Source organism: Narcine bancroftii, chromosome 4, assembly GCF_036971445.1.
Source record: "Narcine bancroftii isolate sNarBan1 chromosome 4, sNarBan1.hap1, whole genome shotgun sequence".
Taxonomy (NCBI): Eukaryota; Metazoa; Chordata; class Chondrichthyes; order Torpediniformes; family Narcinidae; genus Narcine; species Narcine bancroftii.
Genome location: NC_091472.1, coordinates 201863341 through 201985236, shown reverse-complemented (window position 1 = coordinate 201985236; position 121896 = coordinate 201863341). Strand labels below are relative to the sequence as shown.

Below are 121896 nucleotides of genomic sequence, written 5' to 3'. Positions count from 1 at the left end.
TCAGATTTTTATCAAACAAGGGAAAAACCAGATTGGACCAGATTAGAACTAGATAAAATAGGGGAGAAGATACCTGAACATATATATACAAGTGGGATGATAAATTGGTGCAACGTAGGAATTCACCAGTACTGCACCATCTGCTCAACACTTGGAAGATTCACGTAGAAAGGAATAAAATAAATTATCAACTACCAAAATTAATATTGACACAAAATCAACTAATCCCTTTCACAATAAATAACCTTTCCTTCAGAGAATGGGAGAGATTTGTATTTTGGATGGTGACTATTCGAGCAATGATTAGAAAGAGTACATTCACAAAGATCACAAATAAACATCTTAATAACCTTCAGTTATTTAGCACAATTGTTTCAAAAACAGTCATTTCAATTGTGATTACTTATTTATTACACACATTAACATTATATTGAATTGAATTTTGACACAAGTAGTACTTGGTAACTGAATAATCCCCAATCCAAATTAGTAAATAACCAGTACGTAAATTCTTGCCTAAAATATCTTCATAAGGTAGTTGCACAAATATCATTGTTATTTTTAAATAACAATCCAGTATTCAATTTAAATTTCAGAACATTTAACTTACTCTGAAGTTTCCAGTCATCCCATTTATTTTGATTCATATAAAGGACAAGTTATGCATGTGCAGACCTGACAACAGATCGCAGTCCATGTATTGTTTACATCCCAATGCAGTATTCAAATGACACGGGGAGGACAATCAACTTTGCAAAAGGCTGGCAATTAAACCATCAGCAACAACCAGTGGCCGAGTTTGCTGTGCTTTCCAAGGGTCCGGTTGTAGGTCTTTCAATGCCTATGTTTTTGAAGAAAAAAAAGTGTACATGCAGTTAAATAAATTTCATGTAATTCTTTTTAAGAGCCCTGACTGTATTTTGTTCCTGCCTTTTCTACACTTTTTGACAAGCTGGCAGCTATACAACACCCTGGACTAACAACTATTTCTTGTGAACTTTCAGGATTGTTTAAAGAATAGAAAGGGATTCTTAAAAAAAATTAGATCTCCCATCCCCTACTCCCTGTCCTTCGGTCTAGGTTGGAGGCAACTGATCTTGCATACAGGTTATATAATCATGACATGAGTCCTGCCACTATTCCCGCATCATAATCCTTGGTGAAATCCAGACGTTCTTGGAGGTTAAACTCTATTACCTGTCCACAAATTAAAATTAATGTTTAATAGCAATCTCACTGAATCACTGAAGGAGTGCAGAAGAAAAAGCGGTAAGCAGCCTTGACCTAGGGTTCTGGCCCAAACTGCTGACAGTCCTTTTTCTCGACTTGTCGAGTTCCTCCAGGAGAACGTTCTTACTCCAGAGAAAGTAGAAACATTTGCTCAACCTTGTTGAAAGGAACTCATTCTGGATTTTTACCATGGAATACAAGTCTTAACATTACTATGCCCAAATACTTACCTAAACAAAAAGTCTATGGTAATTCTACTTTAACTCGAATGAGTACCTGACAAAACCCTCAGGAAGTGAAAGTAAATGACCATTTTGTGATGTCAATCATAGGTAGATAAATTAAATTTTACTTAATGTCACGAGTATAAATCTGTTCTGAGATTCATGGCCACCCACATCCCAAATACTACTTTTTAACTCTGAACATTTATAATTCTTCATGAAAAAAAATCACTGGAGGCCCCAATGTCAATGTCCACTGGATAAGGTTTGTATAATATTGATGACTCCCTTTTGAACTTGGAAATGAACCTTCTGGAAAGTGGCGATGCAGTGCTTCAAGATAACTTCCACCTTGATGAGACAGACCTCTTGATGTCAAGCATATTGACTTTCATAATCTCTCTTCTACCGTTATAATCTAATTTGAAAACTATAGGATCCAAGATCAATACTGATTTCAATAAAATCAAGGTCTGCACCACAAGGAGTTTTAAAATTTGTCATCAAGATATCTTCCAAAGAACTAAAGTAATTCCTTTTATTAGCAGTATCACAAACATTTTAAAACTAATTTACCTTAGTTATTTTGAGGATTTTGCTGCAGTCCCTGATAACATCACCAAATTAATACATGGAGCAGATGTGTATAAATGACTAATAATTATTTTCATAAATTTAAACTCATTCAAGTTGCACAATTATCCTTTACTTCTAGTCATTGTAAGATCACTAAATAAAGATGTTTAAAGTGTCCTAATAAGCTTGTCTAAAAGCTTAATCACTAATAGAACTCAATTGACAATTCAAAGATATAATTCTTCCACAGGAAGATTATGGAAGTTCAGTCACTGAATGTATTCAAAATAGCAATCACTATATTTTTTTTAGATATTAAGAGAATTAAGGAAAATGGGATTAGCAGAGGAAAGTGATGCTGATTGCACAGATCAATTATGATCATATGGAATAACAAAGCATAATCTTCTTGGGTATAGAATTCCAAAGACCCTCCATCATCTGGAGATGGGGGGGTAGTGGTGGGGGGCGGTAGGGGGGGAAACTTCTTCATATTTATCCTGAATAGATGATCCTTTATTTTGAGGCTAGAACACCCTGGTTATAGATACCCTGGGGAGGAGAAACAGCATCCCTGCATTTACCATGCCAGGGAAGGGGGGGGGGGGGGTGGTGGTGGGTAGCACAATGCCTTTACAGCGCCAGTGATCAGGATCAAACCGGGGTTTGAATCCTGTGCTTTCTGTAAGGAGTTTGTACATTCTCCCTGTGTCTGCATGGGTTTTCTCCAGGGGCTCCGGTTTCCTCCCACTGTCCAAAATGTACTGGGGGGGGTGTAGGTTAATGGGGTATAAATTGGGCGGAACGGACTCATGGGCCGAAATGGCCTGTATGTCTAAAATTAAAAAATTTATACATTTAAGTACTAAAAACATTTTGCCTCTATCACAGAGGTTGTTTCTCTTTCTTCTAAAGAGGGTACACCCCTAATCTGCTTAATCCCTCTTCAGAAATCAATTTCAATATTTTCTGCATTCTATTGAATGCAGAGATGGATTTATAGATTCTTACAGCTCATCATGAAAAAGCCAAATAACCGAGAACAATAGGCATTGGAATGACAGCCATGTTAAAAGTTTGTCTGCCCTCCATATTGGAATCATTTATTGGATTTCTGCTTTGAGTTAATCATGATGAATCAGAAGGAATTCTGTTATGTGTTCTTTTAACAGGATTACTACTGTAATATAACAACATCTCTTCAGTTCTGCTTTATCTCCTTGTCTCTTCTTTTAATCTGTCATCTATTTAACACTGGAAACAAGAAACGGGGTGCATGGGAAGTCATGTTCCATGTTTTTTGTGTACATTATTTGGTTGAATTAAGTAATTCATCCCAATTAACACTTACTGAGGAATGACAATGGCATTTGTGTTCTCTAAGAGGAATTGTATGAAATGCACCAAGAGGGAATATTTCTGATTTTATTTTTATCTGAATTGAAATCTTTTATGATCTATAAAGTTAAATGAGTTCAATGATTCTGTCCTTTCTTGCTCAAATATAAAGATTTCAGAATTTGGAGTGAAATCAGAAACTAAGAAATCCATTGCTTTTGCAAAATCACTGAGCAGTCACTGAGTACTTACAGATGGTGCTTCCCTCACCAATCTTCGTAGTGGGCAAGTCAATTTTTCTCAACTCTTTCAGCAAAGATGCTTCAAATGCCAGGGCTGCCACTCTGAAGAAGAATTCTCTCACATTTTCACCTGTGGGAAGAATATATTACAACTTTATTCCAACATGACATTCTGCTTTCATCTTATCCTCTTCCCTTGGTGGGGCAGGCCAACTCTGTGGTGTTTAATTCATTTATGAAGTTGGTTTGTCATTCATCGTAGCTTACAAAATTATAATACCTTTCAGGCTTTTCACCTGTATGCTTACATGTTCACAAGCAGATATACTGTTGAGTATTGATGAGTTTATCACAAAAAAAGTTATTTCATCTTAGAAATTAATATACCGCAACTTCTGCTTTTATTGCCCATCCCTAATTGCCTTTGAAGAAATAATTGTGACTGTGTGGTTTTCCATTGGATGATTGCTTTTACAAAGAGCAGAATAATGCAGAATTAAAAACACAGATGCACATACACTTTGAAATATTTCAAAGGACTTGGGTGCAATTTTTTTCTTTAAACAGTAATATGACAAAATGATAAAACAGGGTTCCTCTATACTGAAATAATGAGCCTGGCACATCTACAGTAGTGGCAGAATGACAGGGGGATACTTGCAGGAATCCAGTATCATCCTATACCAGGTCATTCAAAGATACTCAATGAATGATTGAAAAGAACACAGTTTTTAATACACCAAGGAGAAAAATGTTTAGAAACATGACACTCTTGCCTTATACGGTTACTGAGCACTGGTTAAGTAATTTGTGAATGAATTTAATTTCAAAGCAAGTACTTTATAGTTTTCACTCCTTGTCTGCTGAAATTAGACACTCCAAATATGCATTCATTTCCTAGAAAATAATGTACTTGGGCAAAATATTTTTAAGAATTAATATGCATAAATAAACCATCGGAAGAACTCTGCTTTGAAATTGTAAGTTAAACAGCTGACATTTTATAATGTGGGGTAAGTCAGTGGGCACCACTGCATTTGGGAAAGGATGAGAGGGACCTTTAAGGTTTTGGATTTAAGGTGGATTAGGGGAATAGAAAGGAATAAGTGTTCTTCTACAAATTGGCTCAGGATTCAGCTCACTCTTGATCCAACTTGGATAACTATGACCAAATTCTGAAGACTCTGGCCAATTCAGGGACGAAACAAAGCAAGTGGTCTTCATACCTCCTTGTATGAATTCCAGACTCCTGCTATAATCTGTGGAATAGCGGGTTACTGCTGAAGTTATGCTGGGAGAATTGCTTTAGAATTTCAGCGGCCTTGTGATTTTCTTTGTGATTGAGTGAGCATGTGTTAGTGAGCAGGAAAGTGAACATGCATGATGGGGTGAGCATGTTCAAGAGGCTGAGCGAGAGTGAAAGAATAAATATGAATGTGTGTGTATGTATATTTGTATCTGTGTCTGAGAGAACATGACAGTCTGCATGCATGTGACTGTGAGAGAACCTGTGTTTACAAATCCTCAGTACAGAGGTATGGCAGCTTCTGCTTACCAAACACACACCTGTTTTAGAAGACACAGACCAATACTCTGCTTGCATCTCAGTAGCTATTTTGATGGCATCAGCTTCTGTTCTTTCACATTCTGCCTGTGACTGATAGATAAACACACAGAAAGTTAGAGTGCTGGATTTCTGAATATTCCAGATTGAGAAGAAACTTAATTTATATTTTTTAAACTTCCCCAGGTACCAATGTGAGAAGCATTCTTGACTCGATATGAAAACTACCTCAGGTGCTCAAGCTTTTGATGCCTTAGAAGTACACAAACCCCTCGGTAACCATGGGGTAACAGTTTTGTGCATATTTTCCTTTTTATAATTCCAGTACTATAATCAAGTAAGTTATCCAGAACATTTGTGGCCATCTCTACATCATTATATTCCATCGCACTATTGACATTTTGCCAAACTATGACTGTTAATATGGATAAAAGAATGGAATTGTTGAATGAATGAAATTATTTTGCAAAATTATTAAGCATTTTCTTTCTTTCATTTTATAATATTATTCAGAAATTCTTCCGAACAACTCGGTGAAGTCTAATTTCTACTTAATAAAAACAGAAAATGCTAGAAAGACTCAACAGGCATCTCAGCATCTATGGAGATAAACAGTTAAGGTTTCAGATGGAAGAGACTATCACAGCAATGATCTAACAAAGTCATTTCAACAGTGAATTCTGAACCAAGAACTGCGAACATTAATTTCAATATTAACTCGGGTATGTACAAAACCAAAATAGAAATAAAGATTGGTGCAAGAGAGAATGATAAAGAATGTTTTTCCAAGTAATTGATAGTTGGAAGAAATGGGATTCCATCATTATGAAAGTTTATTTTTCTCACTATAGTGAATACTTTGCAGTAACTGAGGTTCAACGTTTGGTTATAAATGGGCTAGGACGAGAAAAGTAGTTTAGCTATGCCTGCTATGTAAATAAATTAACTCTGTTTTATTCAAGCTTTGTGAATGGTAAATCAAATGGCAGATGCCATTTCTAGTCAGAGAAAAGACAATTTCTTGCATAGTAGTTTTTATTTGATTTTGTGGTTGTCCGCACATGTGCAGTCAGCAGCCCCATTGGCCCAATTTGGGGTGTGCACTCCATTATTCTGAAGCAAAATTCCCAAGGGCTTGCTGTGACCACATTAATGCACAATACAAATAAATACACATGGATGCAGCCTGTGAAATCAGAGGCATGATTAGTGTAGTAGTTAGCATACCATCAGCACCAGGATCCGGGTTCAAATCCGGCGCTGTCCGAAAGGTTTGTACGTTCTCTCTGTGTGAGTTTCCTCCGGGTGCTCTGGTTTTCTCCCACCATTTAAAATGTACGGAGATTGTAGGTTAATTGAGTGTAATTGGGGGCATGGGGATGGGATTGTGGGCTGGAAGGAACTGTTACTGTGGTGTATGTCTAAATATAAAAAAATAATTAAAAAAAAATTAAAGCAAACTTTCGACAAATGCTTATCAGTGATGGCAGAAATCATTCCAATAGCCCAGAGATTTGGCAGTCAAACTGCATAACCCTCAAAAGATGGCTGAGTTTTCCCATGTCTGTTCAATGTACTGCTGGCACAGTGGCATCATTGCATTCTCTTGTTATAATTATTGCTGTATGCTGTCAGTATTAATTATTGGTACAATTAGTACTGGCTGAATGAATGTAGGACGACCAATATCCCTATATGATTGCACCATTTACAACTACCTCACACCCACAAACTTCAAGCAACTATGGACGGCATCAGAAGCATGATGAATGAAAGTAATGGCCATATGAAACTGACAAAAAAAAACCAAACTTATAAATGGCTACTGATCCCTTAGCAGCTTGCTTGGGGACATTTCTGCTGCTGAATGCTTGGCCATCTGAGGTTAGGAGAGGGACATGGCTGGATTAGTGAGGTCCAAAATAGGATGCTGGTTTCATTGTATTTCAAAGGAAATTATGGTGATGCCAGTTATGTATCTAAGAAGACAGCATTTAATCTATAGTGTCATAAAGGTGTCTGGGTCCCAGGGAGTCACCTGATGGAGTAGTGGCCGGTAGGGGAACTCCAGCCCTCTCCAGAAAAGTTAAAAAAAAGGTAGGGAAAAAACAAAGTCACTAACACAGAAACCATAACAAATTGAAAGTGAAAGTGTGGAGAAAATGGCAGCAAAGAAAAAAAAACCAAAAACAATGGGAAGAAAAGAAGAAGGAAGGACGTCGGAGGAGGAAGGTGAAGGCCTTACCGGTACGAGGAGGCCCGTTGTGGAGAGAGAAGCCCACTCCCTGAGGTCAGAGGAAACCCCGAACTCAGGACTACAAAGATGGCTCACGGAGCCAAACAAAAGTGCGCAACCACGCATGCGTGAGGATTTGTGCATGCGCAATGCACAAGACAAAAACACCGACGGGAGGGGTGACCAGCTGAGGAGTAAATCTCCACAGCTGAAACAGACAAGAATAACACGACAGCAAGACTCTCAACAGGAAAACATAGAAAATAACGGGAACAAGAAGGAAGAGAATAAAAATAGGAAATCAAAGAAACAACAGATGACCAACTCAGAGGAAGAAGACCAACACCAAGACACTTTTAATAAAAATAAGAAGAACAAAAATACCCAACAAAATAAAATAAACAACCCAACAAGAAAATCAGAAGAGACAGAGGTAAAGGACACAGATCCTGGAGTGGACCCAGAAGAAGAGGAGGGAGAACACAGAGAAATGGAAGATGAAGGGAAGGGCAAGTACATGGATATATTTTTTTTAAAGAATATATGGAAACAGTAAAAGAATGGCAGACACAAGAATTCAGTGAAATAAAAAGAAGAATAAAAAGTACAGAAGAAAAAGTGAATAGATTAGAGATGATCATGACAGAAATAGGAAAAAGAGTAGACAAGGTGGAAGAACAAGAAACAGCCATAGAAATGGAGGTAGATGACTTAAAAAAGAAATTAGAAGAATCTGATAAAAAAGTTAAAGAAACACAGGAGCTGTTAGCTCAGAAGATAGATATAATGGAAAATTATAATAGAAGAAACAATTTAAAGATAGTGGGCCTTAAGGAAGATGAAGAAAGCAAAAATATGAAAGAATTTATAAAAGAATGGATCCCCAGGGTCCTGGGAAGACCAGAATTACAGGAAGAAATGGAAATAGAAAGGGCACACAGAACATTAGCCCCTAAACCACAACCACAACAAAAACCAAGATCCATTCTAGTAAAATTCTTAAGATATACAACAAAAGAAAATATATTGGAGAAAGCAATGAAGAAAATAAAAGAAGACAAAAAACCACTGGAATACAAGGGTCAAAAATTTTTTTTCTATCCAGATATAAGTTTTGAACTCCTGAAGTAGAGGAAGGAGTTTAATGCAGCAAAAACGACCCTATGGAAAAAAGGTTATAAATTTATGTTAAAATACCCAGCGGTACTTAAAATAGTTATCCTGGGGCAGCAAAGCAAACTATTCTCGGATCCGGAAAAAGCACGAAAATTTGCAGAACAACTACAAAACAGACAGAGAGATGAAGAGATGTAACAAGAACAAGAATGACAATAAACTATATATATATATATTTTTTTTTAAATACAGTATAAGTAAGAACTAAGAAGAAAGAAAGGGAAGAAAGGAAGTAAGGAGGGAATTAAGAGAGTGACCTTTGTTATATATGAAGATTAAAATCTTTTCTGGAGGGGGCTGGGTGGGGAAGAATAACAGTCACTGCGAAATCAGTTGATGCTTGCGAGCGGATTTGCAAATCCAAATGGAGAGGGGAGATGTGGTTGCCCGACAAGGGACAAAGGGCAACTCAGAAAGGGGAGGGACTATTGGGGTTAAAGGAATTTTAGATATGAGAATAGTGGAAATATTTTATGTTTTAGAAATGTTGTCTTATAATGTGTTCAAAAAAAGAAAGCAGAAATGGATAAGAATGGAAGGTGGTGATGAGGAAACAGAAAGGAAAGATAAACAAAGTATGATATGACTATGTTGAACTATATGACTTTAAATATTAATGGAATACATAACCAAATCAAAAGGAAGAAACTGTTAAATTTACTGAAAGAAGAAAAAATTGATATAGCATTCGTACAAGATACACATCTAACTGAAATGGAACACAAGAAATTAAAGAGATTGGATAGGACATGTAACAGCAGCATCATATAATTCAAAAGCCAGAGGAGAAGTTATATTAATCAATAAAAATGTACCAATCAAAATAGAAGAGGAAATAATAGATCCAGCAGGGAGATATGTAATGATAAAATGTCAGATATATTCAGAATTTTGGAATTTACTCAATGTATACTCACCTAATGAAGAAAATCAAAAATTTATGCAAGATATCTTTTTGAAGATAGCGATACGCAAGTGAACATACTAATAGGAGGGGATTTTAACCTTAATTTGGACTCAAACATGGATAAAACTGGAAAAAAAAACTAACAGAAAGAACAAAGTAACCAAATTTATAATTAAATCGATGCAAGAAATGCAACTTTTGGATATATGGAGGAAACAACACCCAAAGGAAAAGGAATATTCATATTATTCAGGTAGACACAAAACATACTCAAGGATAGATCTATTCCTGTTATCAGCCCACATTCAAGGGAGAGTTAGGAAAACGAAATATAAAGCTAGACTATTATCGGATCACTCACCCCTGTTATTGGCAATAGAGCTAGAGGACATCCCACCAAGAATGTATAGATGGAGATTAAACACCATGCTACTTAAAAGACAGGATTTTAGAGAATTCATTGAACGACAAATTAAAATGTACTTTGAAATAAATACGGAATCAGTGAAAGATAAGTTTATACTATGGGACGCAATGAAAGCGTTCATCAGAGGGCAAATAATAAGTTATGTAACTAAGATGAAGAAGGACTACAATCGGGAAACAGAACAGTTGGAAAGGGAAATAACAAATACAGAAAAAGAATGAGCAATAAAGGAAGATACAACTAAAAGAAGAGAATTGGCAGACAAAAGAATAAAATATGAAACACTACAAACATATAAGGTGGAGAAGAACATAATGAAGACAAAACAGAAATATTATGAGCTAGGAGAAAAAACGCACAAAATTCTAGCATGGCAGCTTAAGACAGAACAAACGAAAAGAATGGTATTGGTATTAAGGAAAAATGACAAGCAAATTACATATAATCCAACGGAGATCAATGAAAACTTCATGGAATTCTACGAGCAACAATATCAAACTGAAAATGAAGGGAAAGAAGACAAAATAGATGAATTTCTAACTAAAATTGAACTACCGAAATTACAAACAGAGGAGCAAAATAAATTAATAAAACCAATTGAAATAGAAGAATGACAGGAGATATTATAAAAACTACCGAACAATAAAACACCAGGAGAGGATGGATTCCCAATAGAATTCTATAAAACATTTAAAGACTTATTAATTCCTCGCCTCCTGGAAGTCATCAACCAGATTGATAAAACACAAAACAAACCAGATTCATGCAAAACAGCAATAATTATAGTAATACCAAAGACAGGGAAAGATCCACTCGCACCAGCGTCATATAGACCAATATCTCTACTTAACACAGATTATAAGATAATAGCAAAACTATTAGCAAACAGATTGGCCGACTATGTACCAAAAATAGTAAATCTAGACCAAACTAGATTTATTAAAAAAAGACAAACAACGGACAATATCTGTAAATTTATTAACTTAATTCATGCAGTAGAAGGAAATAAAACTCCAACGTAGTGGTTGCTTTAGACGCAGAGAAGGCCTTTGACAGGGTAGAATGAAATTATTTATTCAAAGTACTACAAAAATTCAGCCTACCAGAGCAATATATTAATTCGATTAAAGCATTATATAAGGGACCATTGACGAAAGTGACAGTAAATGGATATATATCAAAACAATTTAACTTAAGTAGATCAACAAGGCAGGGATGTCCACTATCTCCCTCACTGTTCGCGTTAGCTATAGAACCACTAGCAGAACTGATAAGAACAGAAAATAAAATAAGAGGGATAAAAATAAAAGAGAAGGAATATAAAATCAGTCTATTTGCAGATGATGTTATAATATACTTAACAGAACCAGAAATATCAATAAAAGAATTACATAGGAAATTGAAGGAATATGGAGAAGTGTCGGGGTACAATATCAACTCAAATAAAAGTGAAGCAATGCCAATGAATAATGCGGATTTCACAAAGTTTAAGAAAGAATCACCATTTAGATGGCAAACACAAGCAATGCGATACCTAGGTATACAACTAAATAAAAATGTTGGCCATCTATATAAACTAAATTATCATCCATTAATGAAAAAATTACAAAACGACTTAGAGCATTGGAAAGACTTACCACTAACACTGATAGGAAGGATAAACTGTATTAAAATGAACATTTTCCCAAGGATACAATACCTATTTCAGTCATTACCAATTCACCTAACTGAGAAATTCTTCAAGGAGCTAAAGAAAATAATAAGGAAATTCTTATGGAAGGGGGAGAAACCGAGGATAGCACTAGATAAATTAACAGAATGGTACAAACAAGGAGGTTTACAACTACCAAACTTTAAGAATTATTATTGAGCCGCACATTTAAGATGCCTATCAGATTTTTATCAAACAAGGGAAAAATCAGATTGGACCAGATTAGAACAAGATAAAATAGGGGAGAAGATACCTGAACATATACTATATAAATGGGATGAAAAATTGGTGCAACGTAGGAATTCACCAGTATTGCATAATTTGCTCAACATTTGGAAGATGATTCACGTAGAAAGGAATAAAACAAATTACCAACTACCAAAACTATTATTGATGCAAAATCAACTAATCCCTTTCACAATAGATAACCTTTCCTTCAGAGAATGGGAGAGAAAAGGGATCAAAAGAATAAAAAATTGTTTTTCGGGAAATAAATTATTATCCTTTGAACAAATGAAGGATAAATATAATATAACTCATGATACAATGTTTGCATACCACCAACTGAAAACCTACTTGAAGGACAAATTGGGAAACAGTCTGAGGTTACCAGAAGGAAGCAATTTTGAATATATGATTACAGACACAATGATAATTAAAAAATTTGTAACAAACATGTACCTCAAACTGCAAGAAAAGGAGAACAAGGAAACAAACGGTAAACCTAAACAAAAATGGGAACAAGATCTAAACATAAAGATAAAGAATGAAACATAGGAAAAGCTATGCTCCGGAACTATGAGAAATACAATAAACACGAGGTTATGCATGATACAATATAACTAGATACATAGTTATATTCAAAGTACCTCAAAAGTTAAATAAATGGGACCCAACAGTATCAGACAGATGTTTTCGCTGTAAAAAGGAAATGGGAATAACAATTCATGCAATTTGGACACGTGAGAAAGTGAAAAGATTTTGGGAAGATCTAAACCAGGTATTAAACAAAATCACAAAAAGCATATACGAAAAAACCCAGAGATCTTCCTCCTAAGTGATATAAGAAATAAAAAATTTGGACTCGATTTGGATGGAGCACAAAAAAGATTTGTTATGATAGCCCTAGCTGTAGCAAAAAAATGTATTATGTCAACCTGGAAATTAGAAGACAACTTGAGAATACCACAATGGTACATAGAAATGAATAAATGTATTCCATTAGAAAAAATAACATATAATTTAAGAAATAACATCACAATATTCGAACAAATATGGGAGCCATACATGAAATACAATAGAGAAATCCTACCATGGACTTCCACCACCTAAAATGACAGAAGGAGAAGACAACGAAAAGAACTGACTCAGTAAAATTTCTTGTTTATTTTTATTAAGTGACAACATTGTTTAACAGGTTAAATGTATCTTATAGATTGAACTTCAAATAAATGGGAAAGGGGGTGAGGGAGGGAGGGAAGGGAGGGGAAAAAGGGGGAGAAAATGACACTGTATATATTCAAGAGAAAAAAATGTCTGTATGTATATTGGTCAATATGGTTTATAGTGTGAAAAATAATAAATTAAAAAAAAAGGTGTGTGGGTCCCGCTGTCATCATTTTGGAGTCTCAAGGATACAAGAGGCGCCCAAAACAATTGTACCCTGAGTTTTCTTTCATGTGTAAGAGAAGTCACAAATGAGGAAGATGAACATTAATTTCTTGATCAAGTCAATTATCAAGGAAAATATGATTACTCACTAATAAATCCTTCTTCGTTCCAACAAGAAATATGGAATTCAAACCCGGATCATTTTCTCTCAGTGCATCCTCCAGCCACTGCCTGTCACAGAAACAAATATTATTGTCCTTGAGAAGATTTGCAAAAGAGGCAAGTAAAATTATAACTATCAATACTTTATTTTGCAAGAGTGAATTTGGCAATCTCCCTCTCCCAAAAGATCGTAAAGCTAGTTGAAAACAAGCATTACTGTTACTTCAAGAAGTGCACTAACTTGTCTATGGAGGTGTTGTCAGGACCAGCATTAAAGAGCACAGCTTCTGCCATGTTTGGAGAGAGATAAGCTGCAGGTCATGTGGTCTTCACAATTAATTTCTGTTCCTCCTACCCCTGACCAGCTATCCCCCCCAGAGAAGCCTGCCTGTGGAGCCGGAACTGTGTTATCTGTGCTAATGCAACATTATTTTCAGTCTCTTATAAAAGCATATTCACCTGAATATAGATTGAGCATTTTAAATGGATGTGCCCCATCTCCAATGAGCTGTCTTGTGAAGTATCCTGATGTCAGCAGAACCTCCTTTTAAATCATGTATGAAATTGCATTGTGCTCCTCATTTTCCACACAGTCATGCATGGAACTTATTGCTTCTATTTATATCAGAAGGGACATGAACAATACGTTGCACAACAATTGACATCATGATATGTATGTCTAATATCAGATGTCAGATGTGTGGATGTGGATTGTTACTGGAAGTGATTGGCCAAAATTTGCAATTATAACAATTCACCATTCTATGATTATTAATGCAACTGACTTAGGATAGAATTAATTTTCCAATGTGATGCAATTCAACATCTCAGCTCAGAAATTAACACCATCTTAATTTGTTCTCACTGGAAAATTAGAGATTTCAAGTTGATCTGTTGGCATTCAAGATTATGAGAAGTATTAATGAACTCATCAACTCTATCATGGAAACAAATTAAACCAAGCGAGCAGAAGTCAAGTAGGACTTTGTCCCGATTAAAACGCTGAAGGATAAAAGACTAAAAGCAATTGAAGTTGATATTTAAGCTCATTTCACAACATTGTTCTGGGCACTTTGCTTGAATAGTATCAACATTAACAAAGATCTGCATTCTTATACGTTTATAGTAGTAAAGTGCCCCAAGGGAGAAACAAATAAGATGGATGTCAAACAGGGACAAGAAAGCATCAAAAGCTTGGCCAAATAAAAATTTGAATCTGAAAGCTAATTTTAAATTGAGCTTTAGAATTACCTTTTTCTTCTTTCTTTGGCTTGGCTTCGCGGACGAAGATTTATGGAGGGGTATGTCCACGTCTGCTGCAGGCTCGTTTGTGGCTGACAAGTCCGATGTGGGACAGGCAGGCACGGTTGCAGCAGTTGCAAGGGAAAATTGGTGGGTTGGGGTTGGTGTTGGGTTTTTCCTCTGTCTTTTGTCAGTGAGGTGGGCTCTGTGGTCTTCTTCAAAGGAGGTTGCTGCCCGCCGAACTGTGAGGCGCCAAGATGCACGGTTGGAGGCGAGATCAGCCCACTGGCGGTGGTCAATGTGGCAGGCACCAAGAGATTTCTTTAAGCAGTCCTTGTACCTCTTGTTTGGTGCACCTCTGTCTCGGTGGCCAGTGGAGAGCTCGCCATCTTACTGTAATGTTATATATGGATTGCAAAAAAACTAGGAGCAGGAGTCAGCTGTCTGGCCCATTAAGACTGCTCCACCATTCAACCGGATTATGGTTGATCCAGCCATAGGCTCAACTCCACTCACCTGCCTATTTCCCATAATCCTTAATTCCCATACCATTCAAAAATCTATGTGTCTTAAATACATTTAATGAGGCTGTCCCCCTCCCCCACTTCATTGGGCAGAGATTTCCACAGATTCACTACTCCCCAAGAGAAGCAGTTCCTCCTCATCTCCCTGAATCTTGAGACTATGTCTCCCAGTTCTAGCCTCACCTGCCAGTGAAAACAATCTGCCTGCTCAATCTATTCATTTTATATATTTCTATAAAATCCCTCCTCATCCTTCTAAACTTAATCCAATGATATTTAGCCAAATTTAAGATGCAAGAAATATCCAAGTTGAGTTAAGCAAGAAAATCTGCAGATGCTGCGGTCGGGGCCAAACTGCAAAAGTTCAATCCTCAAAAGTGATGGAGAAACTCAGCAGTTATGCAGCATCCATAGGAAGTCAAATCAAACCAATGTTTCAGGCCTGAAAAATGTTGGTTATCTTTTACTTCCTATGGATGCTGCTTGACCTGCTGAGTTTCTTCACCACTTTTTTGTATTGCAACCACTCTTTCACTCCATCCTCTCTCCCACCCCGCTGGTGGACCAAACAACCATATAAAGTGAAAGAAATTAAATCACCATGGTCAACAAATACTACCTGTGTTATTTTTGAATTATTATTGTTTATTTGCTCACTACCCAAGATCCTATAAGAATTCTTCATCGTAAGGCAAGTGGTGTTGCTTTGGGATGGTCCGTGCTCGTTTATTTCCTGTCCTGCCATGTCCTGAAGTTGTATCATGACTGTAAGTTGTGGTCATTTAAAAAATGCAAATATCAGATTATATCACCATTATGATGGCATTTCATCCACCAAGGAAACTGACCAAAACAGTCAATTTCTGGGGCTGATCATGATTAACTGTAATTGATCATAATTGAGCTCTTGAAAGCTCTAGTGAGGAGAATTATTGTCCATTGTCCTCATATTTCAACTGACAAATTATTCATTAATTTTATCCCTAGGATGGTATAGAAAACTGAGTCCATGTATCGGGAGTCCTCTATGGCTGGCAGAAGGAAATGACTATCTTACAAACTATGTAGCCATCTGACCCATCTGGTATTTGCTGGTCCAACTATGGCAGTCTGTGGTTCCCACATTGGCCTCATAACCTACCTCGGAACCCATAAAACCAGCGTGGAAACAAATAATTCTCAATTGTGAGACATTCTAAAATGGAGACTTGCTACAAGTCACCAATGAAAATACCTATCAACTAAATTTATGACAATTGCAGTAAACATACAGTAGATTGAAATATAGAAGAACTATTTAAAGGACTATGAAAAACCAAGACTTACCATGTGTGCTCCAGGGTCTGTATGTCAGCCAGATCAAAGGCTATTATAATGACTGGAAGCATAAATTTGGAACAGTATTGAAACAATATATTGGTAACAACTCAGATAATATCACATTGTTTCTTCTGCTGCTTTATGCTTACCTTCAGCACCTCTGTAATAGGCAGAGGCAATACACTTGAACTTCTCCTGCCCAGCTGTGTCCCAACTAAAATCAACAGAGATACTTATCAGTTCAATCCTCTCAATAGCAAATTTATGTTTCTCCAAAAGCTTTCCACAGGATTCTGGTGTTTGTTGAATTGAAGAGTTAAAAAGCACAAATCTCAATTGTACAGATTTTGATAATTCTGAACACCTGGATGGACAAATGAGGAAGAATAGATAGAGCATAAAAATTCATCACTCTGTCTCAAGAAATCAGAACTTCAGTTCAAGGAGGGTTAAAAATGTCCATTTTTGATAATAAAAGTTATAAATTTTAGTAATGATGAGTGGACCTCTTTATTTTAAGACCTCCCATGTGGTAACCACAAATGGATGATATGCTAATTGCTATTTTGGTGTTGGTTTTGCCTAAAAAAAGGGCACATCTTTTATTGTCCAAAATGCATTGCTTGATTTGAAAGCTGGGTCCAGAGCTTTAGAGAGGTTGTAGAATCAAGACCTGTAGTGATTCAGATAGGCAATGTATGAGTTTGTTAAAGAGAAGAGGAACTGCAAGAAAACAGGGAGGAGGGAGATTGGCTGTGATATGTAGAGATAAGGCCTCCAACTTACTGCTAGCTCTGGGGGTTGGGGGAGTTTCAAAACTAAGAGCAAGAGATTGAGTTCTGGGTCTCAAAAGCTGCAAGTGAGATTAGGAGAAGGTCTGTCAGCATCTGTTTGGTGAAATACACAGAGATTATTAATAAGACATGTTTGCTCCCCAATATTTCAAAATAGGTGATGCTTTGAAAATAGAGGTACTCCATACACAGCTAACAGAAAAATCAAAATAGATACGAAAATGATTAAATCTGGGAGGTCCCTTGTTTAACTTTTGGAGTAATGCAATACAATTCCAGAATTCAATTCCACAGTTTTGTAAACAAAAATATTGCTTGGCAATCAAGCTTCTCGGCTGCACATGGGAAATAAAATATGACACGTGGTATCCTTCACATAATTTTAAGACACCCCCAAAATTCTGAGGTGTTGTATTTGAGATGCAGAATAGACCAAGCAATTTATATTTCCATCTGTGAGGTGTTCTGATCTATTGGCAACAGAACTTTACACCACAAGCTGTAACCTCAAGCTCTCATATTCCAATGAACTAAGATGAAACATTTGCATTCCTAGCTATATGTGTGAATATTGGCAGAAACTAAACAGTAAAAGGGAGGAAAAGGCTTCATGAAATTCCACATCTCGATGGCAGAAAGGTGAACCACATGATTGTTACAGACACTGCAAATGATTTTAACCAGTGATGCCAACAAATGATTCATTTCGGCCCATGGTCTCAGAAGTCCCACAGAAGCTAGTGTTTAACCTTTTGTCTCTGTGAGAGTAGGTGAAGTCTCAGTTTAATACTTCATCAAAAGCCTGAATTGCTAATATTGGGAGGAAGTGCTCAGGTCCATATGTACAAAAGTGATCCCTTTCGGGGCACAGATAAACCATATCCCATGTTTATTTTTTGAAAACGGTGTAGTTGATGCATTTCTCTCCATAAGCAACTTCAGGGTGGTTAAGTTTGTACACTACAGCCCAATTCTTAGCTCTGTGAATCAAGTTCACCATTCTGTCTGATCAGGGTTTCTTCTCAGCACTCATTAATTCCCGAACAAAGAATCGCAGATTCACTTTGCACTTCAAAATATGCATTTGCACAAGAATAATTTAAAAGTTGAAAATACAGCAATCTTTTATGAAATGGGAAAACTTTGAAATTCTGCTGATGTGATTATATATCAGAACTTACATTTGAAGGTTGAATGGAACTCCAGCAATTTCAAACCGCTCAATTTCAAAATCAACCCCAATTGTGGCCTTATAGTCTCGGTCAAACACATCTTTACAAAATCTGAAAATTTCAATAGGATCATAATAAACAATACTTCAAGAACATAATTCAACAACAAAGAAAGACAGTATGTGCCTGCTAACTGAAAAGATTAAAACCTATGGGGATTAGTAGATGCCGGATAAGTGAATTTTCCAGTTGGTTGAGATTGCATGTTGTGTGATTGCGCCAATTTTAAACTTTTGTATTTTTTACATTTATTTTCTGCAACTTTTTTGTCATTTGCTTAGACTGCCAGTTCCTTTAATTTCGGATAACAGGGATTTTACTGTAGATACAAATAAATGTTAGCTACTGCCTGATCTCTCATCCTGTGAAGGGAGTCCTAGTTGTTCTGGCTGACCTAGTCACATGTAGAGTGATCCTTCAGATGCAGTTAATGTGATCAGGAAGACATAAAGGTTGTAGTCTTGTCCACCTCAACAGACGATTTTGAAAATGCAAATGTCTGTTTTCTAATCCTGGAAGAGATGTCCCGAGTAGCCATTTGCATTAACGGCCACTTTTGCAATATAACTCCCTACAATTTATAGCAAACTAGGCCTATTCAGCATTGCATCAACAAATAATATCAAGTTGCATTGAGATTATGAAAGCAGATCACTGTCCATTGATAGCATGCAGTGGCTTTACCATCAATCAAAATAGCAACAGGAAACTGCTCCAGCATCATTCAGCATCTTGGATGCAATATACAAATATGCTGGAGAAACTTGGTAGGTCAAGCAGTATCCATAGGAAGCAAAGGGTAACTAACAATTCGGGCATGGGTCCTTCCTCAGGTATACCTCAACTACCAGCATCTGTAGACTTTCTTGTTTAACCCTAGCACTTTGAGTTTTTAGTGGAAATGTTTTACAAGTAGCTGTTCCTTACTACCAACTTTACAATCTAATGCAGAAATTATAGGCTAATGCAGAACTAGATGGATGTGCCTCACTTGCCAATCAACAAGGACAGGATTTTTACAAATGTCAGATATGCTTTTCCCTGGACATTTAATTTGAACCATCTTTGTACTCTTGAAACATAAGCTTTAAAAGTTAAGTAAAAGTTCCCAGGCATTCGATGCACCAAGGCCTCAGGGTTGTTAATGTGCATCCAACTTTCAATCCAAATGATGAAAGAACATCACCTGATTTCACTTCAAGGTTCTGTCAACAACTCCACAAAATGCAGAAGATATTTTTCAAGAACTGTATAGTTCTTGTACTTAAGTAACATTTGCTTGCTTTATATTTTAGTTTTTAATGATCTTAGAATCTCAGATAATTGCTGGTTGAAGTACCGTATATTTCCGCGTACAAGTTGAGTCGTGAAACCCCAAAAAATCTCTCAAAAATGGGTGCCGACTTATATGCTGGATATACTTTTGAGACCTTAAATTCAGCTCAAAATCCCATGCGTGCCAATCTGGCGTATCAGTCAACCCTTGAAAAACCAAAAAAAAACCCAACTGGGACAGATTTTCATTGAAATTTTTATTGAAAACCACAGAATTAAAACCCTTCAAAATCACTCTAACATCGTCTGATGCAAATGTGGCAGCAAGTACATACTCTCACTGTTTAAACAGTACCATAATGGGTCCCAGTCTGTATCTGATGAGGCGGTTTCAGCTTTGTTGTCAGTATCCCACAATAAATCATCTTCTGTACCATTAATTGCACAAGAGATACCACACTTTTAAATTATTTTTATCACAGTCTCTAACTTTGTTCCATGCCTTAAGCACGAAGTTATAAAGCATATCAAGTGATGCAGCACATATTATCCTGCTTTTGTAAATGACCTTACTGCACTCGACATCCATGTATTCCATTCCTCGTGCACATGGTCTTTGAATGGCTTGTTCAAACATATATCGAGGGGTCACAATAGTGAAGTCAAATCACCCAAGATAACCGCCATGTAAGTATTATGTAGTGCTAATCAACTTTTAGTGTTCTCAGTTAAGTGGCTACGAAACCTATCCCAGATCAGCAAACTCCATTCTTTGCATAACCTGCCCGGCCGCCTGTTCCACACATTGTCTATCCATAGTTTTACACCATTTTCATTTTCAGTTTAATTTTGTGTTGAAGATTACCATGGGTCTTAACTTTGTTCTGTTGGCCATGCACGATAACACCGTGGTAAACCTGGTCCTTTCATGGCCTGTATTTCTGGTTTGCACAGTTTTAACACCTTTCCATTCCACTGTTCTATTGCCTTTCATGTCGAAATTCATGGAGATTTCGTCCATGTTTCCGATATTTGCTAATGCAAACTTGATGTTTCTGCTGGTTCCATGTAATAAACTGGTAAAAACTTACAACTTTATAATCAAGATCTTTTGGTAGTTTCTGTGCAATTTTTGTTTTTTGGTGTAATACCAGATTTTTTTCTGTTCATGAAACAATTGCATCAGCCATCAGTAGCCTCAAAATCATCACCGAGGTCTGGGTGCGACTTGGCCCACTGTAGAGCAAATGTTCTTATTTTATTTCGGGTGACGATGCAGCAATCTTGCCTCTCTTCACAAAACCATTCTGCAATGTGATTTTCCAACTTTGGTCAATGAATGATTCCTTTTCTCAAAGAACATTGCCTTTTAGGTATTTTTCTTAAAGTCTGCTTTCTTCCTCCAATCTCTTACCATCTTCTCATGCACATCAAATTTTCTTGTAGCAGCGCAACTGTTGGTTTTCTTGGCCATTTCTATCACTTTCAACTTAAAGCTTGCTTTATATTTTCGTTGCGTGCTGTGTTGTGTCGATGGACCCTCCATGATAGTAATCACCTTCAGCCAACACCCAGCAGATCAATTTGCGCGAACTATGGGGGTCAATGTAATTATACGCCGGTCAATGGCCCATCTTAAGCATCGGGGGTTGACATGTATGCCAGTCAATGGGGCACCTTGGGCAGCCAGAAAATTGGGGTCGACTTATATGCCGGATATACCATAAAACCCTTAAAATGAGGCTGAAAGAGGGGGGGGGGGGGTCAACTTGTACACTGGTTAACTTGCATGTCAAAATATACAGTACTTTAAAATGTAGCAGTGTGCCCAACTTGTGCACTGCAATACCAGTGATGACTTTGAGCTCTTATTTATAAGCAAAGGTTGAGAGATGGAACAATAACATTTACTCTATGTGAAGCAAAATATTACATGATGCAGCCCTACAGAATTTCTTAGATGCTTGCTCATCGGACTGTCATTGTAAAGCATGTGCTTTGCAGATTGGAAGTTGGAACCCAGCAATAGTTGTCTAAATAGTTGTTTAACTAAGAATGTATAATCTTCAGCATAAATATGAACAATGACTGAATTATTAAAACAAAGGATATAAGGAGCAAGTCATTCAGCCCCTCAAACCTGCTCTCTCATTCATTAAGATCATGGCTGGTCTGATTTTGGCCTCAACTCCACTCTTTTGCCTGATGCCCACAACCCACGTACCCTTCAGACTGAAGATTTGTCTGTCTCGTCTTGGAATATGCTTGGATCAATCTCAAAGATACACACCAACAGGCCCATGGCAGCTGGCATCTCACAGGTACTACTCAAAACCCTGGAACACCTGGCCAGCAAAGATGCATACATCAGGATGCTCTTTACCAACTACAGTTCGGCATTCAACACCATCATCTCCTCAAAACTGATTAGCAAACTCCAAGATCTGGCCCTCAATTGGATCCTGGATTTCCTCACCTCCAGACTACAATCAGTGTGGATTGCCAATAACATCTCCTCCAGAATCTCTGTCAGCACTGGAGCACCTCTAGGGTGAGTACTGAGCCCCCTACTCTACTCGATTCACACCTATGATTGTGTGGCTTGGTAAGACAACGACACCATTTAAAAAAATATTTTATTTATGATTTTCCAAACTTAAACTCAGTTATCAATATTAGTGATGTCAATGTTGACAATATCCAAATTGATTACAATTTAAAATTATCAATTCTATAAAGTTCAAGCTTTTTCTGTCCCATTCCCTCCTCCCCTTACATCTTCCACATTTAACACTTAATCAACCACAGTTACACACAACATTCAGGACATTCACAACAAAGATGTGAAACATATATTAGGGGTTTACCACGACATCATTTACAAGTTTGCTAACAATACCATTCCTAATGGGCTGTATAAAAGGAGGGGATAGCAAACAGGAGGGAGATTGAAACTTAGCTGAACTTACAATTTAGGTGTACTAACAACAACTTCTCATTCAATATCACCAAGTCCAAGGAACTGATTGTAGATTTTAGGAATGGAAATCCAGTGATCATTGGGGGATCAGAGGCAGAGAGAGAACATACTAAATTCTTGGGAGACACTATCTCGAAGGACCTTTCCCGGACCCAATGTCATTGTGAAGAAATCACAACAGTGCCTCTACTTCCTCAGAAGTTTGCAGAGGTTTGGTATGTCATCAGAACCTTTGGCAAACTTCTATGCATAGGTGCTCTGTGGATAGTAGAGGATTACTTAAGGCAGTATGTGAGTGGAACAAAAAGGCTAAGAACCACTGCTTCAAACAAATATAGGCCTATCCTTTGCTTATCCTTGTGCTTTTCTCTTTAAATGAAGTGGCATGACCTTGCTTAAAAGTATTCTGCTCACAATTTTTTCTTCAGTTGCCATTGAAAATACATTTATCATTATGCTTTAATGGTCTCTGCCCAGAGTATGATTAAGTGGAAAACCCTTGTTCAGCTGAATCTTAAGATTATGGGTTCAAATTAAATTCTCGAGAAGTTAGCGCATCCATTTGGCTGATACCAATGTGGGAGCATTTCACTGCAGGGATGGCATCTTCCAGTTGCACTGAGATACTAATCAGGCAGATTTCCTCAGCAACCATTATTCTTCAACAATATCATTAAAAGTATAAACGCTAAGTACAAGATCATAGGAACTAGGAGGGGGAATAGGCCATCTGACTTATTGAGTCTGCTCCTTCATTCAATAATGACTCATTCAGCTCAGATTCAGATTTATTGCCAGAATACATACATGATATGACATTCAACCCTGAGATTCTTTTTATTGTGGGCGAATTACCACTTAGGCACACAAGAAAAAAACTGTACTTATCGCACACGTGTAAACAAGCTCATGAATGAGTTTGTTGTTGAGGAGTCTGATGGTGGAGGGATAGCAGTTGTCTCTGAACCTAATGGCACGAGACTTGCGGCACCGACACCTCTCTCCTGATGGCAGCAGTGAGAACAGAGTGTGTGCTGGGTGGTGTGGATCCTTGATCATTGCTGCTGCACTCCAAAGGCAGCATTCCCTATAGATGTTCGTGATGGTGGGGAGCGTTTTGCCTCTGATCTCCTGGCCTACCTTACAAGGCATTGGTAAGACCACACTTGGAGTACTGTATGTAACCCTGGTCATTTCAGTTATAGGAAGATTATTGACATGTTGGAACAGGTCCAGAGGACATTCACCAGAATAATGCTTGGACTAGAGGGTTTGAGTTAACGGGAGAGGTCAGATAGACTGGTTCTTTAATCTATGGAGTGTAGGAAGCTGAGGTTTATATAATAAACCTTATAGAGATTTATTAAAATCATGAGGGGCATGGATAAAGTGAACGCTCACAGTCTTTTTCCAGGGTTGATGGTTCTACAAGAATTAGAACTAGAAGGCAAAGGTTTAAGGTTGAGAACAGAGAAATTTAAGATGAACCTGAGAGAAATCTTTTTACTCAGAGCATAGTCCATATCTGGAAAGAGTTGCCAGAGAAAACAATAGAAGCAGGTATGATTTTGACATTCAAAGGATATTTGAACTGATATATGGATAGAAAGGGCTGAGAAGAAATTGTATCAATTGAAGGCAAATGGGACGAGCCAGAATGCCAATTTTCTTGGCATGGACATGTTGGTTCAAAAAGTCTGTTCCATGCAATATGACTTTAAAAGGAATGGCTATTATCTCTTTGCTACGAGTGGGATCTAACTTTGAGGTCATCATGTTCCCTTAAATGACACTTCAAAATTACTTAATTTTATGGAGGTAATTTCTGTGGTATAAGCAGGTATGTAAGTGCAAGTAATTTTAATGTGCACAAAATTGTCATGCAAAATCTAAATAAATATTTTTGTTCATAATCGACTACAGAAAAATGATTTGGTGCTGTTCAATTTAAATATATTAGATTAGCCTCAAAATTCAGTTCATGATGGTAAACCACTCACCTGTTAATCATACTTGTCTTTCCCACATAAAGGTCTCCGACTACTACCACCTTTGATATTTTGAAACTGCAGGGAAAAAGACATTACAAAACCTCACAAATAGGTGAAATAGTTTTCTCTTTTTTACATTTAAAAAAAAACTCCTGGCTGATCCAATCCTCCTCCTGATTCCTTGCTATCTCATCTGTTAGAACCCTCCAACTTAACACAACACGTTACACTTACAAAAATTGTGTTCTGAGATTTGAAAAAATCCCTTGTTTCTGCCATTCCCCAAACAATTCTTGCTCAGTTCCAACCTCCAGATTTTGGACCTCCTGTGGGGAGCTCCTTGGAGAGGTATTGTTATGAGCCCAGAGGACCCATAAACCCAGCAGCAATAGATATTCACCAAGACAAATGGTTACTTAAACAAAAGTTGCTTTTAATTATCTTTAAACATGAAAACAGAAACAAACTTTAATTTATCTATTATTAACTTAACCCCCTTCTAATTCTAAGCACACGTGTATGTAATGTATGTGTGTAAGTTCAGAAAGGTTCTTTGGTTCACAGTCCAATCTCACTTCTCATTCCTCCAAGTTCACTGGTTGCAGGCAATTCTTACACTGGGCACAGAATTTAACATGAATAAAGTTCACCCGTGCTCGAAAGGTAAATGGTTACTGCTCAGGAAGGTTTTTGTTGGTTTTCAGAGAGAGATTTGTTATTCAAGGACATCCACAACTGACGTACTTCCATCAGTCACTTCAGTGAAACTTAACCCGTCATGGTTCTCCAGATGATAACCTCTTTCTTTCAGGTCACCACAGAGTTCCTTTCTGTTTCTTTTATTCCAAGTGAAACATTAGACAGCCAGTTTTCTCCTCTCGCATGAATCATAAGGGCTTCAACCAGGCTGTCTTCCTTTTTTTTTTGAAGACTTTATTTAAAATTTTATAACATGAATACAATAGAGAATTACATTTAAAGAAAAATAAAAAAAATTAAAATGGTATGATTACAATTCTTCTTCTTTGGCTTGGCTTCGCGGACAAAGATTTATGGAGGGGGTAAAAAGATTTATGGAGGGGGTATGATTACAATATTACATCAGAAAACTACACAAAATAACACCCCCCCGTTAATTGTAACACAATATTAGTAAAATCTAACTTAAAATTAGTCCAACCCTCCCCCCCAAAATAAAGAGTGAAGAGTTAATAAAATTAACAATATTATATATGGAAAAAAAAATACCCACTTACAAAAAAAAAAGATAAAACTTAACCTAAAAAAAAATTCTAACAACAACAAAATTTTTTTTTAATCAATACTAAAATATCACACTTAAACATATATTTAAATCAAACTTAAATGCATATAATTAGCAAACGGAGTCCACTTTAACTTATAAAAAGACATCCTATCCTGAATTGAAAAAGATATCCTTTCCATAGTCAAACAAAATTTCATCTCCAAATACCACTTATCTAAAGTTAATATATTTTTATCTTTTCAAGTAAGTGCTATACATTTCTTAGCCACGACTAAAGGTAAATAGATAAAGGAAATCTGATAATCCTCTAAACCTAAATCAATTAATGATTGCATGTTCCCTAATAAAAATATATCAGGATCTAATACAAGATGGATATTATATAAACTGTTAAAAATAGATTGAATACCTTTCCAAAATTGTTGCAATCAATCACAAAGCCAAACAGTATGCAAAAAAGTATTGGCCGTCTGATCACATCGAAAACAAGAATCCAACTTACTAAGACCAAATGTTTTAAATTTCTCCGGTGTTAAATATAGCTGATGAACAAAATTATAATTAATCATCGCTAGTCTAGCGTTAATTAATTTCCAAATACTATTCTGACAAATTTCCATCCAAGCTTCTTCAGCTATTTTATGTCCTTAATCTTTTTCCCATTTCAACTTATCTTTATCCCAGTCTTTTTTACTATCAATTTCTTGTAAAATACAATACAAATCAGATATATATCCCTTTTTTGGTATTGAAAGTACATATTCTTCAAAACTAGATTCAGGTAATAAAATCATATGTCGACCACATAACTGTTTTACAAAAGATATTAATTGATAATATACAAATATAGAATTTCCACTAATACCATATTTTCTTTGTAATTCATCAAAGGAACAAAAACAACCCTCAGAAAAACAATCAGATAAATTTTTTATTCCCTTCTTTTCCCATTGTTTCAAAGTGGCATTGGAGACCGTAAAAGGAACAAGTTGATTATTATATAATGGCAATCTTCCAGAATATATATTTTTAAGTCCCAATTTTTAAGTTTACTTGTCCATAAATTCAATAAATGTTTCAATATTGGCACATCGTAAGTTCGTAGTAAATTTTTATTCCATTGAAACAAAAACTCATGAGGAAATTTTTCTAAAATAACCGCCATTTCTATCTTTACCCAACTAGGTGGGTCATCCATATTCATTAATGCACTAAGAAATTTAAATTGAGCTGCTTCGTAATAATGCTGAAAATTGAGTAATCTTAAACCTCCAAATTGAAAATCCCACATCAATTTTCTCATTGCTACTCTCGGAAATTTTCCCTTCTATAAGAATTCTCTAATCGCTTTATATAAGTCCTTAAAAAAACTTTTTTTTTAAAATAAGGAATTGATTGAAACAGATATTGTATTCTAGGAAAAATATTCATTTTTATGGTATTAATCCTCCCGAGTAAACCCAAAGGTAGATCCCTCCACCTAATCAAATCTAATTTAATCCTTTTTATTAAAGGAAGATAATTAATTGAGTATAATTCATGAAATTTCATATTAACATTAATTCCTAAATATTTAATTTGTGTAGTCCACTTCAAATTTGGAATATTTTTATATTACAAATATTTTCACTTTTCAGTGCCAACCGCTCAGTCCAAGATTCCGCCCTGCTCCAGCTCCCTCAACAGCCCCTAAGGCTAGAGCTGGATGAGGTCCTCACCCTGGATGAGACATATAAGGCAATCGAACAACTGAAAAGTGGCAAAGCAGCAGGTATGGATGGAATCCCCCCCAGAGGTCTGGAAGGCTGGCGGCAAAACTCTGCATGCCAAACTGCATGAGTTTTTCAAGCTTTGTTGGGACCAAGGAAAACTGCCTCAGGACCTTCGTGATGCCACCATCATCACCCTGTACAAAAAAAAAGGCGAGAAATCAGACTGCTCAAACTACAGGGGAATCACGCTGCTCTCCATTGCAGGCAAAATCTTCGCTAGGATTCTACTAAATAGAATAATACCTAGTGTCACCGAGAATATTCTCCCTGAATCACAGTGCGGCTTTCGCGCAAACAGTGGAACTACTGACATGGTCTTTGCCCTCAAACAGCTCCAAGAAAAGTGCAGAGAACAAAACAAAGGACTCTACATCACCTTTGTTGACCTCACCAAAGCCTTCGACACCGTGAGCAGGAATGGGCTTTGGCAAATACTAGAGCGCATCGGATGCCCCCCAAAGTTCCTCAACATGATTTTCCAACTGCACGAAAACCAACAAGGTCGGGTCAGATACAGCAATGAGCTCTCTGAACCCTTCTCCATTAACAATGGCGTGAAGCAACGCTGTGTTCTCGCACCAACCCTCTTTTCAATCTTCTTCAGCATGATGCTGAACCAAGCCATGAAAGACCCCAACAATGAAGACGCTGTTTACATCCGGTACCGCACGGATGGCAGTCTCTTCAATCTGAGGCGCCTGCAAGCTCACACCAAGACACAAGAGAAACTTGTCCGTGAACTACTCTTTGCAGACGATGCCGCTGTAGTTGCCCATTCAGAGCCAGCTCTTCAGCGCTTGACGTCCTGCTTTGCGGAAACTGCCAAAATGTTTGGCCTGGAAGTCAGCCTGAAGAAAACTGAGGTCCTCCATCAGCCAGCTCCCCACCATGACTACCAGCCCCCCCACATCTCCATCGGGCACACAAAACTCAAAACGGTCAACCAGTTTACCTATCTCGGCTGCACCATTTCATCAGATGCAAGGATCGACAATGAGATAGACAACAGACTCGCCAAGGCAAATAGCGCCTTTGGAAGACTACACAAAAGAGTCTGGAAAAACAACCAACTGAAAAACCTCACAAAGATAAGCGTATACAGAGCCGTTGTCATACCCACACTCCTGTTCGGCTCCGAATCATGGGTCCTCTACCAGCATCACCTACGGGTCCTAGAACGCTTCCACCAGCGTTGTCTCCGCTCCATCCTCAATATCCATTGGAGCGCTTTCATCCCTAACGTCGAAGTACTCGAGATGGCAGAGGTCGACAGCATCGAGTCCACGCTGCTGAAGATCCAGCTGCGCTGGGTGGGTCACGTCTCCAGAATGGAGGACCATCGCCTTCCCAAGATCGTGTTATATGGCGAGCTCTCCACTGGTCACCGTGACAGAGGTGCACCAAAGAAAAGGTACAAGGACTGCCTAAAGAAATCTCTTGGTGCCTGCCACATTGACCACCGCCAGTGGGCTGATATCGCCTCAAACCGTGCATCTTGGCGCCTCACAGTTTGGCGGGCAGCAACCTCCTTTGAAGAAGACCGCAGAGCCCACCTCACTGACAAAAGGCAAAGGAGGAAAAACCCAACACCCAACCCCAACCAACCAATTTTCCCCTGCAGCCGCTGCAACCGTGTCTGCCTGTCCCGCATCGGACTTGTCAGCCATAAACGAGCCTGCAGCTGACGTGGACTTTTACCCCCTCCATAAATCTTCGTCCGCGAAGCCAAGCCAAAAAAAATTCTTGAAATTTCATATTAACATTAATTCCTAAATATTTAATTTGTGTAGTCCACTTCAAATTTGTAATATTTTTATACACTGAATAATCATCTTTACAAATTGGCAAAATTTCACTTTTAGCCCAATTTACTTTATAACCAGATAATTGGCCATAAATTTCTAAACATTCTTGAATTGCAGGTAAAGAAGTATCCGGATCTACCAAATATAATAAAACATCATTAGCAAATAAATTAATCTTGTATTCCTCATTCAGAACTCTCATACCTTTAACATTTTCATTTTGACATATTAATTGTGCTAAAGGTTCAATAACTATAGCAAATAAAGCAGGTGACAACAGACATCCTTGTCTAGTAGATCTTGTCAAACTAAAAGATTCTGAAATTTGGCCAAATTCTAGCCTTCGGGCTATTGTATAAAGCCTTTATCAATCCAATAAATGAAGAACCAAAACTAAATTTCTCAAGTACTTTGAACAGAAACTTCCATTCCACTCTATCAAAAGCCTTTTCTGCATCCAATGAAACCACTATTGGATAATTCAACTGAAATTTAGATTTATTTATCAAGGTTATTAACCGTAAAATATTATCTGACGCATACCTATTTTTTATAAATCCCGTTTGATCACCATGTATAATTTTAGGCAGATATTGAGCTAATCTATTAGCCATAATTTTAGTTACAATTTTATAATCTACATTTAACAACGATATTGGTCTCTAAGAAGAAACCTGTAAAGGGTCTTTATCTTTTTTTGGTATAACCGTAATTATTACGTTAGAACAAGACTCGGGTAATTGAAAAGTATTATAAGTTTGTTGTAATACATCCTTATAAATAGAAGATACATCAGCATAAAAAACTTTATAAAACTCTATAGAAAACCCATCTTCATCAGGTGCCTTTCCATTCGGCATATCTCTTATTGCCATTTCTATTTCATCGTCTGTAAAAGGTTTATCTAACTCTTGTCTATCTTCTTGGTTCAATTGTGGCAAGTTAATATTTTTCAAGAAAGAATCTATTGCGTCTCCAGTTACATCTTTACATTCTGAAGTATACAATTGTTTATAGAAATTACAAAATTCCTCATTAATCTCCTTTTGATTAAAAGTAATACCTGATTTCTTTCTAATCGCTGGTACAATCCTAGATAATTGTTGCTTTTTTAATTGCCATGACAAAACTTTATGAGCTTTCTCACCCCATTCATAAAATTTATGCTTAGTTCGATTCATTAAACATTCAAACCGATATGTTTGTAATTCATTTTATTTAAATTTTAAATTAGTTAACTGATTCTTTTGCGTTTCGGTAGCATGTTTTTGAAATTCTTTTTCAGTAACAGTTATCTTTTTCTCTAAGTCTTCAATCTCTTTAATTTTCTCCTTCTTTACTTTAGAGGCATAACTGATAATTTGGCCTCGCAAAAAAGCTTTCATTGCACCCCATAAAACAAAATGACTAGAAACAGAATTACAGTTAATAACAATAAAAATTTCAATTTGCTATTTTAAAAAACTAATAAATTCTGGTTTTTGCAATAGCATAGTATTAAATCTCCATTTTGAAACTTTCTGAACATCTTGTGAACTCAAATATTCTAATAATAGTAATGAATGATCCGAAACCAATCTAGCCTTATACTCCACAGATGTAACCCTATCCTGCAAATGTGCTGATATTAAAAAATAATCAATTCTAGAAAAAGAATTATGTCGCGAGGAATAAAAAGAAAAATCTTTCTCTGTAGGATTCTTTCTTTCTTTGGCTTGGCTTCGCGGACGAAGATTTATGGAGGGGGTAAAAGTCCACATCAGCTGCAGGCTCGTTTGTGGCTGACAAGTCCGATGCGGGACAGGCAGACACGGTTGCAGCAGCTGCAGGGGAAAATTGGTTGGTTGGGGTTGGGTGTTGGGTTTTTCCTCCTTTGCCTTTTGTCAGTGAGGTGGGCTCTGCGGTCTTCTTCAAAGGAGGTTGCTGCCCGCCAAACTGTGAGGCGCCAAGATGCACGGTTTGAGGATTAACTCTTCGCCAAATATCAAAATCAGGCTGTCTTCCAAAAGCTTGCCAGCTTGTCCAATTTCAGTCACAGCAACTTCTGTTGACTGACACTGTCAAGTGATCTCTGCTTCTCTCTCTCTCTCTCTCTCTCTCTCTCACACACACGCACTGAGACTGAGAGAAAGCCTGTTTGACTCTCTCTGCTTACAAAATCACATGACCCTCTTACAACAGCAAATTCTCCTTTAAGACAGCAGCGGCTCCAGTCTGCCCTTTCATCTGTTGCCTTGGTAAACAATAATCCATTATCTTGAGAACTCTTCAAAGCTCTTGCAAAAAGGTGTGAGAAGCCACTATGTCTCCAGTATTTCAAATAAGATGTGTTAAAGTATTTGCATGTGACCTACTCTAACAAACCTTCCCAATTTATCTCCCAAAAACAATTCTATATACACTGTCACAGAATATAGCCTATAAACTGACATTTACTTCAGATGGAGGGTGCAATAGATAGATCTAAAACTAGTGTATTATTCTTGAACAGGGGAGACAACAACAAGAATTGATTAGGGTGGACTGGGAGCACAGGCTAGATGCAGAACATTTGAGGAACAGTGTAATACTTTCAGAGATTTTTCACAGTGCTTAACAAAAAATATATTCCTGCTAAAAATAAGGCCAGTAAGAGGTGAAAGAGCCAGCCTTGGTTAACTGAAGAAATAAAGGAAAATATAAAATGAAAAGCATTGTACAAAGTTGTCAAGAGTAGTGGGAAACTGAAGGATTGGAAAAACTTTAAAAGGCAACAAAGGGCAACTAAATGAGAAATAAAGGGAAGAAAGATCATTAAGGTAAATTAGCATAAAATATAAAAATAGACGTTAAGAAAATTTGTAAATATATTAAATGAAAGAGGGTGGCTAGAATCAACATAGGTCCCTTGGAAGATGAGAAAGGGAAATTGATATTGAGTAATGAGGAAATGGCCAAGGCCTTGAACAGATATTTTGCATCAGTCTTCACGGTGTGTTAGAGTTCTGTGTTGTGTATTGACCTATGTGTTGTGTGGATTAATGTTAAAAAGTGGCAGTTTGCCTTAGAGAGCCAAGGTGAAGGTGGACTGCTGAGAGAGTGGGAGATTGACTGAGCATTGGCAGAAAATGATCTAAAAATTCCTGGACATGTATGATAAACCACCACTGGGTGGTGTTGTGGAGTGGAAGAAGGTCCAGAGCATGATTCATGGTCTGGAGGATAGTTTAGAATGTTGGGCATTTGAAAAAAGGATGAACATTCCGAAGGCAGCCAGAAGGATCCGGACCAAGCCAGTTGTTCCTCTCTCTGCAAGCAACACAAGATAACTTCGAATTTTGTGCTCTCTCTCTCTCTCTCTCTCTCTCTCTCTCTCTCTCTCTCAAATATCTTTTGGCTTCAGTTTACCAAACAAACTGAATTTTGTTTATGATCTTTGCTTCGGTTGAGATCGATGCTTTGTGAGTCTTGTGTGTTTTGTGTTTGTTTTGTGTCTAAGTTTTTCTGTGGTCTGTTTGGAAGTGTAGCTTAGACTTTAATTACATATGTTATATTAAGGCTGGGGAATTTATTAGTTTTACTTTTTCTTTCTTTGGCTTGGCTTCGCGGACGAAGATTTATGGAGGGGGTAAAAAGTCCACGTCAGCTGCAGGCTCGTTTGTGGCTGACAAGTCCGATGCGGGACAGGCAGACACGATTGCAGCGGTTGCAAGGGAAAATTGGTTGGTTGGGGTTGGGTGTTGGGTTTCTCCTCCTTTGCCTTTTGTCAGTGAGGTGGGCTCTGCGGTCTTCTTCAAAGGAGGTTGCTGCCCGCCAAACTGTGAGGCGCCAAGATGCACGGTTTGAGGCGTTATCAGCCCACTGGCGGTGGTCAATGTGGCAGGCACCAAGAGATTTCTTTAGGCAGTCCTTGTACCTTTTCTTTGGTGCACCTCTGTCACGATGGCCAGTGGAGAGCTCGCCATATAACACGATCTTGGGAAGGCGATGGTCCTCCATTCTGGAGACGTGACCCATCCAGCTCAGCTGGATCTTCAGCAGCGTGGACTCGATGCTGTCAACCTCTGCCATCTCGAGTACTTCGACGTTAGGGGTGTAAGCGCTCCAATGGATGTTGAGGATGGAGCGGAGACAACGCTGGTGGAAGCATTCTAGGAGCCGTAGGTGGTGCCGGTAGAGGACCCATGATTCGGAGCCGAACAGGAGTGTGGGTATGACAACGGCTCTGTATACGCTTATCTTTGTGAGGTTTTTCAGTTGGTTGTTACACTGATATAGAAATTTGCATAGTAACCAGTTATAAAAGGGGGGAATTTTGAATTCAAGTTTGAAGGTGAATTTTTGTTAATAAAGTAATTGTTCAGCTTTACCCCTGTGTGATATGCCTTCTTTGTGGTTGCTGGTTTGATCTTGTAAAATAATTTGGGGGAATCGTCTGGGATCAAACCAATTTGGAAGATTTAGGGGTAATTGATTTGTGCTTCGTTATCAGTCGTCTGAGTTTGACTCAACCTCCAGCTTGAAATTAAAAATAAACGGTGAATGTATAAATCACCAGCAGAAAAACCAGCAACTATGAATATTGACCAGATCATAGCTAACCCTTCAGTGGTTAATTTAAAAATGGCTAAAAAGTCTGAACTGATGGATATAGTTAATGGGTGAAGGAAAAATTTTTGAGTGTTATTTGCCACTATTGTAAGAAGCCAGGGCACATAATAATAAATTGTCCTGTACTGAAAAGGAAGAAAGAGAAAGGGGTGGTAACAACAGCCTGTGTTCAGAGTGAGAAAGTTAGGGATATTTTTAAACCATTCATAACTGAAGGTTTCATTTTGGTTAAAGATGGATCCAACTAAGTGCCAGTTAAAATCCTGCGGGATACTGGAGCAGCCCAATCACTTGTATTAAGCAACATTTTGAATTTTGGTGAGAAGACCGATACTGGAGATGTGAATTTAATTAAAGGCTTGTTAATGGCCCGGTTATGATAGGGATAAAATCAAGTCTGCCGGTGGATGGAGTTTCTCTTTTGTTAGGAAATTATTTAGCAGAAGGTAAAGTCATACCTGCAGTGAAACTCACAAGTAAGCCATTGGTTTATGAGTCCGAAAAGGATTTGGAAATCTACCCTGCATGTGCCATTACTAGAGCCATGTCTAGAAAAAAGGTAGAGGTAGAGAAAGTCTGTGATGATCCTGTAGTGGAGGCAAGCATTGAGGACAAACCTAAGGATCCAGCTTTGCTATTGTCAAGAGAAGAATTAATAGCCAGACAAAAGCATGATCCTGATCTTGCTGGGATAAGAGATAAGATTCTGTCTAACCAGGAAATTGAAACTGTGCCAATAGGTTACTTTGTTCAAGATGGAATATTGTTGAGAAAGTGGAGACCACAAGTGATATCTGCCAGTGAAAACTGGGCAGTAGTAAGGCAAGCTGTAATTCCCAAAACTTACAGGAATGAAATATTAAAGTTGGCTCATAGTACACCTTTAGGAGGTCATTGTGGAGTGAAAAAGATGGTAGAAAAGATAAGGAAACAGTTTTATTGGCCGAAATTAAGAAAGGATGTTGTGAACTTTTGTTGAACCTGTCACATTTGTCAACTGGTGGGCAAGCCTAATCAAAGACCACTAGTGGCACCTTCACAACCCATCCCTGCTATCGGGGAGCCCTTCACAAAAGTGATAGTGGATTGTATTGGCCCATTGCCAAAAACCAAAGCAGGAAGTGAATATTTGTTAACACTCAAGGTTTCCAGAGGCTATTCCCCTGAGAAACATTAAAGCAAAGACAATTGTGAAGGCCATGCTAAAATTTTTCACACTGTTTGGCCTACCAAGGGAAATTCACTTGGACCAAGGGAGTAATTTTATGTCTGGAATATTTTAACGGGTGGTGTATGAATTGGGAGCCCATCAATTTGTGTCATCTGCCTATCATCCTGAAAGTCAAGGGGCCTTGGAAAGGTTCCATTTAACTGTGAAAAATATGATGAGGGCTTATTGCGTGGAAAATAATAAGGATTGGGATGAAGGAATCCATTTGTTATTGTTTGCTGTTAGATAGGTAACTCAGGAGTTTCTTGGCTTTAGTCCATTTAAGTTGGTGTTTGGTCATGAAGTCAGGGGTCCATTACTATTGTTGAAGGAACAGTGGATACATAATGATATACAAACAAATCTGTTGGATTATGTTTGCAAATTTAAAAACAGATGACATCAGGCTTGCGAGATGGCAAGGAAAAATGAAAATTCGATATGATCAAAAAGCAAAAATTAAACCTGGCGACAAAGTATTGGTTTTGTTTCCAATGCAGTCAAACCCTTTGAGAGCTCAGTTTTCAGGACCATACTAGGTGAAATCAAAAATTAACCAGGTCACCTATGTCATTGAGGCGCCTGATCGTCAAAGAGAGACACAGGTCTGTCATGTGAACGTGCTTAATCCTTACTTTGAGAAAAATACTGAGGAGACTAGGATTCCAACCCTAGTGCTAGTTATAGAGGAAAGTAAGGAGGAGATAAGTTTCATGGAAGGTCATGGAGCACAGAAAGTGATAAGCCCCAGGCTAGAAAATTCTATAGTTTTGCAAAATTTAGATACCAAGTTAATGCATTTGACTAAATCAGAAAGGGAAGAAATGAAGATATTACATGAAATTTAAGGATATATTCCCAGATGTTCCAAAAATAACTTCTGTGGCTTGTCGTGATGTGGAGGTCGGCATTGCTAAGCCAATTAAGCAGCATCCTTACCGAGTTAATCAGAAAAAGAGCAGATTGTTGGATCAAGAGGTGGAATATGTGCTCAAAAATGACATCATCCGAAAATCAAGTTCAAATTGGAGTTCACCGTGTTCTGGTGCCTAAGCCAGATGGCTCAGTTAGGTTTTGTACAGATTATCGAAAGGTCAACATGGTGACAAAGACTGATACGTTTCCTATTCCCAGAATAGATGATTATATAGATAAGGCGGGGAAGGCTAAGTTTCTTACAAAGATTGATCTCTTAAAAGGATACTGGTGTGTTCCTTTGACAGAGAAAGGCAGGGAGATTTCTGCATTTGTTACACCTTCAGGATTGTATGAGTATAATGTTATGCCTTTTGGAATGATTAATGCAGTAATTTAGAGCACACAGGAGCCTATATCGATGATTTAGTAATTAGTATGGATACATGGGAAGAACATGTGCTTGAATTAGAGCAGTTATTTCAGAGACTGGTGGAAGCACACCTCACAGTGAATTTGCACAAGAGTGAGTTTGGACATGCCACTGTAAGTTATCTGGGTTATGTGGTTGGACAGAGATAGGTGACACCAGTTGGAGTGAAAGTATTGGCTATCACTGCGTTCCCTATCCCTGGTAATAAGAAAGCTCTTTGGAGATTCCTAGGTATGATTGGCTACTATTGTAGATTTTGTAAAAACTGCAGAAATTGCACTCCCATTAACAAAACTACTTGCAAAGAAAGAAAAATTTAACTGGTCAGATGCATGCCAGGAAGCATTTCTGAAGTTAAAGGCCATTTTATGCCATCAGCCAGTACTTTTGTCCCCTAACTTTTAAAAGCCATTCTTTTTAGCCATGGATGCTAGTGACGAAGCGGTTGGTGCTCTACTGTTACAGAAGAAGGACAGTGATGGAGTAGAACATCCTATTTCGTATTTCTCGAAAAAGTTTAATGACCATCAACAAAATTACTCAACCATTGAGAAGGAGTTATTAGCACTTTTTTTTAGTGTTGCAACATTTTGATGTGTATATTTGTACTGCTCAAAAACCGTTAATAATATATACTGATCATAATCCATTAGTTTTTCTGTCTAAAATGAAAAATTAGAACAGATGGTTATTGAATTAGAGGTTTCTATTACAAGAGTATGATTTAATTATTACACACATAAAGGGGACAGATAATGTAATTGCAGATTGCTTGTCAAGATGTTAATCTGAGTAGATATGAATCTAATCATACTTATTGTAAAAATAATAGTGTTTATTTTATTTTAATTAAGTAATACTTCCATTAATTATTAAAAATATTCTTGTGGATCCCAATTTTTTTTTAGCAGGGGAGTTTTTACAGAGTTCTGTGTTGTGTATTGGCCTATGTGCTGTGTGGTTTATGTTAAAAAGTGACAATTTGCCTTAGGGAGCCAAGGTGAAGGTGGACTGCTGAGAGAGTGGGAGATCAACTGAGCATGTGCAGAAAATTATCTAAATATTTCTGGACTTGGACAATAAACCACCACTGGGGGTGCTGTGGAGTGGAAGAAGGCCCAGAGCATGACTCATGGTCTGGAGAACAGTTTAGAATATTGGACATTTCAAAAAGGATGAACATTCTGAAGGCAGCCAGAAGGATCCAGACCAAACCAGTTGTTCTTCTCTCTGCAAGCAACACAAGACAACTTCAAATTTTGTGCTCTCTCTCTCTCAAAGATCTTTTGGCTTCAGTTTACCAAACAAACTGAATTTTGTTTATGATCTTTGCTTCGGTTGAGATCGATGCTTTGTGAGTCTTGTGTGTTTTGTGTTTGTTTTGAATCTAAGTTTTTCTGTGGGCTGTTTGGAAGTGTAGCTTAGACTTTAATTACATATGTTATATTAAGGCTGGGGAATTTATTAGTTTTACACTGATATAGAAATTTGCATAGTAACCAGTGGGCATTGTTATAAAAGGGGGGAATTTTGAATTCAAGTTTGAAGGTGAATTTTTGTTAATAAAGTAATTGTTCATCTTTACCCCTGTGTGATATGCCTTCTTTGTGGTTGCTGGTTTGATCTTGTAATAAGTGGAAGACATGTCCAGCATGCCAAAGAGTGGTGATAGGGATCCAAAGGGAAGTGAGGGCCTTGATAAAATAATTGTTACAAAAGAGATAGTAATGAGCAAACAAATGGGACTGAAGGCAGACAAATCCCCTGGTCCTGATGGGATGCATCTCTGGGTACTGAAAGAAATGGCGGGAATTATAGTCCATGCATTGATAGTCATTTATCAAAATTCTCTGGATTCAGGGCACGTCCCGGCAGATTGGAAAACATCAAATGTCACGCCTCTTTTTAAAAAGGTCTGGCAAATGGAGTACAATGTTAATAAATGTGAGGTCATCCACTTTGGTAGGAAAAATAGAAGAGCAGATTATTATTGAAATGGTGAAAGGCTGCAGCATGCTGTTGTGCAGAAGGACTTGGGAGTGCTTGTGCATGAATCGCAAAAAGTTGGATTGCAGGTAAAACAGGCTATTAAGAAAGTCTTCATCGCTAGAGGAATTGAGGCAGGGAGGTCAAGCTGCAACTGTACAATTTCCTGGTGAGGCTGCACCTGGAGAACTGTGTGCAATTCTGGTCTCCATACTTGAGAAAGGAATATACTGGCCTTGGAGGCAGTCCAAAGGAGGTTCACCAGCTTGATCTTGGAGATGAGGGGGTTGACCTACAAGGAGAGACTAAATTGCCTTGGATTATACTCACTCGAATTCAGAAGAATGAGAGATCTTATAGAAGCATATAAGATTATGAAAGGGATAGATAAGATAAAGGCAGGAAAATTGTTTTCATTGATAGGTGAGACCAGAACTAGTGGACATTGCCTCAAGATTCAGGGGAGTAGATTTAAGATAGAGATAAGGAAAAACTGTTTTTCCCAGAGGAGTGAATCTGGAATTCTCTGCCCAGAAAAGCAGTTGAGGCTACTTCATTAAACATATTTAAGGTTCAGTTAGATATATTTATACATAAAAAAGGAATTAAAGGATATGCGAAAAGGCAGGTAGGTGGAGTTGAGTCAATGATCAGATCAACCACAATTTTACTGAATGGTGCAGCAGGCTCAATGGGCCGGATGGCCAACTCCTGCTTTTGTTTCTTATGTTAACCCACTGACTCTCACAACTACCTCGACTATACCTTTCCCACCTGGTCTCCTGAAATGATGCTATCCCTTTCTCCCAGTTTTTCCGCATTCACTGCATCTGTTCTCAAGATGAGTGTTGATGCCTCTGGGCCTGTTTAGAAGGATGAGTGTGATTTCATCGAAACATACTGAATATTCAATGAGTTAGAGTGGATGTGGAGAAAGTATTTCTAGTAGTGGGTGACTAGAACCAGAGGGTTCAGCTTCAGTATAAAGGAATATTTCTTTAGAACTGAGATGAGACACTTCTTCAGCCAGAGAGTGGAGAATCTGTGGAATTCATTGCCACAGATGGCTGCGTAGGCCAAGTCATTGGGTTTAATTAAAACAGAGATTGATGGGTTCTTCAATGGTAAGAGTGTCAAAGGTTATGAGGAGAAGGCAAGAGAATAAAGTTGAAAGGAAAAATATGAGGCCATCGATTCCAGGACATCTGAAATGTCCTCCTTTATCAAGTAACTCAGCTTCCCCTCTACCTGGTGAATAGTGTCATCTCACACATTCTTTCCATATCCTGGAACTCTGCTCTTATCCTGTCTCCCCACAAAGAGAACAGGGCCCTTCTTGTCCTCATTTTCACACCAGCATCCTCTGCATTCAGCACATCATCCCCCATCATTTCTGCTAGCTGCAAATGGATCCCAGCAGTACACACATCTACCCTTTCTCACCTATTTTCGCCTTATGTAGGGATCAGTCTCTCTGAGACTCCCTCGTCAATGACACCTATTCAGCCCCTACCTATTCTTATCCTGCCTCCTCTAGTTACATCCTCCTCCACCCCATCTTTCTCACTGGATTCTTCTGCTCTCTCATCGCCCCACACTCCCTCTCCCCACCATCACTAGTTGGATCTGGTGCCCACACCACTTTTCTCTTCTTCTCTTCACATCTGCTCATCCTTTCCCATCCACTTCTTTGTGACCTCCAGTACTTTCTCCCACAACCAGTGAAATTATAATACTTGTTCTTACACCTCCTCGTCACCATCCAGGGATCTAAATAATCCTTCCACATGAGGTAAAAGTTCACATGCGCCTCTTCAAACATCGGTGAGACCAAACAGACTTTGGGGTCTATTTTGCCATCCCAAGGTCCCAGTTGCATACCATTTCATCTCGCCTGGCCCATCTCTCTGTCCTGGACCTTTGCTCGAGTGAGGCCCAATGTAAACTCGAGAACAATACCTCATATTTCGCCTAGGCAATCTAGTCCAATGGTATGAACATCGGACTTTTTTAATTTCAGGGAGTGAGTCTCCTCTCTCTTCTTCTGTGACCCTTCTGCTTTTCCCCATCCCTTTCTTTATTGTCCCCTTTCTTAGTAACTCCCAACCAGCCCTAGCTATTCTTATCCTGCCTCCTAATTTGATCACCCTCCTCCCCCTCCCCATCTTCTTCCCAACTCTTCCCTCCCCTCATCACCACCATTCTCTTATCAGATTCTAGCATTGGAAATCTTTGTTTTCTAATCACCCAGTCCATCCTGTATGTCTAATTTCCCTGTCTTGGCTCTCTCTCCCATTGTCATCTGCCAGTCCTCTGTTTCTATCTGCCACATTTCATTTCCAACTGGTTCACCAATCCCACATGTTGTCTTTACATTGGCTTCTTGTAACATCTCTCTAGTCTTGACGAAAGGCTTCATCTTGAAATGCCAACCATTCTTCTCCCACTAATGCTGCTTGACCTGCTTTGTGACAGAATATAGATATGTTTTGGGATATAAATTTGGGCAGGGTTTTAGTGTAGGTCACATGCAAACACTTTAAAACAGATCTTATTTAAAATACTGGAGCTCTGCTCATGCCAGACATGTTGGGGCCTACAGCCTTTGCAAAAGCTTTGGAGAGTGCCCAAGATACTTGACTCATGAATTGTTGCTTACAAAAAGGCAACAGATGAAATAATTTGTCAGAGCCGCAGATTGTCTGGAGGGGAATTTGCTGTTCTAAGAGGGTCATGTGGTTTTGCAAGCAGAGATAGACAAACAGGCTTTCTCTCTGAGAGAGAGAGAGAGAGAGAGAGAGAGAAAGAGAGAGAGAGAGAGAGAAAGAGAGAGAGAGAGAGAAGAGAGAGATTAGTTTTACAGTTTCAGTCAGCAGCAGCAACTGGGACTGGAACAGCCCAAGCTGGCAAGCTTGGGGAAAGCCCCATTTGGAAGATGGGTTGCGAGTCTTAGTTCAGCCTGGTCAAAGCCCTTGTGGCTGTCTAATGTTTCACTTGAAATAAGGGAAACAAAAAGGAATTCTGTGGTGACCTGAAAGAAAGAGGTTATCATCTGGAGAACTCTGAGGGGGCAAGTTTCTTTGGTAAAACACTGAAGTGGCTGATTGAAAAGGAATCAGTTGTGGATGTCCTGGAAGAACAAATCTCTCTCTGTAAACCAACAAGAACCTTCCTGAGCGGTAGCCATTTACCTTTCAAGCACCAAAGCCTAGAGAACTTTATAAATGTTAAATTCTGTGCATAGTATAAGAATTGCCTGCAATCAGTGAACTTGAAGGAATGAGAAGTGAGATTGGACTATGAATCAAAGAACTTTTCTGAACTTACACATACATTACATACACGTCCGCTTAGAATTAGAAGGGGGTTAAGTTAGGTTAGTTAAGTCAATAGTAACAAGTTAAAGTGTGATTCTGTTTTCATGTTTAAAGATGACTAAAAGCAACTTTTGTTGAAGTAACCATTTGCCTTGGTGAAAATCTATTGCTGTTGGGTTTTGGAGTCCTCTGGGCTTATAACACTGAGTTTCTCAAGCAGTGTTTAAAATTGATCAATTAGATATTTTTAATTAAAAGTCAGGCCACAGAAGGAATCTTATCTCTTAATTAAGTGATCTAATTTGGATTCGTGCCAGATATCCTTCACCACAGGTCTCAAATTGCTTACCCAGCAGTTCTGGTTTGTCGTCCTTTGCAGACACACTTAACATCAACGTGGAAATTGTCTTTAAGCTGGAGACAGGCCTCTGGTCTATAACACTGCAATAAGATTGAAAATTGATTACTGCTGCATTGTGTCATGTCAAGGAAGGAACAGGCAGTTATGTGTTTAATTAGATTTTTTTCAACAAGTGGACCTATATTCAGAAGATTATCTCAAACACTAGCCAATCCTTGCGAGCATACTGGTATTACTGATGCAATCTGAACTCAATTTTTTCCACAAACCCTCATGATAATTTTTCATAAAGTCAGTGCTCGGACAAGCAAAAAGAATTCCATGCCTCTCATGCCAAAGTCTTCAAACAAGAAAGATGGACTCATTATCCTCTTTCATATCTTGAGGTTGAATACCAAATAGCGTAGGGCAGTATATGAAGATCGATTTATATCTTTAATGGCAAAGCAAACATATATTTTGTCCTTGTGAAACTCATAATCATAACTAACAGTGGTCAACTGAGATGGTTTATTCAATTATAACACCACCTCCTTGAAGAGGATGGGGTTACGTTATATCCTTGATGTATTCTGGTTCCTTACTATTTATGATATTCATCTAATTTCAGCACAATGACTGTATGTCAAGGGCCTTGGTGTGGAAATTACATGGTTGTGTTGAATCCTGAAGATTTAATTGCCTCTCTCTAGTTGGCAGCATTAAATGGTGACAGGCAGCAATGGTAATTTACTGCAAACTACATTTTATTAAAGTTAATCCCTGGTCAGTAGTATTAAATATGCCACATCGTATGCAAATGCAGAAGGAAAATTGGACACTTGAATTGATTTGAACTACTTTAACTTTTTATCTTTTATAATTAGCTTTCAGAGCTGTACTTATTCATAGATTGCACTTTGAACGATAAAATTCCACACTGAAACATATTTTCAATTCCTATGCAAGTTACAAATGTAATCAAATGATTGTGTTGCAAAATAATCATCCAATTTTGTATAAGAGTGGATTTTGACATTTTGAAAACTGAAAATGGATTGCTCTCATCTATCAGAATTCCTCAAAGAACTGGCTGAAAATTCACTCCTGCCTATGTCAGAAGTCATTCCACTCGAATAGTATTTTGGGGGGAAAGGGGCGTTTTAAAACTTATTTTCAATGTAACGTTGGTCTCAACACTATTTTTATTATTATTGTATGGCGGTGCACATCCTCTTGGCGAATCGGCCCCGCTTGTATCGCCACCTGGTGGGGCAGCCAAGGGGAAATGGCGTCATCAGAGGTTTCTTTCTGACTCCAGCATCCCTTCCAGCATGCACCCTGGGCAGCAATTATGATGTCACAATGCACCAGGTGACTGAGCTCATGCTGCCCTTATAGGGGCGTGCTGAATTTGAATAAAAAGTCGTTAACGACCCTCAACGTGGTGGCTGTGTTTCTTCCTCTGCTCACACAGCCACAGTGGTGACCCCGACGAGCCCAGACGTTTTTCTGGACTTAAAACACCATGGATTCAGCAGAGGTTAAAGCTGTCTCCATCAAGCTTTAACGGTGGAGACCATGCGGGGACTACCGTCGGTTGAACTATGCAACCCGACAGGAACCAGGTGTCCCACATACAGGACTTCTCTGCCAACTTCGACGATGCACGGGTCTTCTCCAAAGTGGACCTCTTGCGGGGATACCATCAGATCCTGGTGCATCCAGACGACGTGGGTAAGATGGCCATTATCACCTCTTTTGGCCTCTTTGAGTTCCTGTGTATGCCCTTCGGTCTGAAGAACGCAGCCCAAATGTTCCAGCGCCTCATGGACATGGATGGAAAAGACCTGGAGTTTGTGTTCATTTACCTGGACAATATTCTCATTGCCAGTCGCAACCATCACAAACACAAACCCCACCTCCGCACACATTTTGCCCGGCTGGCGGACTTCGGCCTCACGGTCAATGCGGCCAAATGCCAGTTCGGCAAGGAGTCCCTCCAGTTCCTGGGGCACACCACTTCAGTGGCTGGGGTAGTGGCTGTTCAATGATTCCCCAAACCTTCCACCCTGAAAGGCCTTCAAGAGTTTGTGGGGATGGTGAACTTTTACCATCGTTTCATGCTCGGAGCCGCACGCACCATGCACCCATCGTTCGCACTCATGGCTACCAAAGAAAATACTTTATCGTGGTCAGAGGAGGCAGACAGGGCTTTCATGCGCCATGCTGCTGGCGCACCTGCGGCTGGAGGCGCACACAGCGCTCTCTGTGGACTCCTCAGCTATGGCAGTTGGGGGGGGGGCAGATTCTGGAACAGTAGCTCAATGGACAATGGCCCCCACTGGCCTTTTTCAGCAAGTACCTGCGCCCACCGGAGCTCAAATACAGCGCCTTCGACCAGGAGCTCCTGGTGCTGTATTTGGCCATCTACCATTTCCGCTACTTCCTCAAGGGCCGTTCACAGCCTTCATGGATTACAAGCCCCTCACTCAAGCACTGGCGATAGCCAAGGATCCGTGGTCCGCCAGACAGCAGCGCCACCTCTCGTATGTGTTTAAGTTCACGACCGACATCCGACACAGGGCCAGCAAGGACAATGTAGTGGCGGATGCGCTCTCCTGTCCAGCCATCCACACTCTTGTGCCCGGCCTGGATTACGAGCAACTGGCTCAGGCACAGACGAAAGATGCGGAGATGCAGGCCTTGCAGACCGCCATCTTGGGCCTCAAACTCAAGGATGTCCGGGTGACATTGCTCTGCGACGTTTCAACAGGCATGCCGTGCGCGCCTGGTGATCCCGCCGCACTGGAGGGCGAAGGTCTTCAATCTGATCCATGATCTCATTCACCCAGCTGTAAAAACAACTGTGCGGATGGTTGCGGAGTGGTTTGTGTGGTGTGGGCTGAAGAAGGAGGTGGCAGAACTGGCCAGGAACTGTATCAGGTGCCAGACCTCCAAGGTCCAGTGACACACTCAAGACCCCATCCAGAACTTTGACCCGATGGTTCGCAGATTCCAACACATCCACGATGATGTCGTCAGGCCACTGCTGGTGTCCAAGGAGGCTCGTTACCACCTCACGGTGGTGGATCGGGCCACAAGGTGGTTGGAGGCCGATCCGATTAAGGAGGCTTCCACGGAGACGTGTGCTAGGTCTCTGGTCAGCCAATAGATCGCCCGTTTTGGAGTCCCGGCGCACATCACTAGCGACAGAGGGGTGCAGTTCACATCTGCCCTGTGGACTCAGATGGCAAAGCTCATGGGGGTCAAGCTCCACCACACCACAGCATACCACCCGCAGTCCAACGGGTAGGTGGAGAGGTTCCACAGGCACCTGAAGGCATCGTTTATGGCCAGGCTCTCTGGACCAGACTGGGTGGACGAACTACCTTGGGTCCTCCTCGGGATTAGGACAGTACCTAAGGAGGACCTGCAGGCTTCAGCAATGGAAGTGGTTTATGGCGCACCACTTTCCCTGCCGGGTGAGTTTTTCGGCTCAGACCCTGGCATCACGGCCACTGACAAAAACCTGCTGGCGGACTGGCGACTGGCCTCCCTAGCTCCCCCACCACCGGCACACCATAGCACCCAACCGTTTCATTTCCCCAAAGAGCTCGACTCAGCCCAGTTTGTTTTCATGTGGAGGGGACCACAAGGTGTACTGTACAAGGGGCCATACAAAGTCTTGCACTGGTCCGGCAGAACCTTCACCCTGGACGTTGGGGGGGAGAGAGGAACTTTTTACGGTGGATCGCCTGAAGGCAACCCATCTGGACTTGTCACAGCCGGTGCAAACGTCTGCGCACAAGCGCCGGGAAAAGTGACAGGATGCGTAGCCAGTTCTGGGGGTGGGGGGGGGGGGTTGTGTGGCAACGCACATCCTCATGGTGAACCAGCCCCGCTTGCATCGCCATCTGGTGGGGCACCCATGGGGAAATGGCATCATCAGAGGTTTCTCTCTGACTCCAGCATTCCTTAAAGCGCGCACCCTGGGCAGCGATTATGGTGTCACAATGCACCAAGTGACTGAGCTCATGCTGCCCTTATAGGGGGGTGCTGAATTTGAATAAAAACTGTCGTTAAGGACCCTCAACGTGGTGGTTGTGTTTCTTCCACTACTCATACTGCCACAATATGTGATTTCTTAATACTTTATTATTATGTATCTATGTAACATTTACTTGATGAAACCAATAAAAATATTGAAGAGAAGCCATTCCATGAGTAAACTTTAAGAAGAAGGGTTGGAGAGCCTGAACTGACTCCCAACTTCTCGCTTTTCCATTCTGTGTAGACATCCATCTAATGGCTCAGAAAAAATCACAAATGGACATTCTTAGGAACAAGCCACTTAAGAGAACAAATCTGAAATATGTGTAAAAATGAATGGGGTAGTAGTAACTGATCATTTTCAATGCTCCTTGCCAGTCAAGTCTTTTAATTAGCGGGGGGCGTGGCAAGATGGCGTAGGGAACAGACGTGCCTTCCAGACCTCTCCTGACTCTGATTTATTGTTTTTTCTTTAAGTGCCCGTTAAAGTTCTTTTAAAAGTTTATAAATAATAAGAGGTGTTGAATTAGTGCCTAATGGTTTATATGCAAAACAAAAGGTAAAAGAAAACATCAACAGACTGTTAAAAGACTACATTTTACGAAATTATCTGAGCCTACTTGTTTACAAGAAGCCAGGACTCAGCGTAGAATGGATCCAGAGGAAGACATACAGAGTTCGGCATTGAAACTCTGTTTTAAGCCAGTGAGGCTCTTTGAAGGTCGCATTCAACAGCTTTCAGACCAAAGAGCTGGACGGGTGCCAGTATTTCACACAACGGCCACTGTGAGTGCTGTTACTCAGACTTTGACAGTTGAATCAGCTGGGGCGCCACCAGCTGGAGAGTTAAAGAGCTGTCATTCGACTGCTACAGTGGTGGCGCTGCAAAATGCATCTTCAATTACAACGGTTTTTCCAGACATCCAGTGAAGATGATTAAAGAGATTTGGCTTAAAGATAACTCTGATCTTCAGTCTCCTGGCATTGCTGGGGGACTTTGAGAGGGATTTTTATATGAAGTCAAACTGCTAGAAAAGATACTAAATTAAGGGAAGGGACAGAAGATTCTGTGGTCTCTAAGGAACAGCAAGACCCCATTATGCCTGAATCTACTTCTGTTGAAATGTCTGTTAAGGATCTTGAAGATAAGATATATTCTGTATCGAGTCACTTAGCTAATTTTGTGAACCTGCTTATTTCCAAGATTAATGTGATGGCGGAAGTCATTAATGGAGCTTTTAAGCTTGAAACCATTGAAAGATTTGAAATGTGTGATCAAGGTTTAGTCGATGCACAGGATCAACTGCAAGATGAAAATAGAATAATTGAAACATTGCAGATCCAAGATAAAAATTTAGCAAAAAAGGTTGATTATTTGGAGAATCAATCTAGACGGAACAACGTGAAAATTGTTGGTTTGCCAGAAGGCATAGAAGGACCAGATCCAAGAAAAAATTTTACTGAATGGATTCCACGAGTGTTAGGACAGGATAAATTCCCTGAAGGTTTAATACTGGAACGTGCTTATAGAGTTTTAAGAAGAAAATCTTTTTCAGGACAGAATCCAAGATCTGTTTTGATCCGTTGTTTAAACTATTGTGACAGAGAGACAATTTTACGTATGGCTATTAGAAATGCTCAGCAAAATAGATCTCCTTTGATGGTTCAGAATAATCCTGTTTTCTTCTATCAAGATTTGAGTCAAGAAATTATGTTTCAACGACGCGAATTTAATTCTGTGAAAGAACGGTTGTGGAAAAAAAGACATAAGGCAACATTCAGGTATTCTGTGGTACTGAAGATTTTTTAGGATGGAAATTAGCCAAAGTTCTTTGACAATCCTAAAGAGGTTATGGACTTTGCTCAGTCTCTACCAATCATGCAGTTTCAGGAACGATGTAGTCCTTCAAGGTCTCCAAAGAGAGTAGAGATGTAAGGTGGTATCCAGATTTTTAAAAGAAATGGAAGCAATGGTGACTGAAGTGGTAACGTTGATTTAAAAAAATAAATATTTTATCTTTTTTTTTGAGAAGAGTTTAAATAATGATGATAGTTTAATGAAATGGGAGTTGGGAGAGGGAACTGGGTGGGCACTAGTTTCCAGAAGTCATCAGCTACCTGTGAGTTATCTCACACCCAATATTTTGGGGGAGTTACCGCTTTGGGCGGTTTAAACAGGAGGAGGTAGTTGTGACCTGTGACCTGTTTTTTTTTCTTTTTAATTTTTGGGTTAAGAAGTGAAGGTTTTTTTTAATTATTTTTTTTGAAATAAATAATTTTTTTTAAACTCTTTGTTTTCTGATTGTAATTGAGAGGGAATTCGGAGGTTTTTTTCTCTCCTTTTTTTCTCTTTTTTTGGGGTTTTTTTTTCTTTTTTCTTTCTTTTTTAAGAGGATGATGTCACAGAAGATAAGTCAAAAATTGAGGATGTTGAATTAGATGAAGAGGAAGATGAGGGGAAAGGTGATAAGAAGAAAAAGAAGAAAATTAAGTACAAATACATTGAGGGAGAAGAGTTTAATAAAATTAAGTTAATTTCGATAGAGAATTTTGAAGATGTTATAAATGAAGAATATGGAGAATTTTATAAGAGTTTGAACTTTTTTTTCTTTTTTTTATATAAGGGGAGGGGAAGGGAATAAAAAGTTTATCTGATTGTTTTTCTAAGGGATGTTTTTGTTCACTCGAAGAATTATAAAGGAAACTTGGTATTAATGGAAATTCTGTATTTAAGTATTATTAATTATGATTTTTTGTATAACAGATATGTGGTTAATATATGATTTTAATATTTGAACTTAGTTTTAAAGTGGATTTCATTTGTTAAATACATGTATTATGTTTGATTTAAATATATGTTTAAGGGTATTATTTTAGTATTGTTTTTTTTTGTTGTTAGTAATTTTTTTTGTTGTTAAGTTTTATCCTTTTTTGTAAGTGGGGTTTTTTCTATTTTATTTACAACATTGTTAATTAAATCTTCACTCTTTATTTTGGGGGGGAGGTTTGGACTAATTTTAAATTAGATGATTAATGTTGTGTTATAATTATTGGGGGGGTTAATTTGTATAGTTTAATGATGTAGTATTCTAATTTTTATTTTCTTATTTTTTATTATTTCTTTAAATGTAATTTTTATTTTATTCATGTCATAAAATTTTAAATAAAGTTTAAAAAAAAGTCTTTTAATTAGCTTCGGAACAGTTGGGTTTAAAATGAGTAAGTTTTCACCTTTGCCTCGGTTGCAAATTTAAATGCAATTGAACTTGAGAGTTAGCCACTATAATGAAAGCTTGGTTATTCAACTCTTCCCAAACCAGCATGCTCCACTAACCAGGATTTCATGGTGTGGCTAAGGGAGCTCCCAAGACAATATTGGGGCATACAGAGGGAACTTGCAGGCTAATTCTTATTAAACCAGAATTTGTTAAGTCAAGCAAGTGCCGGATAACAAGGCTTTCATCATGATTTGCTTTATGTCAATATGCATGAAAAAAAAACACATAAATGCAAGTTTATTTCTTCATTTGCGGATCCTACTCAGAAAGACTTGAGATCAACATGGGAAATATCAGACCTGACTATATGAAGTTAGTTTATTGAGAGTGTGCAGACTCAATTTATAACTACACTCAGCAGCACAATGGTCTGGACAAAAGGTCTTTCAACTACCAGCTGAGGGACACTCAGCTGAGGATCTGAACAATTACACCAGAGCTGACAGACTATCAAAAAAGCTGTGGACGAGTGTGTCCCCACCAAATTGAATATGCAGTGAAATCTGGAACCTGCTGAGAGCCATATCACAGTTATTTAAGTTCGGAGAACCAGATCAATACAGGAGCAGTTATGACCTATGAAAAGCTATCTCCCAGGCGATGCTGGATGAAAATGAAACAACGAAAGACATTCGACAGCTGTGGGAGGACTTAAATGATATAACCTGCTACAAAACCAAATCTGAAGTAGCAGATGGCAAAGCATCACTCCCAGAGGAACTCAATGCCTCTACACTCAATTTGACCACAGTAGCAGAGAAGAACCACCCCTCCACAGTCCAAAGTTCCCTGATGATCACACTCTGTCTGTACCCCAGGTTGATGTGCATGCTGCCTTCAGGAGAGTGAATCCAAGGAAAGCATCCAGTCTGGATGGAGTACCCAGCTGAATATTGAAAATCTGTGCTGACCTACTTACTAATGTATTCACAGATATCTTCAACATCTCATTCTGGCAGGGCATGGTACCCACCTATTTCCATCAGGCGTCAATCATGCCTTAATGACTATCGACTAGTAGCATAGTAGTAGTAGATACTAGTAGTATCTTGAAAGACTGATATTGAACCATATCAGCTCCTGTCTGAGTGTCAAAATGGATACATTCCAGTTCACCTATCGTAACAACAGGTCTATGGTGGATGCCATCTCACTGGCTGTACACAAAGCTCTGGAATACCTAGACAGCAAATCAAGATGCTCTTTATCGACTACAGTTCGGCATTTAACACCATCATCTCCTCAAAACTGATCACCAAACTCCAAGACCTGGGACTCAACAAGCCACTGTGTAATTGGATCTTCGATTTCCTCACTTCCAGACCACAATCAGTGAGAATTGCTAAGATTACCTCCTCTCAGTCAAGTCCAGTCAAGTTTACTGTCATCTGATTGTACAAGTACAACCTGACAAAGCAGGGTTCTTTGGTCCTCTATGCACGACAAGCATTTCATTTATACAAATCAATAAATAAACATTGTTTTGTTCATATGGGAGTCTCGTATGTTTCTTTGGTTGTTCAGCATTCTCATTGCCTGTGAGAAGTAATTCCTCATTGGTGCTGGCCTTGATACTCCTGTATCTCTTCACCGACGGAGCAACTGAAAGATGCTATCTGCAGGATAGGAGGGATCCTCAATGATTTTGCATGCCATCTTCAGACAATAATCACACTAGATCTCATTGATGAGGGGGAGGAAAACTCTAGTGAGTCACTCTGCCACTTTTACAGTACTCTGGGTTGACCTTCTCTGCAGCAACTGTATCAACACTGTGACGCAGTCAGCCAGGACGCTCTCATTAGAGCTCCTATAGAACTATGACTGAAGCCTTATCTACTTCAGTTTTCGCAGGAAGTGCAGTCGATGATGCACCTTCCTGAACAAGTGAGGAGATGTTGAGTGTCCACGATTGGTCACTAGTAAAGTGAATTCAAAGGAACTTGGACTCTCTATACTACAGAGTTGTTAATATGTAGTAGAGGGTGGTTGTTCCTGGTCCTCCTTAAGTCCACGATGATCTCCTTCATCTTGGCCACATTGAGACTCAGGTTGTTTCTCTCGCATCGTTTCACAAGATTTTCCTCTTCATTGTTGGTGATGAGGCCGACGACTGTGGGTCATCTGCAATCTTGATGACACTGTTCGAGCTGGGTCTGGCGATGCAGTCGTGGGTCAGTAACGTAAACAGGAGCGGCTGAAAGCACAGCCCTGAGGTGCACCGGCGCTCAGTGTGACAGTCCTCGATATTCTGCTACCGACCTGGACAGATTGTAGTCTTTCTGTTAGGAAGTCCAGGATCCAATTACAGAGAGGGGCGTTGAGTCCCAGCGAGGGTAGTTTCTCCACCAGCCACTGGGGAATGATCGCATTCAACAAAGAGCACGTCAATGAATAGCAGCCTGGTGTATGAGGCTTCGTTCTCCAGGTGGGCCAGGACAAAGTGAAGCAACAAGGCTATAGCATTGTCTGTGGAATGGTTTCTTCTATTGGCGAATTAAAATGGGTCCAGCATCTCTGGAAGGTGTGCTTTGATGCGTTCCATAACCAAATGCTCAAAATATTTAATAATTATGGAGGTTAGTGCCACAGGGTGATAGTCATTAAGACCTGTTATTGTCACCCTCTAAGGTACCAGATGATGGTGGCTGTCTTGAACCCTGCAGGAAAGATGGGACTGCTCCAGTGAAGTGTTGAAGATGGCTGTGAAGAAGACCTCCCTCAATTGGTCTATGCAGTCTTTCAGTACCTGAACAGGTACAGCATGTTGTCTGGTTCTACTGCCTTGTGTGGGTTCACCTTGGATAGAGTTCTCCTCACTTCGGCCACAGCTACGCAGGGGGCCCATTCTTCAGGTGGAATGGAACTTCCTTTGGCATTATCCTGTTGTTCTCATCAAACCATGCATAGAAGATGTTCAGTCTGCCTTGATGAAGTCGACCCGCGCTGTAATAAAACAAATGCAGAACCAAGGAGTGTACAATCACTTCTTTATTATCTTAGGCTAGTGGGAGTGAGGGGATAAAAGGAAAGAATATACAATGTAACTCATTCTCTGCACTGAACCCCACTCAAAGTACTCAGCATCCTTGTACATCTGATATAGTTCTTTAGACAGATGCCTATGTGGAGTTTCACATGTTTTTTACTATTAGCTATCTAACATTTTTGCTACTTCTGTCCTTTGCAGTTTCTGTAATTTACAATCCGGAAAATTTCCCAGCATCATCTTGATAAGTCATATTTCTTACTTAATATTCCCATCCCATTCTAGTCATACTATGCTTTGCAGCTGTAGGATGCCTAATCTACTAAGCCATTAACTCTTTGTGAGTCTAACTTACCACAGCACAAATCCCCTTCCCATAATCCTTTACATTCCCTCCTTTTATTCTTAGTCTCTAGAATATGGTTTACCTTCCCATTCTGCACCCTGTTCGCGACTGTTCACATGCCCTGTAATCTACAGACTTCAGCAAAACATGTATCTTGAATTTCAAGAACAGCATGGCCTTGGTTCTCACGTTTTTCAGGTGCACTACCAAAAGAAAACAGTTTCTTTAACACACTAGTATTTTTCCATAAAAATATTTTTTTTAATCCTATCTTGCTGCTGAAATTTATAAAAGGGAAAGAAGCAAATAAAGCAAATCTATATAATCTATGTTGTAATCTATCATTTCATGAATAGATCATACAAAACAATTGCAAAAGCAATTACTAATTACAGTGCACCTATGGGACAGGGAATACTTAAAGTGGGATGTGAGTGGAAAGAAAAAGATAGAGAATCACTGATCTACAGTATATATCACCAAATGTTTACTAACCGTGCACCTATGGGACAGGGAATACTTAAAGTGGGATATGAGTGGAAAGAAAAAGATTGAGAACCACTGATCAACAGTATATATCACCAAATGTTTACTAACTGTATGCTTTCTTCTTGTGTTTTCTGGTTCTTTTTCAGATCTTGGCAGGGAACCAGGTCTACCTCAGACGAAGGACCATAGTGCTCCTGGAGGCCAATGTAGGGGTTAGACACAAGGGATCTGAAGGTGCCTTTATTTCTCCTTTTGGCCTCCTGAACACCATTGGCCACTTACTCAGTTTGGAGGTACCCAGCGAGATCCTACCAACTTCGCCAATGTTGAAGTCAACCCACGCTATAATAAAATACACAAATGCATAACCAAAGAGTGTACAATCTCTTCTTTACTGACTTACACGAGTGGGAGTGAGGCATAAAAGGAAAGAATAAACAATGTAACTCATTGTCTGTATTGAACCCCACTCAAAGTACACAGCATCCTTGAAAAGCTTTATAGTACTTTAGATAGATGCCCATATGCATTTTTACATATTTTTACTATTTATTGACAATCTAATGTTTTTGCTACTTCTGTCCTTCGCAATTATTCTGTCCTTCACAGTTTGTGTGATTTATAACCCAACAACTTCTTGATATGCCATAATCTCTTAGTGAATACTCTCATTCTATTCTAGTCATACTATGCTTTGCAGCTTGACCCCTTGCCCCATGCGCCTTGTGTCGCCGGTGTTGCACAGCTGTCAGTGGATCCTCTGTGGAGACCCACGCTTTGCTTTCCAGTTTGCAGAGAAGAGTTCAGCCCAGGCTGATTCTAGTGCCATCCTATCCCCTGTCCTGAAGCCAGCATCATGAGCTCTGAGAAGGCCCGTACCTATGCATCAAACTATATTTTCTGGTTAGCTCTGCTTGTGAAGCATTTGATCTCAGTGACGTCCTCAATGCACTTATTGATGTATCTAGTCAATGAGCTCGTGTACTCCTCAATGTTTACATGATCAGTGTAGGTGGCCACCTCCCTGAAATAGTTCCAGCCCATGGGCTCAAACCAGGTTTGCAACGCTGCTCTGGCACCAATCCGCACTCCCCCCTCCCACAAGGCCACATCCTGATTTCCCTACAAATTGAACTTGTTTGCTTTGCCAACAGTTTCCACAATCTCCATCAGTCCTGAGCACCACAGGGCTACATTCTTAGTCATGTGCTTTATTCACTTTACTCCTATGATTGTGTGGCTCAGTACAACAATAACAGCATCAACAAATTTTGCCGATGAAAAATGACGAGTCAGCATGCAGGAGGGAGATTGAAAATTTGGCTGCACCAACAACAACCTTGCACTTAATGTCTCCAAAACCAAGGAGATGATTATTAACTTCAGCAAAGGAAAACCAGGAAGGAGTCACGTGATGGAGTACCCGGTAGGGTAAAACCAGCCCTCTCCAGAAAAGAAGAAAAAAAGTTAAGAAAAGACAAAGTTCAATCAATACAAAATATAAGAAATAAAAGATAAAGTAGCAGAGAAGAGAAAGAAAATGGCACCTCAGAAGGAAAAAGTAAAAACAACAGGAAAAAAAGAAGACACCAGAAAAGAAAGGAGAAGGCTTTACCTGCATGAAAGAACAGGAAGCCGTGGTGGAGAACAGCACCCGATCTCCAAGGTTGGTGATGGCCCCGCAGAGTCGCAACCCCCCAACTGGTGGACTGCAAAAATGGCTCTCTGAGCCAAACAAAAGTGTGCAATCTAAGGTGAAAGAAAACACCGACAGGAGGGGGGCTCAGCCAAGGAGTGGGCAACCACGGTGCGACCAGCTGAGGGATGCCCGACACCAGGGTTCTCAGCTGGAAGATGAGGAAAGCGGAAGGAGAGGGAGTGAAGTACCAGGTGAGAAAAAAAGTCAGAGGGGTGAAAGGGAAGAGGAGCAGCAGCAGGAGGCTCAACAGATGAGCAGTTCAGAAGAGATCAAACAGCAAGAGGCCAAGCAAGAAGAGACCCAACAAAGTGAGACAAGCTGCTCATCAGAAAAATCAGAAGAGACAGAGATACAAAGAGAAGAAGACACAAACACAGGTAGACACAGAGAGGAGGAAGAAGACCAAGATCTTCACAGAGAGATAGAAGGTAAAACAGATGGACAATTTATAGATAAAGATATTTTGAAGAACAAATGAGAGCATTAAAAGAATGGTTTTCATTAGAATTTAGTGCAATTAAAAGAAAAATGAAAAGAACAGAAGATAAAATGCAAAGATTAGAACTTCTTCTTTGGCTTGGCTTCGCGGACGAAGATTAATGGAGGGGTAATGTGCACGTCAGCTGCAGCCTCGTTTGTGGCTGACAAGACCGATGCGGGACAGTCAGCCATGGTTGCAGCGGTTGCAAGGGAAAAAATTGGTTGGTTGGGGTTGGGTGTTGGGTCTTTCCTCCTTTGTCTTTTGTCAGTGAGGTGGGCTCTGTGGTCTTCTTCAAAGGAGGTTGCTGCCCGCCGAACTGTGAGGTGCCAAGATGCACGGTTTGAGGCGATATCAGCCCACTGGCGGTGGTCAATGTAGCAGGCACCAAGAGATTTCTTTAGGGAGTTCTTGTACCTCTTTTTTGGTGCACCTCTCTCTCGGTGGCCAGTGGAGAGCTCGCCATATAACACGATCTTGGGAAGGCGATGGTCCTCCATTCTGGAGACGTGACCTACCCAGCGCAGTTGGATCTTCAGCAGCGTGGATTCGATGCTGTCAGCCTCTGCCATCTCGAGTACTTAGATCTTGGTGATGAAGTCGCTCCAATGAATGTTGAGGATGGAGCGGAGACAACGCTGGTGGAAGCGTTCTAGGAGCTGTAGGTGATGCCGGTAGAGGACCCATGATTCAGAGCCGAACAAGAGTTTGGGTATGGCAATGGATCTGTATACGCTAATCTTTGTGAGGTTTTTCAGTTTTTCAGTTGGTTGTTTTTCTAGACTCTTTTGTGTAGTCTTCCAAAGGCGCTATTTGCCTTTGCGAGTCTGTTGTCTATCTCGTTGTCGATCCTTGCATCCGATGAAATGGTGTAGCCGAGATAGGTAAACTGGTTGACCGTTTTGAGTTTTGTGTGCGCGATGGAGATGTGGGGGGGCTGGTAGTCATGGTGGGGAGCTGGCTGATGGAGGACCTGAGTTTTCTTCAGGCTGACTTCCAGGCCAAACATTTTGGCAGTTTCCGCAAAACAGGATGTCAAGCGCTGAAGAGCTGGCTCTGAATGGGCAACTAAGGCAGCATCGTCTGCAAAGAGTAGTTCACGGACAAGTTGCTCTTGTGTCTTGGTGTGAGCTTGCAGGCGCCTCAGATTGAAGAGACTGCCATCCGTGCAGTACCGGATGTAAACAGCATCTTCATTGTTGAGGTCTTTCATGGCTTGTTTCAGCATCATGCTGAAGAAGATTGAAAAGAGGGTCGGTGAGAGAACGCAGCCTTGTTTCACGCCATTGCTAATGGAGAAGGGTTCAGAGAGCTCATTGCTGTATCTGACCCGACCTTGTTGGTTTTCGTGCAGTTGGATAACCATGTTGAGGAACTTTGGGGTGCATCGGAGGCACTTTAGTATTTGCCAAAGCCCTTTCCTACTCACGGTGTCGAAGGCTTTGGTGAGGTCAACAAAGGTGATGTGGAGTCCTTTGTTTTGTTTTCTGCACTTTTCTTGGAGCTGTCTGAGGGCAAAGACCATGTCAGTAGTTCCTCTGTTTGCGGGAAAGCTGCACTGTGATTCTGGGAGAACATTTTCAGCCACATTAGGTATTATTCTATTCAGGAGAATCCTAGCAAAGATTTTGCCTGCAATGGAGAGCAGCGTGATTCCCCTGTAGTTTGAGCAGTCTGATTTCTCGTCTTTGTTTTTGTACAGGGTGATGATGATGGCATCACGAAGGTCCTTAGGCAGCTTTCCTTGGTCCCAGCAGAGCTTGAAAAACTCATGCAGTTTGGCATGCAGAGTTTTGCCGCCAGCCTTCCAGACCTCTGGGGGGATTCCATCCATACCTGCTGCTTTGCTACTTTTCAGTTGTTCAATTGCCTTATATGTCTCTTCCCGGGTAAGGACCTCATTCAGCTCTACCCTTAAGGGCTGTTGAGGGAGCTGGAGCAGGGCGGATTCTTGGACTGAGCGGTTGGCACTGCAAAGAGATTGGAAGTGTTCTGACCATCGGTTGAGGATGGAGATCTTGTCGCTGAGGAGGACTTTGCCGTCTGAGCTGCACAGTGGGCTTTGGACTTGAGGTGAGGGGCCGTACACAGCCTTTAGAGCCTCGTAAAAACTCCTGAAGTCGCCAATGTCTGCGCTGAGCTGGGTTCGTTTGGCGAGGCTAGTTCACCACTCATTTTGGATCTCCCGGAGTTTGCGCTGAAGATGGCTGCATGCGCGACGGAAGGCTCGTTTCTTCTCTGGCCAGGATGGCTTTGCAAGGTGAGCCTGGTGGACAGCTCGCTTCTTTGCCAGCAGTTCCTGGATTTCCTGGTTGTTTTCGTCGAACCAGTCCTTGTTTTTTCTGGAGGAGAAGCCCAGTACCTCTTCAGTGGATTGCAGTATGGCAGTCTTCAGCTGATCCTAGAGGGTTTCAGGGAATGAGTCCATGAGGCAGATTGCATTCTTGAGCTTTGCTTTGAGGTTTGCCTGGAATTTTCCTCTCACTTCGTCTGACTGCAATTTTCCAACATTGAACCTCTTTCTGGGGTCTTTACTGTTCCTGGACTTTGGCTTGAAGTGAAGGTTGAGCTTGCAGCGAACAAGCCGGTGGTCAGTGTGGCATTCCGCGCTGGGCATGACCCTGGTGTGGAGTACATCTCGTTTGTCTCTTTCTCGCACTAGGACGTAGTCCAGGAGGTGCCAGTGTTTGGATCGGGGATGCATCCAGGTAGTCTTCAGGCTGTCCTTCTGCTGAAAAAGGATGTTTGTAATGACAAGCCGCTGTTCTGCGCAGAGCTCCAACAGGAGGCACCCGTTGTCGTTGCACTTGCCGACACCATGCTTGCCCAGGATTCCTGGCCAGGTTTCTGAGTCTTTGCCGATGCGAGCATTGAAGTCACCAAGGATGACAACCTTGTCGGCTGTAGGGGTGCGTTGAATGAGGTTGTGCAGATCAGTGTAGAACTTGTCCTTTTCTGCTGGTTCCGCCTGGAGGGTTGGAGCATAGACACTGATGAGGGTGATGCGACGCTTGTTTTGAAGGGGGAGTCGCATGGACATGATCCGGTCCAAGTGGCCTGTCAGGAGGTTTTCGAGTTTGGAGGCAATGGAGTTCTTGACCATGAAGCGTACACCAGATAGCCGTCGTTCATCCATAGGCTTGCCAGACCAGTAGAGTGTGTAGCCCGCGCCGCGTTCTTGGAGGCTGCCTACATCTGCAAGGCAGTCTTCATTGAGAGCGGCTATGTCGATGTCAAGTCTGAGGAGTTCATGTGCGATGAGGGCAGACTGACGTTCAGGTCGGTGGCTGTCAGCCTTGTCTAGCATGGTTCTGATGTTCCAGCATGCTAGCTTGAGTTTGTGAGCATCTTTTGAGGGGGAGGATGTTGACATGTCCTCGGGCCTGCGCAAATGAGCTTTTAGGTGGAGTGCAGTGTGCGCAGTACTGGCCCCACCCTTTACACCCATGGTTCGTGTGCCGTGGCCAAGCAAGCTGCGACGTGGCAGCGAGGTCCTTGGGTCATAGGTTTTATATCAGAGTGGCCTTCTCCTAAGCAGGTTTCTTACCCGGGCTGGAGAGGCCTGCCTCCCCTCCTAGGTCAATCCAACATGTTGGCTTCCGCCTGATTTTCGGGGCCTCCGCCTGCTTCACTCTGCCGAGGCCGGGGCCACCGTCTCCCCCTCACTTCTGCCCGGACCGGGGCTCCGCCTGCCTCACTCTACTGAGGCCGGGGCCGCCACCTCCCCCTCGCTTTTGCCCGGATCGGGGCCGCTGCCGCCTACCCTCTGCCCTGTCCGGGGCCGAGGCCGCCGCTGCCTTCCCTGTGCCCGGACCGGGGCCGCCGCCTCCTTCTTTCTGCCCAGACTGGGGCCTCCGCCTGTTTCGCTCTGCGTGGCCAGGGCCACCGCCTCCCCCTAGCTTCTGCCCGGACCGGGGCCTCCACCAGCCACACAGAAATAGGGAAAAGAGTAGAAAATGTGGAAGAATGAGAAACGGCTGTAGAAATGGAAGTAAACGACAAGAGGAAAATTGGAAGAAAGTGATAAAAAAAAAATTAAAGAGACACAAGAGTTGTTAGCTCAGAAAATTAATATGTTGGAAAATTATAGTAGGCGAAACAACATAAAAATAGTGGGCCTAAAGGAAGATGAAGAAGGCACAGGTATGAAGGAATTTATAAAAGAATGGATTCCAAAGGTCCTGGGAATGAAAGAAATGCAGGAAGGAATGGAAATAGAAAGGGCACACAGAACACTAGCTCCAAAACCACAGACACATCAAAAACCAAGATAGTTTTAGTAAAAGTTTTGAGATATACGACAAGAGAAAATATACTGGAGCGGGAAAGGAATAAAATTAGAGAAGACAATAAACCATTGGAATACAAGAGTCAAAAAATATTTTTTTACCCAGACATAAGTTTTGAACTCTTAAAGAGGAGGAAGGAGTTTAATACAGCAAAATCGATCCTATGGAAAAAAAGTTATAAATTCATGTTAAGACATCCAGCTGTGTTTAAAATATTTATAAACGGGGAGCAAAACAGACTGCTCTCGGATCCAGAGGAAGCACAAGAATTTGCAGAATACTTGCAGGACAGAAGGAGAGATGAAGAGATGTAATAAGAATGAAGAACAGCAATAAAATATGTATAAAGATGTAAAAACAATGTATATGTAAAGAACTAAAGAAGGGAAAGAGAAGGGAAGGAAGGAAGTAAGGGGGAAAAAAGGGAGAACTTTGTTATATGTGTTAAAAAAAAAGTGTTTTCTGGAGGGGGTTGGGGGGGGAGAAAATAACCGTCACTGCGAAATCAGTTGACTCTTGCGAGCAGGTTCGCGATCCAAATGGAAAGGGGAGTTGTGGTTGCCCAGCAAGGGATAAGGGGCAACTCAGAGAGGAGGGGGGTTATTTGGGGTTAAGGGAATATTGGATGTGGGAGTTGATGGAGTATTTTATGTTTTAAATGTGTTGTCATACATTGAGTTTAAAAAGGGAAAACTGAGAGACGAAAATTGGGAAAAGGGGGATGGTGGTAGTGAGGAAGCGGAAATGAGGTGTAAACAGGATATGAGATGGCCACGTTGAACTATATGACTATAAACATTAATGGAATACATAACCAAATTAAAAGGAAGAGGCTATTAAATTTACTGAAAAAAGAAAAATATGGACATAGCATTTGTACAGGAAATGCATCTAACTGAAGTGGAACATGACAAATTAAAGAGAGAATGGGTAGGGCACGTAGTGGCACCATCATATAATTCAACAGCTAGAGGTGTAGCTATATTAATCAATAAAAATTGTACCAATCAAAATAGAGGAGGAAATAATAGATCCAGCAGGGAGGTATGTAATGATAAAGTGTCAGATATATTCAGAATTTTGGAATTTGCTCAATATATATGTACTTCATGAGGAGGATCAAAAGTTTATGCAAGATTTTTTTTGAAGATTGTAGCTACAAACGGAAATATATTGATAGGAGGGGATTTTAACTTTAATTTGGATCCAATGTTGGATAAAACTGGACAAAAGACTAGTAAAAAGAATAAAGTGGCCAAATTTATGGTTAAATCAATGCAGGAAATGAAACTTATGGATATATGGAGGAGGCAGCACCCAAGAGAGAAGGAATACTCATATTATTCAAGTAGGCATAAACATACTCAAGGATTGATATGTTTTTGTTGTCAGCCCATATTCAAGCGAGAGTTAGAAAAACTGAATATAAAGCTAGACTATTATCAGATCATGCACCCCAATTATTAGCAATAGAACTGGAGGACATCCCACCAAGAACATATAAATGGAGGTTAAACTCCATGTTACTTAAAAGTCAGGAATTTAGAGAGTTTATTGAACGCCAAATTACAACATATTTTGAAATAAATACGGAATCAGTGAAAGACATTTATATTATGGGACACAATGAAAGTCTTCATTAGAGGGCTATGTTATAAGTTATGTAACTAAGATGAAAAAGGACTACAATCGGGAAATAGAGCAGTTGGAAAGGGAGATAGTAAGTACAGAAAAGGAACTAGTAAAAAGGGATGATGTAACGAAAAGGAGAGAATTGGCAGACAAAAAAATAAAATACGAAACATTACAAACATACAAGGTGGAGAAGAACATAATGAAAATAAAGCAAAAGTATTATGAACTTGGAGAAAAAACACATAAAATTAGCCTGGCAACGTAAAACAGAACAAGCTAAAAGAACTGTATTGCATCAAGGAAAAAGGACAAACAAATTACATATAACCCAATAGAGATTAAGGAATTTTATGAACAATGATACCAAACTCAGAATGAGGAGAAAGATGATAAAATAGAAGAGTTTTTAGCTAAAATTGAACTGCCAAAATTGCAAGAAGAGGAACAAATCAAACTGATAAAATCATATGAAATAGAGGAAGTACAGGATATATTAAAAAAGCTGCTGAACAATAAAACGCCTGGACAGGATGGATTTCCAATAGAATTCCATAAAACATTTAAACAGTTATTAATTCCTCCTCTCCTGGGAGTAATAAACCAGATAGAAGAAACACAAAACTTGCCAGATTCATGTAAGACAGCAATAGTTACAATAATACCAAAGACAGGGAAGGATCCACTAACACCAGCATCATATAGACCAATATCTCTATTTAATTCAGATTATAAAATAATAGCGAAATTATTAGCAAACAGATTGGCCAATTGTGTACCAAAAATAGTAAAACAAAATCAAACTGGATTTATTAAGAAAAGACGAACAGCGGATAATGTCTGTAAAATTATTCATCTAATTCATGCAGTTCAAGGAAATAAGAAGCCAACAGTGGCTGTTGCTTAAGCCGCAGAAAAAGCCTTTGCCAGAGTAGAATGGAATTATTTATTCAAAGTATTACAGAGGTTCAATCTACCAGAAAAATATATTAATTGGATTAAAGCATTATATAATGGACCATTGGCAAAGGTAACAATAAATAGATATGCATCAAACCAATTTAAATTAAGTAGGCCAACTAGACAGGGTTGTCCATTATCCCCCTCACTGTTCGCTTTAGCAATAGAACCATTGTCAGAACTGATAAGAACAGAAAATAAATAAAAGGGATAAAAATAAAGGAGAAGAAGTATAAAATCAGTTTATTTGCAGATGACATCATAGTATACTTAACAGAACTAGAAATATCAATAAAAGAATTACATAAAAAATTGAAGGAATATGGAGAAATATTGAGGTACAAGATCAACGCAAATAAAAGTGAAGTGATACCAATGAGTAACGCAGATTATACAGAATTTAAAAAAGAATCACCATTTAAATGGCAAACACAAGCAATCTGATACCTAGGTATTAGGTTAGATAATAACTTTAGCTACCTGTACAAACTAAATTATCAGTCACTAATAAAGAAATTGCAGGAAGACTTAGAACATTGGAAAGAATTACCGCTAGTGTTGATAGGGAGGGTAAATTGCATGAAAATGTATGTCTTCCCAAGGATACAATACTTATTTCAATTGTTACCAATTCCCTTAACAGAGAAATTCTTTAATGAACTAAAGAGAATAATAAGGAAATTCTTGTGGAAAGGGGGAAACCAAGGATAGCATTAGATAAGTTAACAGAGAGGTACAACCAAGGTGGTTTGCAGTTACCAAACTTAAAAAAAATTATTATAGAGCAGCACAATTAAGAAATTTATCAGATTTTTATCAGACAAGGGAAAAACCAGACTGGACTAAGATAGAACTAGATAAAATAGGGGAGAAGGTACCAGAACATATACTTTATAAGTAAGATGAAAAGCTGGTGCAATATGCAGTATTACATCATTTACTCAATATATGGAAGATTCACTTAGAAAGGAAAAACTGAATTACCAAATACCAAAATTACTATTGACGCAAAATCTGCTAATCCCTTTTACAATAGATAATCTTTCCTTTAGCGAATGGGAGAGAAAAGGAATCAAAAGAATAGAAAATTGTTTTTTTGGAAAAAATTTATTAACATTTGAACAGTTGAAGTACAAATATGGAATAACTCATGGTACAATGTTTACATATCATCAACTGAAAGCTTATTTAAAGGATAAATTGGGAAACAGACTAAGATTACCAGAAGGAAGCAACTTTGAATATGTGATTGCAGACACAATGATAATTAAAAGATTTATAACGAAGATGTACATTAAGCTGCAAGATAAGGAAAAGGATGAAATAAGCTATAAACCGAAACAAAAGTGGGAAAAAGATTTAAACATAAAGATAAAAAATGAAACATGGGAAATGTTCTGGAACTATGAAGAATATAATAAATACAAGGTTACGCATGATATAGTATAATTGGTTACACAGGGTTATATATCACACCCCAAAAGTTAAAAAAATGGGATCCAACATTATCAGATAGATGTTTTCGCTGTAAGAAGGAAATGGGAACAACAGTACATGCAATTTGGGCATGTGAGAAAGTGGAAATGTTTTGGAAAAATCTAAATCAGATATTAAATAAAATCACAAAAAATAACATACCAAAAAATCCAGAGATCTTTCTTCTAAGTAATATAGGAAGTAAAGAATTAGGCCTCAAATTGGATAAAGCGCAAAAAAGATTTACTGCCTTAGCAGTAGCAAAAAAGTGTATAATGTCAACTTGGAAAATGGAAGAGAGCATGAGAATACAGCAATGGTACATGGAAATGAATAAATGTATTTCATTGGAAAAAAAACATATAATTTAAAAAATAAAGTCACATTATTTGAACAAATTTGGGAACCATACATAAAACATAACAGAGAGTGCTTGCCTTGAACCTCCACCCCCTAAAATGATAAGAAGACATGACTTGTGTAGATGACACATTTTTCTTGTTTATTTTTCATTGTGTGAAGGTTTTATTGTATTGTATATGTTGAATATTTATTGGTTTTAGAGGGGGGATGGGAAGGGGGGAGGGAAGGTAGGAGGGGAAAAAAAGGGAGAAAATGCCACTGTGTATATTTAATGAGAAACGTTTGTATATATTTTGGTTGATATGGTTCACAGTGTGAAAAATAAAAAAATATTTAAAAAAAGGAAAGGAAACCCAGAGGTATCCAATCCAGTGATCAATGGGGGGGGGGGGGGGTCAGAGGTGGCGAGGGTGAGAAAAATTAATTTTTTGGGAGTCACTATCTCGGAGCATCTTTCCTGGACCAACAAACTAAAATGGCATAATGAAGAAAGCATGGCAGCATCTCTAATTCCTCATGAGTTTGCGGAGGTTTGTTAATGACATCAGAAACCTGGCAAATTTCTACAGGTGTTTGGTGGAAAGTGTGCTGACCGGCTGCATCACAGTCTGGTAAAGGGACACCAATACCCCTGAGTGTAAAGCCCTCCAAAAGGTAGTGGACACAGCCCAGGACATCAGAGGAAAATTGAGTACAATTTTGTTGGAGAGCAGCAGCAATCATCGAAGACCCACACCAACCAGCACACAATCTGTTCTCGCTGCTGCCATCAGGAAGAAGGTATTGGTGCCACAAGCCTCACACCAGGTTCAGCTCCACCATCAGACTTCTCAACATTCTGGGTGGAAGTGTCTCAATGGACCTTAAACTTGCTGTCCCCTTTTAGAATAACAGCATTCTTACTTTATCAGTCCATTCCCTTAGCTGGATTATAAAACAGTGATGTTTTATAGTAACTTACTTAGGCTGCTCCAATACACATCCCAAGCTTGAAACTTCTTGGTTCTAAGTCAAGGGCAAAGGAACATGGGAATGCTATAACCTGTCACAGAAATCAGAGAAGTAAAAAAACCCACAGAGATGCTAGATGAATTCAACTGGTCTCGTAGTGTCCATAGGAGACTCATTGTCTCTTTTCTTACTCATACCTTGAAGAAAGGCTCAGGCCTGAAACATTGGTAATATATCTTTACCTCCTATGGGCGCTACGAGACCAGCTGAGTTCCTCTAGAATCTCTGTGTTTTTATTACAATTACAGCGCCTGCAGACTTTTGTGTTTCATGACAGAAATCATGGAATCCGGATTTGGAAAAATATGGCCATGCCTTCATTGGCACTAGGTTCACATCCTGGAATTCCCTGCCCGTTGACTGTTGCAATATAAAGTGGCAGCTCATGGGCACCAATCAAAGGAAAGGAATGGCTAATAAATGCTGGCCTTTCCAACAATGCTCAAATCTTAAAAGATGAACAAATAAAAATAAATTAGGCAAATACCTTCTGAACATCTTGAGCTTGGGATATAGGAGTACAATACACATGAACATAATTTTTTGGAAGAAATGATGAACAGAATTAATGAGGGCAGGGCAGTGGACATTGTTGACACAAACTTTAGCAATACCTTTGACAAGGTCCCACATGATATGTGATATAGAGAATTTAGGTTAAAAAGACTTAAGTTAAAATGTGTTGAATATATGTATAGATATGAATGGGGATTCTAAGCTAGGGAAGTGAAATGTTTTATGATACATTAATCTCACGCTGAAATAAAAGTCTTACAGGGTCTCCCATCCCCCCTGGTTGCATAGCTTGTTCGACCATGGAAATCACCAGGCTGCGTAGACCATTTGTCCATCCAATTAAATTGTGGGAAAGGATGCCAGGTTTGAACCGGTACATGGGACAATGTACGAATATTATCAGCGATTTTATGAATGGCTTTTCCATTATCATCAATCTGTAAGCAGCAGTTAGTCAAATTAAGTTTGCCACATACACCTCCTTCCGTGGCTAGGAGATAGTCTAGGGCTAGACGGTTCTGATATATAGCAGAGCGCATTTGACCTTGCTGGGATGCAAGTAATTGCAGGGCTATAGCTGTTTGATTTGTAACAATTTCAAGCACTGCTTGTAAGCGAATTATGCGATTTAACATATATATAGGAGTACGATAACCCCAAGATCCATCTTGAGCCCATGTAGCGGGACCATAATATTGAATTATGCGCTCTGGAGGCCAATCATCTCTCCATTCTCCCAAATGTACCGTGGTAGAGCGGGGTTCACGATGTAATGTATCAAAGACCTTCACGCCTAATTTATGACCGTGATCGTGGGGTAGAAGGAAAAATTCTGGGCGGATTATTCCTAGGAAACAAGTTCCACTCCACTGTGAGGGAAGACGAGTATAAGCTTTATTACCACATACCCAGAATAATCCATTTGGGGATACTCCATACCCCCTTTCCCAAACTCTTTTAAGAACAGGATTTGATTGGTATGGTCCTGTGATGGTGGAAGTGGTACAATTCCAAAACTGAATACTGCTATTAGATAGGGGTAGGCAATTAGTTTTAAAAACAGTGGATAAGAACCAAGTCTGAGGTTTAGGAAACCAAGTGAAAACACCAGGCGAAATGCGAATCCATACAGCCTTGCAGGGACTTTCTCCTACTGGGTATTTGCCGGCTCGTGAGAGACAATAAAAACCAGAGGGGATGTTAGAGAGAGACCAGGTTTCTCTTGATCTCGTTCGGTTAGTTGTCCAAATGCGGGAAATCATGGTCAATGAATTGAGAGGTTCTCCCCACCAAGGCCATTGTTCTGACATCCGTGGACCCCCGCAGACCCAACAATTAGTTACATTAAAAGTTCCTGCAATTTTAGTTGCCAGATCTACAAAAAGGTTATCTCCCCCAATTGCATTACCGAAACTTACATGGTTATTTGGATGGACTCGAACTAAGTCCGGCTGTCTTAAAGGGACAGGCAATTTCAAGTGTGGAGTGTAACTTTTCATTGGAACAGTACGTTGGTGTATGCAAAACCAGAGTCCATCAGGGCATGGTGGGCTTGAGTCACCTTTCCAACCGTTAAGAGGGAAAGGAGTGGTATTAGGAATCTGTATATAATGACCCATATTATTTCCTTCTTTTTCCACACAAGGGGTATATGGATGTTGGGTGGTATTTTCTGCCCAGCATTTCTCAGGAACTGAGGTATGGGAAATGAAATTACCTTCCTCATTGCAGTAATAGCATTTAACAAATCTCCGGGGTCTTCCCTCTCTTGGATATTTTGGATTGTTTAGAGGAAGGTTTTGTTTTCTTTCCCCTCTGGATTCAGCATTCATCTGTCGGATAGTCTGTACCATAACCTTTGTCGCCTTCTTTTGATCTTCTTCTTCTCTCTGCACATATACTTTTTGTGCCTTTTTTAACAGTTCACTTAGGGGTTTTTCACTCCAGTCCTCCTCCTTTTCTAGTTTCTTTCTAATGTCTTGCCATGATTTGGAAACAAATTCAATTCGAATAAGCTGTTCACCCATTGGTGTACTAGGGTCCACACCAGCATACTGTTGGACATTCTTTCTCACCCTCTCCAAAAAATCAGTAGGGGACTCGTCTTTCCCCTGGTGGTTCCCAAATGCCTTGGTAAAATTGTGACCCTTTGGCACAGCCTCCCGTATCCCTTTAATTGTCCACTCTCTATATTGTCTCATACTTGCCAATCCCTCGGGTGTTCGTTTGTCCCACCTGGGTTCATTTAAGGGATATTTTTGTTCATGGGGTCTAGGGTCCCCAGGTTGTTCATATTCCCACATGAGGAGGGCAGCCCGTCGAATCATCTGCCTCTCCTGGGGTGAAAATAATGTTCCCATTATTGCCTGCATCTCTTCCCACGTATATGTGTTTGGTCCCAAGAATTGGTCAAGCTGTTCAGCCAGTCCTATAGGATCTTCCAATAACTTTTTCATTTCTTTCTTAAATCCCCGCACCTCTGTACTAGTTAGGGGAACATTCACATATCCCGGACGAGCCCCCATTTGTCAGAAATAAAACTTCTCACACATGAGTCTCTTTAAAACTGATGACACGACAAGCTTTATTTACAAGTCTGCAGAGTTGGACTCAACTGGTTTCTCACCAGTTAAGCCCCGATACATACAGTGCATTGATTTTTATACCTTTATTATTTGCCCTTCCCCTTCTTATTAATACTGTTTTAATTGGTTAGTATTACAAAAACATTCTAAGTATAACTGCATTATTAATTATCACGTTCGTTACGTACGCTGTGAACTCTACATTCACTGAATTCTGTTTCTCACACTTCTTATCAATCCTTTGTCTCCTGCATGTCTCTCACTATGACCATGAAAAGATAGGCTTAAAAAAACATATTCAGCAGCTCCTTCTGTCCTTGACTGCTAGTAAACTCTCTGTCCATTCTGGCTTCCCTGTTTATGATTAATCATCACATTTTAACTTAAGTCTTTTTAACCTAAATTGTTGACACAAACTTTAGCAATACCTTTGACAAGGTCCCACATGATAGGCTGCTCCAGAGTTTTAATCACATGGGGTCCAGGGTGAGCTGGAAAATTGGATCAAAATAGGTTTTCATGGCAGTACCAGAATCAATTTATAGTCATTTAATAAAACAGTAATGTAATATTACTTGAAATTGCCTTTAGTCTGCCATAAGGCTGTCAAAGATTCACCATTAGCATTGTTCAGCATCCCTTACAGTCAGAGAAAGAGAAGCAAAAGAGAAGAGAGACTCTAATAGTGTATTGCAGGGATTGGTCCTAGGTCTAATGCTGCTTGCCATCTATAGTAACGATTTTGATGATAAAGTAGTTAAAATCATTAGTAAATTTGCAGATGAGAACAAAATTAGTGGCATGAAGAAGATTATCACAGGATCCTGAACAATTAGGAAAGTGGGGCAAGGAATAATGGTTGGAATTTGTCTCAGACAAGCTTAAGGTTTCCAGTTTGGTAGGTAAAACCAAAGCAGTACCTATACAGTAAGTGGTAAGGCTCTTGGGTGTGCTAGAGAAACAAGGGTAGAGGTACATTGTTCCCTGAAAGCCGTGACACAGGTTAGCAGGTGGGAGATGAAAACATTTGACATGTTTAGTTTCAGCGGCCAAGGCACTGAGCACAACCATATAACCATATAACCGTTTACAGCACGGAAACAGGCCATGTCGGCCCTTCAAGTCTGTACCGGTTCACTTGAACAACTCCACTAGCTCCTCTGCAAACTCCTGAGGAAGTAGAGGCTTTCTTCATGATGCCATTGGTGTGTTGGTTCCAGGAAAGATAGTGAAGAGTTGGGATGTTATGTACATCTGCACAAGATGTCAGTGGGACCACACATTGTACGCAGTTATGGTGGCCCAGCCACAGGAAAGATATAAAGATGGAAAGTGCAGAAAAGTTTTGAGAAAAAGTCACAAGGAACTGGTGGGCTTGAGTTACAATAGAGGCTAATAGGCTGAGACTTCTTTTCCTGGGATGTAGAAGGCTCAGGGGTGACCTTATAGAGATACATAAATTCAGGAAGGTCAAAGATAAGGTGAATGGTCATGGTAGAGGAGAATAAAATTAGTGGGCATAGGTTTAAAGCAAGTGGGGTAAAAAATGTAAAAGGGACCTGATTGGCAACTTTATTTTAAACACTGAGGGTGTTTAAAACTACCAGATGACACAGTAGAGGTAGGTACAAAAACAATATTTAAAAGACTTTTAGACAGTTACATGGGCATGAAAGGTTTCACAGGCCAAACAGGACTATCTCAGTTAGACAATTCATTGGGCTGAAGGATCTGTTCATAATGTGTATAAATCCACTTCCCAATGCATCAGTGTCCATTTGTGTGTAGCTTGCCTCCTATGCAACTTAATTCATTAAGCAGGGTTACAGGGTAACAGGCCCTTCCAGTCCATGAGCACAAGTTGCCCAAATATACCCATATGCAATTATTGTGTCATATTTTATATGCTAGATGCATTCAAATAGTTGCAGAAATAAAGATCTCCCCCCCCTCAATATACACACAAGAAATCAATTTACTTTTTTTAACAAATGATTAACACCATGTTCATCTGTGCTTTATTAAAAATGTCAACTGTAAAAATCATTTTACTCTTCCAAGCAAGTATGCTAATTCTATAATTATGCCAGATTTAGTAGTATGAGCTACTCTCAACCATTAAAAAAAGTGTATAAATTCAAACTACCATACTGCATGCTATTAAAATCCCTTGCATATTTTAGTAGGCATTATGCTAGCTGTAAATTATATGTTTGTATTGCCTATGGCTATTAACAGAAGGCAATACAAACAAGGAACAATTATGATTTGAAATTCAATCTACTATGGGTACCCCATGCTGAAGCTCACGAAAAATTTAGTATTTCTGTGTATAAAAGTGCTACCAATGCACTGAATGCTGTCTTGCTGTTCTTACAATCAACCCCCTTCCCCATCCATCACACTGCACAATGAAGATTTTACTTCCTGAAAACTTTTGGTACTACACTTGATCTTAGCCAAAAGGCCGAGAAGTGATATTCCTGAACATTTTTGTGTGAATTTTATGAATTTTGGGCTGTCGATCATGAAAATCACCTGTAGCGTCAGGCCCGGTGCGCGACATCACTGCGGGTCCCAGTGGGGCCTGAGGCAGCGCGTCGGAAGACACGCATGTGCGGGCCCGGCACTGCTGGGCATGTGCGGTGCGTCCTGGGTTCACCATCTTCTTGATAGGGTCTGGGCTGCCAGTGAAATTGGTCGGCAACGGGCTGATCATGTTGGGACTGGGTCTGTAGGTATGCAGACCAGAAGTGACAAAATTGTTGGTGGAATTAAAAGAACAGCAAGGGAAAGCCTCTTTGCAAACTGAAGCTATGAAGAAGAATCACTGACTGCTACTGAAGTGAGAGAAGGTCGCCCTCAAGGAGAGACGAGTGAAACTACTTTTGATGCTTTTTTTACAATTTTGGAATCTATAGCTCATCAAATGGGTACTATGTTAACACAAATGTCCACTCAGATTGATCATGGATTTAGGAATATGAAAAAATGAATATTTGTGAGGAAGTTTCCTCTGTTAAGAAAGATATTTCTGTTGTTAAAGCTGATGTCAAAAGATGTTTGTATATGTTGGATACAGTTCAAGACAATTTTAAGAAAATGAAAGGTGCCTTTCAAGTCTGTAGGGAATAAGTGGATCGTAATAATGAAAAAAATAGAAAAAGTGGAAGATTCTTTTGTTGGATGGGAAATTCAGAAGAAGGACTTGTTGAAGAAGATGGACTCTTGGAAAACCAAAGTCGCCGGAATAATGTCAAAATAGTGGGAATTTCGGAAAGAATTGAGGGTTCGGATAAAATTTAAAAAATTTAAAAATGGATCAATGAAGCATTGGGATTGGAATCTTTTCCAGAAGGTTTGGAATGAGATAGGGCACATAGAGCTCCGGGACAACCTCCATGAGTTGTTTTCATTCGTCATCTACGGTATCAAGATAGGGAAACCATTTTGCGAGTTGCGGTCCAAAATGCACGTAGATATCAGTCTCCGTTGATGGTACAGGGAAATAAGGTTTTCTTTTACTCGGATTTAAGTAAAAAAAATTATTAAAAGGTATAAAGAATTCAATTCTGCTCAAGTGGTGCTTTGGAATAATGGTTATAAATTATCTTTTAGATACCCTGCAGTTTTGAAGATTTTTTATGGTAATTTCCAATCACAGTTTTTTTGAGAGTGATCATGATGCTTTAATTTTTGCCAATTCTTTGCCAGACAGGGCAACTGAAAGGTATTCTTCCTAAGAGGAAGACATCTGATAAGAAGAATGGAAATGGGAACGGAAGGCAAATATGTCAAAGAGTTTGATTGAGGCTCCCAAGCTTTGGGATTGAATTCATTGGGGCTGTGAACTGATTTAGACATAATTTTGTAAGTCTGGTTGGGGGGGGGTGGTGGATGTCATTGAAGCTTTTGGAAGTCATCTGCCACTTGTGGGGGGGATTTTATTTCTTTCCACACCCAGTTAAGTGGGGAGTTACTACTTTTGTAGTTCCTACTTATCTTTTAAAAAAACCTCTTTTTTAATTTTTGTGTAATCTTTATTCTGTTTACAGTGGGGGGGGGTGGTTTAGTGGTTGTTTATTTTGGGGCTATTTGACAAGGGGAGCTTCATTTTTTTTTATTAAGCAGAGGGTTTTTTGTGGATTTATGGAATATAAGGGTTTTTTTAAATTCTGATAACAATGTCTAGTTTGAATTTTGCAACATTTAATGTTCAGGGCTTAAACAATCCGATTAACCGTAAAGATGTTTTAGCTTATATAAAAAAGATGAAAGTGGATATTACTTTTTTGCAGGAAACTCATTTAACTGAAAAAGAACATTTAAAATTGAAGAGAGACTGGGTTGGTCATGTAATTACATCTTTTTTTTAAACTCGAAAGCACAAGGAGTAATGATTTTGATTCACAAGAAAATACCATTTGAACTCGAATCTTTGGTGGAAACAGGTGGTTGAATTTTAATGATTAATTGTTTGCTGAGTCATGGTCCTTGTTGAATGTGTATGCGCCTAATGTTGACAATGAACAATTTGTGTCAACTTTTTTAACTCTGAGTCAAGCTAAAAAAAAAAATTGATTGGGGGAGATTTCAATTGTGTATTAGATCCATTATTGGATAAATCTCCGAAAACCTTGAAATAATCAAAAACAGCAGTCCAATTGGTTTCCTTGATGAAAGATTTAAATTTGATAGAGGTTTGGAGAAGGTTAAATCCTACTGAGAAAGATCTTTCATTTTATTCTCCGCATCATGATTCATTTTCAAGGACTGTTTGTTTTTGGCATCAGCTCATTTGCAATCTCATTTTACTTAAGCTGAATATAAGAGTAGAATAACTTCTGACCATTCATTGTTATTTATTTCTTGTGTTGGGCCAGAAGTTACTCAATCAACTTTTCAGTGAAGGTTTAATGCAATGTTATTGAAAAAACCTAAATTTGTAAAATTCATCAAGGATCAAATTGTTTCTTTTCTGGATTTGAATAGGAATACAGTTCAGAGTAATTTTACTTTATGGGATGCTTTGAAGGCATCTTTACATGGTCAAATTATTAACAGAGAGTCAGTTATTGGAAAAACAGCTGATTTGGAAAAAGAATTTCAGAGGAATTGTATGGAGGATAATGAGGCAGTTTTAACTAAATTGAAGTTACAATATAATACATTAAACATATCAATATGAATGTCTGATTCAAAGATCTCAGTAGTGTTATTATGAGTTAGGGGATAGAGCCCATAAAGTTTTAGCATGGCAACTGAAAAGAGAACAAGCATTGAGAATAATAATGCTGTGAGGAAAGATAACTCAGTTACTTTTAAACCTCAGGAAATTAACAACCAATTTTATAATTTTACCAGAAATTATATACTTCTGAGGGAGTTCGAGATGATGGTTCCATTGAATTTTTTTGTCAGATATAAAGATGATGTGAGGAAACTGGACACTCCTTTTACGGATTTAGAAATAAAGGATGTTATTCAACAAATGCCTAACTGGAAGTCTCCAGGAGATGATGGGTTTACTGTTGAATTTTACAAAGTTTTTAATGATGATTTGTCTTCTCTATTTATGGATGTTCTTCAGCAGGTAACGATACCAAAAAAAGATAGAGACCCTTTGAATGTAGCTTCATATTGGTCAATTTCTTTATTAAATGTAGATTATAAAATAATTGCAAAATTATTAGCAAATAGACTTGCTAAGTATTTACCACAATTGGTTCATGCTGATCAGGCTGGTTTCATTAAAAATAGGTATGCCTCTGACAATATTCTTAGAGTGATGTCGCTGATCAACGCTTCACATCAGCAACCCAACCTACCAATGGTAGTTGCTCTAGATGCTGAAAAAGCTTTTGATCAGGTTGAATGGAATATTTTATTTAAAGTCTTGGAGAAATACAAGTTTGGACCCTTTTTTATTGGTTGTGAGAAGGCATTATATAATAATCCAGTTGCTAAGGTGGCGACAAATGGTCAAACCTCTTTTAGGCAGAATGAGAATATTAGAGGTATAAGGATAGCAGACGACGAATATAAGATTAATCTATTTGCTGATGACGCTTTGATATATTTAACTAATCCGGAATGATCTTTAATTTACTTGCAAGAATGTCTAGAACAATAAGGTAAATTGTCAGGATATAAAGTGAATTGGGATAAAAGTGAAATATTACCAATTTCCGAGGCAAATTAGGATCAGTGTAGACAAATTACTAAATTTCTTTGGACTGATAAAATTAAGTATTTAGGTATAATAATTGATGTCAATATTCAATCATTGTACAATTTAAATTATGTACCATTAATCAGAAAGATCAAAGCTGATCTGATTAAGTGAAAGGATTTACCTTTGTCATTAATAGGCCGAGTAAATTTTATTAAGATGAATATTTTTCTGCGAATTCAGTATCTTTTTCAGTCGATTCCTTGTTTACTTCCGAAATCTTTTTTTCAGGATTTAAATAAAGTAGTACAAGAATTTTTAAGGAAGGGAAAATTAGCCAGAGTATCAATACATAAGTGGACTTGGAAATATACTTTGGAAGGTTTACAATTACCTCATTTTCAAAGTTATTATGAAGCAGCTCAATTAAGATTTATTAACCGTATGCTGGATGTTTCGTACACTCCTAGTTGGGCTAGGGTAGAATTGGCTGGTATTTCTGAACCTTATTCATATCAATTTATTTAAGTGGAATTTTTTTTATTACAGAGATATAATGTACCAATTTTAAAACATTTGTTAGAGATTTGGAGTAAAAGGAATTTATTGATAGGTATGAAAGGTAAAATATCAGTTCAAGCCCCAATATATCAAAATAAATTGATTCCTTTTTCATTGAATAATAGATTTTTAAGAGAATGGCAGATTAATGGAATAAAGTCATTGCAGGATTGTTTTGAAGAGGGTAAATTTTTCTCATTTAATCAACTTGGAGAGAAATTTGGAATTCCAGTGAATTCTTTGTTTGTGTATTATCGAATTAGAGCATTAGTGAAAAATAATTTTGGAAGAGAAATGAAAATTCCTAAGTTAACGCAATTTGCGTTTATGATTTCTCATCCATTAAATAAGGGTTTTATTTCTGAGATGTATGCATTGTTGCAAGATACTATGGATAAAATAAATTTAGATAAATCTAGGATTAAATGGGAAAATGATTTAATTTGTGATATTAATCAGGTCAATTGGGAGACTATGTGTTTTGATGTTGTGACTAAATTGCTTAATGTAAGATATAGTATGATTAATTATAATTTTTTGCACCAGTTATATCTAACCCCTGAGAAATTGAAAAAATATGGATTTAGTAATTCAGAGTTGTGTTTTAGATGTGGATTATGTGTAGGAACATTTTTACATTCAGTTTGGTTTTGTGATAAGGTTCAATCATTTTGGCATAAAATTAGGGAATTTCTTCAAAATTTATTTAAGATCCAATTTTTGTTTGATTCAAAAAAAAATTTGTTGTGTTGTACTACCCCATTTATGGATTTGGGGTTAGACAAGTTTCAGACAGCATTTCTTTGTTTAGCATTGGCAGTACCATGTAAATGTATTGCGATTTCATGGAAAGATGAGGTTGAGATAAATGTAAATCGTTGGCATAATGAGTTGAGGTCTTGTATTTATATGGAGAAAATAACATACAACTTGCATGATAATTATGACTTTTTTGTTAAGATCTGGTTGCCTTATTTGAAATGTATGAATTTAGAAATATCTTAAATTGTTGTATGTGTTTCTTTTATTTTCTTAATGCTTCCATGTGGAGTTTGCTGAGGGTGGGTGGATGGGGAGGTGGGTTAGTTGTAGTTTTCATTTTTATATTATGGACTTTGTAAAAGTTTCTGTTCTGAAAATAATAAATAAAGTTTTGTAAAAAAAACTTTTTTTAAAAGATTTATGTTTTTTAGATATAACATATTTTTGTGATTTCCAGGCAAATTTTAAGTCTCCTTCAAGCTACAAAGCATTCCCACTTGGACTTACCTGCTGATCTTGGTACAGTCAGTGACGAACATGGTGAAAGATTTCACCAGAACATTGCGACCATGGAAAACCATTATCAGGGCAACTGGAATCCATCAATGCTGGTCAACTATTGTTGGACACTGACATGAGAAGCATCAGATGCTTAGTACAAATGAAAATCAGCAGCAAAACGTTTTTAGGTCAGTGGAACTAACACAATGTGCCAGCATCATTAAGCAATTATACATGCTAAATTCAATTAAAGTTAATTTAATGTTTCTCCAACATCCTATGTGATGATACAGTAAATCTGAAATTATCTTTGCGTTCAGCTTCATGTTGTCTATCATAATCTCCAATTTTATTTCAGGAAGAAAATCTTTTGAAAAATTTGTTGTCCAGTGTTACCACTCCAAATCAGTCTTCTCTTCCCATCTCAATAAGAATAAAGAGGAGGAAAGACAAGGGTGAAAAGTTGGACAAGGGCAAAAAGGAGGTAGGGAGGATGGTGTGAGAGAGGAACAGAGGAGATAGGTGACAGGGTGGACAAGGGTGTGGGTGAGAGGGATGACAAGGGTAAAGGGAGGGTTGGAGAATGAGGGTGAAAGGGAGGGAAGACAATAGTGAGATGGAAGGCTGGAGGATAAAGGAGAAGGGGGAGAGAGAGGACAAGGGAGGTAGATTGAGAGGGAGGAAGTTCAAAGGTGAAAGGGAAGTGAAGGACAAGAGAAAGGAAGGACAAGGATGAGAATGGTGAGAGGACAAGGGCAAGAGGGGGGTTGGATCGTGTGAGAGAGAGGACAAGGGTTGGAAGAGGGTGAGAGGGAGGATGAAGGTGAGTTGGAAGGAAGTAGGATACGAGGGTGAGGACAGATGAGGGAAAGAGGGAGGGAGATAGATAGAATGATCATGAGGAGGATAGAAAAGCCGAGAGCAATAGCGATAGGGTAGGAAGGAGTGGGTGACAAGAGTAAGAGTTATGTGAGAGAGTGGGTGTGGGAGAAAGACAGGGTGATGCAGTAAGAGAGAACATGAGGGCAGGGCAAGAATGAGAGAAAGGTGTGAGAAAGACAGTGAGCAAGGGTGAGAAAGAAAGAAAAGTCTCCAGCATATCTTGGACATTTTGGTTAATTTGCTGCCCTCCCCATACAGATCTCCTGAAGTCATGGTCCACATTTCCCCAAATATATCATGCCTAATTCATTCTGTTTGGATTATCAATTTCTCCTGTTTGTTAGATAAGTACCTCAGTGCCACTGGATCAATCTGATCCAATTGAAGAACAATCTGCTTAAAAATACTCTTGTTCATTTTTGCCTAATTTTCAGTTGACTGCTTGGAATGGCTACTAAAGTTGAGCTTTGAATCTGACAATACTTCAAACATTCCAGTGTCCTTGCTAGAAAGCAATAATAAAATACAGTGATGCAAGGAGGAAATGTGATGTAGAATGCACGACAAGCTCAACCACTTTACCTGGATTAACAGTCATTGTATCCCTGATACTGAATCTTAAATCCCATTTAATCTTGCAAGTTTCCTTGGTAACATGTTTCACACTAAGCTGGTTTAATGCACATGGGGCAGTACTTTGATTTCCGTAAACTATGTTGTAAGCTGCAACATTTCATTAAATTTACAGGACCCCACAGAAAGAAGTACAGATATTCCCCGACTTGAGACCTATGCGACTTAAATCCATCTGCACATACAACCGAAAGTTTGTTAAATAAATATAAAGAAAAAAGAAAAAATTTATGCTGTTTATGTTGTATTTGACAAATAAGGATATACTTACCTTGTTAGTCGGCACCCCAGGGTCCATAGGCTGGGCGTGGCCATCTTGATTCCTGTGCACATGCACAAGTCTTTGGTTGGTGCATGTGCAGTGGGTTCGTGTATTGGAGTTCGGTTGACACATGTGTGAGAGTTAATGGCGTGAATTCAATATTGTTAGGGCGTCTAACTCTCGTGTATACACCATCTGATCTCCAATACACAAACCCACCATGCATGGGCCAACCAAAGACTCACAAATGTCCACAGATATCAAGATGGACATACCCAGCCTACAGACACCAGGACGCTAACTAACAAGTATGCAATTCCAACATACGTCCATTCCAGTTAGCCAGAACAGAACACGGACGTACACTGGGGAGTACCTGTATGTAAATAAACCCCTTCTAAGTATCAAGAACAGGGTAGAATGGACTGACATGTCAAGTCATAGAAAGGGAGGACTTTGCTAATACAAATGATTTCCAACAAACTGAGTTTCTACTCACAATAATATTATAATTGCTCTCTTCACCATCGGAAGAACATACAAGCTCAGTCCATTCACAAGATGTTGAGCAAAACTTCACAAGGGAAAAGATATAGTAAATGCATAAACATAGCTAGGCAGATAGACAATTCCCTCGTAGGTCCAAGAAAGCAATGACACAATATTCCTTTCAGTCTGAATATGTGGTACAGGAAGATTCAATGGGAAAATGGAAATATATTTAAAAACCCATCATGGACAGTTGGCAAACAACTTATTGCTTTGTTTTGCATTCATATAAAATATGGTATTAAGCTTTTAAATCCTTCCGAGAGCATATATCATTGAATATTCCTAAATTATTGAGAGTGTGGGATGGGTGAAATTAAGTATATAAAATGGAAAGCAATATCTCGAGGAGGAAAGATTTACAAGGGTGAGCAATACTTGGGGAAATAAAAGATTGTAGAAACTGTTAATAAAGAACAAGTATGAAGCACGTGGAATAAAAATTGGAAATCCTGGAGATATTTAGTGCATCAGGTAGCATCTGTGATGAGAGAAACAGAGATAACATTTCAGGTCAATGAACTTTCTTCAGAACTGAGTTCCTGAATGACAAACCATCCTCAAAAATGAGAGGTCAGCTGACTTGGAGATGCTTGAATATTTTGGTTACTTTTAATGTGAAAGAACTTCTACTATAACAAGACTGATAGATAAAGCGGTCCAAATTTACACAAAACTTTTATTACTCCAAGGAATTCATCTACATTTATTTAATACATATTTATTCATTCAGTTAAAGCAGTGGTTCTCAACCTTTTTCTTTCAACTCACATACCACTTTAAGTATTCCCTATGTCATCGGTGCTCTGTGATTAGTAAGGGTTTGCTTAAGGTGGTATGTGGGTGGAAAGAAAAAGTTTGAAAATTCCTATTTTAATCATACCAAATTGACTCATTATGTGCAGTTTCATAACTTCAAAGGAAATGGGCCAATGACAATTTTTCTCAAGCAAAATATTTCAATAACAATTGGGTCCAGAGCAGTGGTTCTCAACCTTCCCTTCCCACTCACATCTCATCTTAACCAATCCCTTACTAAACACAGAGCACTGCTGGCATAGGGATTACTTAAAGTGGTATGTGAGTTGAAAGAAAAAGGTTGAGAACCACTGAGTTAAAGTGTAGCAAAAATTTATTCTCAAAATTATATTTTCATTAGATATAGAACAGATTTTAAAAAAGCTTGAATTCTCAAATGTTGGCCAATTGTTCAGTAGTTGCCAGGAGCTGAAGTGAAAAATGAAGGTTGCAGGAAAATGTAGTGTGATGCTTACAGGAACAAACTCAAAATAATTGGTGAGCAAAAATAATTGTGAGAGAACTTAGAGAATAGCAATCTCAATTATGTTTTTACATGAAGTGATACTATTGGGAAAAGTGGTGTGTGGAGGGACTGGCAGGTGGAGTACATTGGCTGCAGCAAAAGAACCCAAAGACCATCTTATCATTACAGGTATGAAATATAAACATCTGCAGATGTTGTGATTGCAGCAAAAACACACAGAAATGCTGGAGGAACTCAGCCGCTTGTGCAGTGTCGAGAATCAAAATCAGAATTTATTGTCATGAACAAGTCATGAAATTTGTTGTTTTATGGCAGCTTCACAGTGCAAACATTCATATAAACCACCTTACAAAAATAAAGAAAAAATGCACTAAAAGACAAAATAAGGCAGTGTCTATGGTTCATTGATCATTCAGGAATCTGATGGCAGTGGGGAAGACACAGTCCTTGTGTCACTGGGTGCTTGTCTTTAAGCTCCTGTACCTTTTTCATGATGGTAGCAAAGTGAAGAGGGCATGGCCTGGGTGGTGGAGTCCTTGATGATAGAGGTTGCTTTCTTAAGACACCACCTCTTGAGGATGTCCTTGATGGAGTAGTCTGGTGACTGTAATATCGCAGGCCGAATTAAGAACACTCGAGTTTTTTTTCTTGTCCTGAGCATTGGCAGCACCGTACCAGACATTGATGCAACCATCCAGAATGTTCTCCACTGTACCCTGTAAATGTTTTTGAGAGTCTTCAGTGACATACCAAATGTCCTCAAACACCTCACAAAGTATAGTGTGAGCCTTCTTCATGATTGCATTGACATGGAGGCTCCAAGAGTATCAAGTAATTCAAAAGGATAGGCAGGAAGGTAAGGGAGGTGGGGTAGTGTTCTTATTAAGGATGGAATTGGGGAGATAGTAAGATCACAAGATCAAGGAACAGAAGTAGGCCATTTGGCCCATCGAGTATTCTCCACAAATCCTCCAAGCTAAACTGTTCTCACTTCTAGTTCCAATTTCCTGCCTTTTCCACATATCCCTTGATACCTTGACTAATTAGATACATGTCAATCTCCCATTTAAATTCCCCCAATGATTGGACCTCCACAGCTGAATGTGGCAACGACTTCCACAAATCCATGACCCAATGCCTAAAGAAATTCTCCTTATCTCAGTTTTCAGTGGGAAATTTCTAATTCTAAGACCATGCCCTCTTGTCCTGGATTCACCCAGCATCCTATTCATAGCTACTCTGACCAATCCTTTCAGCATTTGATATGTTTCTATGAGGTCTCCTCTCTTTCTTTGATACTGCAATGAATAGAGTCCAAGAGATGCTAAACATTCCTTATATGTTCGCCTCTGCATTCCAGGAATCATCCTAGTAAATCTTTTCTGTACTCTCTCCAATATTATTACATCTCTTCTAGGATAAAAGGCCCAAAATTGCACACAGTACTCCAAATGTGGTCTCACCAGTGCCTCGGAGCCTCATCAACACCTCTTTTCTCTTCTACACTATTCCTCTTGAAATGAATGCCAACATAGCATTCGCTTTTTTGTTTAAACTGCCAATCTATCCTGGAGGTTAACTTTTAGGTTATGCTGCACAAGGATCCCCAAGTCCCTTTGCACTTCCGAATTTTGAATTTTCTCTCCATCCAAATAATAATCTGCCTGTTTATTTCATCATCTGCCATTTCTTTTCCCACTCTGCCAAGCTCTCCAAGTCTCTCTGCAACCTTTTAGTTTCTTCAACCCTTCCTACTCCATCACCCATCTTGGTGTCGTCTGCCAACTTCGCCACAAAACCATTCAGTCCATAATCTAAATCATCAATATATATTGCAAAAAGAAGCAGCCCCAACACTGACCCCTGTAGAACACCACTAGTAACTGGCAACCCACCAGAACATTATAGTATACAGGCTCCAAAGAGCAGAATGTTGGATCAATCTGGGTAGAGATTAGGAATAGTAGAAGGAAAAAGATAGCTACCAAATAATAACATTATGGTGGCACGGGCAATACATAAAAATAACTGAAACATCTAAGAATGGAACAGCAATGTTCAGAGGACTTTAATCTCCATCTTGATTGGTTAAATTAAGTCAATTGAGGCAGCCTTGAGGGGGAGTTCATTCATGATAGTTTTCTTGAGCAGCAGAAACTGCAATGGGATGAAGGAGGAGTGTAGATTGAAAGCATAGGCTCTCTTGTGAGACAGTGGAGGACTTTCAAAGAGAGTTTTCACAGTGCTCTACAAATGTGTACTCCAGTTAAAAATAAGGACAGTAAGGGTAGGGATATTCAGCCATGGATGACTAAGGAAACAATGGAAGGTTTCAAATTAAAAGCTAATGCACATAAGGAGGCCAAAAATAGTGGGAAGTTAGAAGATTGGGAAGATGTTAAGAAGCAACAAATAAACTCAGAAAGCAATGATAAAAGGAAAGCTACATTATGAAAGTAAATTAGCACAGAGCATAAAAACAGACAGTAAAAGTTTTTTTAAAATAAATATATAAAATAAAGAAGAGTGGCTAAAGTAAACATAGGTTTCTTAGAACATGAGAAGGGGATATTCATAATGGGTATTGCAGGATGGCCAAGGCCTTGAACAAATGTATATCTTGTGCTTGTTTTCACAGTGAAAGACATAGGTAACACATCAGATTGATGTTAAGAGGGTGCCAGGAAGCGAGGACCTCGATGCAATCGCTATCGCAAAAAGGGGTAGTGCTGAGCAACTACTGGGCCAAAAGGTTGACGTGACCTGTACTGACATTATAGCAAATGCACTTGCGGTAATTTAATTAAAATTCTTTGGATTCTGTACAGCTTCTGGCAGATTGGAAGAGAGGAAATGTAATAAAATGTTTTAGAAAAGGATGTAGACAAAAGGCTACAAGTAACTCTTGGCTAGTTGCTTAATGGCCATGGTTGTGAAAATGCTTGAAGCTAAGTAATCCAAAGTTAAATATGCACAGAAGCCACAATGATTTTGCAACCACCAACTACATTCAAAATCAGACAGCTGTTGTGTGATTGTCATGTGATTGCACAAGTACAACCCGACAAAACAGCATTCTCCGGTCCTCAGTGCAAAACACAGAACCAGACGTAACACACATACAAACAATACATATTTAATCCATACAAATAAATAAATAGATCATTCAGCATTCTCATTGCTTGTGGGAAGAAGCTGTTCCTCAGCCTGGTGATGCTGGCTCTGATACTCCTGTATCTCTTTCTCGTCGAGAGCAGCTGAAAGATGCTGTGTGTGGATTGGAGGGGTCCACAACGATTTTGCATGCCCTCTTCAGACAACGATCCTGGTAGATCATGTCAGGGGGTGGGGGGGGGGGGCGGAGAGACCCCAGTGATCTTCTCTGTCACTCTTATGGTCCTGTGGATTGACTTCCAATCATTTCTCTGCAGCAACCGTACCATAATGTGGTGTGGTTGGCCATGATGTTCTCAATAAACATATCGTACAAGGTTGACATAATGGTAGCTGGTAGCCTTGCCTGCTTCAGTCTTCTCAGGAAGTGCAGTCACCGTTGCACCTTCCTGACAAGTGAGATGTTTTATGTCCACGATAGATCATTAGTGAACTCCAAGAAACATGGTGCTCTCCACTCTCTCCACTACAGAGTTGCTGATGTGTAGTGGAGGGTAGTCGCTCCTGGTCCTGGAGGCCTGTGACTAGTGGCATGTCTCAGAGATCAGTGACCATTGTTGTTTGTCATCTATATCAATGATCTGAATGATAATGTGGTTAATTGGATCAGCAAGTTTGCAGATGACACTAAGATTGGAAGCATTGAGGACAGCAAAGAAGGTTTCAGAGTTTGCAGAAGGATCAGGACCAGTTGGAAAAATGGACTGAAAAATGGCAGATGGAATTTCATGACAAGTGTGAGGTGTTGCATTTTGGAAGGACAAACTAAGAAAGGACATACACAGTAAATGGTAGGGCACTGAGAGTGCGGTAGAACAGAGGGTTCTGGGAATACAGATAGACAATTCCATGAAAGTGGCTTTTTCCACTGAGGCTCGCTGAGTTTAGGGGGAATATCAAGAGGAACAACTTCACACAGAGAGCGGTGGGAGTGTGAAATGAGCTGCCAAATGAAGTGGTAATTGTGGGCTCAATTTTAACATTTACTGATAAGAAGAATTTGGACAGGTACATGGACTGGAGAGGTATGGAGAGCAATGGACTGGTGTAGGTCAGTGGGATGAGGCAAAAAAAGGTTTAGCACAGACTAGAAGGGCCAAAGGGGCCTGCTTCTGTACTGTAATGTTCTATGTTCAGATTGGGTATGTTCCTGAAGTTCATGATCATCTCATTCGTCCTGTTTCTCGTTAAGATCCAAACCATATCACAAGATTTTCCACATCTTCTCTGAAGTGCAACTCATTGTTTTTTTTAAATTTTATTTAATTTCTTTGCATCACTACAGGAAAAAATGAATAAAACATTAATTAAATGGCCATAGTCAATGATACAAAAAAAGTTATTTTATATTTTTCTCCCGATGACCCTTCCCAACTCAATGTTGTTGCTGATGAGGCCAACTACTTTTGTGTCATCTACAAACTTGATGACACTGTTGGAGCTGGATCTGGCCACAAAGTCATGGGTCAGTAGAGCGAGCAGAAATGAGCTGAGCATACAGCCCAAAGGTTTGTCAGTGGTGCATGATGTCCTGCTGCTGACCTGGAAGCCGGTGGTCTTTCCGTTAGCAAGTCCAGTATCCAATTACAGAGAGGGATTTGAGTCCCAGCGAGGACAACTTCTTCACCAGCCTCTGGGGAAATGATTGAATTAAACGTCCAAGCTGAAGTTAACGCTCAGCAGCCTGGTGCATGTGGCGTCATTCTCCAGGAAAGTGAGTGTGCACAGGAGGGAGAGAGAAAGAAAGTGTGTGAAGTAGTAGACGAAAATCTAGACACTGTGGTTGGAGAAACTCAGCAGGTCAAACAATGTCCTTTATTCTTCTTCTTTGGCTTGGCGGATGAAGATTTATGGAGGGGTATGTCCACATCTGCTGCAGGCTCGTTGGTGACTGACAAGTCCGATGCGGGACAGGCAGGCACGGTTGCAAGAGAAAATTGGTTGGTTGGGGTTGGGTTTTCCTCCTTTGTCTTTTGTCAGCGAGGTGGGCTTTGCGATCTTCTTCAAAGGAGGTTGCTGCCCGCCGAACTGTGAGGTGCCAAGATGCACGGTTTGAGGCGATATCAACCCACTGGCGGTGGTCAATGTGGCAGGCACCAAGAGATTTCTTTAAACAGTCCTTGTATCTCTTCTTTGGTGCACCTCTGTCTCAGTGGCCAGTGGAGAGCTCGCCATATAACACGATCTTGGGAAGGCGATGGTCCTCCATTCTGGAGATGTGACCCACCCAGCGCAGTTGAGTCTTCAGCAGCGTGGATTCGATGTTTGTGGACTCTGCCAGCTCAAGTACTTCGATGTTGGTGATGAAGTCACTCCAATGAATGTTGAGGATGGAGCGGAGACAACGCTGATGGAAGCGTTCAAGGAGCCGTAGGTGATGCCAGTAGAGGACCCATGATTTGGAGCCGAACAGGAGCGTGGGTATGACAATGGCTCTGTACATGCTGATCTTTGTGTGTTTCTTCAGGTGGTTGTTTTTCCAGACTCTTTTGCGTAGTCTTCCAAAGGCACTATTTGCCTTGGCGAGTCTGTTGTCTATCTCGTTGTCGATCCTTGTATCTGATGAAATGGTGCAGCCGAGATAGGTAAACTGGTTGACCGTTTTGAGTTTTGTTTGCCCGATGGAGATGTGGGGGGGGCTGGTAGTCATGGTGGGGAGCTGGCTGATGGAGGACCTCAGTTTTCTTCAGGCTGACTTCCAGGCCAAACATTTTGGCAGTTTCCGCAAAACAGGACGTCAAGCGCTGAAGAGCTGGCTCTGAATGGGCAACTAAAGCGGCATCGTCTGCAAAGAGTAGTTCACGGACAAGTTGCTCTTGTGTCTTGGTGTAAGCTTGCAGGTGCCTCAGATTGAAGAAACTGCCATCCGTGCGGTACCGGATGTAAACAGCGTCTTCATTGTTGAGGTCTTGCATGTCCTTTATATGCATAACTTAAATACATAACCGATGATTCAGGCTTGAGCCTTTTCTCAAGGTCAGTGTGAGTGAATGTGTGAGAGAGGAGAGATTGGATATTCAAGTGTGTGACGGTGAGTTAGTAAAACTTCTGAGCATCCACTTTAGTGCTGCTCAGAATCAGAATTTATTTTCATGAACAAGCACGAAAATGGTGCTCTTGCCGCAGCATCACGGTGCAAACATTCATTTAAAATATCTTACAAATAACTAAATAAAATCAGGGCAGGAAAAATGAAAAATGCTGAGCGTCCAATTCAGCTAAAACCAACCGGTTCCTTTGAAAACTGACCCGTGTTCCTCCATGGTTTGAGGGGAACTATGCAGCAGGCACGAGCTGGGTTCAGGTGTCTGCCGCTAACATTGTGGGGGGGGGGGGGGGGGGGAAGAGTTTGCGGGTGAACAACCGTCGCCTTCACTCCGCCACTTTCCCCACCCTCCAGAGTGGAGCATTCAACACACAGAAAACAATTCAGGTCGCACCTTGGGGAATCTGGCGATCACTCGGTCCCTGCTGACGGGCGGTGCGTCCCAGGCGCCGTTCTTCATCCCTGCGGCGAATGCGAGAGCGGCGCCAGGCCCAGCGGCCGAGCACAAGGCAGACCCCGGGGGGGGAGGTCTCCGAAGGCGCTCACACCTGCCGACTCCCTGGACCGTCAATGAAAAGTTGGTGGGTGCAGACAACAGCAGCTTGTCGGAAGCTCGGCGGCTTCCATGGCAACCAGCGTCCCTCACCTCGGCCTCTGACGTCAGGCGAGGAGGAGCCTGCTGGGAGGCGATGACGCCACCTGCGCTCCTGTTTGCGTCAGCGGGGCGGGGAGGGGGGACCGACCCTGTAGCGACAGTGCGGAGGTGGCTGCTCTTTCAACGAGCCAGCAGAAGGTGTCGATTGAACAATAAATAGGGGAGAGGGACGGGGCTGTCGGAGCAGCTCAGCGGCTCAACGTTTAGGGTCCGGAACCTCCCACATCAGGATGAAGCAGAAACGCAGTGGCTTCACCCAGTGCTACACTGTCACCCCTCATGTACCTCCTCCCGTACCAGACCATAAGGAACCCTTAGTAATGTTTTTTTTGTACTAATGTTACTAGCAGATTTCAGATTTATTGTCAGAATACATTCATGACATCCTTTATCCTCCGGGCGCGGCAGAATGACCACTTATTGGCAGTGCAAAAAATGAACTGGACACAGCGTAAAATGTGAACAAACTGACTGTGAATACAGAGCGACAAAAAGAAAATCAACAATGTGTCCAAGTCGGAGTCTTTAAATGAGTCCCTGATTGAGTTTGTCGGTGGCGAGTCTGATGGTGGAGACAGGGGTAGCAGCTGTTCCTGAACCTGGTGGTGGGAGTCTTGTGGCACCTGATGGCAGCAGCGAGAACAGAGTGTGCGCTGCATGGTGTGGGTCTTTGATGATTGCTGCTGCCCTCTGATGGCAGCGTTCCCTGTAGATGTACTCAATAGTGGGGAGGGTTTTGCCTGTGATGTCCTGGGCAGTGTCTACTACCTTGAGGAGGGCTTTATGCTCAGGGGTATTGGTGTTCCCATACCAGACCGTGATGCAGCTGGTCAGCACACTTTCCACCACATCTCTAGAAATTTCCCAGGGTTTCTGGTGTCATACCAAACCTCCACAAACCTCTGAAGAAGTCGAGGCACTGATGTGCCTTCTTCATTATGTCACTGGTGTGTTGGGTCCAGGAAAGATCCTCCGAGATAGTTAATCCCAAGAACTTAAATTTGCTCACCTTCTCCTCCACTGATTCCCCAATGATCACTGGATTGCATACCTCTGACTTTCCTGAAGTCAACAATCAGCTCCTTAGTTTTGTGACATTGAGTGTTTGGCTGTTGTTGTTGTAACATTCAGCCAAGTTTTCAATCTCCATTCTGTATACTGACTTGTCCCCTTCCTTTATACAATCCACTACCATGGTTTCGTCAGCAAATTTGTAGATGGTGTTATTGTCGTTCTGAGACACAGTTGTAGGTGTAAAGTGAGTAGAGCAGGGGGCTAAGAACATAGTCCTGTGGTGCTTGTGAGATGGAGATTGTGGTCTGGAGGTGAGGAAATCCATGATCCAATTTCAGTGGGGTGTTAACTCCCAAGTCTTGGAGTTTGCTAATCAGTTTTGAGGGGATGATGGTGTTAAATGCTGAATTGTAGTCAATAAAGAGCATCCAAATCCATTTTTGCTGTCCAGGTGTTCCAAAGCTTTGTGTAGCCCGCCATAGACCTGTTACTATGATAGGCGAACTTGAATGTATCCATGTCTCCACTCACACAGGAGCTAATGTTCTTCAACACCAGCCTTTCAAAACACTTCATCACTGTTGATGTAAATTCTACTGGTCGATAGTCATTAAGGCAGGTTACTGCACTCTTCTTGGGCACTGGTATGATTTAAAAAAAAAATTTATTTAAAATTATTAAGAATAATATAAAAAACATTAAATGAAAAATATAATAACAAATCATCAAACAACCCATCATCTCCACCCCTTCTTAGCCAGCCCTGCAAGGGGAACCACAATAAAAACATATTACAAAAAATTATGATAAACAACATAACATTTTAAGATATTTCTAAACCCATATACTCTAAATAAGGTGACCACATTTGAACAAAAAAATAATTATCATGTAAATTACATGTTATTTTTTCCATATAAATACAAGATCTCAATTCATTCTGCCAACGAGTTATATTAATTTCCACATTATCTTTCCAAGTGATCGCTACGCATTTCTGCGCCACTGATAACCCTAAACGAACAAAGGCAATCTGAAACTTGTCCAACCCCAAACCAGTCAAAGAAACCATATAACCCAACAAAAAAAATCTCTGGGTCTAATGGTAATTTAATCTTAAATAATTTATTAAAAAATACCCTAATTTTTTCCCAAAATGGTTGTATCTTATCACAAGACCAGACTACATGAAAAAGGGATAAAAATAGCAAATGATGAATATAAGATTAATTTATTTGCTGATGATGTATTGATTTATTTGACACATCTGGAACATTCTTTGAAGTTTTTACAAGAATGTTTGATTCAATTTGGTGTGTTATCTGGATACAAGGTAAATTGGGACAAGAGTGAAATATTGCCAGTTTTAGAGGGGAATTATGAAGCATGTAAACATCTTATAAAATTAAGATAGTCTGATAAAATTAAATATTTAGGAGTAATTGTGGATGTAGATTATCAATCTATATATGAATTAAATTATATGCCATTATTGAAAAAGAAAAAAATGGATTTGGTTAAATGGAAGGATTGAATAAACTATATTAAAATGAATATTTTCCCACGTATTCAGTATTTATTTCAGTCAATTCCATATTTGCTTCCAAAGAGTTTTTTTCAGGATTTGAACATGGTGGAGAGGAAATTTTTATGGAAGGGAAAATTAGCGTGTGTAGCTTTGCAGAAGTTAACATGGAAATATGCCTTAGGAGGTCTTCAGTTGCCTCATTTTCAAAATTGTTATGAGGCTGCACAGTTCAAATTTGTTAATAGAATGATTGATGTTAAACAGCTCCCTAATTGGGCTAAGGAGAAACTAGCCTGTATTTCTGAATCTGAAGTTCATCAGTTTATATATAAATGGAATTTGCATTTATTACAGGGATATAATATGCTGGTGTTAAAGCATTCATTAAAGATATGGATTATTAGAAATGCTGTTATAGGCACGAAGGGGAGATTATCAATTCGAACTCTGTTATATCAAAATCAGCTTTTTATTCAATGTTTACAACAAGGTCGGGTCAGATACAGCAATGAGCTCTCTGAACCCTTCTCCATTAACAATGGCGTGAAGCAAGGCTGTGTTCTCGCACCAACCCTCTTTTCAATTTTCTTCAGCATGATGCTGAACCAAGCCATGAAAGACCCCAACAATGAAGATGCTGTTTACATCCGGTACTGCACGGATGGCAGTCTCTTCAATCTGAGGCGCCTGCAAGCTCACACCAAGACACAAGAGAAACTTGTCCGTGAACTACTCTTTGCAGACGATGCCGCTTTAGTTGCCCATTCAGAGCCAGCTCTTCAGCGCTTGACGTCCTGCTTTGCGGAAACTGCCAAAATGTTTGGCCTGGAAGTCAGCCTGAAGAAAACTGAGGTCCTCCATCAGCCAGCTCCCCACCATGACTACCAGCCCCCCCACATCTCCATCGGGCACACAAAACTCAAAACGGTCAACCAGTTTACCTATCTCGGCTGCACCATTTCATCAGATGCAAGGATCGACAATGAGATAGACAACAGACTCGCCAAGGCAAATAGCGCCTTTGGAAGACTACACAAAAGAGTCTGGAAAAACAACCAACTGAAAAACCTCACAAAGATAAGCGTATACAGAGCCGTTGTCATACCCACACTCCTGTTCGGCTCCGAATCATGGGTCCTCTACCGGCACCACCTACGGCTCCTAGAACGCTTCCACCAGCGTTGTCTCCGCTCCACCCTCAACATCCATTGGAGCGCTTTCATCCCTAACGTCGAAGTACTCGAGATGGCAGAGGTCGACAGCATCGAGTCCACGCTGCTGAAGATCCAGCTGCGCTGGATGGGTCACGTCTCCAGAATGGAGGACCATCGCCTTCCCAAGATCGTGTTATATGGCGAGCTCTCCACTGGCCACCGTGACAGAGGTGCACCAGAGAAAAGGTACAAGGACTGCCTAAAGAAATCTCTTGGTGCCTGCCACATTGACCACCGCCAGTGGGCTGATAACGCCTCAAACTGTGCATCTTGGCGCCTCACAGTTTGGCGGGCAGCAACCTCCTTTGAAGAAGACCGCAGAGCCCACCTCACTGACAAAAGGCAAAGGAGGAAAAACCCAACACCCAACCCCAACCAACCAATTTTCCCCTGCAACCGCTGCAACCGTGTCTGCCTGTCCCGCATTGGACTTGTCAGCCACAAACGAGCCTGCAGCTGACGTGGACTTTTTACCCCCTCCATAAATCTTCGTCCGCAAAGCCAAGCCAAAAGATTCAATGTTTAATAGATATTTAAAGGTATGGAATTCTGATGGGATAGAAGTGATTCAGGATTGTCTTGAAGAGGGACAGTTTCTTTCTTTTAACCATCTGAGGGAAAGATATGGAATACCTATAATTTTTTTACTTGTGTATTATCAACTTCGAGCTTTGATAAGGGATAATTATGGAAAGGATATAAGTTTACCTGAGTTAACGAAGTTTGAATCTTTGATTTATTTTGCGTCAAAAAAGGGCTTTATTTCAGCTATGTATAGGTTGTTACAAGAGAATATGGATAAGCCAAATTTGGAGAGATCAAGAAATAAATGGGAAAGTGATGTATCTTATGATATACTGCAGGAAGACTGGGAGGTTATGTATTGTGAAGGGATGACTAAACTGATTAATGTAAGATATGGTTTGGTTAATTATAATTTTCTGCATCAGTTGTATTTGACTCCTGAGAAATTGAAAAATTATGGATTTTAGTGATTTGGATTTGTGTTTTAGATATGGGTTGAATATTGGAACTTTTTTTCATGTAGTATGATTGACGCCTGTTTGAAACAGGTGGGCACCATGCCCTGTTAGAGTGAGATATCGAAGATATCCATGAATACCTTGGTAAGTTGGTCAACAGAGATTTTTAATACTTAGCCGGGTACTACATCCAGGCTCGATGCTTTCCTCGGATTCACTCTCTGAAGGCACCCTGCATGTCATCCTCGGATACGGACAGGATGGGATCATCAGGGACGTGGGGGTACGGAAGGGTGGTTCTTCGCTGTTACTGTCATTGAATCGGGTGTAGAAGGTGTTGAGTTCCTCTGGGAGAGAAGCTTGATTGTCTGGTACTTTACAAGATTTGGTTTTGTAAGAGGTTATGGCATTTAGGCCCTGACACAGCTGTCAGATGTCTCTCATTGTTTCCATTTTCATCCGGAATCTCCACTTCGCTTTCCACAGGTCATACTGATCCTGCTGCACTGATCTGGATCTCTAGATTGAAATTCCTGAGATCTAGCTCTCAACAGGTTCTGGATTTCATTGTTTATCCAGGGCTTCTGGTTAGGGAAAACCCTGAATGATTTGGTGGGGACACACTCATCCACAGCTGTTTTGATAGAGTATGTGACAGCCTCGGTGTACTCATTCAGATTCTCAGCAGAGTCCTTGAACACTGCCAATCTGCTGACTCGACAAAGTCCTGTAACTGTGACCACCTTCTAGCTGTCCTGACCTCCGGAACCTCCCTTTTTAGGCTCTGTCTGTATGAAGGCAGAAGGAACACAACCAGGTGATCAAACTTGCCAAAGTGCAGTCTTAGGAAAGAACAGTAGGACTTCTTTATCTTGGTGTAGCAATTTTCAAGTATACTGGGACTTCTCGTACAGCAGGTTACATTCTGGTGGTAGTTAAGCAAAGTTTTTTTGACACAGGCCTGGTTAAAGTCACCAACTAAGATTTGTAGTGTGTTGGGCTGGGTAGTCTCTTTTTTACTGACCTCATCATGCAGCTCCACAAGTGCCTGCTTGTAATCGGCATCGGGAGGGATATAAACTCCGGTGAGAATCACTGATGAGAAGGATCTGCATTTAATCAAGATTTTCTCTAAGGCAGTAGAGCAGGAGGTCAACATAACTAGTGTCTGAGCACCACCCAATATTAATGAGAAAGCACACAGCACCTCCTTTCCCTTTTCCAGAATCCGAGATTCAATCCAGTCTAAGGATGGTGAAACCATCTGGTCAGACAGTGGTGTCAGGTCTCGGTGCAGCAAACAACTGAGATTTGTCTTACTTGTCTCTGGTGGAATAGCCTTGCCCTCAAGTCATCTATTTTATTCCCCAGTGAGTGGAGATTTGCCAGTAATATGGACACTAAGGAGGTCCCAGATTCCTGGGCTGGGTAGTTTGAATCCTGGCCCTCACTCCACGTTTCTTGCCTCAGCCTTGGTGGTGGCCTGTCCCTTTAAGGCCTCTGCCTTGCAGCCGTTCTGTTTCTGAAGCAGCTGTTGCCTGGGAGATTTGGAGATTGTTAACTATGTTCAGCAGCTCTTTGGTGATTAAAAAAAACCTACCTGCAGCTGATTGAAATTAAAGCAACGTGAGTATTTTATAGGTTTGTGTAACAGGTATTTTAAAGGTTTAAGTAATGGGAATTCTGCAGCCCGCAGAGAGTCACTGTGGCACGCCGGCACCATACAATTCCCCTACATCACTGAATGTAATAGCAATAGTAGTGAGATAAACAATGTGCAAAATTAAAAATAGTACCTTTAAATTACAATATCATCGCACTTCATTCTCAAAAAAGTTATTGATCGAGGTCTGTAGTGCGCATCGAAAGAACCAAAGACTTGTTGATCCATACCAAGGCTTTTATTAACTAAAAGACTGGAGCATATCACAAGTAGGTTGACCAGTCCAGAATGACCTGGTCTGGCTAGGAGCAATCCTTTAAGACCTGCCAGTAGTTGTGGCTACACTCTCAGCCAATCACAGTCACCCTACACTACCATCTGTACTTATGTACATATATACATTGGTGATAGAATCTGTACTATCACATCCACCCCTTCTTTGAGAAACGACCCCAGGGTGGATGGAGGTTAGGGGCTGTACTGGTCAGGGGGCCTGACCATCTGGCGTGACCGCTGTGGCGCTGGGATTGGGGCCACTGCTTCGCTCAATTCCCCAATGGCGTTGTCGACAGTCTGGCCTGAGCTGGTGGGGTGGTGCTGGTCCCTCTGTTCAAGCACATGACCTGGGGGAAAAGGAATAGGGGGAGGTTGGGTTAAAGGCACTGCTGCACCTGATCCGGCTTGGGCAAGGTCCCTTACTAAGAATGTGTCCTCCCCTCCGTCCAGGTACTCAACGTAGGCATAATGCGGGTTCTCATGGAGCAGAGTCACTCGGTCAACCAAGGGGCATCATAAGAGGACCAGACCTGGAATTGTGAGCCACGCCGGTATGGTCGTACCCGACTCGGATTTCCTCGGAAAAGAGAACATCCTTTCATGGGAGGTGGCATTGGTCACAATGCATAGGAGGGAGCGGATGGAGTGTAGGGTACTATTGAGCACATCCTGCCAGCGAGAGGTGGGGAGACCTTTGGACTGGAGGGTAACTATAACCGCTTTCCAGATGGTGGCATTCTCTCTTTCGACTTGCCCATTACCGCGTGGGTTATAGCTGGTGGTCCTTCTCGAAGTAATACCACACTCCAGAAGGTACTGCCGCAGCTCTGTGCTCATAAATGAGGAACCCCTGTCACTGTGGATGTAACTGGGGTACCCAAAGATGGCGAAGATGCTGTGCAGGGCCTTTATAACTGAGGAGGCAGTCATGTCCGAGCAGGGCACAGCGAACAGGAAGCGGGAGTACTCGTCGATGGCCGTAAGGATGTAGGTGTTATGGTTGGTCAACGGTAGGGTCCGCTTGAAGACTATGCTGAGACACTCAAAGGGGCGGGTGGCTTTGATGATGTGGGTATTCTCCAAATGGAAGAAGTGGGGCTTGCACTCAGCGCACACTGGGCAGGTTTGGGTCATGGAGCGAATTTCCTCGACCGTGTAGGGCAGGTTGCGAGCTTTGACAAAGTCCATGAACCTAGTGACCCCTGGATGACAGAGTTCCTCGTGGAGTTTTTACAGTCTGTCCAGTTGTATGTTGGCACGTCCCCCTGGAGAGTGCATCTGGTGGGTCGTTGCGTTTACCTGGCCGATACAGTATGTCATAATTAAAGGTGGAGAGCTCGATTCTCCACCTGGCAATTTTGTCATTCTGGACTGGTCAACCTACTTGTGATATGCTCCAGTCTTTTAGTTAATAAAATTGTAGTGTGCGTCAAAAGAACCAAAGACTTATTGATCCAAACCAAGGCTTTTATTAACTAAAAGACTGGAGCATATCACAAGTAGGTCGACCAGTCTAGAATGACCTGGTCTGGCTAGGAGCAATCCTTTAAGACCTGGCTACACTCTCAGCCAATCACAGTCATCCTACACTATCATCAGTACATATGTTCATACACACATTGGTGATAGAATCTATACTATCACAAGATCCACAAATACTAATGACCACAATATTGTCGCTAAAACACCAGAAAATTTGACAAAAGCAGCGACTATAAAAACACCAACAGCAACGAAAACAACAGCGCGTGCTGGTAACGCCTGCAGATGAAGCCATGTGATTCAAAGCGTCAATGGAATTGAAAAATAAAAATGACAGCTCTGACTGGAGTGCATTAGAACGTTCAAAAAGGAAACTAGCATCAAGTTTTTGTTGCTATAACTAATTACAGGGATATTTTTATTAAAAATAATAAATTTCTTCTGAAACATTGTAAAAAAAATGTTATAGACAGTCCTCTCATTGTTATAGACCCCTTTGATGGTGCGGTCAGTGTGGTCAGCACCCCCTTACCCCCCTATGATACCAATGGCAACATAACAAGCTGCTGGAGGAACTTAGCGGGTCGAGCAGTACCTGTGGAAGCAAAGGGATCATCAACATTTCAGGTCCAGACCCTCCTACATCAGGATTAACCAGAAATGTTAACCAACCCTTTCCTTCCATGGATGTTGCTTCACTCTGAGTTCCTTCATTAGCCAATTTGATTCCGATGGGGTCCTATATTTTCTCTGGTTTCTCAGGTTCAGTGGATTCATGGAGAGATGAATCCGGACACAAGTGTCCAAATCTGGACACAGGTAACTTTATTGAACACACAGGAGACAAACAGGAGAGAATGTCAAACGATACTTAATTATTCTACTACTAAATAACTATAGACATTCACATGGGACCCAGGTTGGACTCCGAGACTAGAGACCACCTATCTTCTACACACTTCTACTTGTGTACACACTCTCAGATGGACTTCAGCAGGCAGTCCCCATTCCTATACCTTAGGATGTGGCTCAGTGTTAAGTAATATACGGTTACTTACACACTCTAACAAGACAGGGACTTAAATGCATATTCCCAGTTTCCTGTACAACTTGGTGGGGGGGGGGTGTGGCTCTCTGCCACTGATCTATCGCAGCACTACAGCTCAGCTTAAGTGTAGTGCACACCTTAACCCGAGACACTTTCAGCGATACTCACAGTAGTGACCTGGCATGGAGCTTGGACCACGAGGCAGAGAGAAAGAATGGGCTAAGCATCGATGTTATATACAGTTCTAATCTGGGCACCTAGCCAATAATGACCCAAGGTAATTTAAACGAGCCAACAGCAAGGTGTGCACTAATGGTTGGCTGAAGTCCAACATTCTTTTTGAATATTTTATTTTATTTTTCATTGACTCGTAAAATTCAAGCCAAACATATAATCTTTTTTTTAATCATTCATGTAACATACAGAGTCTGTATTTATCCCCCCTCCCATTTCCCCACCACCCCCACCCTCATACAACTAAAAGTACTGTCAATTAAATTACATTGGTACAATTAAATTAAATTAAAAAGAAATTTACAAAAACTCAAAATGGAACAAAGAAACACATCGCCTGCATCACGTCCCACTTCTTTTTTTTTCTTCTTTGGCTTGGCTTCGCGGACGAAGATTTATGGAGGGGGTAAAAAGTCCACGTCAGCTGCAGGCTCGTTTGTGGCTGACAAGTCCGATGCGGGACAGGCAGACACGATTGCAGCGGTTGCAGGGGAAAATTGGTTGGTTGGGGTTGGGTGTTGGGTTTTTCCTCCTTTGCCTTTTGTCAGTGAGGTAGGCTCTGCGGTCTTCTTCAAAGGAGGTTGCTGCCTGCCAAACTGTGAGGCGCCAAGATGCACGGTTTGAGGCGATATCAGCCCACTGGCGGTGGTCAATGTGGCAGGCACCAAGAGATTTCTTTAGGCAGTCCTTGTACCTTTTCTTTGGTGCACCTCTGTCACGGTGGCCAGTGGAGAGCTCGCCATATAACACGATCTTGGGAAGGCGATGGTCCTCCATTCTGGAGACGTGACCCATCCAGCGCAGCTGGATCTTCAGCAGCGTGGACTCGATGCTGTCGACCTCTGCCATCTCGAGTACTTCGACGTTAGGGATGTAAGCGCTCCAATGGATGTTGAGGATGGAGCGGAGACAACTCTGGTGGAAGCGTTCTAGGAGCCGTAGGTGGTGCCGGTAGAGGACCCATGATTCGGAGCCGAACAGGAGTGTGGGTATGACAACGGCTCTGTATACGCTTATCTTTGTGAGGTTTTTCAGTTGGTTGTTTTTCCAGACTCTTTTGTGTAGTCTTCCAAAGGCGCTATTTGCCTTGGCGAGTCTGTTGTCTATCTCATTGTCGATCCTTGCATCTGATGAAATGGTGCAGCCGAGATAGGTAAACTGGTTGACCGTTTTGAGTTTTGTGTGCCCGATGGAGATGTGGGGGGGCTGGTAATCATGGTGGGGAGCTGGCTGATGGAGGACCTCAGTTTTCTTCAGGCTGACTTCCAGGCCAAACATTTTGGCAGTTTCCGCAAAGCAGGACGTCAAGCGCTGAAGAGCTGGCTCTGAATGGGCAACTAAAGCGGCATCGTCTGCAAAGAGTAGTTCACGGACAAGTTTCTCTTGTGTCTTGGTGTGAGCTTGCAGGCGCCTCAGATTGAAGAGACTGCCATCCGTGCGGTACCGGATGTAAACAGCGTCTTCATTGTTGGGGTCTTTCATGGCTTGGTTCAGCATCATGCTGAAGAAGATTGAAAAGAGGGTTGGTGCCAGAACACAGCCTTGCTTCACGCCATTGTTAATGGAGAAGGGTTCAGAGAGCTCATTGCTGTATCTGACCCGACCTTGTTGGTTTTCGTGCAGTTGGATAATCATGTTGAGGAACTTTGGGGGATATCCGATGCGCTCTAGTATTTGCCAAATCCCTTTCCTGCTCACGGTGTCGAAGGCTTTGGTGAGGTCAACAAAGGTGATGTAGAGTCCTTTGTTTTGTTCTCTGCATTTTTCTTGGAGCTGTCTGAGGGCAAAGACCATGTCAGTAGTTCCTCTGTTTGCGCGAAAGCCGCACTGTGATTCTGGGAGAATATTCTCGGCGACACTAGGTATTATTCTATTTAGTAGAATCCTAGCGAAGATTTTGCCTGCAATGGAGAGCAACGTGATTCCCCTGTAGTTTGAGCAGTCTGATTTCTCGCCTTTGTTTTTGTACAGGGTGATGATGGTGGCATCACGAAGATCCTGAGGCAGTTTACCTTGGTCCCAACAAAGCTTGAAAAACTCATGCAGTTTGGGATGCAGAGTTTTGCCGCCAGCCTTCCGTCCCACTTCTTAGATCACATTCATTTCCCTGCTGGGATGGATTGCTACAGAACCCCTATTTCAAAGGTGGGGGATGGGACTAATCAATCTGAGTGCCAATGTATTTCAAGTAAGGTTCCCACACCTTAACAAATCCATTATTTTCTTCCTTAGATTGTAGGTGATTTTTCTCCAGGGGAATGAAACTCTGCATTTCCATATTCCATCGTGTGGTATTTAGTTGGGAGTTGGACTTTCACGAAGCTGCTATACACTTCCTGGCCATGAATGAAATTTGGTGTTTGGACGGTCTAAAAATCACATCTCCAATATTTCGCAGAAGATACACTTCTGGATCCTGAGGGAAATCCATTTTTGTCATTATTTTTTGACTAATCCCCAAGGTCTTCCCAGAAAGATCTTACCTTTGTACACAGTGAGGTGGAGTGGACAAAAGTTCCAACCTTCACACCATATCTAAAGCACATTTCTGAAATTTCTGGCTTTGATTTATGTAATTTTTGTGGTCTGAAGTACAATTGGTGCAAGAAGTTGTACTGCACCATTGTAGAGCATGTCGAAAGAACCAAAGACTTGTTGATCCAAACCAAGGCTTTTATTAACTAAAAGACTGGAGCATATCACAAGTAGGTCGACCAGTCCAGAATGACCTGCTCTGGCTAAAAGCAATCCTTTAAGACCTGCCAGTAGGTGTGGCTACACTCTCAGCCAATCACAGTCACCCTACACTACCATCTGTACATATACACATTGGTGATAGAATCTGTACTATCACATCCACCCCTTCTTTGAGAACCAACCCCAGGGTGGATGGAGGTTAGGGGCTGTACTGCTCAGGAGGTCTGACCATCCGGCGTGACCGCCGTGGCGCTGGGATTGGGGTTGCTGGAGTTGTGTCGCCGGGTGCGGCCACTGCTTCAGCCTCTCAACCTCTTCTACACCTACTCCGGGTTCAGCCAGACACGGTCAGGCCAACTCTCGCAATTGTCCCAGGTAAGACTCACCCGTCTCCCCGGGTTGCAGGGCTCGGGTGTTGAGGAGGTACCTTGCACAGACCACATTCATGGGGGGCTTGTACAAGTTCTCGAGAGTTTCCATTGCGCTCTTGTACGTGGAGCAGCCTTTGGTTACCTGGAAGGTGTGGGGACCCAGCTTTGACCGGAGTAGGACCAACCTCTTCCAATCGGAGTCCAGGATGTTGCCCTCATGTGCCTCGATGATTGCCTCGACTGCGTGCTGCCAGATCTTGAAGTGTGTCTGGGCTTCCAGGTGGCATGGGTCGACCTTGAGGCTCCCTGTGCACAGGAGTTTTTCCATAGCCGCTGTGGGAAAATTTTGTGGATTAAATTGTGGTGCACTGTTAGCCAGAATCAGACACACACAAAGATAAAGATTGTACAACAGGCTTTAATCCACAAAGACTTCCACAGAGCCTGGCTGGCTGTGGCTGCAGCAATTCTGAGTGAGACCTCGGGAAGCCGGCGTAAACTTATATCCCGGAGGGTGATTGACACCTGACCAGGTGGGGTTTGATCCATTCAGGCCGACTGATTGACAGCCGGCCAGGTGTTGTCCTGTCCCCAAACATTCCTGCAGGTACAGAGGTTTCCCCCTGCAGTAGGCCGGTGGTGTACCACCACAATATGGTAAGTGTTTTAATGGAATTGGTGAAAGGCAGAAGGTGGGAAGTGAATTTGCTTGGGCTTCCAGAGAAAACTGGGAGTCCCTCCATGATTATCTTGTTAATGTTGCCAGAGATCTCACATACCGTATATTTTTGTGGATAATGCGACCTTCAGATAAGACGAGATCCAATTCCAGTCTGAATTTCATGGTTTTAGCAAATTGGTGGTATAACACGACCCCCAAACATACTGGTACCATGCATGTGTTGACTGAGCTGGTGGGCGTGGCCAGTAGGTGGGTGAAGCACCGTCATAAAGCAATTCACAGTTCAGTCTGTTACTAGCTTCTGTCTTAACCAGCTGAAAAAACCTTTCAAAAAGTGCGATATCAACAGTGGTTTGTTGGATGATTTATTGTGGGACACTGATGATGAAGCCGAAGCCGACTCTCGTGATTCAGACTGGGACCCACATGATGACAGTGTAAACAGTGAGACTCCGGATGTGCTTGCTGAGTTCTTTGATTCAGACAATGAAGCTTGTGATTTTCAAGGATTTTAAATTTGCGTGGTGTCTTTTTTAAATTTTACAATTCTTTTATTGGTTAAACACCACATTGGTAATGGATTTTAGTGCAAAATAAGAATTGTGTACACTGCAGGAGTTTTTTTTTAATATACCGGTAGCTTAAAAATTTGTTATAGGGTGAAATTTGGGTGGATTATGGAACCAATTAAGTGGTATTTTGAGTTGAATTTTAAGGGTTTTTGTATCTGGCCTATAGGATTACCCCTTTTTTTCGGGTTTTTTTTGAGTGGTCTTATCTGCCAAAATATAAGATATATGTAGTTATGAAGGTAATTCTGAATTCTGACCTTAAAGTGCAGTAATAGTTGCATTTTTAGTATGGTTGTCTCCAACTGTCCTGTTTGTTGGTTTTGCTCTGTGATGTCCTTCAAGCAGAGTCTTGACTCAGGTTCATCCATCTCACAGACAGTGGTTGAAGGCTGGTCTGGTCTTGTTGAAGACTCTCCTATCTTGAGCCATTTGCACATGATCTTTTGGGATTGATGTCGACCCACTGAAGATGGTATTCAGAATATTTTTGTGCAACCTTTAAGTGTCTGTGGAAGTGCCCCACCAACCCGTTGCCCTGAGGGTGATAAGCTGTGGTTCCCAGCAAATTGGCCAGCACCGCTCAGAGTGCTGAAGTGAAATGTTGGAAGTCATACGCTCCAGGACTCCAAATCTCGACACCGAGGTATTAATCAGTGCCCTGACACAGGCCTCATTAGTTGTGTCGGTCAGACGGTGGCTTCCAGCCACTTTGTGGAGCAATCAATCATGGTAAGGAAGTATCTCACCCCTCGTGAGACCGGCAGCAGCCTTACAATATCAACATGGATGTGGCTGAACCTACATCACACTGGCTTGAAAGTCTGCGGGGGGGGAGGGGGGGGGTTGGGGGAATGCCTTGATGTGTGTCTATACTTTAGACGACTGGCAGAGTGTGCAGGTCCACTGACTGACCCATTTCCAGACGCCGTGCTAGTCGAACCTACTGGCCACCATTTTGACAGAAGTTCTGATGGCTGGGTGCGCCAGGCTGTGCATCAAGTCGAAAACCTGTCTCCATGCTGCCAATGGGTCGGGGTTTGCTGGTGGAGACGTCACAGAGGAGCATCTGATTACCAGGGCCGATGTCGACATCCTTCAGCCTGAGCCTGGAAACTACTGTCTATGGCGGGAATCAGGGTCTTCTTGCTGTGCCTTAGCTAGGGCTGAATAATCTATTCCCTGTGACAGGGTCTGGATGGACTCGATCGCAGGGCGGGACATTGCGTCGGCCACCATATTAGTTTTAACTGTGATGTGCATGGTGAACTTAAGACACGAGAGGTGTCGCTGCTGCCTGGCCAACTATGGGTCCAAAACTTTATGGAAGGCAAAGGTTAATGGACGATGGTCTGTGAAGACACTGAAATGTCTATCTTCCAAAAAGTTCCTGAAGTGCCTGACTGCCAGGAACAGAGCCAATAGTTCACAGTTAAAGGCGCTGTATGTAAGTTTGGGTGGCTGGAGGTGCCTGGTAAAGAAAGCCAAGGGCTGCCATTGCCCTCCGATGAATTGCTGTGGTATGCCCCCTATAGCTGTGCTGGAGGCATTTACTGGGAGAATGGATGGTGCATTTGGCCTTTTGGAGGGTCTCCAAGGTCTGATTTTCCCAGGTAATGTCTTTACCTTTCTCTGCCATGAGCGCAAAAAGGGGGCGTATGATGCGGGCCACTGACTGTATGAAACGGTGATAAAAGTTAATCATTTCGGTGAATTCTTGCAACCCCTTCACTGCACAGGGCTTGGCGAAGTGCCAAAATGCCTTTCCTTTTTGGGCAGGAGTTTCGCTCCGTGCCTGTTGATTTGATGCCCCAGGAAGTCAGTTGTTTCCAACACAAACTGGCACTTAGCAAGGTTTATAGTTAGTCCGAATTCCTGCAGCCGGGTGCGCAGGCTGTGTGCTCTGTGTGATTGTGGCTGGCGATGAGAACATCATCCAAATAGATGAACACGAATGTGAGATTCTGGCCCACTGCAACCATCTGGGCTGCATTTTTAAGTCCAAAGGGCATTCTCAGGAATTCGAAAAGTCCAATGATGGTGGTTTTAGGGACATCATTGGGATGGATTAGGATCTTCTGGTGATAGCCCCTGATGAGCTCAACTTTTGAAATTACCCGTGCCCCTTGAAAGTTAGCAGTAAAGTCCTGGATATGGGTCATGGGGTACCTGTCAGGTGGTTGAGGCGGCAATAGTCACCACATGGGCTCCATCCTCCTGCTGCCTTCGGAACCATGTGCAGGGAGAAGGCCCAGGGGCTGTTGGAACACCGCACTATCCTCAGCTCTTCCGTTTTTTAAAACTCCTCCTTGGTAAGAGTGGGCTTCTCGGGGGTATGGCGGCATGCCCTGGCGTGGAGTTGGGGCCCTCAGTGAGGATGTGGTGCCTTACCTCGTGCTTCAGCGGAGGAAAACTGTGGTTCTGCCATCAAAGGGAACTCCGCTAGGATCCGAGTGAATGTGTTGTCGGACAAAGTAATGGAGTCAAGGTGAGAGCAGGTAACTTGGCTTCCCCCAAGGGCATACACCCGGGGATGGCCAAACGTTATTTCCTGACCTCGTCCCCAGCCAAGTGCAAGGTAGTACTAGCCTCCAAATGCCTCTTTGCAGAAATCTGTGGGAGATACATCATGACTCTAATCGTGGGTGGCACAAAATTTAGGAACTTCAGACTGTTGGTGATGCCCCATCTCTACGTACCCGTCAGATTGGGGTTGGATTTCCAATGCCAGCTTCAGGGTGTGTTGATGCAGTTTGATGGACCTCGCCATCACCCCCCCCCACCCCTCCACCATCAATAATAACTAATTCTGGGAGGCCCCTCCCTTCCCTCTAAAGAGGCCCAATCACTCGCCCAAAAGTCGGGCCAGGCTCCCATCCTGCGGACAGACCACCCTTCGGTTCTCTCTATCTCTGCTGTTCCAAAACCTCACCCAGAAATGCAAACCAGTGGCTACTGAGAGCAGGCGATACAGCCTTGAGGACAGGGAATTCATTAAGACAGAGGGCATAATAGAATCAAGTAACAGTCCCTGGAGGACACAAGTAGTGATGGTGAAGGGTGGGGAGAAGTACTGGATGGTGACAGACTACAGTCAGACCATCAACCAGTTCACCTTACTGGATGCCTACCCTTTCCACTGAACAGCTGATATGGTGAACAAGATCGCCAAGTATAGGGTCTTCTCTGCCATAGACCTCAAATCGGCATACCACCAAATCCTGATTTTCCCAAAAGACCAGCCGTACACAGCATTTGAGGCCAATGGCCAACTCTATCATTTCCTATGGGTCTCATTTGGCCTCACAAATGGGGTGTCAGTGTTCCAAACGGAAATGGGCCACATGGTGGATAAAAATTATCTAAAGGCTATGTATCCATATCTGGACAATGTCACCATCTGCGGCCATGACCATAAGGTACATGACGAGAACCTTCAGAGGTTCCCGGCCACTTCAAAGGGCCTCAGTCTCACATATGATAAGAAAAAGTGTGTGTTTAGCACCAAGCAGCTGGAAATCCTGGGGTACATGGTGGAGCAGGGCATCATCGCCCCCAACCCCGAGCGCATGTGGCCCCTTCTGGAATTACCTCTGACACAGAACCCCAAGGCTTTGAAAAGGTGCCTGGGGCTCTTCTTGTATTATGTCCAATGGACCCCCAACTATGCAGACAGGACAGGGCCCAACCTCTATTTATCCCCCAACAACAGAGGCCCATAAGGCTTTTGAGGGCATAAGGGACAAGATTGCCAAGGCTGGGATGCACGCCATTGATGAATCCTTCCTGTTCCAAGTGGAAAGTGATGCCTCCAACTTTGCTCTGGTCACCACACTGAACCAAGCAGGTAGGCCAGTGGCATTTTTTCCTGCACCATCCAAGGCCCTGAATGCAGACACTCTGCCATTGAGAAGGAGGCACAAGCTATAGTGGAGACTGTGCGACATTGGAGGCACTACTTGGCTGGAAGACCATACACCCTGCTGATGGACTAGAGAGCCATAAAAAGGAGTAAAATCAAAAATGACAAGATCATGAGGTGAAGAATTGAGCTGTCCACCTACAATTATGAGATCTTGTACGGACCGGGCAAGCTCAATGAGCCACCCAATACCCTCCCCAGGGGAACCTGCACCAGGGTGAAAGTTGATCACCTCCATGCCCTCCACAATAGTCTCTGCCACCCTGGGGTCACAAGGTTCTAGCATTTTGTGAGGGCTCGTAACCTCTCCTACTCAGTGGAGGAAGTCAGGGAGCTGGCTCGCAATTGCCCAGTCTGTGCAGAAAGCAAGCCGCAATTTTACAGACCAGAGAGAGCCTAACTTATTAAGGCCACTTGCCCCTTCAAGTGCCTCAGCATTGACTTCAAGGAGCTCCTCTCGTCTACGAATCGGAACATCTACTTTCTGAGCATCATGGACGAGTATTCACATTTCCTATTCGTCATCCCCTGCCCCAACACGACCACATCCACGGTCATTAAAGCACTCCACACAGTATTCACTCTGTTCAGATACCCCACTTATGTTCATAATGACTGGGGATCTGCCTTCATGAGTGAGGAGTTGCAGCAATATTTCCTTTCCAGCGGCATAGCAATGAGTAGAACCACCAGCTACAACCCCTGCAGGAATGGGCAGGTGGAGAGGGAGAAAGGCACGATCAGGAAGGCAGTCCTTTTGGCCCTCAAGTCAAAAGGGATGTCCGAATCCCACTGGCAAGAGGTCCTTCTAGAAGCGTTGCATGCCGCCAGGTCCCTACTTAGCAGGGCAACTAATGTAATGCCCTGTGAAAAATTATTCTCCTTCCCTAGGAGGTCAACGTCAGGAACCATGCTGCCTGTCTGGCTGACGACCCCAGGGCTGGTGCTTCTCCCAAAACATGTTAGAACGCACAAGGCAGACCCACTGGTCGAGGAAATGCACCTCCTGCATGCAAACCCCCAGTATGTGCTGGTAAGGTACCCGGATGGACAGAACAATACAGTGCCCATCCATGACCTGGAGCGAGCAGGGGCCCCAGCACGGGAGGTACAATTGATATCCCCAGGCAGCGACCAATCGGCCCCAGGGATCACCCTGGCAGGTGAAGTAGTGATCCCACCTCCAACACGGCCCCCTGAATATTCCCTCCCCACTGGAGTGACCCCCTCCATTGTTACAAACAAATTCCCCACCCACTACAGACCCAGTAAACACAGACAGTGTTCACCCTAACATCCAGTCGAGCAAACAAGCCACTGTTCCACTGGAACCAATGATACAGCCAGCAGTACTTCGGAAATCTCAGTGCCGAATAAAACTGTCAGTGCGGCTGAACCTTTGAACTGTATGGACTACAAGCCCCATGCCGATGGACATTGCCCTGCATCACCCTGCCAGACTTTATTCAAAAAAAGAAGGGTGAATGTGGTGGAATACGGTACTGCAGGCATGTCCTCACTGGGCTGGGCAGGCTGGCCTGCCTTCTGTAGCTGTAGCCCCTCCCCATAAGATCCCCTAATAAAGACTGAGAGCCCTAGTCTCCTCCCTCATACCTGCCTTGGATGTGAGCCAGCAGCATGTAGAGACATGTCTGGGTCTTTTGATCAATAAAGCCTTTGACTGCTTGCTTCATATCTGCGAGTGGTCATTGATCATGCCACAGACTGTGTCCCTCAGCTAAGGTGAGCATCTTGCTCATGAGGGCGGATGGGGCCCTGTCTCCCACTCCATCCGTATGCAACAATCAGTCGCTATGAGAGCCCGAAGGTGTGGGCTAATAGCTCAAGGGCATTGTATTTGCCTTGCTCCAGAGGCTGCTGCAGGAAGTTGATGACTCTTGCTGCCATGTCCTGGTCAAGCAAGCTCACCACTTAGTAGTAACGTGTGTCTTTGTCAGTGATCTGTCGGAGGAGGAACTGGGACTCGGGCTGTTCGAACCACACGTGTAGCTGAGACATCTAGAACATTTGCAGCTTCAACAAAATCGCGTGAAGAGCTGCTTGATCCATCATCTTAGGGTCGAACCGGCAGGTGGACCTGTCAGGGTCATCAATGTAGCGTGCAAGCTACCGCGAAGTATGGAAAGAACGACACACACCCAAGAAGTCGAAGACTGGTTTATTCCACTGGCAGCTTTGCTTATATTCTCTCCACGCTGCTGATGACAGGAGCGACATCACAGCAGTGCCCGCTTTGGATTGGTCGGCATTCCTGCCATCGTTTGTTGTTTCCCACCATGCAGTTTGTCACCTGGGGTGAAGGTCATTGGCCCATGCAGGGTCTGCATGGTCGCTGCGTTGATCAGCCATCTTGTGTGCTGGGTTGCGTCCCAGTTAGCAGGCCGCTACAGGCTTCAGATTAAATGCAATATGATAAAATCCCTCCATTTCATTCAGGAATATTATTCTCACTTTGTGCAACAGATTTAAAGAGTAAAGTATTATGAAGTTATTTTAAAGAACGATTATATTTGATATGACCATTGTTCCCTTCTTATGTGCAATAGAATTGAAATCCATCAATACGTCAAACTACGCTTGGTTCCAATCCTGTTTTGACCTATTTTAAACTACTTACAATATTAATAACAAGTATATGAGTTAAAATTTCAACAGATAGAACATAATCGATTTATTTTTAATGCCTATTCTTAATTTTAAAGATAGAGATGGAATCAGTGAAGACAGAGAAACACTCAAAACCACAAATATGAGAAAATGAAGAATTCATTCCGGGTAATTCTTGAAAAGAGCTGCAATTTTTTTCAGAAGCTTTGTGAACATTAGGTTCCTGTGAAAGTATAGGATTCCATCTTGCAATTTAATACAAGAGACATAGACTCTCCTTTCCATTGAATTGCTGTCAGGGTGATTGTGCACAAAGAAAAGACAGAAAATGCCTTGTTCCTCATCTTGATTTGGATTCATACTTTGGCAAAATTCCATGGATACCAGCAACTTTTCAGAAATCCACCTTTACAGTTTGTCAGTCCAGCCCAACAACTGGCCAGAACAAAAAATAGCCTGATTGAGAATGACAATGAGGAGTTATACTCAGATTAAAGCTAAAACATAGGATGCAGTGTTAAATAAGAATTACTGTATATATTTGTGAATTGTCAGTCCTGAGTCATAGTTAAACCCTCCCCCTTTTTGGCCCATAAATCGTGTGTTTTTCAAATGACCTGTGTAAAAGTTGATCTCCCTTTATTTTTTGGCCCCAACCGTCCGCCCATCCGAGTTCCCGATGCCCTGACCACCTGCCCCCTGCTCCCCTCCCCCGAAGCTCCCGACACCCCAACTGCAGATCCTTGCCCTGGCCACTCACCCGCTGGAGCTCCCAATGCCCCAACCACAGATCCTGGCCTTGCCCACTGGAGCTCCCAAGGCCCCGGCTACCCGCCCATCTGAGCTCCTGATGCCCTGAATGTGGACTTACTACTTGGTCCCACCACCTGAGTACCCAATGCCTTGAATGGCACAGGTACTTACCACGGTCAAAAGTATGACCCAGTCGATTCTCCAAACTTGAACCGAAAAATTGGTCCAAGAAGCTCGACTATTACACAATTCTATACAGCATTCTTTACAAAATCAGTGCTAAGCCTTCAAACTTGAATCTTATTGTCCCATATTTGTGTGTGTGTGTGTGTGTGTGTGTGTGTGTGTGTGTGTGTGTGTGTGTGTGTGTGTGTGTGTGTGTGTGTGTGTGTCTGTGTGTGTGTGCGCGCACACGTGCACTTTCCCTATTGCACTTACTCAAAATATGATTGTACTGGTTTATGGAAGATTTTGCATTCATGAATACATAAATTAATAGAAACTTGAATTATAATTTGGAATTTCATGTACTTTTTGTGAGAATTTTCTCAATTCCGCTGATAATTTCTCAATTCCAGTGTCTCTGATGTCCTGTCATCCCACCTGTGGGAAGTATGCCCAGCTGCAGCCCCTTACTGACTAAGCCAGGGCAATAGAGCTGGAGTTGGATGAACTCCAGCTCATTGCAGAGGCCTGTGGTGGTACACCACTGGCCTACTACAGGGGGCAACCTCTGTACCTGCAGAAGGACATGGGGACAAGACAACACCTGGCTGGCTGTCAATCAGCTGACCCAAATGGACCAAGCCCCACCTGGTCAAGTGTCAATCACCCTCTGGAATATAAGCCTGAGCCAGCCCTTCGAAGTCACTCTCAGAGTTTACAGCAGCACCATCTCACAGCTGGCTCTGTGGAAGTTTCTGTCGAATAAAGCCTGTTGTACAGTCTTTTTGTTTTGTGTGTTTGCTTCTGACTGACAGGGCACCACAAGGCCAAGAGTATGTGGTCACACCTTCAGCACTGGCTGCAGGTAGGTAGTTGAACGACTACTAGGAAAATTAAAGGGAGCAGACAGGCAGTGCTGGACACACCTGTATACTGCTTTCCTCTCATCAGTAACAGTGGCAGCCTGGTCAGTGACAACATTACAAGTTCTGAGACTCAGCAGGGAAGGGTGGAGTCAGCAGAGAGATGTTCATAGGTATACAGTTAGTGGGGGGGGGGGGAGAGACTGGAAATTCTATGGAAGTAAACTGGACATCAGGATGGTATGTTGCCTCATGAATGCCAGGGTCAAGAATGTCTCTGAGCAGTTGGAGAATATTTTCAAAGGAGAGGGTAAGAAGCCAGAGGTCATTGCACACATTGACTTCAATGATGTACATAAGAAAATGATGAGGTCCTGTGGAGTGAATTTAGGGAGTTAGGAAACAGGCTAAAAAGCAGGACCTTGAGGATAGTAAATCTCTCGATTATTCCTGGTGCCACATGCTCGTGAGGTTAGCAACATATAGGCCAGATGAATATGTGGCTAAGGACAGGGATTCAAGCTCCAGAATCAATGGGATCTCTTCTGAGGTGGAGGTGATTTGTACAAGAGGGATAGGTTGCAACTGAACTGAAAGGAGACCAATATCCTGACAGGGAGATTTGCTAGTGTTCCTCAGGATGGTTTATAAATTATACATTTTATTTTAAAAATAAATTTTATTTAAAATATGGTAGAAACTGATTCTAGACATTGAAATAAATGCTGACCAATTAAACCCAACTCTCCTATACCCCATACATTTTGGAGGTGGGAGGAATCCAGAGAACCTGGGAAAACTCACATTAGTCACAGGGAGAACATACAAACTCCTTACAGACAGCTCGCGGATTTGAACCCAGGTCACAAACACTGTAACAGTGTTGTGCTAACCATTACACTAATCACGCCACCCTATCTAGATTGGTAGGGTGGTGGAGTCCAGAGCAAAGATGAGGCACTTGAGAATACAGTACACAGAGAGAACAAGTTTAGCAAACAGGTCAGTCACGACCATAGGAAAGAGGCTCAACATATAAAACAGACAAACTCATGGCATATCTTCTTCTTTGGCTTGGCTTCGCGGACGAAGATTTATGGAGGGGGTAAAAGTCCACGTCAGCTGCAGGCTCGTTTGTGGCTGACAAGTCCGATGCGGGACAGGCAGGCACGGTTGCAGCGACTGCAGGGGAAAATTGGTTGGTTGGGGTTGGGTGTTGGGTTTTTCCTCCTTTGCCTTTTGTCAGTGAGGTGGGCTCTGCGGTCTTCTTCAAAGGAGGTTGCTGCCCGCCAAACTGTGAGGCGCCAAGATGCACGGTTTGAGGCGATATCAGCCCACTGGCAGTGGTCAATGTGGCAGGCACCAAGAGATTTCTTTAGGCAGTCCTTGTACCTTTTCTTTGGTGCACCTCTGTCACGGTGGCCAGTGGAGAGCTCGCCATATAACACGATCTTGGGAAGGCGATGGTCCTCCATTCTGGAGACGTGACCCACCCAGCGCAGCTGGATCTTCAGCAGCGTGGCATATATTGGTTTGGAAGACTGCAGCATTATAGCCATAACAGAAACATGACTGAAAGACGGGCAAAACTGGCAGCGCAATGTCCTAGGCTACATACAGGTATGATAGAGGAGCAGGTAAATTGGGGGTTGCTTCTTTGATAAGGAAGAAAGAACAAAGTTGTTTTGAAAAGATATTCTTCAGGGATTAGCAAGTGAAGCTATTTGAATACAACTTAAAACAAGAAGGGCTGTATATTATAGCTGTTCCCCACACCACCCGAAAAATCAATGGGAATTGCAAGAGCAGATATGTGGTAAAATTGCAGATAGCTGAAAGAATAATATGATACTATAATGGGAGATTTCAATGTCCCTCATATTGCACAAAGGGTTTGGATGGGGTGGAATTTGTTAAGTGTTTTCAAGGGAGTTTAACTAAATTAATATATTGATTGATTGGGCCCTAACTAAGAGAGCACAACACTGGACTTCCTCTTCGGGAACGAGATAAGGCAAATGAATGAAGTGATAGTGGGGGAGGTTTTTGGGACCAATGACCATAGTTTTATCAGAGAGGAACATGCAGAAGCTGATCAGGAGAGGATGCTTATACATAAGGGGACAGCTTTTAAAGATGAGATAGCAAGAGTCAAGTACAGCATTAAAGGGCAATGCAGGCAAGTTTAAGGAATTTTGGTTAAGGAGGGAAATTGAGACTGGTCAGGAAAAAGGAAGCATACATCAAATTTAAGCAGATCAAATCAAATAAATTCCTCTATATAATGCTACAGGTGTACAATCCAGTGGAGAGGGTGAGCAAATTTAAGTTCTTGGGAGTCACTATCTCAGATGATATTTCCTAGACCCAATACAACAATGGCATTGTGAAGAAAACATGCCAGCATCACTATTTCCTCAAGAGTTTGTGGAGGTTTGGTATGACACCAGAAAACCTGGCAAATTCTACAGAGGTGTGGTGGAATGTGTGTTGACCAGCTGCATCACAGATTGGTATGGGAACACCAATACTCCTGATTGTAAAGCCCTCCAAAAGGTAGTGGACACAGCCCAGGACATTACAGCCAAAGCCCTCCCCATTACTAAGTGCATCTACAAGGAACACTGCTGTCGGAGAGCAGCAGCAATCATCAAAGACCCTCACCACCCAGCACATGCTCTGTTCTCGCTGCTGCCATCAGGAAAGAGGTATCAGTGCTATAAGACTTACATTAGCAGGTTCAAGAACATCTGCTATCCCTCCACCTTCAGACACCTCAATGACAAACTCAATCAAGGACTCATTTAAGGACTCTTACTTGTGCACTTAGTTGATTTTCTTTTATCTCTGTATTGCATAGTTTGTTTACGTTCATTATCTGTTTACAGTTCTTTTATTTGTTTACATGTGTACAGTTTATTCTTTGCACAACCAATTTGTGGTAATTCTGTTGTCCCCTTATGTACAAACATTCTCTCCTGATCAGCTTCTGCATGTTCCTCTCTGATAAACTATGGTCATTGGTCCCAAAGAGCTCCCCCACTATTCCTTCATTCATTTGCCATATCTCGTTCCCGAAGAGGAAGTCCAGTGTTGGCTGCAACAGGAAAAATGAATCTCAGGGTTGTATGTGATGTCACGTGTGTACTCTGACAGTAAATCTGAAATCTATAAAGTGTTGGAGTGCGCTTAAATTAGAACAGCAAAAGGAGGACTTGCAATAAAGCTGGCAGGCAGGATAAATATACCGTAAAGGTACATTAAGAGTTAAAAGGGTGGGTTGGGACAGAATTGGTCCCAGTAAAGATCAACATAGCCATCCTTGTGTGGAGTCACAAACGATGGGTGAGATTTCAGATGAATATTTCTCATCAGTCTTTACTGTGGAGAAGATCATGGAAGCCAAGGCATTGAAGGAAATGAGCTGCAATGCTCTGAACTATATCTAAAATACCTGGGAGGAGGTACTGACAGCCTTGGAGTGTTATTAATGTGGACAAATCCTCAGAGCCTGATGCATCTTGGCACCTTATGGGAAGCTACAAAAGAAATTCTGGAGGCCCTTGTTGTGATATTTACAAAATCTATAACCTCAGGTGAAGTGCAGGAAGGTTGGAGGGTGGCTAATGTGTTATTATTTTAAAAAGGCAGCAAAGACAAGTCAGGGAACTACAGGCTAGTGAGCAATTTTCAGTGGTCAGAAAATTGCTGGAGGGAATTCAGAGGAACAGGATCTACAGCATTTAGCTGGGCAGGTGTTGTGCTAACCGCTACCCCAACCATGCCACCCAAACTAATGCATCTTGCACTTCACAGTGTGAAAGGTATCCATTTTATTCTTGGTACCTATAGTCAGTATATTTCATACTACTTCCTAATATGGAAACTTGCCTTTCCAATAGCAATTATTTCCTCACCAGATTTCAGGATTCTTTACACTGAGTCTGTGGTTCTAAATTGCATTCTGCTTTAAACGTAGCTCAATGTTGGATTCAAATTATACATTGCCGCGAGAGGTTTCTCCTTCATTTGATTTATTTATTAAAAAGTCATGGCTTGGCCAGTGATTTCCACAAATGTCTCCCGAGCCAGCAATTGAAGCCATCTTTGTTGTACCTTTCATAACCACAGGATGTTAAGAGTTTTCTGATGAAATAATTTTGAAGGGTAAGAATAAATAATCTGATGAGGTACAGGTATTGTGCTCCAAAACATGGAGTTTTTATATATATTTTACAGAAAGCACAATAAAGAAAATGGGATTTTAGGAGTGTATTTTCTGAATCAGTGTGATAAATGATCATTGATCACCTCTCTTACATCTTTATGTTTCACCTTTTGCATCTCATGGAATGGAATGGAGGAGCTGATACAATAGAGACATAGGCACATGGGTGTAAGGAAAATGGAAGGTTATGGCAGCAAAGGAGGGGAGGATTAGATTGACATGGAGTAGGTTTATATAGGTCGGCAGAACATTGTGGGCAGAAGGGTTGTACTGAGCTGTACTGTTCTAAGTTCTGCGTCACAGTGATACATGCAAAATATTTTGTTGATGTGCCCCCAAACAGATGTAATTAGTACAGGTCGAGTATCCCTTATCCAAAATCTGAAATTTTTGAGCGCCGACATGACACCACGAGTGGAAAATTCTACACCTGACCTCACTTGCCCATGTGGGACTCTGACACTCTGTTGGTGCCAGTTTGCTATCAACATTGTCACCACCAATTGTGCACATTAATCAGTGTTTTTTGCTTATTCTCTGCTTTGTGGTACAAAGATATTGCTGAAAATGACCAATGATTCCAAATCAAGCCAAGTACAAAACATTACTTTCATGTGAAATCTGAAATTCATCTCCTCCTAAAATGCCATGTTTGAGTGTAACATGACCAGCAACATTATTGCATTAAAAAAATTAAATATAGTGTTCTGAAACCTTTTGATCAAAACACAGTATCGTAGGTGGAGATTGAAAGCCTGCCGATGTTTGCTGTTGTTAACTACTGATACAGGTATTCTGCTGGTGCTACTGTTCTGCCTTGTTACTCTAAATACACTATTCCAAAATCTGAAAAAATCCCAAATCTGAAACACTTCTGGTCTCATGCATTTCAGATAAGGGGTACCCGACCTGTACCAGCTTTGGCAACAGAGACCAGGATTATTCAAAGACAAAGCACGATATTATTTGATAAGCCACTAACAATGACTGATGATATTTTCTCAATTAATTATGCCATGTTAATGTATTAACTGTTATTTCTCATCAACTTCATGTATCATCTTGACAACTGATCATCTGTTTATGTCTAAAGTAATATTAAGAGCAAAATGTTGAAATCTGAACATGCAATTATTTTCTGTTCCAGCTGCCACTCTCTTTTTTGTTGGTTTTATAATTATAAACTCTTCACCTCTTTATCACTGGATAATTTCATGTTTTCAAAGTGCTCTGTATCAATAACCAACATATACGTTGGAGAAGGGCTCAGGCATGAAGTGTCAGTAATAAATCTTCACCTCCTATGGACACTGCAATGCCTGCTGAATTCCTTCAGCATTTCTGTGTTTTTTAACATAGAGCCCTTCCATAGAAGGGAGCTGGAATATTGGTGTGGGGTCCGGTTTTTGCTCTGCATGGGCCCAGTTTTTACTCTAAAGGGCGACCACTGAAGATGGATTTATTGTCCCTGCAAAATATAAAGAATTGCCTGCACAATCCATTGGGTATTCTGATCCACTATTCATCAGAAGCCCGCTGACAGGTTGGCAGCCAAAGACAAAATGCAGACATTTTGTGCAGCATTTTAAAGATATCAAAATATTTAAACATCCCAAGCTGCTGGTTACTTGTTTGCTACCACTTTTAACATTAACATGCATTTAATGGTTCTAACTTGATTTGATAATTAAATTATCTATATTAAAATCTGTCCTTTCATCTAGAGGTTCCTTGCCAGGATAATTCAAAGGCAACAGCCATGTATGAAACAAAAAAAATATACAAAAGGATTCATAATGTCGTATTTCATTATGCTGCAATTTTTTACATCAAAAGATTTCGCTGTAATAGAAGGCATATTTCAATTGATGTGTGAACCAGTGGAGCTGAAATTACTGAAAAATCTTTAGTCTATAAAAGGCTGGCATTTGATGAATGGAAAAAGACGTGCTTAGAAATCTCAGAAATGTCTCTGCATTTCTTATATAGTGAATGATTTCAAAACTATTTAATGACTGACAAGATAAACAAATATTGTCTTAATCCTTTTAAAAAAGCCAACAATTATTACCTATTCTTAATTGTCTTTGAGAAGGTTGTAGTGAGATGCCTTCCTGAATTGCTTCAGACCTTCTGAGGATGTTTTCCCATGTCGTTGTGGGGCAGGGCGTTCCAGGATTTGGATCCTGCTGTGGTGAATATTCAATGTGAGTTACTGCTTGATATCTTGAGTAAAAAAAACATATTGAACTTGGAGGTACTGGACTTCAACCCCCCTGTACCTTCTGCCTGAAGGGAGCAATGAGCTGGGACCTACCTGTTGATGGTGGGGGGTTTGATAGCCAGAACCTACCTGTCATTAACACCATCCGCCCTTCCAACATGGAACACGAGGGTGCTCTTTTTATGGTGTCATGTCACTAGACGCTACTGATGCTTGAATTACACTAGTGATGCGGCCAGGGGCGGGTGGAATCTCTAGCATGCATCAATCTAGACGTAGTATGTGGGAGGGGTGGGTGCAGGTGGAGAGTCTCTAGCGTGTGTCAACCTAGAGGGGGTTGGGGGCGAGTCTGACAACCAGCAATGGCCACAACTGTGTGAGGGGACACAGCACTTAATTTGAGGGGGAAATACCTCCAGATGCCCCCACTTGGCACTGATCCTGGGTGTCTCTCCTGAGACGCCAGCACAAAATTGCAAGAGAATTAGGCCAACAAAGATAGGGAGATTGAATCCCTGCAGGGTCACTGTTGTGCACTACAGGAGGCAGTGCAGATTGCCCAAGTGCTAGAAATGAAAATCATGGAGGCAGCTTCCAAGCTGATTGAAATACAGCAACTGCAAACGGCTCACTGATCCGGCTGGCTGTTTGACCCAGGCAAAGTCCAAGAAATCGTCCAGTGGGGGAGGGAATCAACACAAGGTTAAGGGATGGGTATGTGTGGATGGATGGTGTTAATCATAAGGTATCTGTGTCCTATGACACACGTCCTCCCCATTGTGTGCCTGAGCCTTTACAAGCCCAACCAGTGACCACTTGGTCCCATGTCTGCCACAAGCACACCACACTGACCCTCCAAAATGGGGAGATAGCTGAAAATGAGGGGGACCTCGGGTGGGCACATATGTGAGATAATGGACACCCGGGACTACCCTGCTAAGGAGCTAACCGGGCTAGGGGATCAATACCACCAGTGGCTGGGTGAACATCTAGTCATGCTACTGCCACAGCTGGAAGCTCATCAGGAAGTGAACGCCCTGGGTAGACTGTCTGACAACAGTTTGCAGGCACTGCTAGAAGGGGTCAATGACAGCACCACCCTATGGGAATGGGTGGTGACTGTGGTCCAGGCCAGGTTCCCTGCCCTCCTAGAATGGGGCCAACACAGCCAACCACAGTAGCACACCATTGGCACGGGGACACAGGTTGTTAGGGAGAGGGCACTGATCGTGGGTATCTATAGGGGTGCCCATGAGCACTACTTAACAGGGTGCATGAAGATGATTGGTGCCTTGGTGGGCTATTTAGTCACCACCACATGTCCCAACCTTAGAGGGTGGTCTTGCTCCTCATGGAACTGGTGACTGGGAAAACAATCCGGGAAGCCATTTCCCAACTGGAGGAATCGGAGTGCAAGGAATGGGAAGCAACTGCTGATGTTTGCAGGGCTGAGGCAAAGTTTAGCGACGTCGCCCTGCCGGTGACTCAAAGAGACCTGTATGCTCTCTGGAAAGAGCATTGCGGGGAGAAGCCCCGTGGGGTTAGAGCTTCTCATGCGCTGTCCACTCTGTCCTGGACCAGCCTCCCCTCTGGTCCTCCATGTCTGGAATTGGCCTCTGACTAATCTATTTTGTGAACTCTCCCAAACACCCCTCCCCTCCACCCCTACAGGAGAACACTATTCTTCAACTGTTCCTCTTCTTGATGTGAGGGTCTAAGAAACACTCATCAAAACAGACTCCAGCCATCCCTTCACTGATTCCAGCCATCAGCACCAACTTGTTTAAGCAGCTAGGAGCTGTTGTCATGAACTATACAGAAAACTTTCAATAGACAGGCAGATTTGTTGCCATTGACACTTAATTACAGGAAATTCCAGCCTATTGCTCACAATCTTTGTCATGCATCTTTCATTTACAGCCTTTGTAATGGACCTTTTTAATTGAACCCTCTTACTCTTCACTAATGTTTCTCAGCATACTCTCAGGAAATTGTAGTTTCAGCTTTTAATTACAATATTGTATATATTTTATAACCACTCAGTAATGACAGCATCCTCCAGTGCCCCCAATAATACAAACAAATTCTTCATGGGTTAGGGTGCTTCAGGAGCATTTATTTAAAAGCTACTAATTTGACCAACTTTCAGTCCTGACTCTTCCTGGCTATCATTATAGAGAACTAACACAGGTATTTGTGGCATGTTTAAAAGGCATGTGAGCAGGAATTACTCCGTTCGGCACATTTGAATTTCTATGAAATCCATTTGTTTTGTGAAATACAGCTCAATTGTTCCAACTGCTTATCGACCTCATCCTCTCTGGCCTCAGTTTAGTTTATACTTGCATTGATGATATGCTGATGGCAAGTGTCAATGAGGCGGAGCCCAGGAACCATCTCATGGCACAGTTCCAGCAGCTCGATGAATATAGCATTGTGATCAACCTGAACAAATCAATTTTTGGTGCTTGCAAGCTTACGTTTTTAGGCCATTAGGTTACAAAGAATGGCAACTTGCTGGAAGAAACAAAGGTGTGGGAAATTTAAGACTTCCCATTGCCACTTTGTTCAGAGCAGCACTATTCACCACACAAAATCTGACACTTGCATTTCCAATGACATCTGGCACATTTGAGGGAAATCGAATATGTTGGCCCATGCCCTATCCAGACAGGAAGATGAAGCCTTGCATATGGCAACTACTATTGATTTCACTGCCATGGCTAGCACACAATACATGGATCCTGAGCTCAATCAGTAACAACAGAACACATAGGTTGTTGACATAATCACAAACCGTAATGAGGGAGATAGATCAGCTCATTGAGTGTTTTGTCACACCAACAACCTTGCACTCAATGTTAGCAAAATTAAGGAGTTGATTGTGGACTTAAGGAGTAAGTCAGGAGAACCCAAACCAGTCCTCATCAAGGGCTCAGTCGTGGAGAGGGTCAAGGACTGAAAAATTCCTGAGTGTCAACATCTCCGAGAATCTGACCTGGAGCATCCATGTTGATGCAATCATGAAGAAGGCTTGCCAGTGACTATAATTTGTGAGGTGTTTGAGGAGATTTGGTATGTCAACGAAGACTCTTGAAAGCTTCTACAGGTGTACTGTGGAGAGCATTCTGGCTGGTTGCATCACTGTCTAGTATGGAGGTGCCAACTCTCAGGACAAGATAAAACTCCAGAGGGTTGTTAACACAGCCTGTGACATCGCGGGTACCACACTTCACTCCATCAAGGACTTCTATAATAAATCATGTCTTAAGAATCCTCTATCGTCAAGAACACCCACCACCAAGCCTATGCCCTCCACTCTGCTACCATCTGGAAAAAGGTACAGGAGCCTAAGATAAGCACTCAGCAGCACAAGGACAGCTTCTTCCATCAGATTCCTGAATGAACAATGAACCACAGACACTGCCTTACTTTGACTTTCCATGCATTATTTTTATTTATTTTTATAAGGTGGTTTATGTTTGCACTGGGATGCTGCCGCAAAACAATGAATTTTGCAATTGTTCATGATAATAAATTCTGATTCTGGTGACTCAGGTGCAACACTAGTGTGCAATGCTTCCACCAGTAAGAATGACCCTTTGTGTCTGAGACAATGTGTGATCCACAAACTCTCTTAACCAGACAGGAGAGCGATGGTCAAGCAAGTTACAGAGAGGTTTACTGTCAACCACTGCTTAACATGTAGGGTTTAACCTGGCTGCATGATAAGCGTGATGTGGGATTATAGGTACAGACCTTCTTGCACTATCAGTGTTCTAAAGTCTCCAGACACACGAGATCCAGACCTAGAGATTTTCCCAGACTCTTGTTTCGAGCACATGCACCTAGACTTTGTTGGTCTATTCTCATCATTGAGTATGTATGAGGATTGGCCTATGAGATGGCAGGAAGCATTTTTGCAGAGACAGTCGCTTAGGCATTCACTGACTGTTGGATTCTGGCCTTTGGTGTCCCAGGCACCATTACCACAGTCTGAGGGTTATAGCACAGTTCCAAGTTCTCACTAACCTTCTGGTCTCAGTGACCATCACCCGGATTTCGATGATGGCTTACCATTTGTAGGCAAACAGCCTTGTTGAACATTTCCACCACCAGCTACAAGAAGCGTTGACAGTTGTGGAAGATGCATCCCTATGGAGCGAACAATTGCCATGGTCCTTTTCGGTGTTCATGTGGCCACAAAAGTAAGACTAGGTTGTTCAGCAGTGGAAATGGATGATGGCACTGCTCTGACACTGCCTGTTAAATATGTTGGACCGGCTGCTGTAACTAGGCCACTTAACCCTGCCAATTATGTCAATTGACCATGCAGTTATTCAGTCCAATGCCAACATGACAGACAACTACTGCAGTGTTGGCTAATCTACTACATTGCACATATCTTCGTTTGACATGAGTGTTCGCTGTCCACTCCAGGATGTTTATGATAGCCCATACAAGGTCATCCAATGCCAGCTCTGAAGTTTCATGATCCAGCAGGATGGAAAGACTGACTGTTTAATGCCAGCATACATCAAGAATCCAGCTGCGCTGGGTGGGTCACGTCTCCAGAATGGAGGACCATCACCTTCCCAAGATCGTGTTATATGGCGAGCTCTCCACTGGCCACCGTGACAGAGGTGCACCAAAGAAAAGGTACAAGGACTGCCTAAAGAAATCTCTTGGTGCCTGCCACATTGACCACCGCCAGTGGGCTGATATCGCCTCAAACCGTGCATCTTGGCGCCTCACAGTTTGGCGGGCAGCAACCTCCTTAGAAGAAGACCACAGAGCCCACCTCACTGACAAAAGGCAAAGGAGGAAAAACCCAACACCCAACCCCAACCAACCAATTTTCCCCTGCAACCGCTGCAACCGTGTCTGCCTGTCCCGCACCGGACCTGTCAGCCACAAACGAGCCTGCAGCTGACGTGGACATTTACCCCCTCCATAAATCTTCGTCCGCAAAGCCAAGCCAAAGAAAGAGAAGAAGACATCAAGAATCAACCATCTATGACAGGACACATGCTAAAGAAATAGCAATACCCCAGACAATTCTATCAACCATTGCCTGTGTTTCAGTACCGGACCAGATTAGGCCGGACTATCAACCTGTCAAACTGTTATGCAGCAGGTCAGATCCAGACAGTTGCCTGCTCGCAGGACTCTGGAGGCTGTGAGGTGGGGTTGGGAGCTGTTGCAGCCGCATGCTTACATGGGTCTTGTGTAGGACTGGTCGGTGCTGGTGACACATCAATGGTGTTGCTCAGGAAATGTAAACATGCATGGGTGGGCCAGAATGGGGAGCAGGAGTGGGGCAGAAGCTAATCAGGAGACATGGGCTATGGTCAAATGAGTTTTTGCTGGACAGAAGAAATGGTTGTTGTTGGAATAAAACGATGACACAATCATTGCGTGAGTGAGGAGTCACGTGATAGAGTAGTGGCCAGCAGGGGAATACCAGCCCTCTCCAGAAAAGAAGAAATGAAGTGAAGAAAATACAAAGTTCAAGAAATACAAAACATAACAAATAAAAGATAAAAGTTGTAGAGAAAAGAAAGAAAATGGCACCCAAGAAGGAAAAAGTAAAAACGGGAAAAAAAGAAAAGATGCCGAAAGAGAAAGGAGAAGGCCTTACCTGCATGAAGAAACAGGGAGCTAAGAGAATATTAGATGTGGGAGTTGTTGAAGTATTTTATGTTTTAAATGTGCTGTCATACATTGAGTTCAAAAAGGGAAAACTGAGAGATGAAAATTGGGAAAATGGAGGTGGTGAGGAAGCGGAAATGAGGTGTAAACATGATATGAAATGGCCATGTTTAACTATATGACTATAAGTATTGATGGAATACATAACCAAATTAAATGAAAGAAGCTATTAAATTTCCTGAAAAAATAAAAAAAACAGATAGCATTTGTGCAGGAAACGCATCTAACTGAAGTGGAACATGACAAATTAAAGAGAGACTGGGTAGGGCACGTAGCGGCAGCATCATATAATTCAAAAGCAGTGGTGTAGCTATATTAAAAAAATGTACCAATCAAAATAGAGGAGGAAATAATAGATCCAACAGGGAGGTATGTAATGATAGTGTCAGATATGTTCAGAATTTTGGAATTTGCTCAATATATATGCACCTAATGAAGAGGATCAAGTTTATGCAAGATATTTTTTTTGAAGATTGTAGATACACAAGGGAATATATTGATAGGAGGGGATTTTAACTTTAATTTGGATCCAATGTTGAATAAAACTGGACAAAAGACTAGCAAAAAGAATAAAGTGGCCAAATTTATGGTTAAATC

General features: G+C 41.2%; 1 protein-coding gene and 2 long non-coding RNA genes across 6 annotated transcripts; 1 reads left to right on the top strand and 2 right to left on the bottom strand.

The window, feature by feature from the left end:
- Positions 1-617: 617 nt before the first annotated feature.
- rab36 (RAB36, member RAS oncogene family) lies at positions 618-87076 on the bottom strand. 2 transcript variants are annotated; one of them, XM_069933658.1, is made up of 10 exons: positions 86783-87076; positions 42407-42498; positions 24772-24837; positions 18466-18567; positions 16640-16704; positions 16497-16548; positions 13392-13473; positions 5177-5267; positions 3621-3740; positions 618-841 (listed from the first exon to the last, which is right to left on the bottom strand). In XM_069933658.1, the coding sequence occupies exons 1-10, from the start codon at positions 86846-86848 to the stop codon at positions 777-779; spliced, it is 801 nt and encodes a 266-aa protein (XP_069789759.1). In that variant the 5' UTR covers positions 86849-87076; the 3' UTR covers positions 618-776. The 2 variants fall into 2 exon arrangements, with proteins under 2 accessions (XP_069789759.1, XP_069789760.1); XM_069933659.1 differs by lacking the exon at positions 86783-87076 and adding an exon at positions 46279-46339.
- Positions 37946-53925, top strand: LOC138761471 (uncharacterized). 3 transcript variants are annotated; one of them, XR_011356337.1, is made up of 3 exons: positions 37946-38108; positions 52360-52485; positions 53699-53925. It is a non-coding gene; the product is annotated as an uncharacterized lncRNA (long non-coding RNA). The 3 variants fall into 3 exon arrangements; XR_011356334.1 differs by lacking the exon at positions 37946-38108 and adding an exon at positions 43829-44134; XR_011356336.1 differs by lacking the exon at positions 37946-38108 and adding an exon at positions 44147-45882.
- Positions 68532-76676, bottom strand: LOC138760026 (uncharacterized). Its single transcript, XR_011355342.1, has 2 exons — positions 76564-76676; positions 68532-69052 (listed from the first exon to the last, which is right to left on the bottom strand). It is a non-coding gene; the product is annotated as an uncharacterized lncRNA (long non-coding RNA).
- Positions 87077-121896: the final 34820 nt, after the last annotated feature.

Excerpts from the sequence above, each read along its gene's own strand:
- rab36 (XM_069933658.1), bottom strand. The coding sequence starts at position 86,848 with ATGAAGAACGGCGCCTGGGACGCACCGCCCGTCAGCAGGGACCGAGTG. Across the intron at positions 24,838-42,406 it reads CGACAAACCAGAACTGCTGG|TTTCAAAATATCAAAGGTGG; the intron begins GTAAGCAATTTG and ends TTTTCCCTGCAG. Across the intron at positions 842-3,620 it reads TGGTGAGGGAAGCACCATCT|GCATTGAAAGACCTACAACC; the intron begins GTAAGTACTCAG and ends TCAAAAACATAG.